General features: G+C 35.5%; 11 protein-coding genes and 2 pseudogenes across 20 annotated transcripts; 5 read left to right on the top strand and 8 right to left on the bottom strand.

Moving 5' to 3' along the window:
* Nucleotides 1–2,574: 2,574 nt before the first annotated feature.
* Nucleotides 2,575–5,527, bottom strand: LOC118056413 (protein COFACTOR ASSEMBLY OF COMPLEX C SUBUNIT B CCB2, chloroplastic). The gene is made up of 6 exons (XM_035068617.2): nt 5,178–5,527; nt 4,957–5,072; nt 4,781–4,852; nt 4,127–4,270; nt 3,840–3,993; nt 2,575–2,864 (listed from the first exon to the last, which is right to left on the bottom strand). The coding sequence occupies exons 1-6, from the start codon at nt 5,335–5,337 to the stop codon at nt 2,647–2,649; spliced, it is 864 nt and encodes a 287-aa protein (XP_034924508.1). The 5' UTR covers nt 5,338–5,527; the 3' UTR covers nt 2,575–2,646.
* A 4,900-nt stretch (nt 5,528–10,427) lies between these two features.
* Nucleotides 10,428–17,429, top strand: LOC118056414 (probable transcriptional regulator SLK2). 5 transcript variants are annotated; one of them, XM_035068619.2, is made up of 11 exons: nt 10,428–10,586; nt 11,347–11,406; nt 11,514–12,524; nt 12,757–12,888; nt 13,140–13,188; nt 13,821–14,035; nt 14,120–14,188; nt 14,555–14,655; nt 15,302–15,395; nt 15,487–15,556; nt 16,154–17,429. In XM_035068619.2, the coding sequence occupies exons 3-11, from the start codon at nt 11,604–11,606 to the stop codon at nt 17,059–17,061; spliced, it is 2,559 nt and encodes an 852-aa protein (XP_034924510.1). In that variant the 5' UTR covers nt 10,428–10,586; nt 11,347–11,406; nt 11,514–11,603; the 3' UTR covers nt 17,062–17,429. The 5 variants fall into 5 exon arrangements, with proteins under 5 accessions (XP_034924510.1, XP_034924513.1, XP_034924509.1 ...); XM_035068618.2 differs by having other exon boundaries at nt 10,431–10,689; XM_035068623.1 differs by lacking the exon at nt 10,428–10,586 and adding an exon at nt 10,610–10,689 and having other exon boundaries at nt 11,551–12,524.
* A 1,778-nt stretch (nt 17,430–19,207) lies between these two features.
* Nucleotides 19,208–21,666, bottom strand: LOC118056416 (F-box protein PP2-A14). Its single transcript, XM_035068627.2, has 3 exons — nt 21,043–21,666; nt 20,814–20,932; nt 19,208–19,804 (listed from the first exon to the last, which is right to left on the bottom strand). Exons 1-3 carry the CDS (start codon nt 21,364–21,366, stop codon nt 19,381–19,383), a joined length of 867 nt encoding a protein of 288 aa, XP_034924518.1. The 5' UTR covers nt 21,367–21,666; the 3' UTR covers nt 19,208–19,380.
* A 5,257-nt stretch (nt 21,667–26,923) lies between these two features.
* Nucleotides 26,924–31,849, bottom strand: LOC118056417 (E3 ubiquitin-protein ligase BIG BROTHER-like; annotated as a pseudogene).
* Nucleotides 31,850–32,567: 718 nt separating this feature from the next.
* On the bottom strand, nt 32,568–34,987 carry LOC118056419 (DNA-directed RNA polymerases II, IV and V subunit 6A). The gene is made up of 6 exons (XM_035068628.2): nt 34,830–34,987; nt 34,042–34,075; nt 33,784–33,956; nt 33,639–33,690; nt 33,001–33,068; nt 32,568–32,850 (listed from the first exon to the last, which is right to left on the bottom strand). The coding sequence occupies exons 1-6, from the start codon at nt 34,862–34,864 to the stop codon at nt 32,781–32,783; spliced, it is 432 nt and encodes a 143-aa protein (XP_034924519.1). The 5' UTR covers nt 34,865–34,987; the 3' UTR covers nt 32,568–32,780.
* A 2,955-nt stretch (nt 34,988–37,942) lies between these two features.
* Nucleotides 37,943–39,772, bottom strand: LOC118056420 (probable (S)-N-methylcoclaurine 3'-hydroxylase isozyme 2). The gene is made up of 2 exons (XM_035068630.2): nt 38,748–39,772; nt 37,943–38,647 (listed from the first exon to the last, which is right to left on the bottom strand). Exons 1-2 carry the CDS (start codon nt 39,618–39,620, stop codon nt 38,042–38,044), a joined length of 1,479 nt encoding a protein of 492 aa, XP_034924521.1. The 5' UTR covers nt 39,621–39,772; the 3' UTR covers nt 37,943–38,041.
* A 2,926-nt stretch (nt 39,773–42,698) lies between these two features.
* Nucleotides 42,699–45,825, top strand: LOC118056421 (probable methyltransferase PMT16). The gene is made up of 6 exons (XM_035068631.2): nt 42,699–43,370; nt 43,952–44,162; nt 44,303–44,600; nt 44,703–45,095; nt 45,171–45,248; nt 45,493–45,825. Exons 1-6 carry the CDS (start codon nt 42,699–42,701, stop codon nt 45,734–45,736), a joined length of 1,896 nt encoding a protein of 631 aa, XP_034924522.1. The 3' UTR covers nt 45,737–45,825.
* Nucleotides 45,826–46,200: 375 nt separating this feature from the next.
* On the top strand, nt 46,201–46,492 carry LOC118056422 (stamen-specific protein FIL1). Its single transcript, XM_035068632.1, is given in 2 exon segments — nt 46,201–46,308; nt 46,310–46,492. Coding segments are annotated over 2 exon segments (291 nt in total).
* A 1,151-nt stretch (nt 46,493–47,643) lies between these two features.
* On the top strand, nt 47,644–52,191 carry LOC118056423 (protein FAR1-RELATED SEQUENCE 5). 6 transcript variants are annotated; one of them, XR_012168010.1, is made up of 6 exons: nt 47,644–47,861; nt 48,454–50,809; nt 50,925–51,080; nt 51,157–51,196; nt 51,284–51,457; nt 51,690–52,191. XR_012168010.1 is itself a non-coding variant. In XM_073404762.1 (4 exons), the coding sequence occupies exons 2-3, from the start codon at nt 48,491–48,493 to the stop codon at nt 51,045–51,047; spliced, it is 2,442 nt and encodes an 813-aa protein (XP_073260863.1). In that variant the 5' UTR covers nt 47,644–47,861; nt 48,454–48,490; the 3' UTR covers nt 51,048–51,080; nt 51,197–51,683. The 6 variants fall into 6 exon arrangements, 2 of the variants coding, with proteins under 2 accessions (XP_073260863.1, XP_073260862.1); XR_004688802.2 differs by lacking the exon at nt 51,690–52,191 and having other exon boundaries at nt 51,284–51,683; XR_004688801.2 differs by lacking the exon at nt 51,690–52,191 and having other exon boundaries at nt 48,471–50,809; nt 51,284–51,683.
* Nucleotides 52,192–54,900: 2,709 nt separating this feature from the next.
* On the bottom strand, nt 54,901–58,631 carry LOC118056426 (protein DETOXIFICATION 24-like). Its single transcript, XM_035068636.2, has 8 exons — nt 58,381–58,631; nt 56,973–57,514; nt 56,593–56,679; nt 56,435–56,491; nt 56,081–56,319; nt 55,474–55,592; nt 55,204–55,290; nt 54,901–55,110 (listed from the first exon to the last, which is right to left on the bottom strand). Exons 1-8 carry the CDS (start codon nt 58,624–58,626, stop codon nt 55,030–55,032), a joined length of 1,458 nt encoding a protein of 485 aa, XP_034924527.1. The 5' UTR covers nt 58,627–58,631; the 3' UTR covers nt 54,901–55,029.
* Nucleotides 58,632–60,523: 1,892 nt separating this feature from the next.
* On the bottom strand, nt 60,524–64,603 carry LOC140954649 (uncharacterized; annotated as a pseudogene).
* A 2,651-nt stretch (nt 64,604–67,254) lies between these two features.
* On the bottom strand, nt 67,255–73,132 carry LOC118056424 (protein DETOXIFICATION 24-like). The gene is made up of 10 exons (XM_073404763.1): nt 73,062–73,132; nt 72,905–72,971; nt 72,355–72,607; nt 69,297–69,838; nt 68,915–69,001; nt 68,762–68,818; nt 68,400–68,642; nt 67,831–67,993; nt 67,565–67,651; nt 67,255–67,460 (listed from the first exon to the last, which is right to left on the bottom strand). Exons 2-10 carry the CDS (start codon nt 72,958–72,960, stop codon nt 67,380–67,382), a joined length of 1,569 nt encoding a protein of 522 aa, XP_073260864.1. The 5' UTR covers nt 72,961–72,971; nt 73,062–73,132; the 3' UTR covers nt 67,255–67,379.
* A 33,188-nt stretch (nt 73,133–106,320) lies between these two features.
* On the top strand, nt 106,321–110,892 carry LOC118056427 (F-box/LRR-repeat protein At3g48880). The gene is made up of 3 exons (XM_035068637.2): nt 106,321–106,527; nt 106,826–107,221; nt 109,931–110,892. Exons 2-3 carry the CDS (start codon nt 106,848–106,850, stop codon nt 110,484–110,486), a joined length of 930 nt encoding a protein of 309 aa, XP_034924528.1. The 5' UTR covers nt 106,321–106,527; nt 106,826–106,847; the 3' UTR covers nt 110,487–110,892.
* Nucleotides 110,893–112,906: the final 2,014 nt, after the last annotated feature.

Consider the following 112,906-nt stretch of genomic DNA (forward strand, 5'->3'; position numbering starts at 1 on the left):
ACAAGTTAATTGAGGTTGACCCAAGTTGATCAAATATATTATCGTCTTAATTCTTTTAAAAAAAAATATCTTGGATTTTTTTAAAATCAAACTATGTTTTTGTTGGTTGTTCAGGTTTTCTTTAGACCTTCAAAGTCGATCGAGTTATATTAGGTCAATCATCATACGATTTAAATTTTTTTCTACTAGAAAAACATTATCAACATCTTCTTATGTTCAAGAAAATCTAAAGCATAACACACGAAAAACTCTCTGGTATATATTATAATTTTGAAACCTAGTGCGGTAGTCGACCCAGTCCAAGTCTTGGATCGTGGGTTTTGATAGGATCATCCCAAGTCAACTTTTTTATATATAAAGCAAAATGACATTGTCAATAAGCTTTTGATCTGGTTAACCCGAGATTTCAACTTGATTACCTGGGTTTTCAGGGTCAGTCAGGTTCCGGATCGATCTACATGCGAGGATGGTTTTTAAAACTATGATGTAAATCTAAAATGCATTACCACATTATGCTAATCTCTTCGTAAAGTAGTAAACTTGCGTGTGTTGTTGATAACTTAAAGCTGATATTGCTGGTAAAGCGTTCACAATGGAATGCAAAGTGTTGAATATACTGAAGAGAAGGGATTTTCAAAATTCTAACAAATCATCATCACCAATCATTGCTAGCATTTGTGATTTCCAAAACTTTGATTTTGGAGGAGGTTAGGCAGTGGTCGTGTTCATATTTGAGATGGAGAAAATATTTTTTTTTCTCGGAATTATTTTTGATGGTTTCAATTCTTTTGCCAAGTTCTATAAGAATATGCAATTTGCTAAGTTTAACATTTTCCCAAGTTTGTTACTATGCTTCTCTTTTTTATTCTTCTGAAAACGCACGTTTGTCTTCAAAAAATATTGTATTAATTATTATTATTTTAATATTTTTTGATGTGTTAATATAAAAAAAAAACTAAAAATAATTATTACAATATATTTTTAAAAAAACACCACGTACCCACATGTGCAAACACAGTCTATATCACATGGATCATCTGTATTGGAAGGTTATTCAAGGTAAGAATTTTCTAGTCAAATGGCCTCCTGGCCCTCAATTAAGACAGAGAAAGAGACACTTGAGGGCCTAGCTGTTGTGGTCAACTGCAAGTTCAATCCTTGCGAACGTCCCGGGTTCGATCCTCTCTGTGTACCCTGTCATCCCCGCGGTGCCTTACCTGTCCACTGGGCTTGCAGGATGTTCAGTGGGTCCGGGGATTAGTTGTGGTGCGCGCAAGCTGGCCCGGACACCCCGGTCATCAAAAAAAAAAAAAAGACAGAGAAAGAGGAATAATTTTGGGGCAATGAACTTGGTTAGAGAGGTAAAACACAAAGATGGACCAATAACGGAAACAGAAGATGAGATTTTCTTCTGACAACAACATGAGAGACAATATTCAGTCCTCAAGTTTTCTAGCCATAGTTATGCAAGAACTGGCTTTTCAACCTTGACAAAGATGTTGATAGAGGAAATATGAATTATTATGTGCTTCTTGTATTCTTAATTTGATTTATTTATAATAGAAGACGTTCTGCTTCATGAGTGACACCATTTTTCCTTTTATTTGACGGTGGTTCGTGTTGTTTTAATTATCATTTGTTCCATACTTTTTTTAAATAAATCTGTTGACCTTAAATCGGAAATGGAACTTAAGTGTGCGGGTCATATTCAAATTAATATATTTTTAATAAATTTGTTTCTGATAGCTTCATGCATGGATCCAAATTCTATATCTATTTTTTCTCTCGACAGATAGATTATTTCATTCATGCGTGTTGTCCATCAAATTTGAAATAGGATCATGTTCATCAATATGATGATAATCTTAGTAAATGTAGCATTGCTTATGATCAAAGATAATTAATTTGAATTTAAAAGGTATAACTCAACTAGTCGAGCTTTAAATTTACTTCCTAGAAATTACCGGTTCAAATTTGCACTTCAATGGTAAAACTTGAGAGGAAAGGTCGTCAGTTCAAGGCAAAATATTTTCTTTCCTTTGCAGTAGATTTTTTTGGATTGAAAATGGTATTCTAAGCATGTTCTTGTGCTGAGTTGCCTCCAACTTCGAATAAAATCAACTATTCCTGTTATGACTTCTTTATTTCTTGGTCAGACATACCATCATATTGTCTTTTTCTTTTTCACTTGTAGAAATTAAACAAAATTTCACACGACATACAAAAATGAAAAATTGAGGGTACAATCATTCTTAAAATGATCAGTAGCCTCTATAATTATCACCAAAATCGTGAGAAGGGCATGTCAAAATTTGGCATTCATAGAGGAAAGAAAAGACCCATCATCTTTATATTCGAACAAGTTCATTCATGTATGAAACGTTTGTCTTCTATAGATATGTGGAAACCATTGTTGTTGCAAAAGTACCAATCATTGCCACATTTTCCAGAACTGGCTCATGAGAAAAGTCAAATATAAAAAGAGTATAAACTTGCGGGCAGCAAATTGTCTCAGGGAATCATTTTCAATTGCACTAGCACAGCCAAGCACTGACATTTGAATGCAGAGAGAAATGCAAGAACAAAAGCAGACTTTCCACTAAAATTGAACACTGAATCTACAGAGAAATTGAGTCACAGATTTAGTTATAATTCTGAACCTGTGCTTTTACCTCTAAATTTGTTTCCAGTTGCTCTTATCCAGGCTCTGTCTTTATCACTATAAGCATACCCTATGCTTGAAGCCAGCAGAATAAAACCTTCATTATTTTCTGTCTTATTGCCAGTTTGGACTGTTGCTTGAAGCACAGGCTCTACCAGTAGCGAACGAGTTCCCTCAGGAAGCATCTCCCAAATCTCAGATTCTGCAATATTCATCAAACCATCACATTATTTCAGATTAGAGTAAAACATAGAAGAACATGGCTCATACAAACAAATTTTAGAACGTATACAAGCAGCGTTTTCAATATTCTAAATCATTGTTCACCTCAAAAACAAAACTTAAGATGTGCATATGGCAACAAAGGTCTGCACCATTCTATAGAAGAATGAAGAGAAGGGGGGGAGGCAAAAATAATAAGCAAAGGAATATCTATAGCTGACGAAAATTACAGACCTTAATCTTGGCAGAGAAAAGAAGGTTACAAAGCCTAGAATCCATCCTCGTCCATATGAGAAAGAATAATTACCTAATACTTCAAGTTTTCTTTTGTGCGGAGCACATTTATATTATAGAGATTATTAGAAATCTTAGCTGCTATCTCTCTCAAAGCAGGATTATGTGGACTTCTATTATAACTCTTAAATTAAATTCAAGTTGCTGGCAGGATGACAGGAAAGCCAACCAAAAATGCCGTTTTGTTTCTTGCAAATTCTCAGTTTCATGGGGTGGGTCCAGACAAATGAGAGTAGCTACAAGCTAGTGGGTACTGTAACCTGATCAATGACCAGAACTAAACAGAACAGAAGATGAATCTTAATGTGGGACGCTAATACACAGAGCGGTTCACACACATAGCAAAGCTTGCAGCTCTAGTAACAGTGGAAACTAGTCAGACCATAGCATCCATATAGGAAATAAGAAAAATAACAGACTTTGAACATTTTTTTTTTATTTCTTTCAGGAATTAATAATCCTTGATTGATGAATCGACTTGATCTGTTGATCTGCTAATCTTCTTCATTTGAGGTTGCTTAGAGACAGGGAGAATTTTGAATACCCTTTCAAAATATGTAAACAAGCTGCTATTGGATTCTTACACAATATTTTCTAAACAGAGTGAACTAATCTAGTATATGCTATATGATCTCCCTCCAAAGCAAAAATCAAATGTTACCTGTAGTCTGAGGAAAATAGAGGGTGTCCTTCACGTCAGACAAGCCAATATTTTCAATCCGTTCCTTAAACCAATCAAGCACTTCATCTTTTGACATCTTATCTGGAGTCTTCCAATATCCACGAACACATAATTCACCTTGAATTGATATCAACTGAGAAATTGAAACAATAAACATAGGTTGATAACTTGAGGACAAAAATTCATCATTTTCTTTTGAAACTGACAAGCAATATGAGACTAGTAAATAGCAGCTCCCAGCTATCGATTCAATTAGAGTAACATACCACAGCTATGGTATTTGTATTGCGTAATAAAATGTATGTTGCCCATGCCAAATCCTCCTTCTGAGCATCAGAAATATTCTGAGACATTGCAAAAATTTGCTCGGCATCTTGAGGAAGAGTTCCCTGATCGACTGGAGTAGCACCCTGTGAAAGCTTGCAAGGCATCATGTTAAAGAATCTCTCAACTGTCCAGCAGGAATTAAGAACACAAAGCCATTCAAAAACTGCAAAACCAACTAGAATTTGAAGTTCTGCATCTCATCAAGACAAATCTCCTATAAAACCAAAAATCAAACTTTAAAAACACTTGACAAAAGAAAAATGGTCCGTAAGTTTGGTCATTTTATGCACAGTCTATTAAATGACTAAAACTAGCCTTAACTGGCAGCACGAAAAATTTTAATAACAAAAACCGAAATTACCACTTGAAGAATGCCAATCAATGTCTTGAAAATGAGAGCATGAAGCAATGCGAGAGTTAATACAAGTCACAAAACATGTTATGTAACTAGCCATGCGAATCAACAGCAGTCATAAATATATAGTCTTTAAAGGCCAGAAACCAAACCTATCAACTGAAAAAAATCACTTCAATTCGAAAAGTTGACAACAACGACAACAAAGCAAACTTAACAAAACAAAACAACATCAAACCTTAAGAAACCTTCCAAAGTACGGAAGTGCAGCAGAGAAAGCAGCCAAAGAAAGTCCTAAAACCTCAGTTCTCTGCACCAAAATCCCAAAAAATAAATCAGAAAAATAACAAAAACCCATTTTATAACTTCAAGAAACCAAAACCAAAGTTCAACAAAAAATAAATCTTTAATTACCAGCTGTGCTTGAGTGGTGTCTGGATTAGACCCCAGAAAATGGTTCAATATCAAAAGGGAACCAAACCCATATCCAATCCATCTTGGTAAGTAAGATTCATCCAGTCCAGGTATCCCTTGAGGAGAAGAGAAATTCTTGTCAAATAACTCAAGAGATAAAGTCACTATACATTATAAAAAAAGAACCAAGAGGAGAGATTTTTAATCTTTTTTCCCCCCACCAAAAGTGAAACGAAGAACAGAGAGATTGAGTTGTTGTTGTTGTCTTTGGCTTTGAGGGTTATCACTGGAAGCATAGACTGTGGATTTTCTGGTTTTGTTGGCGCGAAATTGATGGTGGGTTTTTAACTGAATTAGCGGGTGGATGGAAAGACTGCTCATTTTTTAAAGGTTTTTCTTTTTCTTGTTTGGATGTTGGGAAAATGTGGGGTTTTTGTTTATTATATAAAGAGAAACGCCTTACGAGTCCATGGATCTTGGAAGGGTGAGTCTCTCATTGTTTTGTGACAATTGAAGTTGGGTCGGGTTTGTTTCTCTTGTTCAATTAAGCAAGTTTCAGTGTTATCAAGCCTAGTTATATCAACAATAGAAGAATTTGCTTGGTCGAACATGTTAATTCCATCTATCAGGTTAATTTTGTAATTCATTGATTCTTAATCAAATTAATAAAAAATCCAGCTTTTTAAAAAAATTATAATTTAATGGGTTTTTTTCTTCTAGAAACCTTGAATTCATCGAAATTAATTCATCTTATCTATAACTCCAATCAAATTGACTGTCGAGTCGAATCTTATAATTATATTATATTACCATATATTATATCAACAAGATGATAAATGGTAAGGTCAGAACATGGTTTTTATATATTTACCATGTACTCGAAATATTCGGATAAGATTAGAGACTTTTCTCAGTCACATCTACCCTGATTTTTCTCATGAAAAAATATAAAAAATGGCTTTATAAATAATAAATTTCCATTCGGAATTTGCAGTAGTCTTAAAAAATAATTTTTAGCTAAGTTTTTTTTTAAATAATTTTAATCTGTTTTAGAAATATGGTTTAAGTTATATTTTAAAGTGTTTTTTATTTAAAAAATATATTAAAATAATATTTTTTATTATTTAAAAAAATTATTTTTGAAAGTAAAGCGTTAAAATATTTAAAAATATATATTAATTTAAAATAAAAAATTATAAAATATTTTTAAAACACAAATAAATATAGCTAAATCTGGTGCTGTTTTAGGAAAGAAAAAAGATAAATAATAACAATCAATACTTTAGAAATTAAGATTTATTGAATTTTGATTTTAATTTGGGACATTCATTCTTGTTGCTTGTATTTTTTTAATTCTTTTCTTATTTTATTATTACTTTATAATGCTTATCGTCACTTTTAAAAAATAAATCCCTGATACCTTAATCGAAATTAATTAAATCTTGTCAGCAAAAAATATAATTGTCAGCTCTAGAAAAGCTGAAATCAGAGAAGATGGGGAGTAGGGGCAGTAGGGCTGTGGATGCTCGTACTGTAGAGGGCCCCTGTTATCACCGACTATTCACAGTAAAGCTAAGGGCACGTGTTGGTTAGGGTATGGAGGAACATATTCAGTGAACCGGTCGTGTGGTGGCCCAGCGAGCTTCGATATAATAATGATTCTGAGGAGAAACATCTATTTAGCCCTTCTTTCATTAACATATTGTCAATTTAGCATTAAAATCTTAAATTTTATCAATCTTGTCCTAAAGGTAATGACCTTGCCCCTCTGTATATTTTATATTGAATTTTAATTGGATTCTCGTAATATGTAAATTATATATTACCAAACAAGCTAAGTTTCAAGATTATCACTAAAAACTATGCCCTGAAGTTTCCTTCGTAGAAAACAAATCTGCTTTTTAACAATCATAGTATTCCCGGCTAGATTTTTTTCATGTAGGTTTAAATCCCATTTCCATTTAATTGCTCAAAGCAGTCTTACTAAGCTCGATCGAGTAGATAAATCTAAGAAAAACTCAAGTGATAATTGATTTTAATATTATTTGACAAGTAAGTTTAGTCAAAATGCAGTTTGATTTTTTAAAAAAATAATATTGTTTTAATTTTTTTTATAAATTAATATTGCCGTGGTCGTTCTGAATTGACCATTCAACCCGTGACCCATATAGCAATTTTTTTTATTCTAATGTCGCTTTGATGAATTCAGGGACAACCCACAGAGCACTATGGACATCACTTTACTAAAAGAAATAATATGTGTATGGGCAACGTGCTTCTAGAACTACACAGGTAAATTAATCCGACGGCTATGATGAAGTAGCTAGTTGAGGTATTTTGTGTCTATGCTTGTGCATGCGGACCAAACACAGAAACACTTTAAGGGAACTAGTTGTCGTGTTCAATTGTGTGTTCAAAGGCATCATTTGGATGCTTAAAGCATGATGCCATGTCAGCAAAAAGAACATTGTAAGCTTCTTTTTTAAGCAAAAAAAGAAGGAAGCGTGGAGTCAAGAACCCTTATTTTAGACGAGGATACAGTAGGTATTTGCTCAATTCTATGAAAAATTGTACTCCTATTAATCAACTAGCTTGATATATAATTTAGAACGGTTAATCTTCTTGTTTAATCTATTTCATTTCACGTCCAAACAAGATGTTGGTTAAGAAGATAAAAGATAATTTAATAATTGAGCTAATATGTTGTATAATTTAGTATTTTCTAATTAGTTCATGCATTATTTGAAATCAAACTCACTCCTTGGATGATTTCACTAGTATAATTAGAAAATATAGTCGAGTTTGATAATTCAACCTATAACTTGCCGATGCAAAGTCTTTTCCATGTTGAATTTCATGTAAATATTTTTTTTTTTATCAGAAACAATATTATTTAAGTGTCTTTTTAGAAAAAAAAATCATTGAAACAATGTTTTTTTTTATTAAAAAAAAAAAAACTATTCAAATTATGATCTACACTTTAACTCATGGCTAATTCACTCACCTCACAACTTAAATCTTGGATCTAGTTAGATGTCGGATTTTATTTTAAAAGCAAATCTTTTATATTAATCTTGTGCGTTAAAGTGAATAAATTATATTGGATACAAAATTTAAGATTCAAACTTGCAAAAATTAAGTGAATGGCCAGGCCTCTTTAGAGTAAACGTGGTTAAATACAAGTGTGTTTTCTAGTACTACCAATGCTTCAAAACTCTAATACTCAAGAATTAACTCCATGGTGTTAATTTTCTTACTCGATAAAAACGTAAATTAGGCAATAATCTCACACGTCACTGTAGTTTAGGGGCTAAATTTTGCAAAAATAAACTTTTCAGGGGTTGATTGAAATTCAAAATCAAAATTATACAGGGAGTGGGGACCAAACGTGAATGTTTGCTTGCTTTTTATCACACGTGTTAGATCGCACGTGTCAATATGTCCATCTCCATCCCTTAACCGTGCGGAGTAAATCTAAAGCTCCGATACTCTACACACTCGCTCTAAAGCAATTATTGCAACCACCCAATCAATTTCAAGCCACGTCACTTCAACTCTCTTTCAATTAATTGTGTGTGGGTGTGTGTGTCCATCCGTTTCTCAAATTTTAGCTACACCTAATTATAATAGAATTTTTGTATATGAAATTTTTGCAGGTGCATAGTCCAAGTGATCAAGAAGGTTTTCTCTTTCTTTATTTATCATATTTAATCATTGAAGTTTGTATTTAAAAGAGAAGTATAGGTATTAAATTTGTTTTGGATTTACCTATACAAGGATTCAATTTTAGGTTGCACGAATTACGTTAGGTCAATATAAAAAAAATATTTGAATTTTTAATATTTTATATGAATTTTTTTAAAATAATGCATGTAAACATAAGTCATAAAAAAACATATGAAGCATGAAGTATATTTTTAAAAAACAATTCATATGAATATAGGCATATATAGTTATTTCTTGTTGAAAAATTAAGAAATAATACACGAGGATGTAAACTATAAAAAAATACGAGACATGAAATATAATATAGTTACTCTCCATCAGAAAGATAATAAACAATTCATATAAATGCAACACACACATATAAATAAAATAAAGTGTGGTACAATTATCTTAGATTAATAAGTTAAAAAACTTCATATAGATGTAAGTTATGTATAATTATCCCACATCAAAAAAATAATAAATGATTCATGTGGATATTAATTATATATGATTGTTCAACATTAAAAAATTTAAAAATATTTTATATCAGTGGAGGTTGTATATATAACTATTCTATGTCAAAAAATAACAAACAATTAATGTAGATATAAGTTATAAAAAATGTACAAGCCAAGTACTTATAAATTAATTTTATGTTCTATGAACTTATTAAAAAATACAAAATAAATCGAGTTTTATTGGAATTATTCGGGGTCATATGAGTTTTCAGGTTGGTTTGGTAAGTCACTCGGATTTAATTACGTCAATTAAAATTTTAAATTTTATCTATTTAAAACCTGGTTAAAACTTAAAACACTTGAGTTTTTATTTGATTTGTCTGGCTGGATCGAGTTTCACAATCATGCTTCTAAATAATATTAATGAATCAATGTATAAGATGGATTCTTAAAACTGTTTGAAAAAAATAGTTAAATTGATGTATAAGTTAATATAAAAATGATTCTTGATCTTGGAAAAAAATAGTATCAGAAAACTCTATAAATTGCAATAATTCAATGACGTCTAACAAGTATTTTAAATACGCACTTTAAATTTAATTTGCAACAGAATCAACTTGATGCAATTATTCTATTTAAAGCTACGAAATATATCTTGTTAAAGTATTTAGTGTTTTTTTTTGGGGGGTTTTTGTTTTAAAATTTATTGTTGAGAAAACTTTACTAATATTATTTTATTAAATTAATCGAGGTGACATTTTTTGTATCATTGATTTTTTGTTTTATAATTATGATTGTATTATATAATATAATAAAATTCGCGGCACATTTATCTAAGAAAAATATATATGATATACACCATGTTATTTGCAAGTCAATTTTAATAAAATATTTAAGGATGACTATCATTACTTGGTAAGCCAAGAATTTAATAAATTTATAAGAACAAGTTTACAAAGTTTATGAATCCTCAATTTTAGATTCATTTTTAGAGATTGAATTCAACAAATAATTGCAAGAAATTAAATTTTCATAAATGCATTATAGTTAAGTGTGAAAGACTTGTCGTGATAGACTTGACTTGGTCCTGCTTACATGGTCTGAAAAAACCCATGACGGTTAAAAAATAAAAAAAAAAAAGAAAATGTTGAAATCCGACACGTGCAAGACTAAGCGGAGCACAAAAATTTTAAATTGCTGTATCCAACCACACTAGATATTTGCCTCAAAGAGACCTACCAAAAAGCTCCACATCCTCATCATATACGATACTCAACCTCCAGGATCACCCGATAAAATCACGCCACCTCATTCCCAACCTCGAGTCGCCACCGCGCTTTCTGAAAACCGACTACTTTACCCATTCCAAAAGCCAACGCGTGTCCATTCTTCACCGGCAAAACCAGTCAACACAACTAGTTCACCATTACAGCCGGTCACTCCATGCTCTTCAATTCCCGCTAGGTATATAATCGGTTCCTTCTCTTCTCTGATCTCTCTCTGATTTTCCATTTATGAATTAGCCAAAAAGGTTCTGCGTTTGCTTTATCCAGCTTGTCGTTTCAAGGTCAGTAGCTAGTTAGTATTTTTATTTCTTTATTTTTTTTGCAGGAAAAGAAAATACTACTTGAATTTTTTCAAATTATTTTTGTTAAGTCTTAAGATTTTTGTGATCGATCTCTTGAGCTAAAAAAACCAAAGTGTTTTTGTGTTTTTTCTTATCTTTTCTCCTTTTCTCTTTTGATCTTTAATTGATAATTAAGATTAATTAAGAACTGGGTTTTTATTAAAGTAAGAATTTTTTTAAGTTCTCGATTCTGAATGTGAGTAATTAAGTGGTGGTTAAGCTTGAATAGTTGTTAGTACATATAAGTAGTGATTATAGGGGTTTAAGTGATAAAGTTAGAGTCTTTTTGGGTTTTAGTTGGGTAGTGTATTTGCTGTAGCTAAAGCTGAGCTAAAAAAATTAGGGTTTTTGGGGGATAATTTAGGAAATGAGGTTTTTTTGGGTTGTGATTGAAGGGGGTTTGATTAAAACATAATTAAATTTGGAGTTCTTTGGATCTTAGCCAGTGTTGCAATTGTTTCTAAATTTAGCTAAAAATTAGTGTTTTTTTTTTCCTGCGAGGTAAGTTTGTTCTTGGAATTGTGTTGATTGAGAGTTTTAGTTTTTATTGTTTTTCGTTTTTCGAGTGCTGATGTAGAGTTATATTGTTTGTTTTAGATCTCTACAAGAAATTGTTGAAAGCTGAAACAGATCACAAAAATATTGGGTTCAAATCTGGTTGGTGAAGCGTGAATTGTTGATTATATTGTGCAGTCTTTTGTGGGTTTTTTTTTTTTTTTTTTTTTTTGATGTGGGTTTTGGTTTTCTATGTTATTATGACTCAGGGGGTTAAGAATATTTAGTTTTGGAAAAATTGGTCAGGCCTGGCTCTGGAGAGCTACTTAGATTCTGGCCGCCAAGGGTCGGTGCCTGGTATGGCACCTTCTCGAGTGGCTGGAGGTTTAGCCCAATCTTCCTCAAGTTCAGGAATTTTCTTCCAAGGGGATGGGCAGTCCAAGGGTTTAGTTAACTCTCGCTTGAGCTCTTCATTTGGCAACTCAACAAATTCTATTACTGGAACTGGGCGACCCATTTTGGGTCCAGTTTCTGGGGACATGAATAATGTGGTTTTGAACAGTGTGGCAAACTCAGGACCGAGTGTGGGGGCGAGTTCTTTGGTGACAGATGCAAATTCAGCACTTTCTGGAGGTCCTCATTTGCAGAGAAGTGCAAGCATTAATACAGAGTCATATATGCGATTGCCAGCGTCACCTATGTCTTTTTCATCCAATAATATAAGCATTTCAGGCTCTTCAGTTGTTGATGGGTCCTCTGTGGTGCAGCAGGGCAATCATCAGGACCGAAATGTCCAGCAGGTGCTGCAGAATCAGCAGCAGCAACATGGGGCTTCGAGTGCTACATCCTTGCCTACATCACAAATTGGGGGCATGTCACTCCCCTTGGGACCGCGAGGTCAGGGGTCCTTCCTTCAAGACCCTAATAATCTATCGCAAGTGCAAAAGAAGCCGAGATTGGATGTCAAGCAGGAAGATATTCTGCCGCAGCAGGTGTTGCAACAACTGCTGCAAAGACAGGACTCCATGCAGTTGCAAGGCCGAATTCCACAGCTACAAAACATGTTTCATCAACAGAGACTGAGGCAACAACAGCAAATTCTCCAATCCATGCCACCATTGCAGAGAGCCCAATTACAGCAGCAGCAGCAGATGCAGTTGAGGCAGCAAATGCAACAGCAGGCCATGCAACCAGCATCTTCCCTGAAGCGTCCCTTTGATGGGGGTATCTGTGCTCGTCGGTTGATGCAATATCTATATCATCAACGGCAACGCCTTGCAGTAAGTTCTTGCTTTTGTTTGATAACTTTGTAGCATATATCTTTTTTTTTTTTTTTTTTTCTGGTGTGTTGCTAATTTGTGTGGCAATTTTTTCATACTTAATTCATGTTTTCCTAGGTAAATATGTGTGCTCATATATTTATGGCCTGATATATAAATTAATTTTAATTAAGTGGTTCCTGAAGCACAAATGAGTTTTTAATCTTGTAATGTACTTCTATTATTTTAACAGGAGAACACTATTGCATATTGGCGGAAATTTGTGGCCGAGTACTATTCCCCACGTGCAAAGAAAAGGTGGTGTTTGTCATTATATGACAATGTTGGGCATCATGCGCTTGGTGTTTTCCCCCAGGCATCTATGGTTAGGATTTTTTCTCCACAGTTTTTCTATTTGGTTTTTACCTAAGGCATCATACTGATATAAGTGCGTGGATTCCTTTTATTTTTTTCTGATGTTGCATGTATTAGTTTTTCCATTTCTTCATGGTCAAATGTTGGTTGAAAGCAAATGCAAAATATAGCAGCTTCAGTAATCACTTGTTTCTTTATGGACATCATATTGACATCACCTGCATATAATAGTCCTTTTGTTTCTTTTATGTTATTTTTCAGGAGGTGTGGCAGTGTGAGATTTGCGGCTCTAAGTCTGGAAGAGGTTTTGGTAAGGGAATTTAGATGCTTTGTAGTGATGGCTGTTGTTCCTCAACAAGATCATTCCCTTACTGTAATTCTTGGAACCTTTTCACATAAAGAATGACATTGAAAATCAGTGACTTGATTTTATTAGGAATTGCATGTTAGAGAATAATCTAGCATCATAAGTTTATGGAATCCTTGTACTTTGTGCAAGAATTTTTTGGGGGTTCTGGATGAGCCCACAAATTCTCACTGGTCTGTTTTAAGTTGACTTGTTTCAGAGCTTTTATGGTGTTTTGTTGTGCTCTCTCTGAGCCACCTTTTTTTAGGTCATTAAATTCAAATATGTACATTTTGGTTGATGAAAAAAGTATAAACATCATCAAAGAGCCATCTGCAGCTTGTTAGCTACAAAAAGAGAAAAAAAGAATCTAAAATGTATGTTTTGGTTCTATTCAACAGGTGTTCTTGATTGGAATGTTAACATGATAACGTATTGATTCCATATTTTTTGTTAGCATTAAAAGTACTCCTTTGGCCACTATCCAGATTCTGTTCAACACTCAACTTAGACATTACTGCTATAACTCAAGCATCCTTATGATTCATTTATTCTGGAGATATAACTTTGCGCATGTTATGGGGTATGTTTTGCAGAGGCAACTTTCGAAGTACTCCCTAGACTTAATGAAATCAAGTTTGGAAGTGGTGTCATTGATGAGCTTTTGTTTTTGGACATGCCACGTGAACTTAGATTGTCTTCTGGATTAATGATGCTGGAGTATGCAAAAGCAGTTCAAGAGAGTGTATATGAGCAACTTCGTGTTGTTCGTGAGGGTCAGCTTCGTGTTATATTCACCCAGGACTTAAAGGTCAATACAATAACTGTTGCTTATACAAGTATTGACAATTTCTAAATTTCCTAATAACCTGCCAGTACTTCTATTCATTTTTAGATACTGTCTTGGGAATTTTGTGTACGCCGTCATGAAGAACTTCTTCCACGGAGGGTGGTTGCACCACAGGTATTCTGTTTGAAACATCATGTTCATTAAAAGTTCCACTAGTTCTTTGTTTTCGTGGAGGAATACTTCCTAGAGATGAATAGATCATTGTTACCCCACCAAAGAAAAGCATGGGAAAACGAATAAAAAAATAGAGGGCACAATAATGTCTTGTCTCATAGCTTGGTTGTTAATTTGATTGTGTGGCTGTGAACACTCTTAATCTGTGAAGCAATTCAAAAGATATGTGTGGTTGATCTTCTATAACAGCTATGAAGTTTTAGATAAGAATTAATGGATTCAACATCAGTTGTCAGTGTGATTTGAGCCTCAGATTTTGAAGATTCTAGTTATATTTTTAACTTAAATACCTGAACGCTTTTGCAGGTGAATCAGTTGCTCCAGGTTGCGCAGAAATGTCAGAGCACAATTGCTGAAAGTGGATCTGACGGGGTTTCTCAACAGGATTTGCAAACAAACAGCAATATGTAAGTAAATGAGCATTCACTTAATTCTTTCCAAATAAATTGGGTGCTGCTTATGCAATCTTTCTGGCTGAAGCTCTTTGACTGAAAACACTAGTGATTAGGTCCTCACAGATCACATCCTTGAGGCTTGATATTCAGAAATAAAAAAGCATTTGTTATGTGCCTGGAGTTGTGATAGACAAGAACTTCCTACTTGCTAAATTGTTTTGCCAACTCAGCCTCTCTGCCTCTTATGATATAATAAGTGTTCGAGGTATCTAATGTTGATCCTGCTCAAATGGAAGTTGTCGACTGAGGATTTGATTATGTCCTTGAGCATTTTGGATGAAGTCTCAAGATTTGAATCTGTGTACTAGAACTTGCAGCTGACTGTTACCATTATAGACTGTGGCCCTCTTGTATCTTTATGTTTTGGTGGAGCATAAAATCATGGAGCTCTCCTTGGGCATGATATTCATAAAACACCTTGTCTCAACTCTTGAATGAGCTTTAAATGCTAAGGGTACATTATTTTGGTAGTTTCATTTACTCTGTATTTTGAAATTCAACAGAAGGCTATATCAAATATGATGTTAGTATTTGGTTTGCACAGGTTTGGATTATAACTACGGTTAGTTAATATTAATCCATTGTTGATTTTTTTAAGGGTTCTGACGGCTAGTCGCCAGCTTGCGAAGAGTTTAGAGTTGCAGTCGCTGAATGATTTGGGTTTTTCCAAAAGATATGTAAGGTGTCTGCAGGTATAACTTTCACTTGTTCTGGATCTGAATTTCTGTATTGATAGAAAACTTTGATCTATGTTTTATGATTTCTTTCTCCAATTTATTACAGATCTCTGAGGTTGTCAACAGCATGAAGGATCTGATTGATTTCTGCCGGGAGCAAAAAGTTGGGCCTATTGGTAATTTCCATTTGTGGCTGGTGTTACTATATTGATCTGTTTTTACTTATATATTATGGCTTCGTTTCTGGGCCTGCCATATTCTAGGAAGTTCCTTGGGAATAATAGATTGTTATGCATGTCAGTTCTTTCTCAAGTTTAATATCTAGTTAGTAGTTATAGTAAAAAAAATTAAAAAAAGGGAGCGCTTGTCTGTTTTGGCTTCTACTTTCTTCTGTTATTATTTGTCATGGTTTGTGTTGTAATTTTCATAAGTTTCGAAGGTTTTTTCATGTGGGCATATTTATCTGCTGCTAGGAATTTATTTTCATTTCTTTTTTCTTTTTCTTTTTTTATATAACTTCTTCTAATGTTTGCATTTTATCAACATGAAGGTCACACCTCCAATGATTTTCGATCAGACACTGGCCCTGTTCTGGTTCATTTCTCTTATATTTGATCAATATATTTATTTTAGAGCTAAAAGTTGTGGTTCATTTTTGTGCACCTTGACTATTCTGCTTTGTTTTTCTGTTGCCTGCTAAATTTTGCTACAAGAGAGAACCATTGTTTTGCTCATAATGTGCATAGAGACCTGATGTGGACCATTGTCTGCAGAGGGCTTGAAAAGTTATCCCCGGCATGCGACTGCAGCTAAGCTTCAGATACAGAAAATGCAGGAAATGGAGCAGTTAGCAAGTGTTCAAGGTCTGCCAACTGATCAAAACACCCTCAATAAGCTAATGGCATTACATCCTGGAATAAACAGCCATGTGAATAGCAACCATCAAATGGTTGGTCGAGGTACTTTAAGTGGTCCAGCACAGGCTGCTTTGGCATTAACAAACTACCAGAATCTGCTCAGGAGGCAGAACTCAATGAATTCAAACTCCAGTTCACAACAGGAGGCTGTTTCACCATTCAATAATTCTAATCAGAGTCCATCCTCAAACTTTCAAGGAACCGCTAACTTCATACCTGGATCCATGCAGAACACACCTGCGAGTGGCTTTTCTAGTCCACATCTACCTCCCCAACAGCCCCAGCAGATGCAGCAGCGCTCATTGAGCTCTAATAGCTTACTCCAACAGAGCATTCCACAGTCCTCCCAAGGCAACCAGGCCTTGCACCCACACATGATCCAACAGCTGTTGCAGGAAATGTCCAATAACAGCGGGGGAGGAGTCCAACAACATTCCCTCTCTGGACAGGGTGGGAATGGTGGCATGACAAGGAGTGGATTGGGTTTTGGAAGCAACACTTTGGCAACACCTCCAACTGCTTCCACCGTGTCTGTAGGTGCTGGAGGACTTGCACCAAGCCGGAGCAACAGTTTTAAAGCTGCTGCAAACAGTGATTCTTCAGCGGCTGGTGGCAACAGTGGGTTTAACCAGAAAGTGCTAGATTTGCCTCCAAATCTTCATCTGCAGGACGACCTGGTTAGTGATATTGCCCATGAGTTCACTGAAAATGGTTTTTTTAACAGTGACCTTGATGATAACATGGGTTATGGTTGGAAGGCGTGACTAACAGGGTTGGACCAGTTGCTTGCTCTCAAATGAGCAAGTGTTGGCCATCTGTATTTGTACAGAATATTCAAATAGCTGCTTCCTCCTACCCTGTCTCCAGCTTTTCTAATGATGGGATTTGTTGCAACATACCAGGGACTTGTACTTCAGTAGGTAATTAGGTTTTTTCTATTTTTGGTTTTTTGGCCTTCTCCCTTTTCTTTTGAGGGTTTTTTTTTTTAATCAAGTCATTGCAAGTGTATTCTATTGAACAGAAAACTGGAACAGCTGATGTGATCTAAATGAGTCCTGCAATATTGTATTTAAAGCTTCTCATGAACTGAACAGCTTATCTAAATGTGGTTCTTGATGATGTTCACTTACCATTTTACAATCCTGTTACATTAATTATTGATAGGGCTACAAAGATGGTGTTTTAGGCAGGGAAACATAAAGCAGAGGAGGGATTAGGGCAGCTTCGGCTTCTTGCTAGAAAACCCTGGAGAAATCACCCACACCTAAACTAATAATGATTCTTCTATCCCGGTGCCCTTCAAGCTCTCCTCGTTTGCTAGTGCTGGAACAGGAAGAATCTTGGGCCACAACCTTTATGACTTGAGCCACTTCCCCTGTCTAGGTGGACATGGTGCTACATGGTGCTAAATTAATCCCAACTTGCGTCGAACTTGTTCTAGGTTGACAACGATTAAATGTTCATAACTTCTATGATTGATCGATGGAGATGTGAAGGCCTTGGAAAGTGATTGTCATTTATGGGGAATGGCCGCTGTGATTGTCATTTGTGACCAAAATCCATATCAATCGTATCCCATTCAATATGCGTGGAGCTTTCCAACTCTATGGAAGAGAAACACCTCCTCTGCCTCTCTTTTGTCGGCAACATTTCATCCGTTTTCTAGAAGTTGGGCCAACACTTAGGTATTGGATCCAAATCGTGAACATAGCTGTCCTTTATGGATGTCAATTCTATTTATTTTTAGTAAACATTAGATATCTAATTCACCGACACTATGCGCGCTGTGAATCAGGTTACATTTTTCTTGAATATAAAAAAATTATTTAAATATTGTTAGTATTTTTTTCTAATAAAAAAAAATTAAATCACGTGGGAGTTGACCAGATGTAACTTGATTGAATTTAGGTCAAAAGTGTTCTAAAAGTAATCATTGAATTGACATTAAAAAATAAGAGTTAAAAAAAATAACTTGTGTCTATTAACGAGGTTAATCCTTTAAGTACTATTCTCGAGTTATGAAACTGAAATAACATAATAAAAAATAAAACAAAAATAAAATCATGAAAATCTAATTTTTAAAATAACTTAAAAAAAATAATATAATATTAAAAAAATAAAATTAAAAAAAAACATAATAATTTGTGAGAAAGGTAAAAATGAATAAAACCCTTTTATCTTTTAGTATACAGTTAATAATTAATGGCACGATTTCTCCACGTGTAGATGTACGTGATGGCCACATTATGTCTCTTGATGAGTATAGAATAAAATACTCATCGCCCTTTTTTATTAACAAAAGAAAACAAGTTGTAGACTTTCTACCTTCCGTTCTCAAATCAATAACGGAAAATTCTTCCATATTTTCTTAAAAAAGAAACACGATGGAGTCTTCCAAAAGAGAGAGTAAAAGGGGGTCAGAATGACGTGTCAAATTCTTCTCAGAGGTGGAGTGGTGGGGACAAATGGCTAAGCCCTAATTCTTTTGTGGATAAGAACGGCAGCATGACAGAAGAACTGTCTTCCACACTCGTACTCATTGCTGTCATGCCCAAATTTGAAGACACAACATGACCCAGTAGGCCTCGACTGCCCACCAAGCTCAGTGCAATCCCCTTGAAAACAACAACTTATCAGATAAAAAAACCATATATATATATATATATATATATATATATATTTGTTCCAGAAGGTTTGTCGAGTTCATGATTTTGTTGCCTCAGATTCATTGGCCTGTGGATCTTTTCACAACAAAAGTGCAAAAGAGAGTAGCTGGCGATTAGCACGAGTGGGTGTGATGATCCGCTTAAGACACTGAATTTATGTGGATTAAGAGGTGAGGTATCCCCTTAATCTGCAGCTAAACACACTGTTCTGCAATACAACCATCCTTCATGATTTTGTCACAAATAAACAAATGAAGATCAATCCAATTAATTACATTACCTTGTTAGAATACAATACTCGTGGACTGCAAAAAAAACAACCCGCCATCTTCTTTTGTTAGCTAGAGCTGTTCCCTAATATATATATAATTGTATGTAAATCTCAGTACCATTTCTACCTACAAGGATACAACTTGCCTAAAATTGCTTCAACTTTTCTCTGAACTCACTGGGGCATATTAACACAGAGTCTAAGCACACGCCACCTTTAGTATGTGTACAATCAATCTGCATCATGGAAAATCTGAGCTTCAATGGTGCAGTATTTGTGCTGTCAACAACAAAGTCACCAGCATGGTAATGCCCCCAATTTCCTTGTTGATGCAAGTAGCATTCCGACGACGCTTGCTGGCCAGTCGATGTCGAAAGCTGGAAGCGAACCGGCTTAATGTCCCAACCATGAACTCGATCGACGTTGCAGGTTCGACGGCCGAGTTTTTTCGAGGTCTTGCCTAGTTGAAGCTTGAAGAATAGGCTATATGATCCTGCTGGAAACTCAAACTCTAATTCTCCCCCGACTTCGAACCACCATATTTGTTGAAGATATGCAATTGTGTTGAATCTACATGCATGTCGTCAAAAACAATATTGAGTTATGCATTAGCGCTTGCATTGATGCAGCTTTCACGATCCATATACAATATTCCAAATCCTCAGGGAAATCACCACAGCAACATCATACTTGTCTAATCAATCATGAACAAGATGATAGTAAAATTGTTTATGGTTAAATATTTATTAGACTGAAAACTCTTAGTGGAAGACATGTTCCATACACACAAGGCACCGGCCAAGAAAAAAGAAGGACAAAAAATATTTAATTCCTCAAAGCCCACAAGACAAGCAATCCAATAATTGAATAATTGGAATAAAGTCTTCAAAATTTTTTCATATTTTGAATTAGTATTCGCAAGTCATTGTTACTTATTGGTCACCTGTTTGCATTTTCTGGGGATTAATTGGCTAGAAGAATTTAAAACTCACCCATCAAGCTGGGAAGGTCTGGTCCACTTTTTATTTCACAAATAAATAAATAATTTTATTTTCATAGCTGAGATTTTTATCTTGAAATTAGATTTGAAAGGTCGCTGAGCCAATAGCTGATATTTTTTTAGATATTTTGCAAAAATAATAATTTTATTGAGGCCATGAAAAAGACATGACAATAATATTTCATCTTCAAGGAAAAAGAGAGTTACAATTCATGAAGATCCAGTAAATAAAAAGTGTATATACAACCAATTATTATGGAATATGTGTGTGAAAAGCATATTGTTTTTTTATGTAGGATTTAAACCCAAAAATCCCATAAGTTTTACTGATCATGCACCATAAATACCTATGATAAATCTTGGAAAATCTTTTTATTTGGGGTTTTTTCTCAAATTAAAATTAATACATCTTAATAATATAATCAAGAAATACTAACAAACCCTAACTATCCAAAAAAAAAAAAAACATTTCAACCATGTAACTTCCATCCAAATATATATGTAGCCAAAAAGATAAGAGAAACTAAAAAAAAAAAAACAAAATAAATAAATCAAATGAATATATAAATCTCTGATCACCTGGATTCTTCAGATGAAACATGATTCCAATATCTTCGATCATCGATCCCAGTTATCCTTAATGCCTTGTAAGAAACAGCAACACAAATCTTGCCACTACTTTTATCCAACCACACTTGCTGTAGAGATTAATCACAAGAAAATTTAATTATCATTAAAAAAGAGATATAGTACATAATTAATTAATAAACTCTTTCTGCAGTATTTCTTTTTTTACAAGATTCTTTACCTTGGTGCCATTATCAAAGCAATTAGGTCGACACAATCTTGCATAGATCTCTTTCTTGCTCAAACTCTCTGGACTTTGGCCCAAAACTATCTCGACAAGAAACTTATAGTTTGATGGAAGCTTAGTTTCCCACACAAAATCAGCCAAAGAAGCACCATGAAAAGTCTTGTTCAACCTGGCTAGTTTGCATATCTCAGGAGGATCCATGTACATAAAAATGGAAGAAACACAACTTTCTGGGACATCATCAAGACTAGGTCTTGATGGAGAAGAACCCGAGCCTCCCTCGCTTTCCAAGGCCAAACTAGATGAGCCAGCCCCCATAAAGAAAAACAAATAATTCGAGAAAAAGAAACAACGATATATGTCCTATAATATCAAGGAATTTGAAGTGTTTAAAGGTAGAGGAGGAGGTGATAAGTTCTTTCGGAAACTGGAGGAGAGATTGAGGAAAGATCATGTGTCACCATTTTCTTCATGTGTGAGCGAGGCGATGGATTTTGGGTTTTAAGAGAGACTGAGAGAGAGAGAGAGAAGAAGAGAGATTAGAGTAGTAGTAAAAGGGGAAAAAAAAGGACAAAGTGAAATTGAAAAACCTTTTTTTTTCTTTTTTTAAAGAATAAAAAAGGTTGAATAGGCAAAGCATCAGAGGCTGTCACAGGGACGTGTACATGAGGGTGCATGGAATATATATATATATATATATATATATATATATATATTGGGTGGGGAATAGGATATCGTATTGGTGTCCACACACGGTTCTGTGGCGTGTAGGAAACCAAGCCAATCCAAGCTCGGAATAATATTGGAATATAAAGTAGAACTGTATCATGGAACCGATTTGGAGAATAGTATGATTTCCATGGAGACCTGTATTTTTAATTTATTAATGTATATTTGTGTGTATATTCAAATATTTGAGCTATTAACTTTGAGGAATAACTTATAAAACCTAGTTGAATTCTCGAAGGTTGAACCTATCAATCTATGTTTATTCAAAACAATATATATATATATTTTTTTAAATCTTGAAACAATAACTTTTTATATTTTTTAATTGCAAATCTCACTAAAATTTTAATTGCGTCACAGTCTAAGTTTAATAAAATCAACTTCTCATCTAATTTAATATAAAATTTAGAACTAGGTCCTAATTAACAAATACTAGAATAACATTTTTGGTTTTTATATTTATTATCACAAATGATTCTTAATATATTTAATTAATTGCATGCTTGCATGAATCTTTTGATTTATAATTAAAATTTTAAAAATAAAACATTTAAAAAACTTGTATATTTATTTATTTTTATTAAAAATAAATTATCTTACCTACGATAAAAAACACAAGTACAATAACTAATGTGTATCATGATGAAGGTTACCTTTCAAGTTAATTTCATTAGTTTCCTCATGAGGTTCAGGTACATTATCAGATTAATCCCAAAAGTTGATTTGCTTTTAATTAATAGAATTCTTGTTTCAAAAAATTGAAGAAGCTTGCTTTTTTTTTTTTATAAAAAAAATTATCATATAAAAGGGATAAATATTTGATTTTTCTTAAATGCTGGGAATGTTCTCTCGTTCATGGTTATGATCCCATCTTTACTCAACAGGTTGCCTTGAAGAATTCAAGATTTAAAAACTAACTTGGTCAAATTTTTAGTTAAATTAATTAAATTATTGGCTCCATTAATTTTATTTAACCCAAAGATATATATATATATATATATATATATTATATATATATATTACTTGATTAATTTGGTTAAATTCAACCTAACTCTAGTCAAGTTAACATAAAATTAAAATAATATTATTATTTTTAAAAAAGCAATTAACCCGGATTAATTAAAGAGTTAATTAATCTAATGACCTACTAACTCCAATAGTTTTTCACATCTGTTTTCGAATCGAATCTCGCAGCAATACTCCCATTTCATGCAATTTGGTTGATCCAAATTAATGATTTATCAACTACCCTACCCTATATTAATTAACATTTAGACCACCCCATGGCTACTCTTTGAAAACAGTTTATTTTTAATTAATTAGTATAATAGTTACTTGATTTGATGGCAGGATATATGTTTAAACAATAATTAACTCCCACATGTCTAGCATTAATTATCTTCCTGTCAAAGAATTCGTGCTTGCACGACATTAGTCTAAAATTAAACTTACAATAAAGTTTCGAAGGCGACATTGATTTTTTTTTATATTTTATATAGGAATAATTTAATATCAAGTAAATACAAAATTTTATTAATTTACACATTATATATCTTCACTTGGTGTGGCTTTACCATGATATTTTCCCCTAAATTTCAACGTGGCCCAGCATTTCCAGCCTAGAGTTTAATCAACGTCCACCAAATTTAATAATTATTTGATTCCAAAGTGACATCTCTTTTAATTATATAGATAGCCATGAGGTTCACGATTTCTTGGATGCTCTATGTATGGTCAAGATCATGGCAGAGTGGGACAAGATACAGAAATAACAAAAACAAAAACATGTTTGATTGAAAAGATATTGATATAAATATAAATAAATAAATCTATTTTTATAATAAAATTTTATATTTTTAAAATACAAATTACAAAGAGACATGCCAAGCATGCCTCTTCTTCCTGTTTTTTTTTTTTTTCTTTTTTTTTTGTTTAAAAAACTCAAAACAACAATTAAACACTACATGTATATGTACTTTATTTTTCCTTAAAAAGAAATTATCTTGAGTGAGAGGCTACATAAAGCTTGTAAAATTAATCTTGGAATATATATATTTAGCCCTTCGTAAAGACATCACATGGCACGAAATGGCCAATTAGTGGGAATGTCTCTTAAAGGAGAAAGAATTTGTTGTCTTCCATGGTGGCTTATTTGGTTTGAAATCAACCAATTATTCTCAACATATTCTTCGTACATGAAAGAAACTATGACAACACTCCTTATTTTATATTTTTCAGTTTTTTTATCTCGATTTTTCACCTCTAAGATATAAAAAATAAATCTATTTAGTGCTTTGTAATGTTTTTCAATTTTAACAATTTCAAATCAACTAGTTAAAGTGGCTTTAATTCATGCTAGAATTTTAAAGGAAAAACTTATTTATTCTTTATTTATCAAGAAGCCTAATTAGGAATCTCTTATATTACAAAACTTTTCTCTTTTTGGATTTTTAATTTAATTTGATGGTAAGAAGTAATTTTTCTAATCTAAGACTAATAAATATCAGATCTAAGAGATTGACTATTAAAGAAACTGATTTAAAAAATTATGTTTGACTAAAATTATTGTTAGATAGGTTCTTGAATGCAAAATAAATGAAAAACAAACTTTTCATGAGTAAAAACATATTATTTTAATTTTTACAAAAATTATATGTTAAACAATTTTGTGTTGGACATAACATAAAAAGCATAAGATATTTAACTAATCAAATAGTTATTTCTTTATAGTTGGATAAAAAATAGAAACTACCACAACACGAAAATAATCTCTAAATCTTTATACACAAAATCTAGTGCAAAAATTATCACCTACCTAATATATATAAAAAAAACAACAAAATAAGTTTTACACTTTAACTTATATTGATTCATTTCCAAACAATTTCACCCACGCTAGTATACTCACCACAGAGAAATTTAAAGTTTAAATATGATACTCATAAAATATAATAAAATAAAAATAATATACATATTTTTTCAAGATTAACATATTGATTAAAAAAAAAATAAAAAAACACAATGAAACCGCACCGCATCACGACAAACAGTGCAGCACCAACAAGCAGGACCATCTAGCACATAACTACAAGTAATTGAGGCTGTTTTGACTAACTATTTAATCAACCTAGAGCACAAATCACGAAGGAGTAATTTGACTGGTGGGCCCTAGCAATGGGCCCTCGTGCCCTCCACGGGAATCGCCAGATGGGATATAAACAAATAAGAAAGAAACAAATCAAATAATTAAAAAGATTTTGCAGCCTTAACCATGTTTGGGACACGAGAGACAGGCCATCGATAAAACTAATAAGCCTTTTAATCTAAAGTTGAAGCAAAATTATAACATCCACTAATTAATATTATTAACGCTTATTAATCATGTTTAGAAAGCACTTTTGGACCTTAACCAGACGTGGGTCTGACTCAGCTCAAGTACATCGAGCTCATGCACATCTGGAACACACCTGTGTTCGACTAAAAGAGAGGCAGATGACAGATTTTGGGTCATGAAATTGTATGGGACTTTTTTTTTTTTTTTTAATCTTGATATATTAAACTATTAAAAAATATTAATTTAATATTTTTTATGTAAAAAATAAATTCAGAGTTGCTGACAGCTATTTAAAATGGATTATTTATAATAATTAAATTCAATTATAATATATTTAATTTTTTTTTTTAGTATTACCCTCCTCGTCATCCTTATCTTATTTTTTTCAAAGATCTTTAAAAAATAGATGGATAGATAAGTATTCTGATAAATTGGTTTTAAAATTAGTATTTTTTTTTAACATTTGATTTATCTTTTTATTATTTTAATTATTTTGATCGAATTGAATTTAAAATTGAATTCTTGATATTTAGACTGGTCTCAAATATAAAACTTTAATTAAAACCTCTAAATTAAATCAAAATAAGCTGATAAGGAAAGATGAAACTAAAAGAAACCCAAGGCTAGAGCTTGATACATGTGAGATAACAATAGATCGTCGCATGCAAAGATGTTTTGATGGCTGCTTTCTTGCTTGGCGATCAGCCTATGGCACTGTGGGATAGCAAAAAAGGGGTCTTTGCTCAACTTTTCTCGTCTAGTTTTCTCGGCATCGGCCCCACTTCTTTTGTCCAAAAGCTATTTTAGTCCCTCTTTCTTTCTTTCTTCTTTGAAGATGTGTGATCAATTATATTGCATGGTCTCATCAACATTCTTTCAATATTAATTTAGATGCCAAGTGATTTTCTCTCTACACCATCATCATTGATCAAGGCTCGAATGGTGAATTGAATGAGTTAATCCGGATTAATTTAATTTTTTTTATTTTTTTAAGGTCTAAAATTAATTTTGTTTAGATCGAAGACAAATATTCAATTTAACCAGACCAAATTATATACCAATGTATAAAATAACTTGATATTTAGAAAAAAAAGATGCTGCAACCAAGTAAACGAATATAGAACTTTTTACCACCAGATGCCCACATAAAAAGATTAAAGTTCTTGGGTGGATGTTCTTTCTTGAAGTATCATATGAGCCCTAAAAAGATTTTCTACACCTAAACCAATACACATGATTTGTGAATTTCCTCCATGTTAATTTCCTGGGATTGATACTTTTTAGACATAGCATATGATTCTGCTCCAACCAGGCCCCATCTCTGGGGGGTCCAACGTAGATTACATTTCACAAGGATCAAACATGACAAGTAATGATCTCAAGTCTTTAAACATGAATCACATGGTTTTCTTACCATATGCTTGTCTATCAACTGGGGTTTCATAAAATCATGAAGAAAATAATTTATGTTGTAATCAGTTGGTTGGATTATGAAAGAGTTTAAGAGTAGATTTTCACGAGATTAAAATAGATTTTTTTTTTAAATTTAATTATGGATTCAAAGTCAACCTTTCATTATGTTAAGAAACTCATTAAAGTATATAAAAAAAAGCCAAAGAACAACGGTAATCAAACCATGCCTAACCCAAATAATTACACAAGAAATGATGACTTGAGCTAGGTTTCTTGTTGGATTGTTTAAGAAGTTTGCTTTGATTAAACAACATCCTCAATGACTCGATCAAAACCTTATCACGTGTTCAAACGCCTATCCATGATTTGAAATTTATAGATTATAAATGAAGAAAAACAAAAACAAAATATGATTTTCTTTAGAATTTGATCAACTTTTTAAAAAGAAAGGAGGAAAAAGCTAAGTGTCTGGCTAAATGTCACAAGGCCATTAGACAATATACGTCTTGAGGGGGAGAATTCATTAGGGTACTTGAATACACTGAACTTAAGATGGGAATAATTTCCATCTAAAAAGGGTAGAATATCCAGACAAGATTTATTGGTTGACACAGTTTTATTGTTCTCCTAGAAGAGTAATTAATATATTTGAAAGGAATAGCCTCACTTATGATACGAGCATCTTCAGAAGCAGCAGCTCTAGTCTCAGCCATGCTACCGTGTCAAATGCCAAAATGAACTATTCAAACAGACACCTCCTCCTTGCAGACACAGCAATCCTGCAAGAGAAAGAAAAAGAGAGGGTCAGGTATAACTTTACAAAGCTACAGAGAAATAACTTTGAGGAGATTACATTTAGTAACTGCTAAGCAGAAATCAACATGTCAAGGCAAGAACAAACAACTTACCTTGTGATCTTCAAGCCATTTTTTAATGCAATCCTCATGATATTGGTGTGCACAGGGCAATGTGATCAAGCGATCCCCCCTCTCATACTCCATTTTGCAGATGACACACCTAGATGCAGACACGAGGAAGAATTAAAGAGGAGAATTGCATAATCACAATTTGAGAAGCTAGTTTTGGAAAGATTACAGGTTTCAGCGGCCAGGCACTATCGACAGCATAGCCATAGTTTTTTATTTGCAGATGCATGTGTGTCTATGTGCCCATGCTTATCACTTGCAGATAAAGGTTGTGCTGAATAGAACTTATAATTGAAGTTTATAGTTATCTTACTCTGTATCTCCTCCTGATTTGCCTTTACTACTTGATGGACTGTACTTGTGAATAGGCAACCTAGAGACTGCTTGCTGAGACACACCTAGGCTCACACTGCCCAAGGATTCTTGGAATCGATTCGTTTCCTACACAAAATAAAAGAATCTCAAAGTTATGTCCATTTTATAAAGATGGCAGCAAGAACTTGAAAGTCAGATGATAAGAACAAGACAAATGCCCAAGAATTCTTGAACATCAACACATATGGAAGACCGACCACTTTGATTTTCATTGCATTTGAAGCCACAAATTCAAAGTTTTAACTGATGTTTCAAAAGAATACAGAGTTTACACAGAATGGAAGAAGACAATTCATGCAATCCTTTAAATATTCTCACATGTGCATCCTCTATTTCTTTAATAGGCTGAGCCAAAATGTTATCACTGGTTTTTTGAAAGCCTACCTCTTATGACATATTATCTAGATCAACTTCAGCTCCAGCCTGTGTTTGAACATTAGACACCTGATTGAAAAAGTAAGAAAATAGAAAAACTTAACTCAGTAGAACACACAGAACTCGAAGAAAAATAGAAGAACAAAAAGAAAAGAGTAACGGGTTCATAATCTTACCCCGGCAGTTCCTCCACTTTTACCCTCCCATGCAGGATCTGTAGAGTTTCACTGTTTTGGTCATATAAATAAGGATAAACCTAAATAACAGAGGTAAATGTAAATGCTGAAATCAATTCAATACCCTTTAAAAATGTCTCCTCTGAAGAAAATTACAGAGAACAGATCAATGCACTTTAGTCCCCACAATAATGTAGGGACTGGGAAAACCGCTGGGAGTGGTCCAGTTTGTTCAGGGTGGGTCTAGCCATTTAGGCGACTCAAGTTCAAATCGTTCCATTGCCAACTAAAGAAAAATGGAGAGACCATATGCCAGGGAAAAAATGAATATGTTTATTCAACTGAAACCTTTAGAACTTCTACTCAAGCAATTTCATTACAACAATCAGTTGAATTCATCACCAGGCCACCTAAGAAGTGTATACAGATAATAGTTTCAAATATTGAAACTTCTGTCAACCAATTGCATGTCTAGGGTGAAGAATATAACAACATTGGACAAAGTCATATGCTATTCTTAAGGAAAAAATCAGGAAGTGAACAAGCTTTGCATTTTAAGATCAAGGATACTCTAAAAGGGTTTCAACTTTAAACTCAATGAGATTTGAGAATGCTAGATGGCTCATTCAATTGGCATGCTTTGCCCAACAAATTATTCTGAAACTTTGGAGCTAGGTAATAACAGTGGAGGGTCTTTAATCCATTCAAAGAGAGCCAGAGAGACAAACATGAAGCCACTACAAGTTCCTACAAGGCCTATCTTTTATGCTGTGTAGTTAATGTTGTGATACTATGAACTGATGCTAGTTATGATTTGCAGGTTCCAGACATTGCAAGTCCAAGCCCTTGGCCAGCATGTAATTCAGTTTCATCTACAGTTATTGTCTATTTGTAGAGTTTTGATTTTTTATTTGAGCCTAAGAAGGTGTGTCCAGGACTGAAATTATTTGGATAATAAATAGCCAACTTATTTTAGTAGATTTTAAAACTTGCTGCATGATAAATGGGAGTCTTTAGCAATCACCCTATTGAGTCACACCCCGTCTAGCACTTGCCAAGAGTTATCAACGAAGCTTAATCAATCACCAAATACGATTCAATTAAAGGTCTAAAGTTTTTACCAGTTAAGACTTCCAAAGTCCATCATATAAGGAAATACTCCCCAAACCATCCTCCATCTCCTGCAATTCTCTAGCTAAAGCTTCATCATCTTCCAAATATGAATTATAACTCCCATGCCATGATTGTCCCAATCATTGCCCCTGAGAACTGGCCCCAGTTACTGCTTTTATACATTGATAGAAGGCTCTAGTTATGTTAATTTTATCGGTTTGTATTTATTAATACAGAAAAAAGTCAATTATATTCTTAAGAGGCACCATCAATACAACAGATTTCCTAAAGGGATTTCAAGTCACAACTTCTAAACATTGTTGTTGAGGATGCTGGATGGCTGACTGCTACAGCTTTTCCCTTTTTATGGATATTATATTAGGCTTTGGACTTGTACTTATAGTGAAGGTTTTTCTATTTCATTCAAAGGGGTCCACAATGAATTGACACGAATGCTATAAAAAATCTTATGAAGGTCCAACTCAACTCAATGCTAAAAAGCAAGAACATTTACTGTTGCTTATTATGATGTGTAGTCACAGTGGAATGCTCCGATAGCATAAGGCATCAAGAGAACTGTTTCCATAACTCAAAAAATGTTCCATATAATCACCTTTCTTAAATAAGAGTACCCTAAAATTTTGTATCCTATTCAATCTTCTGTTAAACCAGACAAGTACAGCCAGCAAAATAGCGTAGTAGTGAGAGCTCTGCTCTTGATGATGTCTAGACCACAAAATTTAGTTAGCCAACATACTAGCTTACCCAGATTATTTGAAAGCTATGAACTTTTCTCATGAAAGTCTCTTTTTAATCTTATTCAACTCAGCCTGAACAGAATATGGAAAAAAAGTCCGGTTCTAATTTTATAATATTTGTTTTTGGTTATCTTGAGGTGAGAGGCATCTGTATGCTCCGAAATAAAATCATTGGCATTCCTAGTAGTCCACTAAGTACTGCAGATTTTAAAATATCAGTGCAAACTTTTCATCATGCAGAGTATAGAGTTAGGAACAAACTCTAGCACTTGCCAATAGTTAGCCATCAAAGGTAAGCAACCACTAAATAAAGATTAAAGTAAAGATAATGGTTTTTACTAGTTGCTCTTCCCGAGTGTCTGCCATATATGGACATATTCTGTAGTTTCCTAGTCATAAATTCGTCTACGTATGCTTCATACTGGGAGTATCTTCCCTGCAACATATTTAGCCAAAGAAGTGAGACCTTAAATTTACGATCATCAAGAATGCAATTGTCTACATAATTAAGCAAAAAGAAATGCTGAACTAAAAATTTGAAGTACATAGTGCAGCAATGAGTCTGTAATTCGGTCAGCATCACCAAAGAAACAATTATAAAGTCTAGATTCTAGTGTATCCCAAGAATTTGAATTTGAATAATTTCCAGATCGGTTTCCCTTCATGACTACCACACAACAGATTGGAAGCAATACTATTTAACTCCGAAAATTGAAGATCCCTTCTCTTACTTTACGTTTCACATCAAACTTCTCCTTGAACTTATATAGACGTGAAATTCATTAATCTCATGAAAAAAACCATTTATTATTATTAACAACACATTAACAAGAATCATTTGTGATCAAATCAACTATATATCGCATCAAAATACCCTCTTAATTCTCATTTTCATTATTAAAAGTACTAGTCTTTCTCAAAGTTAACTTCGAAAGTTCAATACTTCACAATATTTCCAGGTTATGCCAAAGCTAATAATGAAATAAATTAACGGTTACTAATAAATCATAAATTAATTATATTAGAAATGTAAAACAAAAAAATCTTTACCTGAATCAAACCCATAAAGCATGGAGATGTTTATGGATGGATATAATTACTGAGCTTTAAAGCATACAATAAATACACCACATGTGCTCATGATTGAAATACTACAGATTATAAGCATGGAAAAAAAAAAAATATCACTAAATCATGATCATAAACATCAATATCAAATCTTTTCTACATTTTGTAACTTAAAATCTTGAAAATCTGAAATGAAAAAATGGGTTCTTGAATTGAGCATTCAAGACAAAACTCATTAAAAGTTAAAGAAAATATGAGTTTGGTTCTTTACCTTCTCTTAACAAGTTGGAGCAGAGATCTGCTTCTCCTCATCATCATAGACTTTGGTTTGGCACAGAGCTCGAAACATAATTGGGTTTCTTTGAAGAAGAGTTGATATCACATTTAAATTTTTAAGGAGAAATATCAATTTAGTCCTAGATCTATATAGTCATTCTCAATTGTATCCAAATTCGATAAATTTTATCAATTAGATCTCCAAAGTTTTCTGTATATTTCTCAACTGTATCCTTTTTTCAATTTCCGTCTATTTATGCACTAAAATGCCATTGACTTGAGGAAATTTTGATAGAAAAGTTAATGAACATTAACATTTTTGGTGTGATGTGCATATTTATGTACTACATTATTTTGAAGAAAATTTGACAAAAAAGTTGATCAATATTAGCAAAAAGATTTAACTGAGAATGTCTTCGAAACATTTAAGACCTTATTGATAAAGTTAAAGGTTTGGGATTCAATTGAAAATGAATATATAGATTGGAAAGGATATTTTTGGGTTTTGTTAACATCCTCTTAATTTCATACTTAAATGCAAGGATCTCATAATGGTTCATGTTTCTTAAGGTAATTACAATAGTCATGCAAGTGCATTTTTCAGCATGTTTTTGGGTTTATCTAGGAGATTGCATTTTTTCTGAAGAGAGTAAATCACCATTAAGTGTAATAACATGATGGCAGTTGAGCCCTGAGTGTGCCAGGAAGATGGTTAAGCTTCGGAAAGCTTCTGAGTAAGAGCAATCACTTAGGAATCCATCCATCTAGCCAGCAATAGATTCAGAGTAGGCAATATTTTGCAGTTGATTGGTAAATCCAAGAAAATATCTCTTCTATGCCTGGCAGAAGTAGAATAAAATCCTTCTCAAGTCCCCTAATCGTTCATCCACCCAATCTTTTCCTTGGGAAACATCATGGCAATTACTACTGTGACAGACATGCAATTGTAGAACCAGAACGCACTTTGCACATAACATTTGAAATTTAAAGCACCCACATTCCTTTCTTTCTAGAAATCTCAAGCATTTCTAGAGTTCAAAAACTGTCATGACACAACACATATTCAGTTTAGTTTCACAGGTCATGTTCTGAGCAATTAGAACATTGATGTTTGGTTACATATCATACAAGGCTTTAAACTATCTCTCAATCGATCAAATGGTGGCATGAATCACCAAATAATGATTGCTCAATCACCTCCCACTTGCCTCTTCCAAGAATCCTCCACAATTAGCTCATCAACTCCCCAATCTTCATAACTGGATAATTCCACAGGATGTGTCAAGGAACAACAAGAAAATAGAATGAACAGTAAACAAAATCAAAGGAGAAACATGCTGTCTGTACATTCCCCCCTTCCAGGGGTGAAATCAATTTGCTAAAGGATAAATTTAAGCAAATAATCTCACCTTCCATCAGGCAGGTAGCGACGGATGGTGAAAGGTATTTTTCGTTCACGAAGCTCCTTCATAGCAATCTAATTAAATGAAAAATCCAAAATATCAAATTATTAAACTATGAAAGGCAAGATAATCTATGACCCGTCATCCTATAGTAAATTGTTCCTACTCCAAAAACTTATTACCCAGATTCTCAGCAAACCCACATATATTATAGTGGGAAACATATCTATTGTTATGCATCACTCTGTTATGAAACATGCGAATGAAAAATTAAATGGAAAGTCAAACAACTGCCATCCGACAAAAAAGCCCAAATGCATTCTTATCAACTCAAACTTACACTCAGATGGAAAAAGTGTTCAGAAAATAGTTTTGGGGATCACACATACCCTTATTATGACATATATACAAATGCTATGCAGCGCAAACTGCAAAATACATCAACTGTAGTGCCTTTTTTAACCCAAAAATGGTATATAGTTGCAAAAATCTGTACACATACAGGTGTAAGGCACCAGAAAATTCTGTTCCCATACAAACCATATTATACATTGCAAGTAGCACACCAATAGCAACAGCATTATTCATCTCTATAAAAGCAATCATCTAATAATCCTACATAAATCGCAGTAAAATAATCTCACCTCAAGTGGGTCAGTCTCACCCTCCAACTCAACCATCACAGGAGCATTCATGCTGCAGAGCCAAAGAAGAAATTAGCAACATAAACTCAATTGGATCAACCCAATTCCACAGTGACAAGGTTTGCTTGGGAAAAAATGAATAAACCTGATCTGAAGTGCACGGGTACCCAAAATTCTGGCACGCTCATATTTTGTCATAAATTTTGATGTCTTACGAGGCCGCTCCACTGGTGCCTGTTCCTCTTTATCTTCAGTTTCAATTGGTTCCCCTGTGTCATCTTCATTGTTATTGTTCTCGGCATCTTCATCAGCTCCTTCCTGTCCAAACATTTCACTCATATTTTAAATAAAACAAGATAAATGCTTCAGTTACAGAAAGCAAATCACAATATCAACTACTTACTTCAATCTCAGGTTCTGGCGGCTCATCCTCATATCTGCAACAACAATTTAGAAAACCTTACACATGTTATTTGAACACCAGACAGAAAGGGGGGAAATAACTCGAAAAAGCAAGGAATTTGAACACAGAATTTGCATGATGCATGTATTCTGAGTAGTCACAAATATTCGAGTAGTTTCCAAAATCTAAAATAACACACTCTGTAACTTCACCTCACGACATTAACACAGAATCAAACATTCTATAACCTATGCAAAAATTAACAAAACTCCGCTTCCAGCAATCAAATAGCCAGCATAATCTTAGTCTCGAATCTAATATCAAAATTATAACGAAATCAAGCCAAACCATTGACCACATCAACCTATCTATACTTATACCAACAATACCTGAATCAAACCAAACACAGAGCAACTGCTTATCAAATCAAAATTATTACTTCATGGGCTTACAATATCAACAAAGCAGAAAACTTTCCATCAAATAACAATCATATTGACACTATAAACTCAAACTTCAATCATGAAATGACAACCAGAGAGCATGATTAACAATATAAACAAAAAATAATCAAATAGCAGAAAATTACAAAGTCCCAGATGCAAAATCTTCCTAATGAACTCAAATATAGAAAAAAATTCATCATTTCATTCATTTGGGGTGTGGGAAAACAGAAAAAATATTAATTCTTTGTACTACCAAAAGACAAAACCCTATTTCCCCTCCATTTTGCAAAGAGAAAAGAAACCGCTCATTTTATACAAGAGATAAAAGGAAAAAGAGCAAACCCCATGTCAACATCATTGTATTCATCGTCTGCCATTGTAAATTCGCGAGGATGGAAGCAAAGCTTCTCCCTAGTTCTTTGAAGGTCTAAAGCCCGGTCTGTTGCTATGGAATGGGAGAGAGCTGGAAACCCTTGTTAGCTTCGCTTTATATGTCGGTCCGTTTATTTCTCTTAGTAAAATATCTTTATTTAGTCCCTCTAAATCTCAATTAATATCACTTTCATCCTTAAATCGTTTACGAAATATTTCTTTCGTGCCTAGTTCTTGCGGTTCCCCCCCCCCTATAATTTTGTACTTAATGTTTTAATTCTTAGGTTTCCTTTGATCTCTTGTTGTCTTTCCTTATTAGCCAACTTTCAAGTAAGGATAGAAAGCTTTTCGTATCCTTTTTGACAGACCAAGAATTATCTACTTCCAAGAATTCTTAACTTTTTGCTGCTTTATCAACATTCTGTTTCTGTTTAAATCTTGTGGCTTCAATTTTAGCATTAAAGACTTACATTTTCTCATCAGCTTCAGAACTTTTGCTGAAATGATCAATTCTAGGCAGATGACCCGTAACGCCTGATTCCTTCGACTGAAGAGCATTTATAATACAGACCATCCATGATTAGAGCTGGACAGATGAAGAAGTGAAACCTCATCTACATGAAGTTTCACGAAATATTTCCTTGTGCAATAGTCAAGCCTGCTAGGATTTTCGTAGGAGAATTATACGATAAGATAAGAAATGTTAGAATTTCTTATGTTCAATGCCTGCATTTTCATATAATTGTATTGGGTTTGCACTAATATAACAACAATCATCGAAAGAGACTCAATTTATTATAAATTAAAAATTGCTGACTTTTGGAAGGCAAAATCACTATCCATCTGAAAAGCATAAGTGATTCAATTAACATAAATAAATATAGCATAAATCCACATATATAACAGACTCCAAACTTTTCTGACAGAACTTCTATTTATTGACTGCCATTAATTTAAGTACTATAGCATGACTACTTCTGTAAAGAAGTTCTTAAATTAGTTTACCACATCGGCGGTCAAGGACATTGCTATCGCAAGGAGCTGTTTTTGACAGATATCTCCCAGAGAGAAAATGATCATTAGTTTTGGGACTTACAGTTGCTGCCATCTTAGATGATCCAAGCCCCAGTGAAATCAAAGGGCCATGCATTTTGGGCAGGTGTGTCATTGAGATACGAGGCTCTTCTCCCACATGGAGAATGTTGCCATGGCTTAGGACCTGGTGGAGGAGACTCCCCAGTTGAAGATGGTGACCTTGTGTGCTTGAGGATGATAAAGAATATTAGAGGCAGAGAAAGAAGAAAGGGAAGGGTCAAGAGATTGAGCAGTTTTGTAAAAGATGTTTGATCCATGTCTTTGAGAAGGCTAAATCTGGTTCAGGAATGATCTAGCTACAAGAAATCCCTGTATAGTTCTATAATTCTCAGCTCCCTCCTCTTGTTCCTTGTGCTTTGCCACCATTTTCGTTCTTGTTAAATTTAATATTGATGTATGAGAGCCATCAAGTGGGCTCAACTTCTACCTTGTTAAAAAAAAAAAAAAAGGAAAAAAAATTAAGCTCCAGCCCACCATTGGTTGTGGCCGAGATGTCTTTTGAGCTAGATGCAAAATCTAAAGAATTTTTTAAATCTGGTATAATCATGATCAGATATAGATCATGAATTGAGTATCTTAATTTAAATTGATTCAAATTAATTTAAAATAATATTATTTAAAGATTTTATTTTAAAATAAAATTATATTGTTTTGATTTTTTTCTTAAAGTGGAATATAATTTTAACTTAGTCAACAAAGATTGGCATGTTTAGCTCTGATTTAATTTAATTTATAAAAGCTTTGCTTGTACCAAGTCAAATATTAAAACGTCATCAAATTAATCATATTAAATTCAGTTTAATAACACTGTTAATAATGACAACACACAGAGAAAAGCTAGCACAAGCAAACTGTTTGGCATTGCGTTCCAAACGGTATTTTGCCTAAATTAAAATTTTTTTTTTTGCTAAAATTGAGTTTGGTTTGTATTTTTTGGATCGTTTTGATGTGCTGAATGTCAAAAATAATTTTTAAAAAATAAAAAAAAACATCATTGGCATGTATTTCGGCATGAAAAGTTATTTGAAAAGCAACCGCTATCACATTGCCAAACACGCTCTAATAACATGTAATGCAAGAACGTTATGGGCTTTTGACTCTAAAATCATTAATATTATCATCCACGTAGCATTTAGTTTCAAAAAAGTAATTTTCTTTTTGTTGTGTTTAGATAGTGTTTCATAATAAAAAAAAATATGAAAAAAATAAAAACATGAGAGACAAAAACACAGAAATAAAAAGAATTTATCATTTAAATAATTTTAAAATGAATTTTTACATTTTAAAAACAAAAAATACATTTTTTAATTGTTTCAATTTCTCTATCCCAAAATAATAATCTTATGGATAAAGGGTGTCCTTTGTTACTTTACATTATAAATTATTTTATTTTCTTGAAATTGACGTCAAGCATGTGGACCTTCCTACGATCATTGCTTAGAAAAAAGTTTGTATACTCTATAGTCGACGATACTTTCAAGGCGCTATTTATGACAAAGAATATTTTTATTTTTATTTTATTAATTAAGATTATATTTTTGGAAATAGAGGTTAATTTTTTTTTAATAATTTAATTTTTTAAAAAAAATAATTTTAATTTTAATATTAAAAATTAAAAATTTATCAATTTTTAATATAAAAAATATTTTAAAAATCAATCAATCAATTGTTTACATTCCACCGTTATCGTGAAATTCACGAAAGAATAAAAAAGCCAGGTCCTCTTAGGTGGCTGCCAGCAGGTCATTTTCGCTATGTATTTTTCTTTTTGTTGATAATTATTTAATTTATTAGTTGTGATCAATTTGAGAAATTTTATAATTAAACAATAATTGCTTATATCTTTTCTCTTAAAGAAACAGACAAAAATAAAAAAAAAAAATACATTTCAACTTGGATGAAAATACCTTTTCCGTGAATCTTAAATTTAATTCTCTCTTTTATTATCTCTTACTTCTGGATTCAAAGTAAAATTGAACAAATGCATAAATGAGCAATTTGCCATTTTTGATTTATAAGAGTGAAATCAAATTGCAGAGAGTATCAATACATCGACAAATTCAAAGCCAGAATCAACATTTTGAAACTCAAATTCTTCGTCTAGGAACAACAAGTAGAGGCTGTTCCTTCTGCAATGTTATGCCAAACTTTTCACTCATGTCTAACATAGCTGGATCCTCACCGTTTGGGAGAGACCAATCGAAGTAATACAACAAAGTGGCGATAATCAAATGAACTTGCTTAGCGGCCATGGGTAGTCCAGGGCAAATTCTTCTTCCTGCACCAAAGGGTAGAAACTCGAAATCCTGCCCCTTGAAGTCCAGATCAGAGCCGAGGAACCTTTCAGGCTTGAACGATAAAGGGTCTTCCCAGAGCGAGGGATCACGCCCTACAGCCCAAACATTCACAATCACTTCAGAATCTCTTGGAATCGTGTACTCCATAACCTTACAGGTCTCAAGAGCTCTGCGTGGAATAAGAAATGGGACGGGAGGATGTAACCTGAGTGTTTCCTTTACACAAGCATTCAAGTAAGGAAGTTGAGAGACATGGGATTCTTTCAACGAATTCGTGTCTGTTTCTCTCTTTATCTCCTCGCTTGCTTTCTTCAAGACTTCTTTGTTCTTCAGCAGCTCAGCAATTGCCCACTCTACTGTCGTGGCTGTTGTGTCTGTGCCTGCACTGAGCAGCTCCTGCAAATCAAGTAAAAGAAGAAAGCAGACGAGCTTAGGCTAATAATCAGTTTGGTTTGTTTTGTTAATCATGTCTTGATTTGATTCGAGGTCTGCATACCAGAGCCAACCAATTGATCTGAAGATCTTCGAATCCGTTCGCAAGAAAAACATCCAAGAAATCGCTTCTTGGACCATCGTGGACATGGTTTTCTCTTCTTTCCTTGATGTATTTTCCCCATATGTCAAACATTTGATTAACACATACTGCCATCTTTCTTTTTAGACCTTGAGGATCTAAACCTCCAAGTATAGGATAAAAATCCGCAATATTTGGAGTAGCCCCCAACTTCATCATCCTCCACATAAGGCTTTTCAACCCAGTAGCGGCTCCATCATCTTCCAATCCAATCAAATCTACAGAGAATAAAAGGTTAGCTATTGTGTTAAAAACAATAACAAGCACAACTTCTCCAATACCAACAACCTCCCCTTCTCTTCTTCCTATAAATTCCACCATCTCCCCCATCTTCTTCTCTCTCAAAACAGCTTGTGACTCTATTGCTTTAGCTGAGAATAGCTCGTTCCTGCACAAGGCTCTCAAGGACTTCCATCCATCAGAGCACTGTGTGGCCCAAACAATTGCTATGCGGTCAAGGACATGGTTTTCAAAAAGAGCTGCTTTAGACACATATCTAGCAGAGAGCAAACGGTCATGAGATTTCAGAATTTCAGTTGCTGCCCTCTTCGAGGACCCAACAATGAGAAGTTGTTTTCCTAGCTTTAGTGAGATTAAAGGGCCATGAATTTTGGCAAAGTTTGCCGTTGAGATATGAGGCTTTTTTCCAAAGTGGAGGATGTTGCCTATGATAGGCCATGGCTTGGGACCTGGTGGAAGAGACTGGTTTTTAGAAGAGGGTGAGGAAATGCGCTTGAGGATGAAGAAGAGAAGAGGTAGAAGGAGGAGAAAGGGGGGAGCTAAGAGGTCGAACATATTCTTGAGAAACCAACTGATCCGATTCACAGCATAATGACCATTCTAAGATAATTAATAATCTACAAGATATATCTACCAGTCACAAGTTAGGTAGACTATTTTTATTCAAAAACAAAAAAATATATTTTGAATACAAAAATCAGATCCCAAGTTGACAAACCGGTCTACCTGTGACGAATTCTATAGCTTAAAACCATCCCCAAAAACATCGAGGCTGAGAGAGTTCTTGAGGTTCTTGTGTTGAGCTCTCGTTGAGTTTCAAATGACCAGAGAAAATGATTGTGGCGCAGCTTCATCACCTATGGTTAACAGTTTTCGTAAATTATGCAAGTGGATTTGTTTCTTAGATTATATATACGTTTGATTTTTTTTTAAATGTTATATAAAAATTATTTCTTATGAACACATAAATCCAAATATGAATGCTAATTTAATCTTGAGGACTGATGGAGTTGGGCTGAGCATCTGCACTGTAAAGAGAAGAAGAAAATTCAGCTCGAGCCCCACCCTTAGTTATGGCCGAGATGCTCTAATGGGTCGAGAACACCTGTATAGCCGGCTAGACCCGTCCATATCTTTTGAGTTTTTACTGAGATTAAAAAACAATTTTTGTTTTGATCGACACTTAATCTTACATTTACACGTAATTACATCTAATTCAATTTTTAATATTTTATAAGATATAAACCTGATTCATTTTATTTAAGGTTTTTTCGGACTAAATGTTTTGGGGATATTATAGATATTTAAAGGTTGAATATATTAATTCTATTATTCTTTTACTATACTAAAAAAATATTGGGCTGCAAAAAGAACATATTATATAGGTAAGTGAAAAATTGATAAGTAATTAAGAATATAAAGTTTGAATGAGAGAACATGATGAAGAGTGTGTTTTTAGGAAAATAAATATTTTTTTAATTAATTTTTTTTTGTATTTAGTATTATTAGACTTTTCTAGTTTTTCTATTTAAAGAAAATAACTTTTCTATTTTAAATTTTTGTATTTAGTGTTAATGAGGGTTTTTTTTTTTTAGTTTTTTCTATATAAAAGGTTGTGATAGCTTTTGCCAAGTAGAGGCTTGGATGAATAAAAACTAAATATTTTGGATGATTTCTTATAATGCAATGATTTTATCTTTTTAGGGTTTTGACTTGTAAAAAACCCCGTTATTATTCGCTCCCATCTATGTCAATTGCTATTAGAGTTTAATGATTCCCAAAGGTTTTGATTAGAGATAATAAAGAACATATATTAGAGTTTAATGATTCATGATGGTTAGTTATTGTATGTTGTTGAATAACTATGGTTGTCAGATGTTATAGAATTTGACATACTAGTGTAGGAGATGATGAGGAAGTTCTCTCTCGAAAAAAAAAAAGATATCCAGGAACTAGTGTGTTGTTTTTATCTATTTAAGTTGCTATTAATTGAAAATCCTGATAGTAAACCCATGATGAGATAGCCGTATAAAGATTTTGTGTTAAGAATCTATAATGCGATATTCCATGCAAATATGTCATGTTAGAGAGCAATAATAAGGTGACCCACACATAAAATATGTTTGTGGGGGGGGGGTGATTGTTGATTTAGATCTAAACTTAAGGACAAATTCCTTCAAATTTTAGGAGACCTATGCAAGATATTTTTTAGGAAATAAATACTTTCTTAGTTTAGAAACAATGTGTTATTTTTATTTTTTATCAGTTGTTGTTATTTAAAATCTTGATGGTGAAACTTATGATGGAATGACCTGTAGGAAAATATTTTTTTTAGGAATCTACAATAAGGCATCCCACACAAATATATTGTGTTAGGGATTTATAATGATTTGACATGTATGTCTAAGATGTTTGTGAAGGATTGTTGCTAATTAAGATTTGAACTCGAAGACAAGTTTCTTCTAACCCGGGAAGATTGATGCAAAAGTTGTTTTAGAAAAGTGGATATTTTCTTTAATTAATTATATTTATCTATTCAATATTATTATGTTCTTCTATTTTAAGGGAATAACTTTTCTAGTTTTATTTTTCATTCAGTTTTTCTATCTTTTATATATCATAAAGGGTTGTAATAACATCTAAAAAGTGAAGAATTGGATGAATATTTTGAATATCTACTCGTAATTTGACAAGTCAATGACAGCCCTGTTTCATTGTTGCAAACATTTTAGCTTTACTTTCTTCTTTTGTTTTCAGTTTTCATTAAGATTTATGGGAAACCCTCAAAATAGTACCTTAACTATCCAGTAACTCTCGATTTAGTTTTCAGCAAATTCGAATCAGGCACTTTAATCAAGATTTTTGCAAATCATCCACGTATTTTTGGATTTTAAGCAACTCATCCCACGTTTGGGTTGCTATATTCACAACAATATATATATATATATATATTACTAGAAATTAATACTGGTAACACAAATCATGATTTTCTTAGACTATGGCACGAACTTTTCGTGAGAGGAAGTTTGTGCCAGAAAGCAATAGTCCATGAATTGTATAGATGAGATTGCATGGAGGGTTAGGGATACCTTTAATTTTCTAGTAATTTATATGTTGAAGAAACAGGGAGGCACGATGTGATCAGCTGGACCAAAATGCACATTCTCTCCTTACCTGGACAGTATCTACTCGGCTGGATTAGGCTAGCTAGCCGACCCACTCACTCCCCAAATCCCACTTACAAATCATCATATAATTATTTTACTAAGTAAATATTTATCAATATACCATTAATTTAATATTCCAATCTCTCCCCCTCTAACTTTCCATTTCTCCACCAATTGTTTTGGCTTATTGTCCCCTAATAATACCTTCCTCCCATGTCTAAGCAATTAAACATTAATATTACTATAAGATGTGTCTTTCCTTTCTTTTAAAAAACGAGAACACCTCTAACACTCATCGCCTACATGCATGATCAACTTGATTCAAAACCTATCTCTCTTCAACCCCTTTTCTCTCTTTCCCTCCCCAACCCCAAACCACAATAAGTAGAGAGTTTTGTTGGGAGAAACAAACGTTAACCTAGAAAAAAAAAACAAACTCAAGGAGGGGAGGTTTCCATAGCTAACCATGGCTGGTCCTAATCAACAATACCATGCCACCTCCAAACCCGTCACCGTCAATTTCCCTTTCTTCAAGAAGATCAACCTCTACACCTTACTCCTTATTCTTTTCCTCTGCACCTTCTCTTATCTCTTCGGTTCCTGGCGCAACACCATTGTTTCAATCCCATGCGACCCCTCAAAACCCACCACCACCGTAACCGAAGAAGGAAAATCTCTTGACTTTGCAACCCACCACCGCGCGGGTGATTTAGATGTCACGTTAACATCAGAAGTCAGAACCTACCCTTCATGCAACGTGAATTTAAGTGAGTACACGCCATGTGAGGATCCGAAGAGGTCATTTAAATTCAGCAGGCATCAATTGATATACGAAGAAAGGCATTGTCCAGAGAAAGGCGAGATACTAAAGTGTCGTATACCAGCTCCATACGGGTACAGGAACCCTTTTACATGGCCTGCAAGTAGGGATTACGCTTGGTACAATAACGTGCCACACAAGCACCTAACGGTGGAGAAGGCAGTGCAAAACTGGATCAGATTTGAAGGCGATCGGTTTAGATTTCCTGGTGGAGGGACTATGTTTCCTAATGGCGCTGATGCTTATATTGATGATATCGAAAGATTGATTGATCTCAAAGACGGGTCTATTAGGACTGCCATTGATACTGGCTGCGGGGTAATTAAACTCCTGACACATATTCTCTACTAGTATTTTTTTTCTTCCTTAATATTATCTTATTAAATTATTATTTTCCCGTATTTTTAATTTCCCTTTTCAATTGTAATAACTGGCAAAATCTGTAACTATCCATAATAATTGCGGGATGTCTAAAATCAGGGTTAAGAGTAAATTTTAGATTTTATTTTTATTTTTGGAATGATTTTAATGATTTTATGGGCAAGTGAAACAATGGGATGGGATAAATACGGAATGAATATGTTAGATTTCGTATCATTGCAAATCTGAGTAATGAGATTTGATTTACTACTATATAAAGCGTCAAGAAACTAGTTAAGAAATATATCTTACTTTCTTTTATTAGTTAGCCAAGAAAATTCCAACTTTCCACCAATTTCACAATCCCCCATTAATTGTACATTATCGATTTCCGATCACTTAATTGGGACAAGGGGAGCTTGTTTACTGCTTGTAAAATTCAATGGGAATTTTGGCCATTTTTTACAATTACTTAAAGAATTTTGCATATACGAGTGAAAGAATTTTCCAGGCCCTGAAATTCGTTGCAACTAGTGCAGGTTGCAAGTTGGGGAGCTTATCTTCTGTCACGCAACGTATTAACAATGTCCTTTGCACCAAGAGACAATCACGAAGCACAGGTGCAGTTTGCCCTAGAAAGAGGAGTTCCTGCCTTGATCGGGATTATGGCCTCAAAAAGGCTCCCGTACCCATCTAGAGCCTTCGACATGGCACATTGCTCTCGTTGCCTTATTCCATGGGCCGCTTTCGGTACATTTACATACCTTGAACCAAAATTAATCATCTCTCAGGACTTGTTTGCTTGGCATTGAGGTGATTTGAATGATGAACAGGAGGGCATATTTCGTGCAAAAGTTCTTATTAGCTTTTTTCCTCAATGTGTGAAACAGGAGGGCAATATTTGATTGAAGTCGATCGAGTTCTAAGGCCAGGTGGGTATTGGATTTTGTCTGGTCCACCAATTAATTGGAAGACTCATTGGAAGGGCTGGGACAGAACAGAAGATGATTTGAATGATGAGCAGAACAAAATTGAGACCGTGGCTAATAGCTTATGTTGGAAAAAGTTGGTGGAGAAAGATGACATTGCCATATGGCAAAAGCCAATCAATCACTTGAATTGTAAAGTTAACAGGAAAATCACACAAAATCCACCGTTCTGCCCTGCTAATGATCCTGACAAAGCCTGGTACATACTCTTTGCAATCCGAAGAAATGTACATTTTTCTCGTGTGGTATGGTTTTAATACTACTTGACTAATGGTGATTCCATTCTATTTTTTTTTTTCAGGTACACAAACATGGAGACTTGTCTGACTAACTTGCCTGAGGTATCTACCAATCAAGACGTTGCCGGCGGAGAATTGCCGAAATGGCCTGAGAGATTGAATGCTGTACCACCAAGAATTAGTAGAGGAACTTTGGAAGGGATTACAGCTGAAACTTTCCAAAAAGATACAGCACTTTGGAATAGGAGAGTGTCATATTATAAAGCTGTAAATAACCAATTAGAAAAACCAGGAAGGTACCGTAACATTTTGGACATGAATGCTTACTTGGGTGGATTTGCTGCTGCTCTTATAAATGACCCACTTTGGGTTATGAACGTGGTTCCTGTCCAAGCCAAGGCTAACACTCTAGGAGTAATTTATGAGCGAGGATTAATTGGAACATATCAGGATTGGTAAGCAGAACACACACTCATGTTTTGTTGCTATAAAATTGAATGGAGGTGTAATGATTTCAATTTCTTTTACAGGTGTGAAGCAATGTCTACTTATCCAAGAACTTATGACTTCATCCATGCTGATTCTGTATTTATCCTCTATGACGGCAGGTAAGGAATTATTTAGTGAAATTTTTCTGCGGCCTTTTCTGTTCTAAAATATGCAGAATCATGGTCTATAACATTGTTATAGTAATATGAATTCAAAAAAAAAAAAAATGCAAGAAATACCTAGCACATGGTCATGTGGGGGCAGAAAATATTCGCTTATTAGTTTTTTCTTCATATATAAGATATAGAATTGTGTAAAACAAAAAAAGGAATTACTGATTTCTGACATGAATTTTTGTTACAGATGTGAAATGGAAGAAATTTTGCTAGAGATGGATAGAATTCTGAGACCAGAAGGAAATGTAATATTTAGAGATGATGTTGATGTGTTGGTGAAGATTAAGAAAATAACTGATAGATTGAACTGGGAAAGTCGAATTGTTGATCATGAAGATGGACCTCATCAAAGGGAAAAGCTTCTTTTTGCTGTCAAGTCTTACTGGACAGCTCCTGCTGATCATCAGAAAGAGTCCACCACATCTTCTTAATGAGCTACTTCCACTTTTTTTGTTTTCTTTTTAGATATTGTTCTTATTTTTTCCTCTCAAATATGTTTCTTAGAATAGTTAAACCTTAACCAAATCAGAACCCTCCAAATTATGTTACTCCTCTTGAATTGGACACAGAAGAGCCTTGCCGGCTAGCCCTCTCGATTCAAATTTTGTATTTACTCTTACGAATGAAATGGAAAAGGGCCGAATTAAGCAAGAATATTTCCTGTACTGGCCAGTTTTTTTACAAATAAATCTGATGATCTAACTACATTGAATCCAACACAGTTGTTATGAGCTAAAAATTGGTATTAGGTGAGTCATGTAAGAAACCAACTCTATGTAGCCAAACTTTAAATATAAATTAAGGCAAAAGCTAGAAAACGTAAGACATCAAAGTAATTAAGCTAGCAAGCACACAAGCATTTGAAATCTAATCAGTAGAAATTAGATAATCAAATATGGCAGCACTCAAATCCCTCAGCTCCCCAGTAGCAGTGCTTCTCTTGCTCACTGCACTAGCAGTGCAGACTCAACTGGCTCGCTCGCAGCAATGCACTTCCCAGCTCAATAATGAATAACCTAAATGTGTGCGCACCATTTGTGGTACCTGGTTCTGCTAACACCAACCCGAGTGCAGAGTGTTGTAATGCACTAGAGGCACTGCAACATGACTGCCTCTGCAGCACTCTCCAGATCTCGTCTCGCCTTCCTTCTCAATGCAATCTTCCACCTCTCACTTGTAGTAACTAGTAGGTATGAACTTAGTGAATCAAACTTCAAAAATTAAATCATTATAGATAAGAAACAGTATTAACATCTTAATTAATAGAAAGTGCCAATTTTATTCCCCAGACCAACAAGTCCTAGCTAGCAACAAAAATATATGATATGATCCATCGTACATGCAAAGAGCCAACGTTCATACCTAAGCATGAATTGTCCATTACTTAGATCATAATAGTTTGACTTGTATTTCTTAATAACATTTATATATGATCTATTTGCAGGAACAAAACAAGCATGAAGCCCGCTGGCAAGAGAGCGACCGAAGAATAATAATGCTGGAACGTCAATCATTGAAGTTTCAGATCCATCAATCTTTATTATTTTTCTCCTTTCCTTATCTCTCTCTCTTTTTTTATCCCTTTAAAATTTGTCCTGAACTGTAACAAAGCAGAAAAACTTCATGCTGATTGATGAATAAAGCACATTATGAGTTGATTTAAGATAATTTGAGACGGTTTTTACCTCATCTTCATTCTATATTTATCAGATTGCGGACAGGAGAAAGAACTGTTTCCTATCAGATAATTTGGAGTAGATTCCAGGACCCTCCATTAATAAAAAGTAGGGTTTTTGTAATTATATAAATAATTCAAAAATAGATACTAAGTTCATGTAAATATTGAATCTTAAGTATAATTGCATGTAGATTTATAGATTAAAGAAAGAATATTTAAACTTGTAATAAAATCATAGCATGCATATTAAACATATTTAAAGTTAAAATTGATTTTATATATATATATATATATATAATATATATATATATATAAGTTTTACTTTAATCAATAATGAAAAAGTTAGTCTTTATAAATAGTTCTTTTTTTTCAAAATAAGGATAATATTACTTACGATTAATAAGTATGAAGTTAAAAATTCTAATCTTAACTTAAAAGTAAAATATTAATTAAACCTACATCAAAAATTATTTTTAATTACATATACTTATGATTTTATTCAATTCAATAGTTCACAAATAACTTTAATCAATTTACAAAATTCGCAATAAACTCAATTTTAATTTTCACTTTTTGAAACTCAATATGTCTCACTAATAAAAAAAATGGGTAAAAAAAAACAAAAAGAGTTTTTGGATAAATTGCATCAACTTCCCAAAACTCTTACAAATTATATTTAGCCCCGAGCACTCGGGCACTTGGAGGGGACTTCACTGATGGGAATGGGGATGGGATGGCTTGCTGTCCCAGACAAGAACTGAAGTGACTCATAAACATGAACTTTTCCGTACAATCTCAAATCCCTCTCCTCCTCTTCCTCTATATAACAAGAACCCTGTTGGGTTTGAAGCTTTGAGACCTCGAAAACCCTACTAAAGGTTCACACTGTATCTCTATCTTTCCATGTCCTGTAATTTATAGAAATGTAGCTTATTATCAATCAAGATTATTGACTTTTATGGGTTTCTAGTTTCATACTTTAGTTTAGAGAATGGGTTTGTTTTTAGTGTAAAAACAATGCCGGTTTTGAGCTTTGGAGAACCTTTTGTGTGTATATTGTGTTGTGTAGTTGTTAGTTTCAATTCAAGAGAAACTTCATTTTTGTGTGTTATTATTATTATTTTTTTTATATTAGTACTGGTAAGTTCACTGACAGTGGGCATTTTATGGAGTATATTTTTCAACAAATAATTCAATGAATTCAGTGTTTAGCATTTAATTTCTTAGGTAAGAGACTTTTAATGACTTTAAAAAATTTAAATGTGATTATTAGGTTGAAATGAATGCAAATTTGCTTGTATTTGTCGCGCATTTTCATAGGCAGATGATGATTGTAGTTTAAGAATTTTGATGGATTTGTCAGTTGTGATGCCTGTCAAAGTGAAGTAATGATTGTTGTTTTGTCTTTGTTTTCTGTAATGTGTCCATGTTGTCCATATTTCTTCCTGTTTCTTGAATATCAATGAGTAGAGATGGTGATTAATTAGGTACTCCTTATGATGCCAGCATGGAAATTGGACTTCCAACGTCAGAGAAGATGGACTTGAACATGGATCAGGATTGTTGTAGTTCAAATTCTGCACTGGTAAATGCATCTCAACTCAGTGCTTCATCAAAAGATGATGCTTACAGGGGTGGGTTACTAAAAATTGGCACAGAGTTTGAATCTGACGAACATGCTTACAGAATTTACAACAAGTATGCCAAAGTGGTAGGCTTCAGTGTTCGGAAAGATTGGTTAAATCGGAGTAAGGTGCATGGTCTAGTGGTGTCTAGAAAGTTTACTTGCTCTAAGGAAGGTTATCGGCGGAAAGACAAGAGAGACCTTAATGTGAAGAAGCGTCAGAAAGAAACAAGAACTGGTTGCTTGGCTCACATGATTGTCACTCGCCAGCCTGATGGTAAATACAGAGTGACACATTTTGAAGCAGAGCATAATCATGATAATATAGACCCAAATAATGCTGACACACAGCTATTACAGAGGGAGTTATTTGTTGATCAAGCTGCCAAAGCTGACTTGTCTAGTAACTCAGGGACGGAATCAAGCTCAACCTATGGACTGATGAACAGACGAATTGAAGTTTGTCAATCTCTTGATTATCTGGCCATGGATTTTGAAAATTCCCTACGGTCTGAAAGGGTTAGAGATATGAAGGAGGGGGAAGCAGGACGTTTGTTGCGTTATTTTCATAGGCAACACATTGAAAATCCATCATTTATTCATGGCATTCAGGTTGATATTGATGACAAAGTAAGTAACATATTCTGGGCTGACGATAAAATGGTAGTGGATTATGACCATTTTGGTGATGTGGTTTGTTTGGACACTATTTACCGAACAAATAAAGATCTTCAGCCATTTGTACAGTTCATGGGAGTGAACCATCACAATCAAGCAATAATTTTTGCTGCTGCACTTTTATTCGATGACACTGTTGAATCGCTCAAGTGGCTGTTTAATACATTTCTAGAGGCAATGTCTGGAAAGAAGCCAAAAGTCATTCTTACAGATCAAGATGCAGCAATAGCGGAAGCAGTCAATTCAATTTTACCAGAAACAAGCCATCGTATCTGTGTTTGGCAGATGTACCAGAATGTTCTTAAGCATCTTAGCCATTTAGTGAAGGATATTGAATCCTTTTCTAGTGACTTTCGAAGTTGTATTTATGACTCCAATTACGAGGAGGCTTTCGTTCATGCTTGGGAGGGTCTGCTGGACAAATATGGCCTTCAACAAAATGAGTGGCTAAGATGGATGTTTAGAGAAAGAGAGAAGTGGTCCATGGTATATGGCAGTAATACATTTTTTCTTGACATGAAAGGCTCACATGTGGTTGAAGATTTATCTAATAACTTGAGAAGTTATCTAAACTCTGACCAAGATGCGCTTCAGATTTTCAAGATTTTTGAAAGGGTTGTAAATGAGCAACGTGTCAAAGAAAAACATGCTAATGATGAAATGACTACATGCATGCCAAGGTTACCAGGTAATGTAGTTTTGCTAAAGCATGCAAGTGCTATTTATACGCCAAAGGCATTTGAAATATTTCAGAAGGAATATGAGAAGTGTTTAAATGTCGTAGTCAGCCAGTGCAATGAGAATGGATTTTTGCTTGAATACAAAGTCAATGCATTTGGACGGCCTCAAGAATATACAGTCACAATCAATTCAACAGATGACACAGTAGTTTGCAATTGCATGAAATTTGAGAATGTCGGATTTTTATGTGGCCATGCTTTGAAAGTTCTTGATGATCGGAACATAAAGATGGTTCCATTCCGATATATCTTGAAGAGATGGACAAAAGATGCAAGGCTCGGAAGATCAAGAAATAGAAATGATTTCGCTGCTCAAGAAAACCCAAAGTTGGTTGTAGCTAACCGTTACAAAGATTTGTGCCGCAACATATTGAAAATGTCAGCCAGGGCAGCTGAATCAGAGGATGCGTTTCAGTTTGCCTTAAGAAAACTAGATGCGTTAATTGAAGGTGTGGAGAAGATCTTGATGTTGAAACCTGATGAGGGTCAAGGCATCAATTCAAGTAGAACCATGGTGAATGGTCACGAAAGTGAAAATGCAGAGTTTTTCTTGAATGAGAAGGCAATCGAGGATCAAGTAAAAGACAACAGAGTAGAGGGATCAAAAGAAAGGGAGAGTGATGTTCCTGATAGACATCAACTGAAAAATGTGGTTGGAAAAGGCTGTCAGAAAAAAAGATTTCAGCTTGCACAACCACCCTCCCCTAATACTAGTAACGGCATTTCAAGTCCTCCACAAGCATGTGTTACTACTGAAGGCCCAACTCACAATCCTCTTCTGCAGGTTATTCTAACCATAATTTCTATCATAACTGTTCATAGTTAGACCCTTATTTTTCTTACTTGGATCCCGCCATGACTAAGCTAAAATTGAATGATCCTTCATGTGTATCGTGCAGGGTGTGTATAATTTTGAGGCCAATCAGGTGGTTCAGTGCATGTACCCGCTGCAGAATCCAGTAGTTATGGACCATCAAGATAATCCTAACATGTACCGACAATCAAATTCTTATGCTGACTAGCAAGACTCACCTAGTCAAACTCCATTACTCCAGGTAATATTCATAAATTTTTAAATTCTCCATATACATCGAATTGGTACCATTTTATTTATCAGGCACTCTGGTGCAGGAATGTTTAATCCTTCACTAACAATGCTCAATTGAGGCAGGTAAATATTTAACTCGAAAATGGCAATAAATCTGGATGGCAACCGAGCTTAGCATATTGATCATCTCCTTTCTAATTTTCTCTGTAGGCGATGGATCTTGATCGCCAACATCCTCATTCATCTTCAATCTTACTATGCGATCATAGATTCAAAACTTCTGACACATCTTATCTTGGACTCAAGTTAAGATGAAGAATATGGGGTCATGTTTGTATCCTGTGCCTTTATACAGCCTCAAATGCTTCTATTGTTTCCTCATAAGTAAGTTTGATTGCAAATGAGGCAATATCTACATAAAACAGAAAGGAAGATTATCACACAATAATTTCACTTATAAGTGCATGTATTCTCCCCTCAAAACTATATATAATAGCCAAAAGTAAGAGTTCTATTTCAAATCTAAAATTACTTGTAAAAACCACAGCTACACCAATATATAGATCATCAGTAATGCAAAAGACATGATCATAATTGGTTGGAAAAACTATGGCAGGACGGATAACAAGAAATCAGTTGATTTCAAGACATCGAAATGAGCAAATGCAGTTCATTTGTCTTAAGCAGCAGTGCTGCAGAGCTCATTGGAATCCTTTTGGGGATTCAAAAACCAGCGCCTGAGACGTTCAGATGCCTTGTCCACCTATTAGAAAAGAAGCTTGTTATTGACTACAAGTATATTATTTCAAGTTCTACCTGTATAGAATATTTTCTTTCTTTTCTACAAACCTGTTCATCCCAATCGGTCCTCTATACAATGAAGGACAAAATAAGTGTTTGCACTAAAACTCCACTCAACAATCCCATCCATAGACCCTGTGAAAGAGTTAAAGTATACATCGTTACATGTTTGACTAATGTCTCTACATGAGCAAGAAAATAAACTAGAGTTTTTAGGCTGCTTTCAAATAATGGATAAAAAAAGAGATGTTAGAAATCTTCATGGATAAGTCCATAGATTTAATACAGAACTCGAACATCAATATTGATGCATGGGGATTTTTAACCGAGATTATTTGTTTTTTTAATTAGTTTTATTTATATTTAATTTCAAAAATATTTGATTATATGGTATTTTTATATTTTTTGTATTTAGTTTAAGAGATAAAATATTAAAACTGATATTATTTTTTTCTATTTTATTTAGGAATCCCTATAATATAAGTCTATAATTATTGAGTGAAATTCTTGTTCTTTTTAAGATACACCTTGGACTAGCATGGATAATGTTGTTTAACTTGTATTTTAAAAGATTATTTAAAGAAAAAATATCCTATAATAAAATTTAAATTATATCTTTTTTTTGTATAATAATTTTTTTCAGCAGAATTTTGTATTGCTTGTACTTGTTATCTTTCTTGTGCTATTTTTGTCGGTGTCTATTTTTGTTGTGTCATAGTTGTGTCAATTATTTTGAAGTCAGCTTTTGATGTCCCATGGTTCTTGATTGGGGATTTTAATGAGTCTTTATTCACAAGTGACTGCAACAGTAAATTTTTAAATCTTGCTGGTTCCAATTCATTCAAATTGTTCTTACAAAATTGTGACTTAATTGAGTTCCCTCTAGTTGGTTAACATTATACATGGTTTCGTAGGGGATTAATGAGTCGCATTGATCGTGCTTCCTCCTCTCTTATCTGTCATCTGATGTTTGCTGGTCTGCTGCCACGGTGTCTGCCTAGAGGACTTTCAGATCATTGTTAATTGCTTCTAAGATCTCAGAGAAGGATACAGACTGGAAGCCTTTTTGTTTTTTAGATTGTTGGTTATCTCATCCCTATTTCATGGCTACTCTGACAACGTTGTGAGAAGCTAGATGTGTTGAGTTTCTAGGCCCTTTCATGTTTCTTAAGAAACTAAGCTACCTTGCTAAGCATCTTCGACCATGGAACCGTGAGCATTTTGGTAACCAAGAAAGTTGGCTGCTTATTGTAACCAACAGAATTGTAGAAAACAAGCAGGCCGAAAGTATCTTGACAGCAGAGGAGTCTTCCGTGTTAGCTGAGATAATTAGAGAAAAGTGGGCTGTTAGTAAGTATACTGAAAGTATTTGGCGTTCAAAGTCAAGACACAACTGGTGCAAATTACGTGACCGTAATACGAAGTTCTTCTATATGGTTGCTAGCTTCAGACATACACGTAATTATCTCTCTGCATTAACTTACAATGGCAGCAACTATACCACAACACCGTCTATTAAGGAAGCTGCAATTGGCTATTATTCTGGCCTTGTCACTCAGTCTTCATCAAATCGTGCAACTATGGGACCTCTGGGTTTTAAGCATTTGATGGAAGAAAATTCTATATGGCTAGCTAGAGCGTGCGGTGACAATGGAAGAACTCAAAGCATCCTTCTGGGACCGCGATGATTCAAAGAGTCTTGGACCAGATGGTTTCAACTTTAAATTCGACAGAAAAGCTTGGGGATTGATCTGTCGTGACTTATTGGATTTGGTTAATGATTTCTTCACAACAACAACATTCTCGAAAGGACTTGATCTGGCTCATGTCACTTTGCTGCCAAAGACTAAGTTTCCAGCTCAATTTTCAGATTATAGGCCAATTATTTCGATACATCGTCTCTATAAAGTTGTTGCCAAACTTCTTTCCAACAGACTCAAGCATGTCATCCAGGATCTAATTAGCGATAGTTAGACTGCCTTTATGCTGGACTTATTGATGCTTTTATGATAGCCAATAAAGTGGTTCATGATTTGCAGAGCTCTAGGGGGGGAAAGTATGATCTTCAAAGTGGATTTTCATAAAGCTTGTGTTTCTGTCTCCTGGGATTATCTTGATGAGGTTATGGGATAGATGGAGTTTGGTCCTAAATGGAGATGTTTGATGTATGCGTGTCTTTCTACTGCTAAATGGTAATTAGGAGTGGAATATGAAATGGAGGCGAACTCTAAGAATTTTTTAAATTGAGCAGGAAACTTTTATTTGGTTGGGCATTCAACATAAACTGTGTACTATTTAACGGTTATAAAAACCTGAAATCATATATTGATTCATGGTGAGGGATCTGTTAGAGTGTTCCACACACACTTGATGAACTGCTACATCAATGATCAATGGTGATTAAAGGCAAGTTTCAAAGGAAGGCATTGGAACCACTCTCTTTTGGTATTCCTTGGAGCATATGGTTAATCAGAAATAATTTGCTTTTCAATGATGTTAGACTAGATTTAGACTTATGCTTTTCCCTGACACTCCATCGATTATCTACTTATTTAAGAAATTGTGAATCTCCTTTTTCTTACATATGCAATGATGACAAATATAAAAAGACAACGCTAAATGTTTCTATGGTACTATGTTGTAGGACCTTTTTTGTTTCTTTTTCTCTTTCTTTTTTGGTACTTTTTATGTAAAAACTTTGTATTTTCATGGTGGCTATCCTCTAATTGGGTAGCATGAGTTTTTTTAACAAGTCTTTGGATTATTATGAAAAAAAAAAGACTTTGCAGAATGATTTTCATTTGCCTTCGAAACGATAGGTCGAAGAATTGAATGCAGGATTATTGTATTTTAAGGGTTTTGAAGGAGGCTCGAGACTGTGTTGTGAATGGCCATTTTTCTGCATCATGACTTGGTAACAACATAAATATATCAAGATCAGCATAGTGATTAGAAAGAGGAAACTACCTCATAACTTCTTAGGTGAAGTAGATTCAGATCTTGAGAACATCAAAATAGATTCACACTAAAAAAATTAAATGCACTGTATCTTTGATTTATTGAACTCAAGAATCTTCAAATTAATATAGTAATAAGGTTAAATTATTCTTACGTTGTCCCAACGTACGTTTAAAATAGATCTGCACAAAAGCGTCTCAAGCAAGAGTGGAGCTCTCAATGGCATCTTTCTCCGATTTTAAAAACCAGCGTTTAAGACGTTCAGATGCCTTGTTCACCTACAAGAAAGGGTAATTATATATATATATATATATATATAGCAGTTAAATTCTATAAATATTGCAGAGAAGGTTCACTTTTTATTAACAAACCTGCTCATCCCAATCAGTCCTCCAGATGATGTAGGAGAGTACAAGTGTTTGCACTACAACTCCACTCAATAATCCCATCCATAAACCCTGTAGGTAGCAGCATTTATTCAGTAACTTCGAATCAAACTTTGTATAGAATGTGGTAGCAAACGTTATGAATCTGTGTTCATAAATAAAACAGTGGTTTCCAATCGAAGGCAGGGCCGAGAGGGTATGAAAAACTAACAGAGACGTCTAATGCGCTTGATATTGGGAATAAGTCATACTTACTTGAACTTCAAGATGAACCACATATCCGAGTAGAATCCCAGCAGGGAGCCCAATTATATAATAGCTACCCAAGTTCACAAATGCAACCATACTTTGCACACCAGCTCCAACAGCCACACCTAGACCGGTGGGGGAAAAGCAAAACAATAAGATCAAGAAATCGCTATTGTTAGAGCCTGTAAAATCGTTTTCGAAGTCCCATTTCACCGATTTACTAACTTGTCAGGTCAAAATAATTCCTTGATAAGGTTCAGAATCTTAATCTTTATAGATTATTATGAGTTAAGCAAAAAAGTAACGATTGATCATGGAGTTTTCTCATGATTAACTTTTCTGTCGTGAATTTTGATGAGAATTGTTTCAAAACCTTTTTATGCTAAGTGCCATCACGACCACATAAGTGACGACACTCGTCTGGGCCATACGTGGTTCATATCCATGAAAGGACTCTCGAAGATGTTGTGGCCCTCTGGATGAGTGTACTGCACTTAGCATCAATCAAACTTCATATGTCGGTCCCCTCTCATGCTACCTTTCTTTTTCTAATTCAGCTTTGATTTGACACACCATTTTAGTTTATAATAGAAAATAAGAAAGAAAAACTTGCCTGTGAGTACAGGTTGAACACTATTAAGTAAGATGGAGAAAGCAAGCAACACAGCAAGGCTTGACACAGTTTCTGCAACTTCTTCATCACTTGTAAGAAAGTGTGCAATTTCTTCACCAAAGATTAAACACAGAACCCAAAACCCAACTCCAATAACTATTGATGTACTGAGGATAATCTTGATAGAAAATTTTGCAGCTTTAGCGTTTCCCCTTCCCAACTCATTTGCTACCCTCACGCTGCACAAAATTATTACTCAAAGTTGATCAAGTGATGGATTTATAAGCAGCTCCATAAATTAAGAGATAGAGAGAAGATGAAAAGTGTGGAAATCGTATGTTAGCTTAAGCGTACCATGCAGCGCCAAGAAAGCCAACGCTAAGCATGAATTCCCATGCAAGGATGTTGTGGCTGAAACAGTTGAAATTAACATTAAAGCATCTTCTTCAACAGTTGGTTTTTTAATGTACAAGGCCAAAGCAGCATACTCCAAATTTTGTAACAAAACTTACCAAATTGAGAAAGCAGATATTGCAGTGGTTGCATTCTTCATGTATCCAGCTGCTAAGATTATAATTGAATTGTACCATATTTCTAAGCTGTCAAGGATTGAATGTAAACATTATTAGAGCAAACCAAGCTTTAGCTGCCAATCATGAATGCAAAGATAAATTACAATAACCTCACAAATTCCCTAGTATAAACTTAAGATTTTTAATAACAACATTGTAAAGAGAATTCTTATGATACTTAAAAAAATGAGAAGGGAGTTTGTGTGAAATTAAAAAAATAAATTAGATGATCTAATAATTTCACAATACCTTAAGAGGTTATAGTAATTTATCATAAACAGAAATGAAATTGAGATATGTTAGTGAAATTTAGAAATCACCAAATCATGAAACCGGATGATATGGAGAGCTTTACTACGGGCAGGATATCAGCAAAGGCAGCTTTTGTAAATCCCTTCCATGTATTCGGACACCAACCTCCAAAGATGTACACTAACAATCCAATAACCAAAGACCAGGTAGATATGGTCAATGCACCCATGGCCCCAGCAGTTCCTAACTCAAGTTTATTCACAAATATCCAGGACAGAAGGATATGAAGAACAAAGGAAATAGCAGAAAACCATCCAACAACTTTGTTTTTTAGTTGAGCTTGTAAGTACATTTGAATGGTCAAGCTAAACACAAGATAATAGACGTAGGGAATGAACCATGGAGACATGTTTCCAGCTGCTATTGCTACATCCTCCTCTTGGCCGAGTAGTCTGAAAATAGGAGCTGCGAAAATGACGAGAGGGAGCAAGATTGTTGCAGCTGCACCATCAACAATCCATGATCGTTGCAAGTAAATTCCCATCATGTGGTCGTGTCTTGCTCCAAATGCTTGTCCACACAAAGTTTCGGTTGCACTAGACATGCCAATCTTTGAAAAGAAAAAACGAAGTTATCAGGAAAAAAAAGCTCTCATACATTCATGATTTTATAACACACATATATTCATATTGTACTAAAATGCTGGTGGGATCTGAATTATCGTTAGGCTTGAGGATTTTTTGGGAGTTAGAATTATCAATTAGGCTTCAAGAATATGATTAAAATTAAATTTAAGAATTTTGGAGGGCATAGTAATAAATTTTAAGGAACACATGAAAATGAGACTAAATTTACGGACTATGGTAAATTTGTAAATTTTTAGGGGGGCACGGCTTCCTCACATGTAGCCTACACGCCACTCTGTTCACCCAGTGACATAAGCTTCAAGTTCGAAAGAATTTTGACATAGTTTTACAACGTAAACTTATTGAATATTAAATTTGAAATGTATTAGTTTACTGTTTTAAATGGATTTAGTTAAAAAAGAAATAGAAGACTAATAGTTTTGAAAGAATTAACTATTTAATAAAAGATTACAATATAATAATGGTCAAACTCAGGATTACAACTGATGAATTATTTTCAACAAAAATGCATTTTAGAAGATTTAAAAGTACAGGAACTATAGGATGGATGTAAAAATGGATGAACATATATAACAAAGTAAGAAAAAAATGAAAAATCAAATAAAAAGAAAGAAAAAAGATGCGTGCATATATTCCTTCTCAGCCTTTTGGAGGACAGAGACCAGTGGATAGATGCGAAATGGATGGACATAAATAATGAATAAGAAAAGAGAAACAATAATGGAGATTAGAAAGAAGATGCGTACATATATTACTTTTTCCTGTTTCGAATTATTCCGTATAGCACAAAACAGTAAAAGAGGCATGCATGCAGACAGAAAGAACCTACCAAAATGCCATTTATAAATCGTACTATGAAGCTTTGTAGGAGAGCGAATGCAGCAAGCTCTAACTTGCCAATGTGACCTAGAAATGCTTGGGTCACCACAATCATTCCAAATGAAGTTACTCTAGCCACCATGGCAGGAAATGCAATCTTCCATATCATCTTAGATTCCGTCCAAATTCTTGTCTTCAGATCAACATTGCTCAGTTCTTCCGGCACAAGAAGACTCTCTTGTATTGAGTTGTCCATGATATATAATACTATAGAAAGAGAGAGATAATTGACATGAAATGCTTATTGTTAATTGATTAAAAAAGGAGGGAACATGAACTAGTATTTATCTGCAATTTATCAGTCTTTCTTTCTGTGTGTGTATTTGTTTTCAGCTTCAATTCAAGATTTTCACAAAATATGGAACAAGTTTCCGTAAAAGTATATTATTAAACTAATAATACCATATGTGTTTAATAATTAAAGTGGAACATAAGGAAAAAAAATATTAATTTACACGAGAGAACATTAATTATAAAGGAATATTTTCATATCTTCTAGAACAGAGAAAATATTTCCAACTCTCCTTGACAAAGTTATACTTTAGAATAACGTACAAAATTATTGTTATTTAATTTCACTTGGAAACGAGGCTATATATATATATATATATATATATATATATATATATAGAGAGAGAGAGAGAGAGAGAGAGAGAGAGAGAGAGAGAGAGCTCTGAAAATGGAAGGATATTACTATATTTGCATGCAATGTTTTATACCATTTATCCTTTCTTGTTCATTCCTGAGCAAACCTTTTCTGTTTATAGTATCGACATAAGTTCTTAGACTGCTTCAAGTTTAAAAGAGAAAGGAAGTAATTAAGATCAAAAAAATAATAATACAGGAGAAGAAAAGAAACTTTAGCGTACTTTTTTTTTTCTGCCTTGAAACTAGACTGGCTGTTCTTCCGAGAGAGAGAGAGAGAGGCTGGTCTGGGGAGAGAGAGAGAGAGAGAGAGAGAGAGAGAGTTGATTTGAGGATGAAGGTCTTGTAAAGGACATTACTAAATCGGATGCCAATTCTTCACATTATTTAGAAAGCGGACCTAGTAATTCTTTCCATCTTTCATTGATGCCCTTGTTTCATTATTATTGTTATTAATGGCCCGTATAGGGCCTATGTTGCCAATACCACCCCTTGTATGTGAAAGTAACCCATTAAAATTCTGGGGAGTGTAGCTCAACTGATCAGGTTCTAGATTTGCTTTTTAAAGGTCATCAGTTCAAGTCTCACAAACCTTAGGGCCACTGAAAGCTTACATGATTATTAACTTTAGGACCCATGAGATTAGTCGAGGTGCGCGCAATCTGGCCTGGACACCCATGTTAATAATAAAAAAAAAAAAGTAACTCATTTAGGGGTGTAGCTCAGTGAATCCTGAGGGATGTAGCTCAACTAGTCAAGCCATGAGTTTGCTCCCTAGAGATCACTAGCTTGAGTTCTACAGACCTCAGGGTCATTGGAGGTATACATAGTCGTTAACTTCAGGGTCTGTGGGATTAATCAAAGGTGCGTATGTGTAAGCTGACCCAGATATTCCATGTTAATTAAAAAGAGAGGGAGTAGCCCGTTGACGGCATTCCCAGTCACCCTTCATCAACCAACAACCTATTAGTCATGCTATCTTTGAGATAAAAAAATATTCTTTTAAATGAAGGTATTTGTGCTTGGATGATAGTCAAAACCAGTCTCGTGGAAACGCTATTTAATGAAACTTTAACTTTTAGCTGTCGTGACCAAGAAAGCATAGGTTTCGTCAGCATTTCAAGTGAGCTAATAGCTTAAAGGAGAAGATAGAAGTTTTAAATTTTGCTTAATTCATTCATATTACAGAATGTAATATATATACAGAATATAGAGTGCTAAGTATAGAAGGCTTATAAAGGAAAGAATTCAAACCGAATCCCTGATTCTAGCTATAGTAATAGGAAAAATACAAGAAACCAATCCTAGCTTTACAATGACTAATCCTTAATTGTAGCTTGCAGTGATTATTGATTTATATTGTCATAAATCATAAATCCTGCCGTTGCATGAGTTGATCATGCAATAATAATTCACGTGAGTTGGCAGTGTGATCTTTCTTGATACTGTCATGAATCCTGCAATAATAGCTTACATGAGGTGGCAATGTGGTTTTCCTTGATACGCCCCTGCAAGAACGAGCTCCCATAGGTGAGATTGATCTTGTGCTTGAGAAAATCTATGTGCTGCTTAGAGAGTGGGTTGGTAAGCAGGTTTGCAAGTTGATCATTCGTGTGAACATGGTGAACAGTAAGATAATTTTTCTGAACAAGGTCCTGAACAAAGTGTAAGTCAACTTGGATGTGCTTCATGTGTGAGTGCTGAACAGGATTAAAGCTGAGATTGGTTGCACCAAGATTTTCACATAAGAGCAGTGGAGGCTGAGGAAGAGAAAACTTTATTTCAGTAAAGAGTGATAGAATCCACATAGACTCAGAAGTAGCAGTGGCAAGTGCACGATATTCAACCTCTGTAGATGATTGTGCAATTGCACGCGGCTTCCTGGAACTACAAGAGAGGAGATTTGAACCGAGCACAATGAGATAAGCTGAAGTAGAGCTGCGATTATCCAAATTGCCAGCCCAATCCACGTTTGAGTAACATGTAAGAGGAGGGTTACCATTTTTCTGAATTGAGATGCCATGGAAAATTGTAATCTTTAGATAACACAACAATCGCTTAGTGGCAGTCCAATGAATTGTAGAAGGGCAGTGCATGAATTGTGACAATTTGTTGACTGCAAAGCTGATGTCGAGTCTAATGAGTGAAAGATATTGCAATGCTCCAATTACCTTGCAATATTCAGTAAGATTGATAGCAGTTGAGCCATCATTTAATTTTAGAGAGACCGAAGTTGACAATGGAGTGGTGACATCTTTTGCTCCATCCATGCAAGTTCTGGAAAGAAGATCCCTGATGTATTTATGCTGAGTGAGGAACAACCCATTCTGCATGGGAATAACTTCAATGCTAAGGAAGAAATGTAAGGGTCCTAAGTTTTTAAGGGAGAACTTCCTGCCAAGTTGTTATATAACACTTGCAGCAAAATGAGAGTTGTTACTGATGATAATTAAATCGTCAACATACACCAGAAAGTAAGAAGTAGTGGACGTAACAGTATAGACAAATAATGAAGAATCAGACTTGGTATTGACAAAACCAAATTCCAAAAGAGCTTGTTTAAGTGCAGTATATCAAGCACGTGGTGCTTATTTAAGGCCATAGATTGCCTTTTTAAGACAACAAACAAAATCTGGTGAAGATTGGTCCTGAAACCCAGGAGGCTGCGACATGTATACTTCTTATGTAAGATTGCCATGGAGAAATGCATTGTTTACGTCTAACTGATGGAGAGGCCATCCATGTATCACAACAACTGATAAAATAGTGTGAATAGTGACTGGTTTTACTACAAGACTAAAAGTCTGAGTATAATCCAAATCGGGTCTTTGGTTGAAACCTTTGGCCACTAATCTGGCTTTAAATCTGTCAATTGAGCCATCAGCAAGCCTTTTAACCCGAAACACCCACTTACATTCAATAATATTGCAGCCCTTGGGAGGTGGTACCAGATGTCATGTATCATGGCGCATAAGAGTTGTAAACTCTGAGGACATTGCAACACACCACTGAGGGTTAGTTAAGGCCTGAGTCACCGATGTAGGTTCCAAAGATAGAGGTAATGGATGTTTGGTAACCATGAACAAGCTTTTAGGCTTATAGATGTTGTTCATAGAGTGAGTAACCATACGATGGGGACGAGGTTCAGCAGTGGGAAGTACCACAGGTGCATGACTAACAATTAAATTTTGAGAGGAAGTTTTAGTTTGAGCAGGAGAACATACCTGTGAGGGAACTAACGTTGGAGGTGAAGCTACCAAAGGTGATGAAGGAGTAGCGATACCCAGTGCAAAAACAGTTGATGCTAGTAGTTGTGCAGGATATAGCAATGACAGACTTATGGCAACCGGGTGAGAAGAACCGAGAGCATTGGTAGCAGGTTAGGATTTTGCAGAAGAACAAGAATTAGTTTGAGCCATGGGAAAGACAGTCTCATCAAAGAGCACATGTCTGGAGTGATATACTTTTCTGCTGAGAAGATCTAGACACAAATAAGCATTTTGGGTTAAAGAGTAACCCACGAAGACACAGGACACGACTTTGGTTTGAAGTTTATGTGTATTGTAGGGTCTGATCAAAGGATAGCAAAGACCCAAACTGCTTTAGTTTCATGTAGTTGGGATTTTGATGGAAAAGAAGTTCGAAGGGTGTTTTGTTATTCAGAGTTGAGGTTGGCATACAATTGATCAAGTATGTTGCAGCTTGAAATGCATAAAGCCAATAGGAAAGAGGCATATGGACATCAATGAGAAGAGTGAGACCTATTTTAACAAGTTGTCGATGTCGTCTTTCAGATATTCCATTTTGTTGTGGGGTGTGGGGAGCAGTGGTATAATGACCAATGCTATGAACAAATAAATAATTTTTAAGAGCAATGTATTCACCTCCATTGTCAGAATATAGACTTTTAATTTTAGTGTTGAACCTGTTTTCCACAAGATTTCAAAATTAAGGAAAGATAGTGTGAACACATGATTTATGGGACATAGGATAAAGCCATATATATTTAGTATAGTGGTCAACAAAAATAATGTAATATTTTGAACCATCAATACCAGTGTCATGAGCCGGACCTCAAACATCAGTATAATTGTATTCGAGGGGTGCTGTACTAACAAAACCATGAGATTGAAATGTTTGTCGGTGGGCTTTATTGTGAGAACATGAGATACAAAGAGATGAATTTTCTTTTGTTTTTCTGACAAGTAAGGAAAAAGTGCGGATAAGATGTTGAGCAATTTTAGAAGATGGATGGCCAAGTTGTTTGTGCCATTCATCTGTTGTTGTGCATTCATGAACATAAGCAATAACAGGTTTGGAAGCCATAGTCATTGTTTCTGGCAAAGGGTACACACCATCCTCACATGCACCTTTTAGTAGTGTCGCCCCCGTGATCCGATCTTTCATAAGAAAATAAGAGGGATGAAACTCAAGATAGACATTATTTTGTTTGGTAAAGTGATGAACATAAATTAATTTTTTTTTTAATTTCAGGAACACAGAGTGTCTTTCAAATGAAAAATACGGGTGGGAGAGATGAACGATAATGACCCAGTATGAGATACTTGCAAACCTGATCCATCACCAAGCAATACTTCATCTGTACCATCATATTTAGAATAAATAGATAGATTTGAAAGATTAGGCGTCATATTGTGAGAGGCTGCCAAATCCACTAGCCATTTCGAATCCTTGCTTTTAGAGGATGCAGCATAATTTGCAGAAAAATTAGATGAATTGCGTTTGGAACAGGTTTTAGCCGTGTGACCCAACTGATCACATAGTTGACACTTAGGTTTATATTTGCGAAAACTTGAATTGTATGTGTTTTGTTTGGTGCTATCACGGATTTTGGAGTAAAAACGTTGTCCATTCTTTCCAACATGGAAGTGCCTGTGTTGAGTAAAATTTTCTATTGAAACTAGCGGCTGCATGGTTTGTTGTTCCAACCGATGAAGATAACTTTCATGGCCAATTAACAAATCATGTAGCTCCTCAAACCGAATGGGATGTTCTCTGGCTCGTATTGGTGCAGCAATTTCCTTAAAGTCTGGACCTAATCCATTTAAAACATAAAGAGTCAGATCATCATTAGTAACAAGATGATCAATCCTGGAAAGTTCATCAGTTGTGAGTTTAATCGCCTTGAGAAATTCAGTGACAGTCCTACTGCCACTATGATTAAGGGTGAGATCTTCCTTCAACTCTATTGCACAGGTGAGTGATTTTCCTGCATACAAACATGTTAGTTTGTTCCAAGCTTCATAGGAGGTTTTGCATAAGGCAAGCAGAGGTGTGATGGTGGTGGATGTTGAGGCTAGCAGTGCATGAAGAATCAATTTATCTTGTCGAATCCAGTGAGAGTTTGCAGCTTTGGAGACAACAGAGTTTTCAGTATCAATTGCAGGACACTGAAGATCACCAGTAACAAAATTCATGAGATCATAACCAATAAGTAAGGCTTCAAACTGTGCTCTTCATTGTGGAAAGGTGGAAGCTGTAAGTTTTTCATTGATGGCAGTAGCAGAATTGATAGTGATGATTTAGTCAGGGGTTGAATTGATGGATGCGGAAGAAGACATGGTGAAGGTTTAGGAACGATACTCGTTAGAGATTGAAATGCTCTGATATCATAAAGGAGAAGACAATAGTTTTGAATTTTGGTTAATTCATTCAAACTGCAGAATGTAATATATATACAAAATACAAAGTGCTAAGTATATAAGGCTTATAAAGGAAAGAATTCAAACCGAATCCCTGATTCTAGTTGATCTCTGATTCTAGCTATAGTAATAGGAAAAAAAACAAGAAACCGATCCTAGCTTTACAGTGACTAATCCTTAATTGTAGCTTGCAGTGATTATTGATTTATACTGTTATAAATCCTGCCGTTGCATGAGTTGATCATGTAATAATAATTCATGTGAGTTGACAGTGTGATCTTCCTTGATATTGTCATGAATCCTGCAATAATAGCTTACATGAGGTGGCAGTGTGGTTTTACTTGATATATATAGCTCACCTGGAAATAGGCAACTGATAAGAAATCAATTAGAAAAAGATGATACTTTTTTTGTTGAATTCTATTACTTGTATTTTTTAAACTACATGTAAATGTATAATCAGTCCGCATGGAACCTCGAGTTTACAAACTTTTTCCCATAGTTTAGTTATTGAAAGCAATCACTCATCCATGAATTACATCCAAGAATGTATATGATCCACGATATATATATATATATATATAAAAAAAAAATCGCCAGCATTGATCATGGTACTGCTGCCTCCAAGAACTACTCTTCCTCTGTAGTGTGGTACGGTGTGCAAACGCAGGAGAGAGAAAGTGAAACAGCTCATGAACATAATACGACTGAGGGTCAAACCCCAGTTGGCTCCTCAAAATCGACAGATCATGAGCATTAGATTGTCAGTATTATTATTATTATTTCTTTTCTTTTCTCTCTTTCTTTTTATCTTCCAGGTATTTAATTAAATAATTGAGTATGATACATTTAAAAGAGTCAAGCCTTAAAGTAAATAATACATCCTGAATTTTATGTTTTATTGTCGATCTTTTTTATTATATATTCTATTGAGATATATTCACTAACAACGCATCATGAAGACATTATTCTCCAATGATATACTCCACTCAATGCTGCTCAAGGAGAGCGAATCATCCTCAACATCTAGCAATGCAAAGCAATGCAAGGTTAAGTGTACCATACAGCGCCAAGAAAGCCAACGATAAGCATGAATTCTCATGAAAGGATCGATGTTGTGGCTGAAACAATTGAAATTAACATTAAAGCATCTTATTTTAAACAGTTGATTTTGTAATGTACAAAGCCAAACAAGCATACTTCAAATTTTGTAACAAATCTTACCAAAGTGAGAAAACAGATACTGCTGTGGTTGCATTCTTCATGTATCCAGCTGCTAGTATTATAGTTGAATTGTACCTTATTTCTAAGCTGTGAAGGATTGAATACAAATATAATTACAGCCATCAAGCTTTAGCTACCAATTAATTATTAATTATTAATCAACAAAAACTAAGACTTGTGGCCAAAACATGGTAGCTAAAATCATTGTTCATCCTCTCATAAATCACTGTAGATTTTTTTAAAAAAAATAATTTAATACTCGAATTTTTTCTTTGTATAATTGATATCTTTTGATCCCATATTAGTATCCAATTGTATTTTTTTAAAGAAAGATTGGATAGAGAATCAAAGTGAAAAGGATATGTAAAATTGGTGGTGGCTTCAAATTTCATACAAAAAAATTATTTTGGTCCCTATATTTTTCAGCTTACAAGTGATCAATTTTGATATTAAAGTTTATTTTCCCTCTTTTTTCAGTTTTTTTTTTTTTTTTTTTTTTATAAAAGAAGAGATAATTGTTGGATTCTGATGAAAAGAGAAAAAAATGGTCATTGACAACAATTTCAGCTACCAAAAAAGTTGAAATTGGTTTAAATAAGTTTCATTTCATAAGAGGAGCTTCACTTGGATATTTTTTTTCTTCTTGTCTAAGAAGGTAGATTTCACCGTATGAATGCTTTGAATTCAGGTTGATTCTGGTTTTTTGAGCTATTTTTTAGGGTTTTTAAGGTTATAGATATGTTTATTAAAGTATTCAAGGTGTTTTTTAAGTATTTTTAGGTTAAAAAATAGATTGAAAATAGATTTTGAACAAAAAAAAAAAAAACCTACACCATTTTCCAGAGATCTCTGGTTATTGGATGATACACAAAAAAGATGACGTGCGCTTCGTTGATGTTTTATTTCAAAAAAAATATAAGAAATTTAGTGATTTGTTAGCTACTCTTAAAAATTTCAGTCTCTTTTGTAGACAAGAAAGGGGAAATGTTTGTGTTAATTATATAATAGTAGCAAGTAGAGTTTTCTGTTCTTATTTATAATTGCAAGACTTGGCAGAATGATTTTCATTTGCCTTTGAAACGATAGGTCGAAGAATTGAATGCAGGATTATTGTATTTTAAGGGTTTTGAAGGAGGCTCGAGACTGTGTTGTGAATGGCCATTTTTCTGCATCATGACTTGGTAACAACATAAATACATCAAGATCAGCATAGTGATTAGAAAGAGGAAACTACCCATAACTTCTTAGGTGAAGTAGATTCAGATCTTGAGAACATCAAAATAGATCCACACTAAAAAAACTAAATGCACTGTATCTTTGATTTATTGAACTCAATAATCTTCGAATTAATATAGTAATAAGGTTAAATTATTCTTACGTTGTCCCAACGTTTAAAATAGATCTGCACAAAAGCGTCTCAAGCAGGAGTGGAGCTCTCAATCGCATCTTTCTCCGATTTTAAAAACCAGCGTCTAAGACGTTCAGATGCCTTGTTCACCTACAAGAAAGGGTAATTATATATATATATATATATATATATATATATATAGTAGTTTAAATTCTATAAATATTGCAGAGAAGGTTCACTTTTTATTAACAAACCTGCTCATCCCAATCAGTCCTCCAGATGATGTAGGAGAGTATAAGCGTTTGCACTACAACTCCACTCAATAATCCCATCCATAAACCCTGTACGTAGCAGCCTTATTCAGTAACTTCGAATCAAACTTTGTATAGAATGAGGCAGCAAACTTTATGAATCTGTGTTAATAAAACAGGGGTTTCCAGTCGAAGGCAGGGCCTAGAGGGTATGAAAAACTAAACAGAGACGTCTAATGCGCATGATATTGGGAATAAGTCATACTTACTTGAACTTCAAGATGAACCACATATCCGAGTAGAATCCCGGCAGGGAGCCCAATTATATAATAGCTACCCAAGTTCACAAATGCAACCATACTTTGAACACCAGCTCCAACAGCCACACCTAGACCGGTGGGGGGAAAACAAAACAATAAGATGAAGAAATCGCTATTGTTAGAGCCTGTAAAATCGTTTTCGAAGTCCCATTTCACCGATTTACTAACTTGCCTGGTCAGAATAATTCCTTGATAAGGTTCAGAGTCTTAATGGAGTTTTCTCATGATTTACTTTTCATGGAATCACAATTTTATCATGAATCTCATGAGAATTGTTTCACAACCTTATATGCTAAGTGCCACCACGACCACTTAAGTGCCTACACTCGTCTGGGCCATATGTGGTTCACATCCATGAAAGGACGTCCCAAAGATGTATTGGCCCTCTGGATGACTGCACTTAGCATCAATGAAACTTCATATGTTGATCCCCTCTCATGCTCCCTTTCTTTTTCTAATTCAGCTTTGATTTGACACACCTTTTTAGTTTATCATAGAATAAAATAAGAAAGAAAAACTTGCCTGTGAGTACAGGTTGAACACTATTAAGTAAGATGGAGAAAGCAAGCAACACAGCAAGGCTTGACACAGTTTCTGCAACTTCTTCATCACTTGTAAGAAAGCGCGAAATTTCCTTACCAAAGATTAAACACAGAACCCAAATCAGAACTCCAATAATTATGGATGTACTGAGGATAATCTCGACAGAAAATTTTGCAGCTTTAGGGTTTCCCCTCCCCAACTCATTTGCTACCCTCACGCTGTACAAAATTATTACACAAATTTGGTCAAGTGATGGATTTATATGTGGCTCCATAAATTCAGACATAGAGAGAGAGAAAAAAAAAGGAGTGGAAATCGTATGTTAGCTTAGGAGTACCATGCAGCGCCAAGAAAGCCAAAGCTAAGCATGAATTCCCATGTAAGGATGTTGTGGCTGAAACAATTGAAATTAACATCAAAGCATCTTCTTTTGAATATTTCAGAGTACAATGCAAAACCAGCATGCTCCAATTTTCATAACAAATCTTACCAAAGTGAGAAAGCAGATATGGCTGTGGTTGCATTCTTCACGTATCCAGCTGCTAAGATTATAATTGAATTGTACCATATTTCTAAGCTGTCAAGGATTGAATGTAAACATTATTAGAGCAAATCAAGCTTTAGCTGCCAATTATGAATGCAAAGATAAATTACAATAACCTCACAAATTCCCTAGTATAAACTTAAGATTTTTAATAACAACATTGTAAAGAGAATTCTTATGATATTTAAAAAAAAATGAGAAGGGAGTTTGTGTGAAATTAAAAAAATAAATTAGATGATCTAATAATTTCACAATACCTTAAGAGGTTATAGTAATTTATCATAAACATAAATGAAATTGAGATATGTTAGTGAAATTTAGAAATCACCAAATCATGAAACCGGATGATATGGAGAGCTTTACTACTGGCAGGATATCAGCAAAGGCAGCTTTTGTAAATCCCTTCCATGTATTCGGACACCAACCTCCAAAGATGTACACTAACAATCCAATAACCAAAGACCAGGTAGATATGGTCAATGCACCCATGGCCCCAGCAGTTCCTAACTCAAGTTTATTCACAAATATCCAGGACAGAAGGATATGAAGAACAAAGGAAATAGCAGAAAACCATCCAACAACTTTGTTTTTTAGTTGAGCTTGTAAGTACATTTGAATGGTCAAGCTAAACACAAGATAGTAGACGTAGGGAATGAACCATGGAGACATGTTTCCAGCTGCTATTGCTACATCCTCCTCTTGGCCTAGTAGTCTGAAAATAGGAGCTGCGAAAATGACGAGAGGGAGCAAGATTGTTGCAGCTGCACCATCAACAATCCATGATCGTTGCAAGTAAATTCCCATCATGTGGTCGTGTCTTGCTCCAAATGCTTGTCCACACAAAGTTTCGGTTGCACTAGACATGCCAATCTTTGAAAAGAAAAAATGAAGTTATCAGGAAAAAAAAGCTCTCATACATTCATGATTTTATAACACACATATAGATAAATTATCATATTGTACTAAAATGTTGGTGGGATCAGAATTATTAGGCTTGACGATTTTTTGGGGAGTTAGAATTATCAATTAGGCTTCAAGAATATTATTAAAAAATTACGAATTTTGGAGGGCCTAGTAATAAATTTTAAGGAACACATGAAAACGAGCCTAGAATTTAGAGACTATAGTAAATGTTTTTAAAAAAATTGTGGCCACGGCTTCCTCGTATGTAGCCTACACGCCACCTTGTTGACCTAGTGGTATAAGCTTTGAGTTTGAATGATTTTGACATAGTTTTACAGCCTAAGCGTATTGAATATTAAATTTGAATTGAATAGTTCACTGTTTTAAATGGATTTAGTTAAAAAGAAATATAAGACTGATAATTTTGAAAAAACCTATTTAATAAAAGGTTACATTATAAGAATTGTTAGAGGATAATATAAATCATATTATGGGACTTTATCTAACAACTTAAGCTATTATGTTGAGAAAGTTCTTTGACATAGTATCAGAGCCTTGATTACCAAGCGGTTACGAGTTCAAATCTCACAATCCTCATTTATTTGATAAAAAATAAGCACAAGGTAGTTTAAACATGTTTAAGTTTCACTTGAGGAAGGTGTGTTAGAGAATAATATAAGTCATATTCTAATTAGATCTTAACTAACAGTTTAAACTATTGATTCTTTTCTATAAAATACAATTCAACATATTTGAAAGGAAAAAAACTATAAGATATATTTAAAATGGATGAAAATATATAATAAAGAAAGAAAAAATAAAAAATAAAAAATCAAATGAGAGAGAGAGAGAGAGAGAGATGTATGTATTCCTTATTCTTTTAAAGGATGAAGAATAGTGGCGTCAAATGATTTTAGGAGGCATTTACAGATCTCAAACATAAACGAAGAAACTCATGATTCTATGACACTTTCTTTTATGGCACCTGGATGATTTCAAGAGGCACTCACAGTTCGAGTCTCTACATAAACAAAGAAACTCATGGTTCTATACCCTCACATTCTTTTGTGAACCATGGAAAACGCCTGGTAATACTTTGTTATGTCTTTTAATTATTTTTATTTAAATATTAATTTAATTTTTATTTGTGAGAATTTTTAACAAATGATTCATTTTGCATGTTACTTGCGAACCAACTTTGATACAACTATATGTGCAAACACATATAAGAAAGGAGTATAGAGTGAAAGAGACACAAGTAATTTTTTTAAACATATAATAGGCTAGACTTTTTTCTTCTTTTTTTTTACTTTAATTTTAGAATTTGAATTTTTTATTTTATTTTTATAGGAAGCATATAACACCGAAATGCATGTGAAACACAAAGATAATTCTTCAACCCATTCAAAATACAATCTTCAGTTGTGGCTGAAGATTGAAACTATTTGTAAACTTGATAAAAATCATATTTATAGTATTTTTGTGATTATAGCAAGAGATATAAAGGCGGGTATAGTTTTTTTTACCATAGCCACCCCCATAATTCAGCCTCAGCCAATCATCACCAATTATTCAAGAGATGGTCCAAGAACATGATGTTGATGAATGACTTTATATTCTAAAAGTCTACCGGAAAGACAAATATGAAGAATAAAATAGGATGCAATGGAAGCAAATACAAACATACCTGTCAATATATTATCGTCCTTTTTTTGGACATCTTGGACCTCCCGATTCAGGATTTTTTTCCTCCCCATTCACCTTAAGCTCCATATTGTTAGGAATTGTTTTTATTAATTAAGATATTTGTATTAACTATTAAATTAATGTTATGATTTTTTTTTTTCAAATTTGTTGTTTGTTGTTGTGATTTAAATTAAAAAATGCAATTAAGATTATAATAAATAAACATGAAAAAAAAAAATTATTAAAATGATAATAAAATCACCGACAAATATAAAATGTTTCATTAGTGAGTCCGAAAATATCCTAACTAATTTTTAAGAATTACATAATATTTTCGAGTTTATGGACTCTCCGAACAGAATTCCCTGGCAGAACACTATATCAGCAACTCAATCAGTACTGAAGATGTTGGCAATATTCATGTCATGGCTGATGGTATCATCGATGACATATTTCTTCTATATTAATTATTATACCGTTGGATTTTTTATAGATGTAAAGACACGTCACCATTTTTTGTGTGAAAAGTTGGTCGACAATTTCATTGGTATAATAACTTTGTGATGGAATTGCCAACAGAAATAAAATCCCTGACGAGGAATTAACTGATGATTATATTCCATCGAGAAAACAATCGAGAATTAAAATGCCTATGGATATCAAGCACAAACGCGACATAGTACTTCTTGAGTGTCTAGCAATTTTCTAGTGGTGATATATTATTTTTAATTGTTTTCAATTATTCCGTATAGCTCAAAACAGTAAAAGAGGTATGCATGCAGAAATAAAGAACCTACCAAAATGCCATTTATAAATCGCACTATGAAACTTTGTAGGAGAGCGAATGCAGCAAGCTCTAACTTGCCAATGTGACCTAGAAATGCTTGGGTCACCACAATCATTCCAAATGAAGTTACTCTAGCCACCATGGCAGGAAATGCAATCTTCCATATCATCTTAGATTCCGTCCAAATTCTTGTCTTCAGATCAACATTGCTCAGTTCTTCCGGCACAAGAAGACTCTCTTGTATTGAGTTGTCCATGATAATACTATAGAAAGAGAGAGATAATTGACATGAAATGATTATTGTTAATTGATTAACAAGGGAGGGAACATGAACTGGTAATTGATCTGCAATTTATCAGTCTTTCTTTCTGTGTGTGTATTTGTTTCCAGCTTCAATTCAAGATTTTCACAAGATATGGAAGAAGTTTCCGTAAAAGTATATTATTAAATTAATAATACCATATGTGTTTAATAATTAAAGCGGAACAAGTTTATATATGGTTCTGAAAATTGAAAGATATTACTATGTATTAAACCTTAGGTGATGCAATGTTTTATACCATTTCTCCTTCTTGTTCATTCCTGAGCAAAGCTTTTCTTTGTATAATATCGACATAAAATCTTGGACTGCCACCAGATCAAAAGAGTAAGGAAGTGATTAAGAACAAAAAGAAAAGGAAAAACAAATATAGGAGAAGAAAAGAAACTTTAGCGTACCTCTTTTTTTTCTGCCTTGAAATTAGACTGGCTGGTCTTCCGAGAGCGATAGAGAAAAGGAGAGAGGCTGGGAGAGAGAGAGAGAGAGAGAGATAGTTGATTTGAGCATGAAGGTCTTGTAAAGGACATTAATTACTAAATCGGCTGCCAATTCATTACATTATTGTGAAAGTGGACCTAGTAAATCTTTCCACCGATTCCCTTTGTTTTACTGTTATTATTATGGACCCGTGTATGACCTTTATCCCTCGTGAAGCAGCATGATGGTGTGCCCGAACGACCTTCGCGGTCTCCTCTAGCCAGCGCAGTTCCTCCATGGGACCCGAAATTCCTTAACTTTCATTCGGACTTTGAGATCAAAAATATTCTTTTAAATGAAGGTATTTGTGCTTGGATGATAGTCAAAATCAGTCTCGTGGAAACGCTATGTAATGAAACTTTAACTTTCAGCTGTCGTGACCAAGAAAGCATAGGTTTCGTCAGCATTACAAGTGAGCTAATAGCTCACCTGGAAATAGTCAACTGATAATAAATCAATTAGAAAAAGGTGATATTTTTTGTTTGAATTCTATCATTTGTATTTTTTAAACTACATGTAAATGTATAATCGGTCGGCATGGAACCTCGAGTTTACAATGTTTTTTTCCCGTAGTTTAGTTATTGGAAGTAATTATCCATGAATTACATCCAAGAATGTATCCATGATGTAAAAATAAAAAAATTCACCAGCATTGATGGTACTGCTGCCTCCAAGAACTACTCTTCCTCTGTAGTTTGGTACGGTGTGTAAACGCAGGAGAAAAGGAAAGTGAAACAGCTCATGAACATAACATGACTGAGGGTCAAACCCCAGTTGGCTCCTCAAAATCGACAGATCATGAGCATTAGATTGTCAGTATTATTATTATTATTTCTTCTTTTTTTCTCTCTTTCTTTTTATCTTCCAGGTATTTAATTAAATAATTGAGTATGATACATTTAAAAGAGTCAAGCCTTAAAGTGAATAATACATCCTGAATTTTATGTTTTATTGTCGATCTTTTTTATTATATATTCTATTGAGATATATTCACTAACAACGCATCATGAAGAGTTGAAGACATTATTCTCTAGTGGTGAGAAACAATCACAATATTGCTCGGTATCTTTGAAATATATAGTAAGCTACTCCCAATTGAGCATGGTAATTATATAAAATGGCTTCTTGATGAAGTTTATTGTGTTGCATCCATTTTTATAAGAGCTTCTGATAGAAAATGAGGGACTTTCTTGTGTAGGAATAAAGCCGGGGAGAAAGGAAGAGCGAGCATGGGAAATTTAGAAACGAACTGGAAAGCTGGGAAGAAAGGAAACTTAATCATCCCTTATTCCTGCCCTGTTAGACCGCCTGATCTTCTCTGTGTGTGCGTGGGATCAGGGGCCGGGGGCGGGGGAGACAGAGCTCTGTCTCATTTTTTTCGTTCAGTGCTAGCAATGTTAAAGCTCCTAACTCAGAAAATCGAGAATAAACCTATTTTAACTTGAATTTAGAAAGCAAAAAAAAAAAAAAAAACTAACGAATTGTAATTGGGGTGATCATCTCTCTTAGGTGCGGAATAAAGAAACAAAATCAAAGTTTATATTACTTTTATTTTTTGATTTGATAGAACAGGTTTAGTTTGCATGTTAACCTGGAGCAAATCTCTTTTCTAGATTATTTTTTAAAAGAAGCTTATCCTCTATATACCTTTGTTTGGTGTATTTTGTTGTGCAATCGATAGGTCTCTGTAGAGGTGGAAGGCGGAGAACAAGGATGTTTTCAAAGGTGAGTATGGTTAGGGACAGGGATAAAGCCCAGAGACAGCAGCATATACAGATGTAAAATCTTTAATCTTTTCAGCGTGTGGGGCACTCTGGATTCCTTCATATCCTCTGGTTGTGTTAGTGTCATAAACATGGTGTCGGTTGAAACAGAAAGTGCATATGTGATATTTTGGACTTGGTTGCGAGCCTTCGACTGTTACTGGAACTCCACTTTTAGCTTTTTGAATGATGGTGATGAGAGAGGAGAAGGGGGGAATCTAATGCTGTAAAGGAAAGTGTTAACCGAGCCAAGGCGTCAATGATTAATGGCACTGGTGAGGGATGCCAAGGACTTTCAAGGACCCATCGCACATGAGCATTTCGTACCATTAAGTTCCAAATTGATGGATCATATAAGCATGCATTTTTGCGATTCATATATATCCAATGATTCTGCTCACTCTCTCTCTCTCTCTCTCTCTCTTTATCAGTAAACGTTTAGGGTTACAATAGAATCATCATCATCAACACCTTTGAGGTCAAAAAGAAAGAGCCGTCGCAGCAAGTCGGGGACTCCATTTATTAACCAAAAACTAAGAGTGGTCATACTTTGCTGCACCATCTCATAAGTGTTTTTTTTTTTTTCTTTTGAATTTTTTTTAAATATATGTTTTTATTTTAATTTATCATTTAATGAGTTAAAGCATAAGTTGTAATTAATTGAAAGGCATACATAATAAGTAGTCATCTCTTCTATATATATATATGACTAGGACAATGTACAATAGTTACTATGTAGTGTACTACGCAAGATAAATATATACAAGGAAATTACAATATTTCCTATATTATAACATTCTACTTGGACTGTAAAGAAGCAATAGTAGAGTAGGGAAGCGGTTTAGTGAGAACATCAGCTAATTGGTCTTTGAAAGATATAAAGTGAATTTGTATCTCTTTTTTAGCTACTCTATCACAAACAAAGTAATAATCAACCTCAACATGTTTTATGCGTGCATGAAAAATAGGATTAGCAGACAAATACGTAGCACTCAAATTGTCACACCAAATGGTGGTAACAGAATTGGGAGAAAAGAAAAAACCTGTGAGAAGATAACGAAGCCAAAGAATCTCAGCAGTACCATCAGATAATGCCTTATATTCTGCTTTAGTGGAGGAGTGAGCAGCAGTGCGTTGCTTGCCAGATTTCTATGAAATGGGAGTGGTGCCAAGAAAGACAATGTAGCCACCCGTAGACTTTCGATCATCAATGCTTCTTGCCTAATCAGCATCAATAAAACCATGAAGGGATAATGAGGAACCACAAGTAAGGTGAAGATCGAAGGAAGATATACCTTTTAAGTATTGTAGTATACGTTTGCCAGCCGCTCAATGACTCTTAGTAAAAGCATGCATAAACTAACAGACCTTATTGACAGCATAACATATGTCTGGTCTAATAAATATGAGATACTGAAGGGAACCAACAACTTGGCAAAAACGAGTGGGGTCCGAGAATGGCTCATTAGTCAGGAGGCCACTCTTGGAGGCAGAAACTAGTGTATCAATAGGCTTGCAGGTTGACATACCAGCATGTTTGAGGGATGTCAAGAGCATATTTGTGTTGATTAAGCATGAGACCTATACTGGTGGTAGTGACCTCAACCCCTAAGAAATAGTGAGCAGAACCCAAATCTCAGAGTTTGAATTCTGAACTCAGCAGGGTAATAAGGCGTTGAATCAAAGTGGAGTTACTACCAGTGAGCAGAATGTCATCCATATAGACAAGCAAATAACAAATATCATGATTCACATTCAGAATGAATAAGGAAGTATCAACCTTGAAAACATGGAAGCCAACCAACAGAAGAAAGTCACTCAGTCATTTGTACTAAGCCCGCGGGGCTTGTTTTAAACCATATAGAGACTTATAACGGCGACACACATGAGTTGGCAGGACAGGGTCAACAAACCCCGTGGGTTATTGCATATAAACAACCTCCTAAAGTGAACCATTGAGAAAGACATTATGAACATCAAGTTGCCGAATCTGCCAACAGTTAAAGACGGTAATGGCAAGGACTAAGCGGACAGTGGTCGGTTTGACAACCGGATTGAAGGTTTCAAAGTAGTAGATACCTTCTTGTTAAGTGAACCCCCGTGCAACCAAGCATGCCTTGTAGCGTTAAACAGTACCATTAGCTTGACTCTTAATTTTATAAACCCATCGACAACTAACAACATTAGTAGAAGGCTTATATGGAACCAAGGACCAAGTACAATTGGCATGTAAAGCTGTAATCTCAGATTTTATAGCAGAATGCTAACACAAAAAAAGGTCAGCTTCTCTGAAAGACAAAGGTTCATGAGTAAAGGAATAGGTTACTCGTGAGGTGAGAGGCATACACTAAGCTTATGTTGACAGACTTGTGTTGTCGGGAAGGTATTACAGTAGGGGAGTCAGAAGACCTGATGGGCGGTTGCTAGTGTGGAATGGAATAGCTAGAAAGATCAATATAGGGATCTAAGTCTGGTGGTGACTGTGTAGGGACCTGAGAAGGAGATGCAGGGCCAGACAGGGTAGCTGGTGGCACAACAGAAGAAGAAGAAGAAGAAGAATCAGATGCTATGATGTCCGAAGCTGCAAAACCTGAACATGCAAAATGATCAAGACACATAGTTGTAAATGGTGGTGTGTGTGGGGAGGGTTGGTGTTTGTGGTGGTTTATATGATGGGAAATATGTTAAGGTAGGAAGGTGGGAGATAGGGGCCGGTTGTAGGCTAAAATGGGTTGTGGTAAAAACACGATCACACTCAATAAATGGAAAGGAATTTTCATGGAAACGAACATGACGGGAGATGTAAATACGATCAAAAAACAAGTCAAGACAACGGTAACCTAGATGACATGAACTATAACCTAGAAACACACAAGGAGTAGAGAAATAGTCTAACTTATAAGCATTATATGGTCAGAGGAACGGAAAGTAGAGACATCCAAAAGTACACAAGAAACCATAATCAGGTGGTTGATGAAACAGAGTTTCAAATGGGGATTTATTTCGTAAGACCGATGTTGGCATATGATTAATAAGATAGATAGAGGTTTCAAATGTATAATTCCATAATTTTAGAGGTGCCTTACAGTAACCAAGTAGGGTAAGACCAGTTTCGACAACATAACGGTGATGACGCTTAACAGTACCATTTTGTTCGTGCGTATACGGACAAATGATGAGATGGTGAGTACCAAGAGTTATGAATAAAGAATTTAATTTATGATATTCACCACCCTAGTCAGTTTGTACTTATTTTATTTTGCAGAAGAATTGTCGTTCAACCAAAACTTGAAATTGATTAAACACATTAAACACATCAGATTTGGCACTAAGAGGATAAAACCAAATAAATTTTGTGTACGCATCTATAAAGATCACAAAATAACAGAAACCATCAGAAGATAAAATAGGGGAAGGACCCCAAACATCACTAAAAACTAGTTTAAGAGGAGCAAATGTTTTGTGACCCGTAGGTCCTAATGATAGACGTGATGATTTTCCTAACGGACATGCTAGACACTGAAAATTTAAAGGACGAGATGTACAAGTGACTTTTTTATTTGATGCTAAGAAACTCAGAACCCAAGAGATTTGGTGACCTAGTTGACAATGCCAAATATCAACAGAGATGGATAAACTAGCAAACAAAAAAGTTTGGGGCATAAATGTGACAGAAGACTCTGAAAGGACGTAAAGGCCATCTTTACTCTGATCAAAAAGCAAAACCTCCTTGGTGATGAGATCCTTAACATAGAAAATAGAAGAGTGAAATTCAAAGAAGACACAGTTTTCATGACTAAATTATTGAACAGATAGAAGTCTTTTTATTATTATTTTTGGAACATGCAAGACATTAGACAACGTAAAAACTCATTTAGGGGTACGGGGAATATTATGGGCTGCATTAGATATGACAAGTCCCTTACCATCACCAACATGCAATTGATCATTACTGAGATAAGGTTTTGCATGTGTTATACTAGCAATATCTGGAGTAACATGTAGATTTGCACCGATGTCAGGAAACCAAGTGACAGAATTTGTTATGGACGCGTCATTAAAAGAGAGGTTGGTTGAGGCGTGATTACCATGGCACACAAGATGGGAGCATTGTTGTACGGAGTGCCCAAATATATTGCAAAGTTGACACTTAATATGTCACTGCCACTGACCAGCATTACTTGTTTTGCTCTGCTGCTAATCTGGGCAATTTTACTACCAATGCCCACGTTGTTGCTGCTGGAAACCGCTACTGTGACCTCTGAAAGTCTGGGCACCATACTGAGTCGAGGGGGAGCGCATATTCCTCCACCCATCACGTCTTCCCCTGACCCGTTGAAAGGAAGAACCGTTGCCGTTAAACATAAAAAATGAATAGGCAGAAGGGGGTTACACAGGTCTTGGTAGTAATGGTGCAACCGTAAGAGTAGGATGAAGGGAGCTCCTATGTAAAAACTCATTAGTAGATAAATGACTATGCAGCTCAGAATATGGTAGAAAGTCAGATTTTGTCAATATATCGATAACCAAATCACAAAATTCATTACGAAGGCCCTGCAACACATATAGATTGAAGTTTGTGAGAGAGATGGGATGGCCTGCAGCAGCTAGCTCATTAAATAATCCCTTAGCCTTCTACAGATAGATGGTAATGGTATCATCACCTTGACGAAGGTCTTGAAGACAACCATGCAATTGCATGATTCGAGAGTTTGATGGAGAAGCAAGAGCACATTTTAGCATGCTCCACACACTAGCAGAGGTTGGGCAATCAACCACAAAGTGGAGATCATTTATGGACAAAAAGGAAAGGAATGCACTGAGGATAAGTTGATCTTATTGTTTCCATGTCAAAAGGCTTAGGAAAAAACAGAACTGAAGGTAGTTGAAATGGTAGAAACATCACTATATGAAGGACACATCGTCAAGCCATCGACAAAAGAAAAGACACCTTGACCAATCAAATATGGCTTCATCTACATACACCAAAATAGATAATTTGTGTTGGTAAGTTTGAGATTGATGACTTGTTGTGTGTTGGAAAGAGGTATGATGGTTGATGGTGCGGCAGGAATTGAGGAGATAGATAGAGCTACATTATATGCAAACACAAGCACACTAGTGAAAGCAGGGGCTACAAGGGAGGATGGGGTAAGGGAGGTCAAGTTGACATTGATGCCAATTACAATAACAGCAAAGGAATCCATTGGTGAAGCTGGAGAAGTCGGATAATTGCTGCTCAAATGAATATGTCGTAAAGTCTCTACAGAGGGAGCTAAGGTTGGCTATTGATATGCTATCTGTTTTCAAGAGTGTGGACTGGGAAACAATGCAATATTTCAGAACTGAGGCAGGGAAGGGGAAAGGGGAGAGATATGTTATTTTTCAGAGGAAAAACATTTGCAGCAAACTCTTTCGCAGAGAAGGAGAGAAAAATCTATTTCAGAACTAAGACAGGGAAGGAGAGAATGTGCCGATTACGGAGAGAACAATCTTTTTAGATATTTTCAGCTCTGATACCAAGTTGAAGCATAAGTTGTAATTGATTGAAGGGCATACATAATCAGTAGCCATCTCTTCTATGTATATGACTATGGCAACATAGAATAGTTATTATGTAGCATACTATGTAGAATAAATATATACAAAGAGAATACAACATTTCCTATATTACAACACATTCCATAATACAATATTTGGTTTCAGGAAGATTGAGTTTTATAATTTTGTATATGGTTAGCTTGGTTTCATTACCTGTATTATGGGGTTTAGCGGGTTAATCTAGTTAACACGAGTTTTTTTTATCTTTTTTAATTTCATATTCAACATTGGGTTGATTGGGAATTAGATTTCATGATTTATTTTGGTTTGCTTTCTATAAAGTTATCTCAGTCTCATGACTTGAGTTGTAGGTCGCGGGTTTGTAAGGTTAACCTAGTTAACTTCAGTTTTTTTACTCTTTTTTTAATTGGTATTTTTTTCAATTTCATCCTTCATCAATGAGTTGATTAGAAATTAGACTTCATGATTTGTTTCAATTTGCTTTCTATAAAATTATCTAAGTCTCATAACTCAAGTCATGTGTTTTGTGGGTTAACCCAGGTAAACTCAGGTCATGTCATTTTATTAAGTCCTATTTTTAGATTGAATTTTAAAAAAAAAAAATTCATCCTTCAACAAAGAGTTTATTAGAAATTGGATTTCATAATTTATTTTGATTTATTTTATGAAATTATCTCAATCTCATGACCTGGGTCGCGAGTTTGACAAGTTAACCTAAGCTGACTCGAGTCATTTTTTTTGTTTACTTTCTATAAGGTTATCATGATCTCATGACCCGAGTTACGGGGTTGGCAGGTTAACTCGAGTCTTTTTTTTTTCATTTCCATTCTTCAACACCGGGTTGATTATGAATTGAGTTTCATGATTTGTTTTGAATTATATATTTGGGGTTATCATGGTCTCATTATTCGGGTCATATATTCGGCAAGTTGATCCAACATGTTATTGTTTCAATATTTTGTTTTAAAAAGATGTTTTCTTGAATTTTTGGGAGTATTCTATTCACCCCTTTTGGCTTCTATTGAATCGAGAAATAGGTTTGATGTTTTTACCGGTTATATGTTTTGCCTTTGGATCTATCAAGTTGATTTGATTAGGTCACATTGAATCAACCTTTGCATAGATTAAAAGTTTTTTCTACTAGAAAAATGTTAGCAGCGCCTAGATGCTTCTTTTGTATGTTAAAAAAAATTGATCTGACTCGCAGTGTAACGCAAGATAAGGATCTAGTGACTAATAAAAGGAAGGAGGAGGGCACACCATAAACAACTTCTCATGCCATACCCATTTGTAAGCAACCCAAAGAAGAACACAAACCTAATTGAACAAGAAAGTTGAAAACAATAGGTGATGAAGTTATGGAAAGTCTTCACAAAAGGTGATGAACTTTCCCGAACTGATTAGTTCTGGACCTGATTCATACCTATAAAACAAGTCCCTCGTAGAATGAGGGACACTCTAATGCTTAAGTTAATATTTGAGTTTTTTTCTAAGTGATAAACAAGTAAAAAATTAAGAAGATGAAAATAGTATTTTTATGTTTAAAGAAGAGATATGTGTTCTCTATATAATGGATAAGTGTAGAGGTAAGTGTCCAGACCGTCTTCTCTCTCTCTCAAAACCTGAGAATAGATAACTTAGAAAATATCTAGAAAAATATATAGAGAAATGTCCAAGAAAATGTATCATTCATGAATAGTATGAATAATGATGAATAGTACATGCATGAATAGTACCATGCAAATTTTACTATTCATAAATAGTAAAACGAGGTGATACAAGATAGCTTTGTCAGATCAAGCCAAAAAAACAGAGAAATGAAGGGGAAAGAGAGGAGACCAAGCTACCTTAATTATAGCTCAAATGGGTTGAAAAGGTTCTATTCATTTATAATGAATAACCTTACCACATTTTTTTTCTTGTACTGAAAAAGGATGGGGAAGAGAGAGGAATGAGAAAGAGAGAGAAGGAGGTGGAGCTCGGTCTGACCGAGTTTAGGGACTCGAGACTTGTTCTAAATGAGTTTTGCATAGTAAATATTATCCATGAATAGTAAATATTATCCATGAATAGCAAACATTATTCATTACTATTCATGAATAGTAAATAAGACTATACCGAGCTAAGGGATGAGAGAGAAAGGGAGGAGAAAGAGAGGAGGGGTGGAGTTTGGTCTGACCATAAATAGTATGATCAAGCCTGAAACTCGTTTTGAATGAATTTTGCATAGTAAGCATTATTCATGAATAATAAATGAGATTATATCAAGCTAAGGGATAAGGGAGAAAGAGAGGAGGGGTAGAGCTCAGTCTGAACAATCATAAATAATATGATCGAGCCTAAGACTCATTTTCAATGAGTTTTGCATAGTAAGCACTATTCATGAATAGTAAATAAGACTATATCAAGCTAAGGGATGAGAGAGAAAGGGAGGAGAAAGAAAGGAGGGGTGGAGCTCAATCTGAACAATCATAAATAGTATAACCGAGCTTGAGACTCGTTATGAATGAGCTTTGCATGGTAAAAATTATTCAAGAAAAGTAAATATTATTCATTAATAGTAAACAAGACTAAATCCAGCTTAGGGGTGAGAGAGAAATGGGGGAGTAGGCCCAACCAAGCTTCTTCTTCTCTTTTTTTAATTGTTATTTTGTTGTGTAATAAAAAAGGATATATATACAAATTAAAGAATTGCAGGGAGTGAATAATGTTCTGCTTTCATTTCACCTGCCAGTAATGTTGTTGGTTAGTCTAAGCTTGATGAGCGGCTCCACCTGCCTTGCAAGTAATCCTCCAATGATATACTCCACTTAATGTTGCTCAAGGAGAGCGAATCATCCTCGACATCTAGCAATGCAAGGTTAAGTGTACCATACAGCGCCAAGAAAGCCAACGATAAGCATGAATTCTCATGAAAGGTGTCACACCCCCTCAAAAAATTATAATTAGGGCACGACATCGGTTGGCGATTTTCGTTGTGTTCTGATGATTTGGTTCTTTGGAGTCGCCACCTAGTATTTGGTCACTAGGAACCCTAACTGGTCTTTCAGAGATTCTAAGGCAAGGGACTGGTTGCGTAAAGGGAAGGTACTAGCACCCCTAATACGCCCTACCTAAGGTAAGCTGCTTGGTGTTTGGTTTGCTCTATAGTCTATGGTGTTGGTGTTTTCTAATCCCGTCAACTCGTAAATCGCAAGGAAAAGAGAATAAAAGAACGAAGAAAAATTTCACAATTCTTAAAAAAAAAACTACTTTTCACGACTCGTAAACCGTGGAAAAAAAAATTAAAATTAAAATTTTAAAATGTTCTCAATCGCAACCAAAGCTTCTTTCAAACATGTGCGTTGATTTATTACTCCCGATAATATTTTGGATGTTCGTCCTTTTAAGGATTTCTTCATCCAAACATTAGCGGTGAACAATAACCACAACTTCTCCTCCCAAAATAAGATTTTTATAGTTTTTGGAATATTGGCCAATACCCTTTGGAGTTTTACAAAACAGGTTGTAAAATCCACAAATGCAAGAAAATGATTTGTGTTTAAGAAATCTATGCGAAAACACATTTTTAAAACTTCCAATATTTTTTATATATATAAAAAAGAACATTCAAAACGTGCTAGTGTATTGGCCGTATGCATGAAAAACAAAACATTTTTTTTTTTATAAACTCTTTTTTTTTTTACGAAAACAGGTGTTTTTTAAATACTGAAATTATATCCCCATAGTATAAAAAAATGCAAATCAATATATACCAAGAACAACAATATATTTTTTTTTTTTCAGAAATTTTTTTATTTTTTATTTTTTTTTATTTTTTTGAGAAAAAAAATATATACATATATACACACACATGCATAATATAATAATATAATAATATATTAATATATTAAATGGGCTGGGCCGGCCCATTAACTGGGCCGGACTCCAGCCCCAAAAATTGTTGGGCCGGACTCGGCCCAACAGCAACCTACTTTGGTCTGGGCCGGACCGGCCCAGACCCATATCATTGGGCCAGACACTGTCTGGCCCAACAAAAAAAGGAAATGAACGGGGGGGGAATTATTTTCCCCCCCACCTCCTGCATGCAGAAACGATTCTGCATGCAGGAGGCCAAAACTTGCGCCCGGATTAACAAGAAAGTGTGCAGGGGGGAGGAGACGTACCTGGCGCGGCGGAGACGATGGTTTGCTGACGGTGCTGCAGTGTCGTGGCTTCACGGACGGCGGCTCCAGGGCGGCGCTGCGGCTGTTTTCCAACGGTTCGTCGTCGTTCAACCGGTTCGTTCCTTCTGTTTCAGCTTCTTGAGTTCCCTCTCAGTTTCAACTATCCCAAGCTTCTCAACTTTTGGGTTTTCGGTGGCTGTTTCTTGAGTTCGGTGGTTTCTCTCTCTTTCGGTCTCTCTCTCTCTCACTGTCTCGGTTCTTCTCTTTCTTTTTCGGGTCCTTTCCCTTTTCTCTCTTTCTCACTCTACTTCTTCTCTATTTATAGGCATATCGGGGCATGCATGGGGGAACAAGGCGTGCTGGTCGGTCGGTCGGCAGGCGCCGCTGCCAAGGTGCTTCTCTCGGGTTCGGTGGCGCGGCGGGTGGTCGGCCAGCGGCTTCGATTTCGGGGGTCCCAAGGTGTGGGGCGTCGGGCCATGGCACGTGAGGAGAGAGGCGGGGACAAAAACCCCGGTTTTCCTCTCCTCTGCTACGCCTGCGGGGGGGAAGAAGAAGAGAAACAGTGCCGTTCAAAACGGCACCGTTTGGTCTCTTTCTCTCTTTTTTTTTTTTTAAACGCATGAAACGGCGTCGTTTTGGAGAAAACGCGCCGTTTCATTTAAATTTGGCGCCAGAAATGCGCCAACGTTCACATCAGTCCCCCAATTATTTTTGTTCCTTTCAATTGCGTCCCTGCCAATTTCGGTCTTGTCCGCCAAGTTGGCCGCCTTTTCCACTTTGGTCCTTGGCCTCTAAATTATGCAATTTAGCCCTCAATTGATCAATAAACTTCCAATTTCTTCAATTAGGCCCCTCAATCAACTCCAAACAGCCCCCCTATCTTTGCGCCTTTTCCAAATTGGTCCCTGGTTTCGGATTTTCACAATTAAACCCCTAATTGGCCATTAAACTTCAATATTTATGCAATTAAGCCCCTGATTTGACTTAATAAATTCCTAAAAATCATAATTTGGCCCCAGAACTTTAATTTCTTCAATTTAAAGCCCAAATTGACTTAAAAAATTAATTTTTCTTGCGATCAAATCCCCTATAAATCCAATAAAAAATCAATTAAACCCATAAACATCCAAATTTGGGCTTCTCTCCTCAGAATTCAAAATTTCCTTCTCAATAGGGTTCTCATCCTTCAAGAATATATTGTCAAAAAATCCAATCTTTGTATCTTTATACTCCTTGACCAATTTTCTGACCATTTTCCGAGCGCTTCTGCCTCCTGTTATTTTTCTAACCTCCTTCGGCTATATCTATATATATATATTTTTTTTTTTTTGCGGGGACCCAAAAATGGGTTACAACAGATGCCCCCTCTTTATAGAGCTTACGGAGCAAAGGTTTTGCGTAGTAAGTTTTATAAAGATAGTCCCAACTAAACTCCCGAAAACTGATCTGGTCGAAGCTTGATCGATCTGAAACTCTTTCTTTACAACAATCCTCTTCGGCCATCGGAATCCCATCTGGCAATTCCCTTTAACGAAAATGAAATATGGGGTCCCTTCTAGCGACCCTTTTTGACAAATATCGAAATGCGAGATCCCTTCTGGCGATCTCCTTTAATCAAACTTAAAATCCCATTTAGGATTCCTATTAACAAACATGAAGTACGAGGTCCCATCCGGCGACCTCCCAAAATAGTGAAACACGAAATCCCTTCTGGTGAATTCAAACAACCTAGAATCCCATCTGACGATTCCTTTTAACCAACCAAAAGTGTGAGGTCCCATCTGGCGACCTCCACAATAGTGAAACACGAGATCCCTTCTGGCGATCTCAAACAACCTGGAATCCCATCTGGCGATTCCTTTTAACCAACATGAAGTGCGAGGTCCCATCTGGCGACCTCCACAATAGTGAAACACGAGATCCCTTCTGGCGATCTCAAGCAACCTGGAATCCCATCTGGCGATTCCTTTTTATTCAAAGCTGAAATATGAAGTCTCTTCTGGCGATCTTCATCGAAAAACGAGATCCCTTCTTGCGATCTCTTTTAACCAAACAACTTGGAATCTCATCTGACGATTCCCTTTTACCAATTGCTATCGATGTCGTTCTTCCTGCTGGCAGGGTCTGAAAAATATTATCTTCTCTTCTTTCTGTTCTAGACTCAACTCAATGATTCTTTCTTCGTCCACAATCTCGTTGGAATGCACTAAGATCTCCTCCTGTAACGATAAAAAAAACATACGTGCAATGACTTTATGATTAGATGCAATGCATGCATTCGTACCTGGTTTTGAAACATAGGCCCCCATCCCCTTTTCTAGTTCATGAGACTTCCTCGTAACATGAGCGTGCTTTTGAAGTCGTATGCCGGATTCATCTCTCGTGTTGCCTTTTTTCTTATCATATTCTTGGAGAAAAAGTATTTGACTTTCCTCAAGTAGTCCTTTTCTCAAAATGTAAGACTTGTTCTTGCTTTTATGTCATTGCTTTTGTCAAATGCTTTAGCTTGGTTTTCAAATCTATAGGCTTCCGTAAAAACTTTTCATAAAACATCTTGTATTGCCCCCAGTGTAGAGGTGTGATCCTAGTTTGAGCTTTTATATAGAGAAGAAATTCGTTCAGTCGATGCTAAACTTTTTAAATGAGTGAGGAGATGCACTGTTGGGATTAATGCAAAAAATGATTGTTGTGAGATCAATGCACAAAAGGAAAGAAATCAATGGCCAAACTTTGCTTTATTAATTTAGGGAACTACATCAAGCGTAATATCTTTTTACAGAGTCAGAATTCACAGGCCGAGCTAGGTCTTCTCCATCCATTCTAGCTAACTTCAACGCTCCTCCTGAGAATGCCTTTGTTACTACATAAGGACCCTCATAATTTGGTGCCCATTTGCTTTGATCATCTCCTGGTAATGACAATATTTTCTTCAATACTAGATCCCCTTCTTGAAACAAACGCGGTCTAACCTTCTTATCATACGCCTTAGCCATTCGTTTCTGGTAAAGTTGGTGATGACATATTGCGGCCATCCTCTTCTCACTGATCAAGTTCAATTGCTCGTATCTCACTCTGACCCACTCGGCCTCTTCTATCTCAGAATCTATTAACACTCTTAACGATGGGATTTCCACTTCCAAAGGCATCACTGCCTCCATACCGTACACCAAAGAATATGGGGTAGTCCCTGTTGAGGTTCGAACTGCGGTGCGATATGCATGAAGGGCAAATGGTAACATCTCATGCCAATCCTTATAGGTGACTACCATCTTCTGAACAATCTTTTTGACATTCTTGTTAGCAGCTTCTACCACCCCATTCATCTTTGGTCTATATGGCGAAGAATTGGAATGCTTGATTTTCCATTTAGTGCAGAGCTCTATTATCATCTTGCCGTTGAAATTCTGGGCATTATCAGTTATAATCTGTTCTGGGGGACCATACCGACATATCAAATCTCTCTCAATAAATTTCTTCACCACTTTTTGTGTCACATGAGCAAATGACCCGACTTCTACCCATTTTGTGAAGTAGTCAATAGCCACGAGGATGAATCTATGACCATTGCTCGCTTTTGGGTTAACAGGTCCAATCACATCAATTCCCCACATCGCGAAAGGCCATGGAGATGTTAAGTTAAACAGAGGAGCTGGTGGCATATTGACCTTATCACTGTAAATTTGACATTTGTGACATTTTCTGACATAGTCGATACAATCTTTTTCTAGTGTCATCCAAAAATAACCAGCCCTTTGGATTTTCCTTGCCATCATGTGCCCGCTAGCATGGGTTGAGCAAATCCCCTCATGGACCTCTCTTAATGCCTTTCTAGCGTCTGCCTCATCCAAACACCTTAACAGGGTACCATCAAATGATCTTTTATATAAAATCTCTCCATCTAAATAGAAGTCTATAGCCAACCTTCTCAAGGTTTTCTTATCCATTTTAGAAGCTCCCACCGGATATTCCTGATTCTGCACAAGATTCTTGATATCGTAATACCAAGGTTGTCCGTCCATCTCTCCTTCAACTAAACAACAGTGCGCTGGATCATTTCTAATATCAATGTGTACCGGTTGTACCTTGCATTTGAGGTCAATGGTAGTCATAGCAGCTAGTGTGGCCAAAGCATCCGCAAAATGGTTCCCCTCCCTTCCTAGATGGGTGAATCTAATTTCTTCAAATTCCTTTGCTAGCATGGATAGGTATTCCTGGTACGGCCTCAACTTTTCCTTTTTGGTTTGCCATTCCCCTTTGACCTGGCAGATGATCAACATTGAATCCCCATATACATCTATCTTCTTTATCTTTAACTCCAATGCCGCTTCTAAACCGAGTATACAAGCTTCGTACTCAGCTGTATTGTTGGTGCACTCGAAATGTAGTTTGACCGAAACTGGGTATTGTTTCTTATTAGGAGAGATTATTACCGCCCCTGCCCCGTTACCATATACATTTACTGCCCCGTCAAAAAACATGGTCCACCACTCTGTCTTCTCTTCTTCCTTTTCTATTGACGATATATCTTCATCAGGGAAATCAAAATCCAAAGGTTCGTAATCTTCAACAGTATTATCGGCCAGATGGTCTGCAATGGCACTCCCTTTTACGGCTTTCCTTGTCATGTACACTATGTCATATTCTGCTAATAAAACCTGCCACCTTGCAATTCGACTTGAGAGAAAAGGCTTATTACAAATATACCTCAGGGGATCCAATTTTGAAATCAACCAAGTGGTATAGTATAACATGTAATGTCGCAACCTCTTTGCCGCCCATACCAACGCACAACACAGCTTTTCTATCTTCGTGTATCTGGACTCACATTCAGTGAATTTCTTACTCAAGTAATAAATAGCTCTTTCCTTCCTTCCGGTTTCATCATGCTGACCCAATACACATCCCATGGCTACTTCAGTTACGGTTAGATATAATACTAGAGGTTTCCCTGATACAGGAGGCACCAGTAAAGGTGGATTTTGTAAATAATGCTTGATTTTATTGAACGCCTCCTCACACTCCTCATTCCAGGTTCCAGGGTTCTTTTTCCTTAGTAGTCGGAATATAGGCTCGCATGTTGTTGTTAGCTGAGCTATAAATCGAGCAATGTAATTCAACCTTCCTAAGAATCCTCTTACTTCTTTCTCCGTCTTAGGGGATGACATAGCTTGAATGGCCCTTACTTTGTCTGGATCCACCTCTATACCTCTATCGCTTACCACAAATCCCAACAGCTTGCCCGATTTAACTCCGAATGAACATTTTGCAGGATTAAGCCTTAGTTCATACTTCCTCAACCTCTCAAATAACTTCCTCAAAACTTCCACATGATCCTGTCCCTTTTTAGACTTGGCGATCATATCATCTACATACACCTCAATTTCTTTATGCATCATGTCGTGGAATAGAGTCACCATTGCTCTTTGATATGTGGCACCTGCGTTTTTTAACCCAAATGGCATGACCTTGTAGCAGTAGGTCCCCCAAGGTGTGACGAAAGTTGTTTTCGCCTTATCCTCGGGAGCCATTTTTATTTGATTGTATCCTGAAAAACCGTCCATAAAGGAATAAGTGGAACTTCGGGCAGCGTTATCCACTAAAACATCTATGTGTGGTAGAGGAAAAACATCCTTAGGACTAGCTCTATTCAAATTCCGAAAATCTACACAAACTCTAATCTTCCCTTCCTTCTTAGGCACCACAACAATGTTAGATACCCATTGCGGATATCTAACTACTTCTAGAAAGCCAGCATCCCATTGCTTTTCGAGTTCTGCCTTGACCTTGATCCAGACGTCCGGGTGGGCCCTCCTCAGTTTCTGCTTGACTGGCTTATACCCTTCTTCCAACGGTATCTTGTGTTCTACAATACTTGTATCCAAACCGGGCATATCTTCATATGACCAAGCAAAGACATCTGAATATTCTTGTAATAGGGTGATCAGTTTTATCCTTTGTTCAGAAGTAATTAAGGTACCTATCTTCAACTCTTTCTTGAGCTGACCATTGCCCACATTGATAGTTTCGAGTTCCTCGGTGGCAGGCTTCCAAGTCTGTTCCTGTTGTTCTACTAGCCTGGTGAATTCACTGATATTGCTTTCATCCCACTCTTCTTCTTCCATAGATATTACATGCTCGTTCAAGTTTGGCCATTTATTCTTGATGCTAGATGTATGTGATGTTGTAGGAGATCCGCTTTCAGGATTCCTGAAAGCGGGAAGTGCTTGGTGTAAATGCATATATAAATAAACAATTTTTGAAAAAGTGCATGATCTCACATTTATTCAAAGGGAAAAGGTGGGCTCCATGACAAACATAGAATCTAGCTGACATCATGAGCCTCGATTGTCAACTAGAGAAAATAAAGCAAGCATAAGCAAATGACAAAAACATTCTAAGGCAAACAAAGTTGGTTTACATTTTGAAAACCATTGGAGCTTCTTGGGTCACCCAATTCTGGAACTTTTCGCCTTGAGCCAACTTGCGCACAAAGGTCTTGGCGGAGACTTCTTCTAGTGTATGGATCGTCAGTTGTGGCAGCACTTCATCTTCTTTTCCCGCTATTTCTTTCGCATCACCTTTTTCCTTCTCCTTTCCCTCCAAGGTGTTTATGCTCATATTTGCCAGCTCTAGACCCAGGCTTTCAGCTCCCTTATCATGTTGCACTATGTATGCAGCTCTTGAGAATGATACGCTAAGGGGAGGGATTTCCAGCTGTTCTTCTTCAAGATCTCTTCCTTTAATTCTAGCCATCCTTCTTGTCCTTCTCCGATCAGCAGCCCAACGATAATCCTCTTGGTTAGGTTGATATCCTAGCCCAAATCTTTGATCAGCCTTTCTCTTCCTTGTCGGATTAACCCCTTCTGGTATTCCGCAAGCGAGGTTATATCGACGTGGGACCCCACGGTTCAAGAAACATAGACTTGCCATCCTGGCCGCTTCTGAGATCCTTGGTCTTCTTAACACGGTGTTCTCTGGTACCCAGTCAGTGTTCACGATCTCAAAAGAATGGATATTGTTATCCTTGCAATCCTCCGCTTCGATGAAAGGCACAGCCACATTCTTTGTCATGGCTATTGCCTCCTCAGCCCTGACGGTTACTAACATCCCATTCATGATGTACTTCAGACATTGGTGTAATGATGAAGCTACTGCCCCCGCTGCGTGGATCCAAGGTCTTCCCAACAACATACTATAGGAAGGGTGAATATCCATAACCTGAAGTGTCACTAAGAACATTTGCGGTCCCACATATAGCTCCACTTCTAAAGTCCCAAGTATTGGCCTAGGTGAGCCATCATATGCTCTGGCCATCATAGTACTTGGCTTCATATGAGATTCATCAATCGGCATTTCCTCCAGAATGTGCTTTGGCAATACGTTCAAGGCCGAGCCATTATCGACGAGCACCTTCCCTACGAGGCAGTCTTTGCACCTAACCGTGATGTATAAAGGCTTGTTGTGTCCGGTACCTTCAGCATCAAGCTCATCAGATGTGAAGTAGAGGTAATTAGTTGCATGGATCCTCCCCACTAAATGCTCCATAGTTTTATGTTCAATTTCTTGGGGTACATACGCCTCATTCAATACCTTTTGCAAGGCATTTCGATGCGGCTCAGAGCTGAGTATCAAGGACATAAGGGAGATCCGAGCTGGAGTCTTTTTTAGTTGATCCACTATGCAATATTCGCTATGCTTGATCAACTTCAAAAATTCATTTGATTCCTCTTCCGTTACTGGCTTATTAACTTCTGGTGCTTTGTCCGGATCTACCACTTCTTTACCCTTTTCCTTCCTCCACTCTTCAGGCGTAAAGCAACGACCACTTCTGGTCAAACCACTTATCTCCGTCTGGAACAAAGGAAGAGGAGCTCGAACGTTGGAGGCATACCCATAATTGTACAGCATGGCATTGTGATTCTCTTTTGTGCAGGACGGTTTAACCAAGATCAGCCTTGGGGGCCCATTAGCAGTCTGTTGAACCCTGCAAACTCCTGCCATCTGATCTTGACCTTCCATCATACTTACTTCACACCTGCTCTCCATTGGTTCAATCCTCAATTGTCCCATCCTCAACATTTTAGCAATCTTTTCACAAAACTCGGTGCAATCCTCAATGTGATGTCCCTCTCTTCCATGGAACTCACAGTAGTCACCTCTCTCCAATTGGCTTACCACCTTCACCGCTAGAAATCCTGATTGTACTAACATGTCGTACAACCTTTTCATCGGCACTTTCAACACCTTGCATTGATTTCCCACTTCGATCATGCCTATTCCGCCACTGTTTGGAACATGTTTAGGCAATGGGTTTGAATTAACATTGGGCTTGTCTTCGAAGGATACCCATCCTAACTTAATAAGCTCCAATAACCTCTTCTTGAATGCATAGCAGGTTTCAATCCCATGCCCGGGATTACCCCCGTGGTACTCGCAAGTCAAATCGGGCTTGTACCAAATTGGGAACGGTGGTTATAGCGGTAGTGTAGGGATAGGAGCTACTTGTCCAATGCTTAAAAGTTTGGCATACATGTCCTTCAAAGGCATGGGTAACGGCGGCAGTTGTTCTGAAGGGTATCCTGAGTGGGGTCTTTGGTAGTGATTTTGATAGTTTGGTTGGTTATTTGTTCGGTTAGGTGAAAAAGATTGGTTAAAGTTTATGCGTGGGGATTGAGAGGTAGGTGCTTGTGGGCTGTGGAAATTTACTTTTTTGCCTTTATACCCGCCTTCCAAATTGTTAACTTCCCCTTCTCTTTTCCTTCCCATAAAACCTTTCTTCTCTAAAGGCTCCGCTATGCGCCCTGCTTTAATTCCTTGCTCGATTCTTTCCGCCACACGTACAACATCATAGAAATGTTGAGATGAGCTACCCATTAAATGCTCATAGTAAGGTGCCTTGAATGTATTGGCGAACAAAGTCACCATCTCCGTTTCTATCAAAGGGGGTTGCACGTGCGTGGCCTCGTCCCTCCATCTTTGTGCATAAGCCCTCACTGACTCTTGGCTTCTCTTTTCCATCGACATGAGGCTCGTTCGATCTGGAGCAATTTCCAAATTGAACTTGTATTGCTTTAGGAAAGCCTCCACTAAGTCCTTCCATTTCTTAATCTTGACATTATCCAGCCTCATGTACCAACTTAGCGCAGATCCCGATAGACTGTCTTGGAAAAAGTAGATCATTAACTTATCGTCATGAATCACTTCAGCCATCTTGTTGCAATAAGATCGAAGGTGAGTGTTTGGGCATTCCAACCCAGTATACCTTATAAACTCTGGTATCCTAAAATCTTTTGGTACTGTGAGGTTAGGTACCAAGCATATTTCCGACGTTCGCATGGGGTCAAACCAATCATTTCCCTCGACTGCTCTTAACCTTTCTTCTAATGCTGATATCTTATCATCATTCACAAAACCCGTGGACCTATTATCGGAAGGCCCCTCGGCTGTTAAATCTACAGTGATATGAGCTTGAGAGGGCTGAATGGGAATAACAGGTGTAAAGTGCTGCCCCGTTGCTGAATCTGCCCCCATATTCTGAGATACCCCCGGGACAGGGGCCGATGGTGCTCCTATAGGTGGTTGGGTAGATGTTCCCTCCCCATTCTTGGCTTTTAAAAGTTGCTCAAGCAGATTGGTCAACCGGGAAACTTCATTTTTCACGGATTCCAACTCGGTCTGGTAATGTGACTCTAACTGAGCTCTTTCTTCGTTTTCCATTCTTGATCTGGACCGGGTTTGGTGGACTCTGGATGTGGGACCTATGTTTCATGATCTGGAGATGCATGCATAGATGTATGAGAAAATGTATGATTGTGATGGATGTATGCATGTTTTATTGTGAACGAAAAATAACCATCCCATTATAAGCATTCTCTTGTCACATTGCTTTGATAGAAGTTCTGCCTTTCGAGTCGTTTTGCTAGAATCATGTTCACCAAGAGACAGATTTTGCATAAGAAGATGAGTCAACGCCCTTTTCATTAATGCTTGGATAAGAATACATTTTAGAAATACAACATGCTAATCTCTTTCCTCCATAAACTCCTTAGCCAAAGGTAAGAAAGCAAAGCCGCGGTTCTCAATCTTCCCTAAAAAGGCATCGGTTTCGGCTAGGCTTCGGCGATAGCGCATGATGTCTCCTCCCACATTCCGTGCATTGATTCTAATAATTCGAGCATGTGCAGCAGCTTCGTCCATTTGCTCATCGGTTTTGGTCATTTTTTCTATGAGCAACATGTTTGTTCTGTTCAAAGCAATGTTGTTGGCGTCGATTCGATCCTTGTGCTTTTCCGTTGCTACTAGCTTCTCGTCCAAATACTTCGACTTTTCACGTTCTTTGTCGAGCTTTATCCTTGTAACTTTTATCTCATTCCTCTTGGCCGCTAACTCTGCTTTAACATCCTCGAATCCTCCCCTTTTGCTTTCCAACTCTATATATTTCTTATTCAAATCCTTATACCTCCTAATCCTATCCATTAGTTCGAATTGTACTTGCACAAATTTTTCTTGGTAATATTTTGCACTTTCTTGGCAATCGCTAAAGTCCATCTCCATTGCTTCAAGTTCAGAACAACTTTGCATCCAATCCAAACTCAACCATTTAAGCTCCTTCTCACTTCTTTCCCTAGCAATCTTCTCCTCAACCAACTTTAACTCAAGCTTGGTTATTTTCGCATCTCTAGACTGTATTTGCTCATCTAGAAATGTTCTCCTTTTATCCTCTTCTAGCATCATTCCTTCCAACGTCGCCTTGTCCTTTCTGCTCTTGCTCAACTCTATTCTTAGTTTGTCCACTTGCCTTCTCAATTCACCGTTAACCCTCTTTCTTTTGAGGGGTTCCTCTATGGTTTGAGGAGATTTGACTTCTACACGAGGCATGGCTGAAGCAGCTAAATCATCTTCAATATTAACCTCTTTCCCCTTAATAGGCTCCTCTATAGCGCAAGGCATGGCTGAAGCAGCTGAGGCTCTCCATTTTACATATCCTTCGCTCACACTTGGATCTCTCAAACCTTCTATTTTCACCAACACTAGATGCTTCCAATCTTGTTAGATGATCTCCAAAACTTCTTTCGCCATGGGATCTTTGAACAGACCAAAGAATTGAGCAATTCCCATAGTCCTGGGAACAAACTGTATGCCCCCAAATTGTCTTACCACTAAAGTCGGAGCATAACTCACATAACCTGTAATCCCCACCAATGGTACCCAACGCCTTCGTCCACAACTCATTAGGACCTTCGTTGTTGTTACCCATGGCGCTCTCCATTTAAAATCGCTATTAGGTAAACCTTCTAATTTATCAACCCAACCCTGGTTGTCTAGATCTCCCCATTCTTCTTCTTCCACTAACTTTAGGGGCTTTTGAGTGAACCACCAAAAATTATTGAAGACAGGTTTCTTTGTTTCGATATGGCTCACCATCCAAATATACAACAGTTGCGTGCAGCATCTCATTGCTCCTTTTCCAGCCTTTCTACAATGGTTAAGTGTCAAAAATGTTTCGGCTAAGATAGCAACCACTGGATTGATCTGTGTGTTCTCATACTCCACATAAGCAGCGGCGGCCTCCAAGCTTACTAAACCAGTCTGACTTGGGAACAACACAAGGCCAAATATACCTAAGGCAATCAATCTTTCTTTTTCTACTTCTGACTCCTTTTCCAACTCTAGCATCCTCCATTTCAAACCGATGCCATTCTTTTCCAGAAACTTTTCCAAGTTGGAGATTCTGAGCAGTTTTGACAGCTCAGGGATGATCTTGTCGGATCTCAAAGGAGAATAAATTCGATACAGGTCATTCGGAAACTCGGTCAACAATCCATACTCCTCAATCGTGGGGCACAAGTCTATGCTTCCAAAGGAGAAACATCGGTATTCTGGATCCCAAAAATGAACTAAGGCTCGCACAGCTGGGCTTACAACTTCTACCTTTGCGATTTCCATCAAACGTCCGTATTTCCTAAAAAGTGCATCTTTATCCACATTCTGAAAATGAGTCGTTAACTTGTTCACCTCATTCAATATGCAATTCAGGTTCTTGATTGGCGACATTTTCTTAGCATCGCTTCTAAGGCAGTCTCCTTCAATCAATTGTGACAGTTCAGAATTCTTTCCATACTCTATGATGGAAGATTTGGTGATGGTCATTTCGTTCACAAATCCTGCAATTCAAAATGCATGGGGGGTTAGTCTTGTTTCGATGCAAAAGATTTATATCGGAACATACACCCTAAGGATAGGTTCTAGTTCTTTTACGTGAGACAGAGGGTAGGTTTACTACTAGGTCTCTAAAAGAGGGTCTCTTGCTGTTCCAGTGATCACCCTCGTAAAGGCGATATGGAGGTCCAGCAGATAGTGGGATGGCACGTGTACCAATCACTATCAGTCTAAACACTCAGCAAAGAGTTGGGGTTTACACAAACTTAAGCCTTGACTCAAGTCATAAGGCAAGCTGCTAGTCCCCAACTTAAACTTAGAGTTACATGTGTGTGCCCTCCAAAACATAATAATAATAATAATAAAGTGATGCATGACTATGCCATGTATGATAGAATGTAAAGATATATGCTAAAGCTTTTAAACAAAACATCATAAGAAAACAAAAACCAATAACACATAACATAAACAAACAAACAAATCAAGCTTAGTCCTAACATCCCCAGTGGAGTCGCCATTCTGTCACACCCCCTCAAAAAATTATAATTAGGGCACGACATCGGTTGGCGATTTTCGTTGTGTTCTGCTTGAATTTGGTTCTTTGGAGTCGCCACCTAGTATTTGGTCACTAGGAACCCTAACTGGTCTTTCAGAGATTCTAAGGCAAGGGACTGGTTTCGTAAAGGGAAGGTACTAGCACCCCTAATACGCCCTACCTAAGGTAAGCTGTTTGGTGTTTGGTTTGCTCTATAGTCTATGGTGTTGGTGTTTTCTAATCCCGTCAACTCGTAAATCGCAAGGAAAAGAGAATAAAAGAACGAAGAAAAATTTCACAATTCTTAAAAAAAAACTACTTTTCATGACTCGTAAACCGTGGAAAAAAAATTAAAATTAAAATTTTGAAATGTTCTCGATCGCAACCAAAGCTTCTTTCAAACATGTGCGTTGATTTATTACTCCCGATAATATTTTGGATGTTCGTCCTTTTAAGGATTTCTTCATCCAAACATTAGCGGTGAACAATAACCACAACTTCTCCTCCCAAAATAAGATTTTTATAGTTTTTGGAATATTGGCCAATACCCTTTGGAGTTTTACAAACAGGTTGTAAAATCCACAAATGCAAGAAAATGATTTTGTGTTTAAGAAATCTATGCGAAAACACATTTTTTAAAACTTCCAATATTTTTTATATATATAAAAAGAACATTCAAAACGTGCTAGTGTATTGGCCGTATGCATGAAAACAAAACATTTTTTTTTTTTATAAACTCTTTTTTTTTTTTACGAAAACAGGTGTTTTTTAAATACTGAAATTATATCCCCATAGTATAAAAAAATGCAAATCAATATATACCAAGAACAACAATATATTTTTTTTTACTTTTCAGAAATTTTTTTATTTTTTATTTTTTTGAGAAAAAAAATATATACATATATACACACACATGCATAATATAATAATATAATAATATAATAATATATTAATATATTAAATGGGCTGGGCCGGCCCAATTAACTGGGCCGGACTCCAGCCCCAAAAATTGTTGGGCCGGACTCGGCCCAACAGCAACCTACTTTGGTCTGGGCCGGACCGGCCCAGACCCATATCATTGGGCCAGACACTGTCTGGCCCAACAAAAAAAAGGAAATGAACGGGGGGGGGGGAATTAGTGGAGTCGAAATTCTGTCACACCCCTCAAAAAATTATAATTAGGGCACGACATCGGTTGGCGATTTTCGTTGTGTTCTGATGATTTGGTTCTTTGGAGTCGCCACCTAGTATTTGGTCACTAGGAACCCTAACTGGTCTTTCAGAGATTCTAAGGCAAGGGACTGGTTGCGTAAAGGGAAGGTACTAGCACCCCTAATACGCCCTACCTAAGGTAAGCTGCTTGGTGTTTGGTTTGCTCTATAGTCTATGGTGTTGGTGTTTTCTAATCCCGTCAACTCGTAAATCGCAAGGAAAAGAGAATAAAAGAACGAAGAAAAATTTCACAATTCTTAAAAAAAAACTACTTTTCACGACTCGTAAACCGTGGAAAAAAAAATTAAAATTAAAATTTTGAAATGTTCTCGATCGCAACCAAAGCTTCTTTCAAACATGTGCGTTGATTTATTACTCCCGATAATATTTTGGATGTTCGTCCTTTTAAGGATTTCTTCATCCAAACATTAGCGGTGAACAATAACCACAACTTCTCCTCCCAAAATAAGATTTTTATAGTTTTTGGAATATTGGCCAATACCCTTTGGAGTTTTACAAACAGGTTGTAAAATCCACAAATGCAAGAAAATGATTTTGTGTTTAAGAAATCTATGCGAAAACACATTTTTAAAACTTCCAATATTTTTTATATATATAAAAAGAACATTCAAAACGTGCTAGTGTATTGGCTGTATGCATGAAAACAAAACATTTTTTTTTTTTTATAAACTCTTTTTTTTTTTTACGAAAACAGGTGTTTTTTAAATACTGAAATTATATCCCCATAGTATAAAAAAAATGCAAATCAATATATACCAAGAACAACAATATATTTTTTTTTACTTTTCAGAAATTTTTTTATTTTTTATTTTTTGAGAAAAAAAATATATACATATATACACACACATGCATAATATAATAATATAAATAATATATTAATATATTAAATGGGCTGGGCCGGCCCAATTAACTGGGCCGGACTCCAGCCCCAAAAATTGTTGGGCCGGACTCGGCCCAACAGCAACCTACTTTGGTCTGGGCCGGACCGGCCCAGACCCATATCATTGGGCCAGACACTGTCTGGCCCAACAAAAAAAGGAAATGAACGGGGGGGGAATTATTTTCCCCCCCCACCTCCTGCATGCAGAAACGATTCTGCATGCAGGAGGCCAAAACTTGCGCCCGGATTAACAAGAAAGTGTGCAGGGGGGAGGAGACGTACCTGGCGCGGCGGAGACGATGGCTTGCTGACGGTGCTGCAGTGTCGTGGCTTCACGGACGGCGGCTCCAGGGCGGCGCTGCGGCTGTTTTCCAACGGTTCGTCGTCGTTCAACCGGTTCGTTCCTTCTGTTTCAGCTTCTTGAGTTCCCTCTCAGTTTCAACTATCCCAAGCTTCTCAACTTTTGGGTTTTCGGTGGCTGTTTCTTGAGTTCGGTGGTTTCTCTCTCTTTCGGTCTCTCTCTCTCTCACTGTCTCGGTTCTTCTCTTTCTTTTTCGGGTCCTTTCCCTTTTCTCTCTTTCTCACTCTACTTCTTCTCTATTTATAGGCATATCGGGGCATGCATGGGGGAACAAGGCGTGCTGGTCGGTCGGTCGGCAGGCGCCACTGCCAAGGTGCTTCTCTCGGGTTCGGTGGCGCGGCGGGTGGTCGGCCAGCGGCTTCGATTTCGGGGGTCCCAAGGTGTGGGGCGTCGGGCCATGGCACGTGAGGAGAGAGGCAGGGACAAAAACCCCGGTTTTCCTCTCCTCTGCTACGCCTGCGGGGGGGAAGAAGAAGAGAAACAGTGTCGTTCAAAACGGCACCGTTTGGTCTCTTTCTCTCTTTTTTTTTTTTTTAACGCATGAAACGGCGTCGTTTTGGAGAAAACGCGCCGTTTCATTTAAATTTGGCGCCAGAAATGCGCCAACGTTCACATCAGTCCCCCAATTATTTTTGTTCCTTTCAATTGCGTCCCTGCCAATTTCGGTCTTGTCCGCCAAGTTGGCCGCCTTTTCCACTTTGGTCCTTGGCCTCTAAATTATGCAATTTAGCCCTCAATTGATCAATAAACTTCCAATTTCTTCAATTAGGCCCCTCAATCAACTCCAAACAGCCCCCCTATCTTTGCGCCTTTTCCAAATTGGTCCCTGGTTTCGGATTTTCACAATTAAACCCCTAATTGGCCATTAAACTTCAATATTTATGCAATTAAGCCCCTGATTTGACTTAATAAATTCCTAAAAATCATAATTTGGCCCCAGAACTTTAATTTCTTCAATTTAAAGCCCAAATTGACTTAAAAAATTAATTTTTCTTGCGATCAAAATCCCCTATAAATCCAATAAAAAATCAATTAAAACCCATAAACATCCAAATTTGGGCTTCTCTCCTCAGAATTCAAAATTTCCTTCTCAATAGGGTTCTCATCCTTCAAGAATATATTGTCAAAAAATCCAATCTTTGTATCTTTATACTCCTTGACCAATTTTCTGACCATTTTCCGAGCGCTTCTGCCTCCTGTTATTTTTCTAACCTCCTTCGGCTATATCTATATATATATATATATTTTTTTTTTTTTTTTTTTTTTGCGGGGACCCAAAAATGGGTTACAACAAAAGGATCGATGTTGTAGCTGAGACAATTGAAATTAACATTAAAGCATCTTATTTTAACAGTTGATTTTGTCATTTACAAAGCCAAACAAGCATACTCCAAATTTTGTAACAAAACTTGCCAAAGTGAGAAAACAGATACTGCAGTCGTTGCATTCTTCATGTATCCAGCTGCTAGGATTATATTTGAATTGTACCTTATTTCTAAGCTGTCAAGGATTGAATACAAATATAATTACAGCCATCAAGCTTTAGCTACCAATTATGAATTAATTATTAATTATTAATCAGAAAAACTAAGACTTGTGGCGAAAACATTGTAGCTAAAATCATTGTTCATCCTCTCATAAATTATCATGGATTGGTGTAGTGATTTTTTAAATAAATTTTAATTTAATGCTTTAACTTTTTCTTTGTATAATTGATCCCTTCTGAACCCAAATTATCATCCAATTGCATTTAAAAAAAAAAAATGGATAGAGGATCAAAGTGAAAATGATATAGGTAAAATAGGTAGTAACTTCAAATTTTATACAAAAAGTTTATTTTGGTCCTTTATATTTTTCAGCTTACAAGTAATCAATTTCGATATCAAAGTTTATTTTCTTTATTTTTTCAGTTTTTTTAAAAAAAAAAATAGAATCACTGGATTCTAGTAGAGAGAGAGTAGTCATTGACAATAATTCTAGCCACTAAAAAAGTTAAAATTAATGTAAATAGATTCCATTTTATGAGGGGAGCTTCACCTATGTGTTTTTTTTCCTTCTCGCCGAAGAAGGCAGATTTGATCGCATAAATGTTTTCCGATCGCATTAAAAGGTGACGTTTGTGCCGATTCGATGCGAAGCATGCGGGGAGTTCTTCCGGGGCACAACCTCCACTTGCAACGAATGTGCGTTCAACATACACGAAGCCTGAGTAGAGTTGCCGCAGGAATTCCAAGATCCTTACCACCAGCACCGGCACCGTCTCACTTTGGTTAAGACAAATGGGATGGATCACCTTTTAATTAAATGCCTTGTCTATAGTGAAAATCATTTTGGGTTTTCTTTTCACTGTCAAAATTGCAACTTCGATCTGGATTTAAAATGTGCTTTTCAGAAACTGGCCATAACTGAAGGTCAAGATCTACTTCACCATTTAACTAACTTTCATCCATTTGTAGCTACTCAGAAAAGGCAGGATAATGATGACAATGATGGTGATGGTGATGGTGTTTCCTGCAGGATATGTGGAGAACCCACCTCTGGCGCGCTATATGGCTGCGATCTCTGCAACTTCTATCTGCACCGATCATGTGCTGAGTTTCAGTTGCCAGCAACACTCCAGCACTTTTATCACCCTTGTCTTCTTCATTGAGCATCGATAAGGAAGAGTCTACCTGAAGCGCCTGTGGCGATTCTTATGATTTCTACTCCTACCTCTGTGAGCCTTGCAATTTCAGGATCGAGATCAGTTGTGCACTGTATCCTCTCATCATGGAATTCCGAGGTCAGCAACAGTTTCACCGTTTCATCCATGGGCATCCCTTGAAGCTTACGGAGATAAAGCATGATGATGAAATTCTCTGCTATGCTTGCCTGAACACTGCTCAGGTCAGACATACGTCTGCTGCAGCAGCAAATGCAAGTTTTTCCTCCATAACTCATGCTTTAATTTGCCTCAGAAAATACATCACCCATTCCATCCACACCATTCTCTAACTTTATACTCTCCGATTCAACGCCAACCTAGACCAGAGAATGCAAAGTTCGTTATCGTTACTGTTCTGGTTTCACCTGCTCTTGTAACTTCTGCAAATTCGACATGGATGTTGAATGTCCAGTGATGATATCCGCCATAAAGTGTACGAAGGTCACCATTACAACATATTATTTGTGGACGGTCAAGATGGTGAAAATAAACCAGATTTTAGATTTTAAAAAAATTCAAAAAGGTCAATTGGTTTATTCAGTAGAATACAATTTTTATTTAAATTAGAATTTTCTTGTATTGGTTGAATTACTTGTCTGGGACTTTGTACCTATAAAAAAACTTATAATTTAGCATTATTTATAAGTACAAAAGAAAAAGAATAGCTAAGAGAGTTTAAAAAGAAACACTTAATAAAAGTATACATCCCTCTTAATTTTTTTATTCTTGAGTTCTTGACCTTGCATTATTGTATTGATCTTATATCACACATGCCTTACTTTTAACAAGTTGTATCAAAGCTTAGGTTTAAAAATTTGACAAGGTTAATCCAAATAAAAAAACAACTATAAAACTTGATGTATTCTAGTAAAAGCTTAGTTATGTTCTCAAGATGTGTAAGAGATGATTGAAAAAGGCTTTGAGAAGCTTATAGATGAGGCAACGTTGACTTCAGCCAAAAGAAAGGTCGTGCAAAAGGCACGAAATATAAATCAACAAGCATTAACAATCATCCATCAATGTCTGGATGATATCACTTTTAAGATAGTGGCCAACAAAACCACCACTAAGTAAACATAGGAAGTTTTGCAAGAATCAAACTAATAAATTGACAATGTGAAAAATGTACGTTTATAAAAGTTATGTGGTGACTTTGTAAAATTACATATGCTTGAGTCAAAGAATATTTCAGAATATTTTGCAAGAGTATTAGTCATATACAATCAAATGAAAAGATATGAAGAAAAGATGAAAAAGACACGTGTTGTAAAGAAGATCGTACTCTCGCTACAAAAATAGTTTCATCATGTTGTGATCATGATAGAGGAATCGCAAAATATGGATGTTCTTTCAATACAAAATCTCATTGGAAAATTACAAGCCCATAAAAAAAGAGTCAATGAGATTCAAGATGATGTTGGTGCATAAGAACTTTTTCCAAAGCAATATGGTATTCCCAATGGGGTAGAGGACATGGACAAAGTAGAGAAAGAGAAACAAGAGGCAGATATTTTGGAAAAGAAGGCCAAGACAACTACAACAAGTTAACCGGTCAACCATAAGAAGCAAACCAATCGATCGGTTACACTGACAATGGCAATCCAAGATCTAGGTTTGACAAATCAAAAGTTAAATGCTATAATTGTTAAAAAACATGTCATTATACTAGGGATTGCTAGAGTCCAACCAAAAAGGTTGAGGAGAATGCAAATCTTGTAATAAAAGAAGAGAAAGAAGCCACCCTACTACTAATACATAATAAGATAATGTAAGACAAAGAGAACATGTGGTATCTAGACGATGGAACCAGCAATTACATGTGTGGATTCAAAGACAAGTTCATGGAGTTTGATGAAGCAATTAGAGGTAATGTCACATTTGTGAATCATTCAAAGGTTGTCATCAAAGGAAAATGTATGTTTTTGATTAAATTGAAAGATAAAAAGTCTTCAATTTATTGATAATGTCTATTATATACCAACGATTAAAAGTAACATATTGAGGTTAGAATAATTGTTGGAGAAGGGGTATGAGATTACAATAAAAGATCGTATTTTGAGATTACTTGATGCTAAAAGGGTTATAATTGCAAAAGTAGTTATGATAAAGAACGGAATATTCTTACTAAATATAGAGTTTCTAGTGACCAAATTACTAGATGATGACTCTTATCCCTTTTTTAACTAAGAAATGACAAGAATTTTTTATCCTTTCGACCCGTATCATTCCCAATGATCTCGTTTCGGGAGGATAATCGTCGTGACACCGTACATGAGCGACGATTCTTTCTATTAATTTTCAGGTATTCATGAGGAGGATAAGACATAATAGTGCAAAAATAAATCTGCAATTCAAAGCAATGAGAACTCCATTGTGGTGAACGAGATCTTAAGATACAGCTTGTCTGTAAATAATCCACACTGTAAATAATCAATGCCGATCAATCCTCCTTGCAAAGTTCAATGGTGAAGAAGCGTTTCTTTTTCTTTCTATGAGGTACCATAAACAGCATGCATAAACAGCATGCATAGCAAAAGGATTTCTGACGCTTATGAAGATCTCCTACACAATCGATGGGTCAAGTTGAAAAATCTGAAATTTGCAGGTTTCAAAGATAGCGATGGAAACCTAAAATATCCCCTGTTATCGGACAGGTTGTATAAGCGTTTTATGGAGAAGCTCTATTCTACAAAAACTTGATCACTCAGAAATTGGCCCCATTCTACAAAAACTCTCTGCCAAAAATTGAGATTTCGAAGCTGAATCCACGCTAAGTCCAGGAGTGAAGAACTATTTCATCGCCATGCCATGTGGGACTGTGCACAGCATGTGCAATGCCATGATCATTGACATCTCTGCAAGTCCATTTCTCAATTAATATAGGGATTTTATTAAATTTTATTGTTTAATATTAAGTTAATAATAAATATATTTTCATGTTTTTTATTATGTAGTAAAATAAAAAAATTAATTAGATCTAGAGGAGTCTATAATCTAGGTTGTGGATTGACAAATAAAAAATATTTTTCTCTCAATAATTTATGACATATGAACCCCTCAAATTTTCATATAATTTAATTTAAAATTCAATCAAAGTAAAGAGTTGAAGCATAATTTCACAAGTTTCAATTATTGAACTGCATGTAATAATAATATCAAAATATTTTCTAAAATCTAGATATTATATTTTTATATTTCAAAGGTTTTTTGTCCAAGCTGCAGTGATAACGAGGGAAATACTTGTTTAATCTAACTAGATTGATATCTAATAAAACTTTTTTTTCAAAGATAAACATAAGAAAAAATAGCAACAATTTACGAGTCTTGGCTTTTCTCTTATTTCAATTGATTTTTCTTTCTTCAAATTTACGAGTAGTTGAGTGCAGATGCCGTGAAATTATCCAAAACCAGAGATTAAATACCCTTTATACACTGGTTGGAGCACCTTGATCAGCTGTATATGCCTTTCATGCAATTGTAAGCTAACCTGTGCAGGTGAGACGACCTTTTATCCATCTTCGTTCACTTCACTGCATTCTGCTGAGATCCTCAGCACAGTTGAAAATGTTCTAGGGCATCGTGTAGTCTCTTTACAATAAACGATGCAATTTTATGTTATTCTGCTCACCTTTTCCTCCCAGGACAATTTTATGTTATTTTTGTAATCCAATTGATCCTTTACTTTATCTCAAATGTCAATAATGGTACCAAATAGTACAGGGACCAAACTAAAACGATACTGTAAGTAGGGATACCGAATGCTCCACTAACCCCATGAATTGACTGGAACAGGATTGGTCTGTCACCACTCTACAAGCAAACCTGTATGTCCCACGTAAAGTTCGATTATTTTGCAGAGAGGCAAACGTTATGAAACGAACGCAAGGCTTTTAGGGTAAAATACAGCCTCTCCCATCTGATTCTTTCCTGTTTGTTTCAGGAAAACCGAACCATTTCGGACATTATTTATTATTATCCTCTGGAGTCTGGCAAGAATCTAACGTTAGAAGTCTCAATTTCCCAGGTATTTGCTGTTACCTTCTTCTGCTTACTCCCTTTTATGTTTCTGCAGAACCCAGATCCACTTTGGATCGTAGAGGGTCATAGATTATTAATCTTGAGATAATATTTGGAGTGTTGTGATCTGGACAAGATCACTGTAGATGCACGTGGGGGGCTATCCAAATCTTTTCTAGTTGATCTTTTGTACTTGAATTGTGGGTTCTTTGTGTTTTTGGAGTTGAAAAGATTCGATTTTTGGGATTGATTTTGAATTCTTGTGGTTTTTCACGATTCCCTTTTTGTTTCTTTGGTTTCTGTAGGTTTTTGCTTTGTTGTGAAGCAATGGAATTTCGTGAAATAGAAGAGTGTGGAACTGTGAGGAGGAGATGGGAGGACATGGACATTGATATCTTGGTGAAGATATTTCAGTCATTGACCGTGTTTGAACGAACTTCAGGCATTGCTCATGTTTGTAGCACGTGGCGCTTGGCTGCTTGTGATCCTTTTCTGTGGAGAACTCTTGATTTGTCCATGTTGAAATCTAATTTCATCAAAATCCCATTAGAGCCTTATGTGTATGTGCATGGTCATTCTGATAAGACATTGACTCAATTCTTGAAGATTGCATTGAATCTCAGCCGGGGAAATATAACATCGTTGTTCTTTCACTTCAATTTGTATGTGAGCGAGGACCACTTGACTTATACTGCTCAAAGGTAACTTTTTTTGGTGGATTTTTATGTTTTAAATTTTTGTTTAAGTTTCTGATAATGTCTGTGTCCTTTCATGGTGATGGTTTTATAATTGATATGCAATCTAAGAGTATAAGATGTTGAGTTTCGAATGCTAGAGGTTGTACTCTAGGTGATTCTAGGATCGGGGTAATTGATGATGATTGATGGGAGTTGCTGTGACCAATCTAATCAAATTTGGGAGTAGAGTTTGAAGATGAGATTTGTTAAAAGGTGGTGGATTAGATATTGAAGGACATGTGCTAATTGAATTAAAAATGGGGGAGATGTGAGAGGCAAAATGTGCATCTGATGGTTGGTTCGTTCAGTGGCTTAAACTTGTTGCAAAAAGTAATCGAGGGCCCCATGAAGGTCTTGTTAATATATTTATTACAGGTTGGTTTGGGGTAGAGAGGCTACTGCAAGTGATCTAAGGATGTTAATAAGAAGTTGGTATGCCTGATTTCATTAGGGTATGATTTCATTGGAATGAGAAGAGAGGCTATTGCAAATTCTCTGAGCTGAGGAGTGGAGGCATGTGGGAATCGGGTCAGGTGAAACCTGTCAACAGAGGAGAATGAGGTAGTCAGAACTCAAAAGTCTTAAGTTAGTAATGCTGTCACAACTGGTATGATTGGATGAGTTGGTTATGCCCATCCGGATCTGAGAAAAGGGATAGTTGCTCCTTGGAGTTAGAGGACATGTTTGGTATGGAAGGGCTCCTTAACCTTGTAAAATGTATAGTTGGTTGGTTATGGCTAAATACAGAAGTGGTTTTAGAGGTATTGTCAATGTATCAAGTTAAAGCAACCCGCCTTGAATTATTGAAGTTGATACTTGGCTTGTGTAAATAAGCTGTTAACTTTAAAAATAGAGGCCAGAAGTGGAGTTGTTAAAATGCAAGTTATCACAGATTTGGACTTGAGTTGAGAAGCGCCATGTTCAATGCAGCATCACACTCCAGACTCAGAGTAACTAAGTTATACTTTTTAGAATGATTGGTATTCAGTAATTATATATCTGGGTGCAGCTACTGGATAGAGATTGAAAGTTTCTTGTGACAATATGTCTTTGGAGGTAGTAGTGGATTATAGATGAATTGAACAAGTTCAATACTTTAGATATGGTTGAGGATGATTTCTTTGACAACAATGTTAAAGTATGGAAACTGCACAGCTGTAAATAGTTATTTGTTTGGTCATAATGCAGAGAATGGTTAGTTTTTTGCTATATTATCAATCACTTTCACAAAAAAAAGGGGGTGAAGTGAAAAATATAGCTGCCTGGAAATAAGGGGAATACTGGCCCCTTTGAAGTAGAGGTAACAAGGCAGTCTGAAGATATAAATAAAGGTCAAATGTACTGTTGAAACTAGAATTTACGACTGAATAGGGATTCTATAGATGTACTTCCTGGGTGCTCTTTTATAATCGATTATCCTGTGACTTTCTTGGGATGGTAAAGTGGTGAGTATGATGTTGAAAGTGGATTAGCAGATTTTACATCTGATTGTTAGCAAAGCAAATGATGGCGATTTGTTTCAGGATTCATATATGCATCAAATAGTGGCAAAAACAGGGAGAAACTCACGAATGAGGTTGAAGGAATGTTGTAGTCTTACAAATAGCATCCCTTATGTTGTTTTAGGGCATTTTAATATAATTGAACATGGTGAAAATATGAAGTGAATGGTTTCTAATGATATGATATGGCTTTTTTGAGGTAGAATGGTAGATCAAAATATAATATGATGCTTCTTTTTTGAAAAGGCTGTGAAAGGTTATGGTTGATTAGATTCAAATTATTTAGTAATTTGTTCTCCCTGGAGTGTCTGATAATTGGCATAGCTGCTACTAGCACAGATCCCATTGCTGTTAGCTATTGAGATTCTTAACTAGTAGACTAAGAAAGAATACAGAGGTTAACCAAGCTATCCACTATTGCTGGTTTCTTATGCAAAGTGGGTCCTCTGTATCTGTATAGACTTTAAAATAAACCTAAGATATGAGTACCAAGTTAAAAGATGTCAATAAAGTATGAAAAACTGTCTAATGATGTTTCAGCTGGGGCATTTATTGCTGGCGGTCCATTGGAAACAGCTTGTAAAAATAACACTATGGTTTGAAGGAGTGAGATGCTGAAAGAAGTTTGTGGAGTGCTTAAAAAAGTTTGTGGAATAGTATTGTCCAGCTGGATTATAGTTTATTGCTTAATGTGGTGTATGTAGTTCCTAGTAGCAATTTATGCTGTAAAGGGAATCACTTATTTGTGATTTTACATGATCAATGTGGCATTATGGAACATTCATCATAAAATAATTTTTCATGGAGGCATCACCTTTCATTTGTATTTTAATGAGCACAAACTACTTTTTTTCTGTTGCGGACATCTTTTTTAAAAAATTATAGGACCTCTGTTTTATTGCCTAGGAACAATTATCATATCATAATTGTTTAGGAACTACAGATATTGCTAACATAATTTTAAGTTACATGATGGCATGCAGCTTAGATGAAGTTTTCTTTTTTCTCCGCTCGCTGTAAGAATATAAATGTGATTTTATATGCTACTGGATGTTACAAGGATGTCTTTAGTACTTCTTCTCTTTTTGCCTTCTCCCCTTCTTTTTGGAGAATGGGCAACACTGTGCCAGGGACAATAACATTGATATAATTGACTTTTTCCTCTGTCCAGGTGCCCACGCCTTAAAAGACTTGTTTTGCCAGCATGGAATCGAGTAGAGACTGTAATGATCAAAGCTATTGACCTGTGGAAGGATCTTGAATCCTTGACAATGCCTAGCATAGTGAATTTCCCTCGTCTTGTTCAGGCAATTGCTACTAATTGCAGGAAATTCAGTGAACTCAAGATCATGGGCCCGTTTGAAAATTACTTTGCTTCCTCCCTTGTTACCTATCTTCCAAAATTAAAAGTTTTGAGCCTCCGATGCTCAATGCTATGTAAGGACACATTGATCTTCGTCTTGGATAATTTGCGTTGCCTAGAAGTGCTCAACATATCTCATTGCCTTCTAATAGAAGCCCCACCACCTCCCGCGCCAAGAAGAATTGTAAGGCAGCTTGATAAAACTATCCTGGAGAAGGCTTCTCATTTACACTACTTCTTAGCCTGCATGAGTGACACTTGCAACATGTGCCAAAAAACAAGAAATGACGAAGGGCTCATGCGGTGGTACAAGTACGACGAAGGGCTGTGGAAGGAAGATGAGGTCAGCTCTCTTGCTCTTTGATTTGAGCATTTTAAGACCAGACCAAATTATAGTGGGCTACAAGTTCCACAACTATATGTCCACGTATCCTTTTTCTTGGTTATTCTTTCACTGCATGCCAGGAACAGAAGAAGACAATGTTGAAGGAGGCAACTAAGGGCGTTCTGTCTATTTTATGTTAGTTGTGGTGATAAAATGCCAAACTCTGGGTGGTTGTGGAGGGGCTGAAGATTTGCTGTTACTGCTGATAAATGTATATATATACATGATAAATTGCATTTTTTTTAGTTGTTCCTAGGGCACCCTCTTTTTTTATTTATGGTTTTTGTTTCCTTTTTTGAATATATAATATATTTTGTACCTTTTAGCTACCTCACGAAATTATTTAATTCTTTCCCTTATCAAGATAGGAGTGTTTTGATGTGTTGCCTGATCTCTATGAATTTCCGTGTCTACTTTTACCTTGGATTTGTGAAATCATGAACCTTTACAACACTGGATCTAGGCTCATCTGTTAATATAATCATGTCAGCTTTGAATATAAAATCATGTGATTTTTGTGGTTTGATCATAGATTTTTGTTCATTACTTTATTCAGATGCAAAGTGAAAGTAAACTAAAAAATTGGATACTTGGATATTCAAATTAGATTTTTGTGGTTTTATCATAGATTTGAGAAAATTGTAGGAGGAGATCATGTCTATACTTGCATATTCAAATATAACTTGCGGCTTGAACTGGTCTTGTATGGACATGATTTCCTCCTACAATTTTCTCTGCGTAATCTTTGAATATCCAAGTATTTGTCACTTTCCAGTTCAACAGTCAAATTCCAAACCCTTTAAAATCCTCACTGTAATTTTATAATGGTGTCCATCTTTTTTTGTCTCTCTTTTCTTTTCTTTTTTTATTTATGTCATGGATTGATGAGCAATTTGCATTATTCAGTTTCCTTTTTTTTTATAGGGATTCCCATAGGGATGACAAAAAAAACAAATAAAATAAAAAAAAAAAAAAAAAAGGAGGACAAAACCACCATTTGGACAAACTTGGTTGGCATTGGCAACTACCGGTCTTACAAGAAGTTTGCTTGACAGGTGATCGAAGGATAAAAAGTTCGAAGCTGTGATGTGTTATTTTCTGATCTTTGTTTTGGTGACTTTCACAAAAGTGTTTTTTAGTTTACTTTTTTCAAGCAAATATTAAATTGATATTTTTTAAGTATTTTTAATAATTTTGATGTGTTAATATAAAAAAATTATTTGATATATTTTTAATTAAAAAAAGTATTCACAACCATACTAAATACTTGGAGTTATTTGCCATCCATTACCTAGATTGTATTTAATGGTATATTTGAAATTATTTTTCAATATACATTTAGATTTGAAATGATGATGCTAATAACATTGAAAAAATAGTTAAAAATTATAATTTGGTATATTTTCTACAAAAAATACATGCATTGTATTATCACTTTGATAAAATAAATAAATAAATCATACACGATGGATTAATCATGATCATCAAAAGCATTAACTTAGATGATAAGATAACTAGTGTTATTTATGATAAGATGAGTAGTGTTATCTACGTTACCGATTAAAATTAGAATTAAAAAGAATTATTTTTTGGAAATACTGATTTAATTTCTTGTTAGAAAAGGGATTAGCGAGTCAGAGCAAGTCAAATGGAATTGTTTTTGTAATTTTAAAACTTCCATGTAAGAAACAATTTCAAGATCATTTATTTGATTTTCCATAATTTATACGTAAAAAAATAGTTTTAAAGTCTCCGAAAATGTGTAGATAGATAGCTTGAAGACGTGGTAGAACATTTGCTGCAAAATTAAGTATCCAGGGGTGTACATAAAATTTATTTTTTTTATTTAAATAATTTTTCTAATTTTTATTATTATTTTGATATATTGATATTAAAAATAATTTATAAAAAATATTATTTTAATATATTTTCAAGTAAAAAAATATTTTTAAATTTTTTTTCTATAATATCAAATATTTTCTTTTAACCCTGTGCTTTCACTACCCCTATATGCAAAAACTCAATTATAGAGTTGTTCGGTCTAGTTTTTTTTTTCCAAATTAATATATTAAAAATAATAATATTTTTCAAACTAGCAAAAAACAATTTCCAATATAACGCCTGTTTATCTTTTTCTAGTAATTCAATTTCTTTTTTATTTGATTAGTCTCGTGAAGAGTTTTTCAATAATATTAGAGTTGTTTTCATTATAACTAAGGTGTTATTCTTAACGTCTCATTTTAATTTTTATGTTTAGTTAATTTAGTTCTATTATTATGATTATTTCAATAATCAAACTTACTTTTATTTAATTTAGGAAAAAATTAATTATTTGTTAGCACTTTCATTAAAAAAATAAATATTATCTCTTTTTATTTTTATTTTTACACAAAATAACA

This window comes from Populus alba, chromosome 15 (assembly GCF_005239225.2).
Source record: "Populus alba chromosome 15, ASM523922v2, whole genome shotgun sequence".
Taxonomy (NCBI): Eukaryota; Viridiplantae; Streptophyta; class Magnoliopsida; order Malpighiales; family Salicaceae; genus Populus; species Populus alba.

Bases quoted from the DNA above. Each gene is read 5' to 3' on its own strand.
- LOC118056413 (XM_035068617.2), bottom strand. From the start codon at position 5,337: ATGAGCAGTCTTTCCATCCACCCGCTAATTCAGTTAAAAACCCACCAT. The intron at 5,073-5,177 runs GTGGGGGGAAAA...CTTCTCCTCAAG, and splicing joins TGTTCTTCGTTTCACTTTTG to GGATACCTGGACTGGATGAA. The intron at 2,865-3,839 runs GTAACATTTGAT...TGAATATTGCAG, and splicing joins CTATTTTCCTCAGACTACAG to AATCTGAGATTTGGGAGATG.
- LOC118056414 (XM_035068619.2), top strand. From the start codon at position 11,604: ATGGCACCTTCTCGAGTGGCTGGAGGTTTAGCCCAATCTTCCTCAAGT. The intron at 14,036-14,119 runs GTCAATACAATA...ATTCATTTTTAG, and splicing joins TATTCACCCAGGACTTAAAG to ATACTGTCTTGGGAATTTTG. The intron at 15,557-16,153 runs GTAATTTCCATT...CATTGTCTGCAG, and splicing joins GCAAAAAGTTGGGCCTATTG to AGGGCTTGAAAAGTTATCCC.
- LOC118056416 (XM_035068627.2), bottom strand. From the start codon at position 21,366: ATGGGGGCTGGCTCATCTAGTTTGGCCTTGGAAAGCGAGGGAGGCTCG. The intron at 20,933-21,042 runs GTAAAGAATCTT...TAATCTCTACAG, and splicing joins GCTTTGATAATGGCACCAAG to CAAGTGTGGTTGGATAAAAG. The intron at 19,805-20,813 runs GTGATCAGAGAT...ACATGCATGTAG, and splicing joins GTTTCATCTGAAGAATCCAG to ATTCAACACAATTGCATATC.
- LOC118056419 (XM_035068628.2), bottom strand. From the start codon at position 34,864: ATGGCAGACGATGAATACAATGATGTTGACATGGG. The intron at 33,069-33,638 runs GTGAGATTATTT...TCATTTAATTAG, and splicing joins GTGAGACTGACCCACTTGAG to ATTGCTATGAAGGAGCTTCG. The intron at 32,851-33,000 runs GTGAGATTATTT...GGAATTATCCAG, and splicing joins CGCTACCTGCCTGATGGAAG to TTATGAAGATTGGGGAGTTG.
- LOC118056420 (XM_035068630.2), bottom strand. From the start codon at position 39,620: ATGTTCGACCTCTTAGCTCCCCCCTTTCTCCTCCTTCTACCTCTTCTC. The intron at 38,648-38,747 runs GTATGCAGACCT...CTTGATTTGCAG, and splicing joins AGATCAATTGGTTGGCTCTG to GAGCTGCTCAGTGCAGGCAC.
- LOC118056421 (XM_035068631.2), top strand. From the start codon at position 42,699: ATGGCTGGTCCTAATCAACAATACCATGCCACCTCCAAACCCGTCACC. The intron at 44,163-44,302 runs GTACATTTACAT...TGTGTGAAACAG, and splicing joins TATTCCATGGGCCGCTTTCG to GAGGGCAATATTTGATTGAA. The intron at 44,601-44,702 runs GTACATACTCTT...TTTTTTTTTCAG, and splicing joins AATGATCCTGACAAAGCCTG to GTACACAAACATGGAGACTT.
- LOC118056423 (XM_073404762.1), top strand. From the start codon at position 48,491: ATGGAAATTGGACTTCCAACGTCAGAGAAGATGGACTTGAACATGGAT. The intron at 50,810-50,924 runs GTTATTCTAACC...TGTATCGTGCAG, and splicing joins CTCACAATCCTCTTCTGCAG to GGTGTGTATAATTTTGAGGC.
- LOC118056426 (XM_035068636.2), bottom strand. From the start codon at position 58,626: ATGGACAACTCAATACAAGAGAGTCTTCTTGTGCCGGAAGAACTGAGC. The intron at 57,515-58,380 runs GTAGGTTCTTTC...TTCTTTTCAAAG, and splicing joins GATTTATAAATGGCATTTTG to ATTGGCATGTCTAGTGCAAC. The intron at 55,291-55,473 runs GTAAGTATGACT...TGCTACCTACAG, and splicing joins TGGTTCATCTTGAAGTTCAA to GGTTTATGGATGGGATTATT.
- LOC118056424 (XM_073404763.1), bottom strand. From the start codon at position 72,960: ATGTCGATATTATACAAAGAAAAGCTTTGCTCAGGAATGAACAAGAAG. The intron at 72,608-72,904 runs GTATAAAACATT...CTCTTTCTATAG, and splicing joins ATGAACAAGAAGGAGAAATG to TATTATCATGGACAACTCAA. The intron at 68,643-68,761 runs GTACTCCTAAGC...AATTTTGTACAG, and splicing joins GGCTTTCTTGGCGCTGCATG to CGTGAGGGTAGCAAATGAGT.
- LOC118056427 (XM_035068637.2), top strand. From the start codon at position 106,848: ATGGAATTTCGTGAAATAGAAGAGTGTGGAACTGTGAGGAGGAGATGG. The intron at 107,222-109,930 runs GTAACTTTTTTT...TCCTCTGTCCAG, and splicing joins TTGACTTATACTGCTCAAAG to GTGCCCACGCCTTAAAAGAC.